At 44.6% G+C, this 144179-nt stretch overlaps 1 protein-coding gene across 4 annotated transcripts; it reads right to left on the bottom strand.

Moving 5' to 3' along the window:
- Positions 1-88300: 88300 nt before the first annotated feature.
- SLC38A4 (solute carrier family 38 member 4) lies at positions 88301-140665 on the bottom strand. 4 transcript variants are annotated; one of them, XM_080939020.1, is made up of 16 exons: positions 140579-140665; positions 108945-109085; positions 106391-106481; positions 105783-105898; positions 103098-103171; positions 102572-102664; positions 100787-100868; positions 100618-100700; positions 100446-100504; positions 99375-99650; positions 99171-99250; positions 98926-99026; positions 97862-97986; positions 92371-92515; positions 91463-91560; positions 88301-90476 (listed from the first exon to the last, which is right to left on the bottom strand). In XM_080939020.1, the coding sequence occupies exons 2-16, from the start codon at positions 109064-109066 to the stop codon at positions 90375-90377; spliced, it is 1647 nt and encodes a 548-aa protein (XP_080795146.1). In that variant the 5' UTR covers positions 109067-109085; positions 140579-140665; the 3' UTR covers positions 88301-90374. The 4 variants fall into 4 exon arrangements, with proteins under 4 accessions (XP_080795146.1, XP_080795147.1, XP_080795148.1 ...); XM_080939021.1 differs by lacking the exon at positions 140579-140665 and adding an exon at positions 139729-139868; XM_080939022.1 differs by lacking the exon at positions 140579-140665 and adding an exon at positions 135148-135206.
- Between the last annotated feature and the right edge of the window lie 3514 nt (positions 140666-144179).

Genomic DNA, 144179 nt, shown 5'->3' with positions numbered 1-144179 from the left:
AGGTAACATTTGCACATACTAAATCAGTGCTGTGTCCCCAGGCACAACTATTTCTGTACTTGGTTCAAAGTTCTCTGAACGACACCCAGACTCTTGTTTACAAAAATACCAGATAAATACATACAAATGCTAGTTGCTTTATTTTTTTCTTCAGGATATATTTGGCATTAGACTGAGGACAAAGGAAGGTGCAGACCTTAGCCTGTGGTTTGAGTCCGCCGCCCTTACAGAGGCGTGAGCTCCCACCCCACCCACCGCCCCCTGGAAGAGCCGCTGCTGTGTACCCGTCCGACTCTTTAACATGGGGAGAAAGGTGGGAAAGAATGTGGATTTTCTATTTCGTGACATTTTTGTGGTGGCATAGATATTTCCATGAAATCTAGCCATGAAATGTCTCCCCTTCTGAAAAGATAACACATGCAGAATTGTTTTAAAGAGTAAACCGTTTAACTAGCTGCCTGCGTGTGCGCCAAATAAAACCACACTCAACTGTTTGTAACTGGCTCAGTTGACTGACATGGGGCCAGTGGATTTTAATGTTTCTATGATACTCAGCTCTTTCTACATCAACAAAGTGAACCGGAGTCCTTTAAAAGTCCCTGAAGGATGGAGTCGTGTTTATAGAAACCTTCAGTAAGACATTGCTTTGCAGATGTCCTAAAATCACGTTCATGTGCTGTCGTTTACTCATTCCCGAGAAGACTGTGAGCATCTCACAAGAGCTGTTTCTAATCTCCCTCCATTGCAAACTGTGTAGGTATGTGCAGTGGCGGCTGCTGGTGGACCCAGAACCCTACAAGACGTCTCTCTCAAAACTCAAAAGCTCTCCTAGAGTTTGGGCAGAAGGAAAGGAACCTTAAACACCGATAGCATCCCTGAAACCAGCCGTAATGCATGCTGAGGGGCGGAGACGGGACGGTCGGTGAGGTTTGGTGTCCTGAGGCCTCTGCTTTCCAAGCTGCCCCTTCGCCAGGTCCTACCGTGTCTCAGTCACTGGCCAGCTAAGGAGACTGATGTTCGTCCTCAGCCTGAGGCCTCACACCTCTGCTCACACATGTGAGCCATATTGGAAGGCTTCATCAGGCTCCCACTTGCCGTGGTGTTGTTTCAGCCCATTTAAAAGCTGGGGTTGCAACCCATTCTCTCATGTCTTACAAGTTGGAGAGAAAACTATTCGCAAAATGAGATGTATATTCCAATCTTCTTGGGCCATACCTTCCAAGATGGTGGCCACCACCCGAGCATGACTGTTCAGTGTCTGGAATGCGGCAAATCTGAAGTGTGCTGCCCTGTGTGCACCGGGTCTATCTCAGGTAAAGACTGCAAAAACCATGCATGAGATGTGCCAGTTATTTGAAAGTGGAGAATTAAAATATTGGCTGTTAGGTTAAATAGATATTTGTCTCCTAATTACCTTCCAGCCCCTTTTCCCTTGTGACTATGAGGCCGCTAGACATTTGGGATGAGGAATGGGACTCACATTAAACTTTTCTCTGGTGCAGTTCCCCACCCTCAGCCCTGTTAACATTTAGGGACAGGTAATTCTTGTTGGGAGTTCATCCTGTGCTTTGTGGGTAGAAGTTTCAACTCCTGCCATTATGAAAACTCAGAATGTCCCCAGACATTGCTCCCCGGTTGAGTTTGAAATAAAATAATTTTGCACAGGCACCTGCTGTGGTTTGCTCTGTACATGTCTCAAAGTTAGGCTCTCTCTCTCTCTCTCTCTCTCTCTCTCTCTCTCTCTCTCACACACACACACACACACACACACAAACACACACACACACACACACACACACACAAACACACACACACACACACACACACACACACAAACACACACACACACACACACACACACACAAACACACACACACACACACACACACACACACAAACACACACACACACACACACACACACACACAAACACACACACACACACACATACGCACACACACAAACACACACACACACACACACAGATCTACCCTGTAACCTGACAGATCATCACATGTATTTACAGAGCCTACTTTTTCTTCTCACTATGCATATATGTGCTCCCTGTTCAGTGACATGCAACAAACTTCCCCCCTAACCATCCATGTTCTCAGTCCCGGTGTCTACACCACAGTATTTTCTGTTTAGTTCGTTATGAAGAAGAGTCATTGCTCATCATTTGTCTGTTCAAATTGTGACATCTGAAACTCGATGTCAGTCCTGTTGTTTATATATGCCAAAGCAGGACTCTTGAGACAATCATACCAGGCTCCCTGCTGGGACAACCCCAGTGTCCAAACTGAAAGTGTGGAACAGCCGGGCCCCCCTGACTTTCACGGAACAAAGAACCTCTTAGAGGAGCTCACTAATTTTAGAAGAAATAGTTTCTTATTTTGGTCACAGCTGTTGGCATTCCGAGGGCCTCTTACTCTGACGAGGAGGCTCTGCCTGGTTTTTTTTGTTTTTTTGTTTTTTTTTTTTTTTATTTTCTGTCTGAGGATTTGGTGACATCATTTTGAGACTTACTAAGCTGTCAGGAGTGTGTTTTATGTATGGTTGGGTAAGTACTTGTATGCCTAAGGATGAGATTCTCAAACTGACTTTAGAGTTGGTTCTCAGAGAATTCCCTCTTTATGAGAGTGTTTGCCCCAACTGAAGTGGAGAATTGGCTTTTCTGGAGAGCATCCAATGCCACTGGCCATCTGAACAGGAGTGTGCTAAGGGACATAGCAGGAGTCCCTGGCCCTGTGGAAACATCACCAATCTCCTTTCCCTCTCAAGCTTGACGCATTTCGATGACTTTGAATCGCCAGTGAGGTTTCGAGGTGGTGCTGCCTTGTGAATGTCACTGTCGTGATACCCTTGTGGCTTCAGGGAAACCCTCCTTCTGATGCTACTTGGAGATTTCACATAGCTTTATGCAGTGGCCCCACTAGCTCATAACAGAGTGACGAATTCTAGCTCCTTCTGGATTACTCTTCAGTCAGACAAAGCCTATTCTACAGCAGCTTTGACCCATTGGTTATTTGTCACTGAGTCTATGAAGAACTCTGGTCAAACTTAGCTCTTAACTCTGTCTCTATTTCTCCCTCCCTCCCTCCCTCCCTCCCTCTCTCTCTGTCTCTCTCTCTGTCTCTGTCTCTGTCTCTGTCTCTCTCTCTCTCTGTGTGTGTGTGTGTGTGTGTGTATGTGTAATATTTTAAAAGAACAAACTTTCACTCTCTTGAAGTCTAGATTCCCTGGGTCACTAAAACCTTCTGAAATAAATGCTACGTCCCTCCTTGTTTTACAGACAACGTTGTTTAGCAAGGTTTTCAGTTCAGCTGCTGTGCAGCTGGTCCTAGATGACTCTCCTTTCTACTTTGTGGCGAACAGTCTTAGGGAAAGCTGTACCCACAGTTGAATCATCCTGACCAGGATGTCAGAGGCTGCAGAGCCCAGCTCTTATTCCTTTGATTGCAGACTTTAATGTAGCAGTTTCTGCTGACAGGTTGTGTGTACAGCAAGGGAAGGGATCATGCTTGGCGGAAGTGGTGTGTACAAACCCTGAAATATGCTAATCCCTGGTCAGGGAGCCGTGAACAGCTAGCTGCTCTCTGACCAGTAGACATTTTCAGTTCTCTGCCCCATTTGTTTCCTACATAGTTAATCCATTGCACTTTTTAAAATTTCTTAGAAAGCGTCACATTTATTACAATATTGGGAAAGCAAAAAATCAACAGAGGTAAACCAGGCACATTATAGAATCCAAACATCTCGCTGCTGGAGATTGATGCTAACACGTTGCCATGGTTCGGATGTGGCCTTAAGAAAGATGAAAAAGCACAGGGGTGAACTCTTTCACTTGTCTCTGTCATTAGACAACTTGTCTTTACGTCCTGATTTAAACAACAACAACAACAACAACAAAACACCAACAACAACAACCAAAAACCTTGGAAGGGATGTTTTGACCTTATCAAAACAAAACGAAACAAAATTTACAGCCTCCCCTCCTCCCCAACAAACACCATCTTTGTTGCTTTTTGAGCTACATGGACAAAGTAGTTTAAAAGTAGCGCTGGGAAACACTACTGAGTCTAGAAACTAAATCCAGAGATTCTTGTGCCAAGCAGATGCCATATTGGCCGTGGCCTGAGGCTGGTCACTAGTCCAGGGCTTTTGGAAAGCACTTAACTACTCAGTTGTGCAAAATACAATTTTGTGTAATTTAAATGCTTTGGCTAATATTAGCCTGTAGCTGCCAATGTGAGCTTAAATAATAGGGTTAGAGTAACATTTCAGAGTTGCAAAGAACCATTTTATGCCATCATTAGTAAATCCCAGCATACTCTTTTAACAATCAAATAAACCTCTGCTGTTTGTCCTGGTTCATTTAAATTTCTACAAAATTATCATTTTTCTCCTCATCAGACAAAAGTCAACTCATCAAGAGTGTCTTCGTGAAACACTGGTCTTCTGGGTTTTGGAAGGATTGTCTTAGCTTTCAACCGTGCACTGTATGCAAACCATGTACTGTATTAGAGGCTTCCCTCCCTTCCCCCTCCATGTCTGACCTCTGTGCACACGTTTTCAGTTCCCATGGTGCAAAGGTCCGTCCAAGCAAACAGCGAACCAAGGAATATCACATTACTGAGATTAATTTCATAAATGTAAGAATTTTTGTTGGTTCTGTTCCCTGTTATATAACAGTACCTTGGCATAATTGTTCAGTAAATATTTTTTAAGTGGATAATTATTTTAACCCGTGGTGCTAGCTTTACTAGTTAGGCTTTTCTAGAACAGTTCATTCTGGAACTACAGAAGAATTTGGGGAATGGCTAAGTTTAGAGAATTATTCACTTCTTTTTAGCATGCTGATTTTGTTGGATTTTAAAACCATATTTTATAAATTACCTAAGAGACCTTCATGTTTGTTTTTGCATCAGTGTGGATCTGATCTTTGAGTCTTTGCTCCAAGGAACATTGCAATCAAAGACAAGATAAGGAAACACCCATCATGAGAGGCAGTAAGATGGAACCTTCTGTCCTGGGGAGAGAGCTCAGAAAAGAAAGAAGAGTATGAACAAAACACACAATGTCTTACTGGGGAGAATTCTGTCTGTAAGTTCTAAAGGATGAGAAAAGACTGATTTGGATATTCTATTATCTCGTCTGTCTCTCTATCTATCTATCTATTTATGTATCATCTATTATCTATATTCTATTAATTATCTATCTATCATCTATATCAATTATTTATTATCCATCTATCTTTCTATCTATCATCTATCATTTGTCATCTGTCTACCAACAGGTCAAAGAACTGTTCTCATCCACTAATTTTATGTGCATTTCCATGTGTAATATATTTTATGTGCCACCCAGTCTATAATTATAACTAAATGTATTGAATTTTCTCATATGAAATACAGTTAGGGTTTGTTAAAAGATATTTTAATATACATTTTAGACACCAGGGTTCAGAGAAAGAGGCACTTGGGACAAAAGTAAGAAAAGTCCAAGAGTAATAGTCATAAACAGATTTTTTTAAGCTACTGCCTTCAAGGAGATGCTGAAGAATTTCAGTGAGGTTGTAGGGTGGGTTCTGAGATGTATCTGATGGGATTATAGTTTATATATTAATACTCTAGGACATAGAGATGAGGAACTTTAGTATATTTTCTGTAAACAAAAGTATAGCTAATTTGAGATTTCCAAAATCATCTAGGAGGGGAGCAAAGCTATTTCTGTGGTTCTCTTCAGCATGGTGCGTTGTTACTCTAACACTCTTAATGTGCACATGATCCTCAGTCTTACCTAGCTGTAGACCCTCTATGATTGTAGTTGCAAGTTACTCCCATGGGCATAACAGTGGCCTAAGTATTATGGGGGTAGTAACCAACTGCTTTCTGGTTGGATCTAAAGTCTACTGGAGGAAAGTCATGCCTGGAACTGTAAATTTGTCTAAGAGCACATGATTAGGGAGTTCACAGGCCCCAGAAATGAACTCATTTATATTGTTCTGCTAAACGGACATAGGATAAAACTGCCTTCTAAGTTCATATTTCTAAAGCCACAGATTGATGCCATTCTCAGAAATCCTCAGAAACAGACACAAATAGGGCGTCTGTAATCACCCTCATACTTACAGCTCAGGGACCCTGGAAGAGGGGAAGAAATGCCTTTAAGAATCAGAGGTTATCTCCACAGCTCCCATGTAGGGGAATGCCAAGGCACTGAGGTGGAGAGGATGATTAGGAGAGGATCAGAGCGGCGTGGGGGAAGGGGATAACATTTGAAATGTAAATACAGAGATCATCTAATAAAAACATTAAAAAACATATGTGGGAAAAAAGGACCAGAGGTTGAGGTGGACTGGAGTAAAATGGCTTCTCCTGGACATAACTGGACGTCTGTACGCATGGATCAACAGCAGCCCTACTTGCCCACACAAGACTTGCACACTGTCAAGCCAGTCAGCATTTACGCTTGGATGTGGAGGGGCTCCTGAGCCTCCACCACCGATGAAGAAGCCATGGACAGTGAACGGCTTCTGGGGGAAAGAGAATCAGTTTTCTGTAAAGATTTGGACCCTAGTTGGTCAATTTCAGTCTGATGAATGACCCCAGGCCCATAAGTATCCATAGGAGCATCACAAATTTGACGCAATTGGTCATTTAAAGAGAGGGGGTGGGTGGGAAGGTGGGGGTGGGCGTGGCTCTGGTATGAGTTATAGGGCAGAGTGGGGGATGAACAAGACAAAAACCCATTGTAGAAAGTTCTCAAAGACCTGATAAGATATTATGCAACTAAATAGTCAAATATGCCCAGGTTGGCAACATTCACAGCACATGTTAACTGTACTAGAAGTTTTTGGTTTTCAGCTAGTGAGAGCCTTCAAGGGGACCTCAGACTGGGGGGTCCCTTTCATTCTCCACACACCCCATAAGATCCCTGTTTTTCTATACTGTCCTCGGTAGTACAACTAACAGTTTTAGTTTGGTGTAACCTGCCAAAATACTCTCTGCTTAGCATCTTAGAAGGCTTATATATTACCAGACCATGGCTGCATTTAGCATATAGGGAACTAGTGCCAATTGGCATCCTTAGGCAGAAACCTCATGTTTACTAATTCACCCACTTCGGAAGAATGCCTAAGTAGGTCAGTAAGGGTCCTACACTACGGACTTTTTGCAGTCTAGGTGCTGCAGAGAACACACACCCCTGTCTGCAGATGTAGAGGTGTACGTACGTCATGGGGACAGTAAGCAAATGCTCGTTCCTTTAGGACATACAGATGTAGACCAGGGCTTGATACAGTAGGATTGTCCAAATGGCGGGGACTCCGGAATAAATGCTATGAATTACAAGCAGCAGAAATGTCAAAAGAATTTAATCCATCATACTTTGTATGAAAAAGAGCTTGCACTGGCCATGTGGCATGTTGATGTACCCGCCTTAGTTTCTGCACACTCTGGCATAGTACATGAAGGTCGGACACACAGATCTGCTTGCAAACATAGGAAACAAATGCTCTAAAATAATCTCTAAATAGTGGCTTCTAAGATGATTATTTAAGAGACATTAACACTAACAGAATTTCCTTATGGAAACTTTTGGGGTGTTGATAAGGATCCTTTAATGTTAGCCTTCCTTTTGTACGCCTTTTGTTTCTCTTGTCTTGTTGCTCTAGTTAAGACTGTGATGACTACACTAAGCAAGAATGGAGAAGAAAAATGGACACCCTTGTCTGGTTCCCAGGTTTAGGGCAAACACTGAACTTGACCCCATTTAATGTAATGGTAGCTGTCCATGTGCAGCATAGCGACTTTATTCTGGTAAGCGATGTTTCTTCTGCTCCAAGTTTCTTCAGGCTTTTTATTCCCAAAGGATGCTGGGATTTTTCCTCCATCTATGGAGATCACCACACAGTTTCTGCCCTTAAGCTCAGTTGCATGATGGATTATTATTATTGATTTCTTTTATGTTGAACTGTTTTGACATCCCTGGAATAAAGCCTTTAGATTGCGATGAAGGTTCACTTTGATATTTTCTTAAGTTTGGTTTGTAGATATTTTGTTGGGAGTTTTTGCACCTACATTCATCAGAGAAGATTGGCTTGTTATTTTTATTGTTGAAGTTGTGTCTTTGTTTGGTTTTGATAGAAGTGTAATAACACTTTCCCGAGAGAATTTGGTGATATCCCTTTCTTTCCTTTCTAATTAACTAGATTGGGAAATATTGGTATTGGTTCTTTCTTGAGAGTCTGGTAGAACTCACCAGTGAGTTCATCTGGGACCGTGCATTTCTTGGTGTGAAGAATATTTTTATTACTAAGTCGATCTTGGTGCTTGTAAGATTGTTTAAATATTTACCTCATCTGGGCTTAATTTTGATAGACCACATGCACCACAAGATTTGTCCATTTCGGCTAGATTTTGCAATGTAACAAAAGTATCTGTTTTTATGGTTTATATGACTGATTTTCTGAATTTTACTGTTACCCAATTAAAATGTCTCTCTTTCCACTTCTAAGTTTATTAGTTCAAGTCTTTTCTTTCTTTGAATTAGTTTGGTCTAGTGTATGCATATTTATAACAATATAACATAATATATAACTATCTTTGTAAAGACCCAACTCTTTCATTGACTCTGTTTTTCTCATTTCTGCTTCATTAATTTCTTTCCTGTTCTTAGTTCTTGCTGTTTTCTGATTTTGAGTTTGCTTGTTTTGTTTTTCCAAACCCCTATGATACATCATCAATTTATTTATTAACAAAATTGAAATCTCTCAGTTCTTTAAAATCTGGAGCTGAAAATCCCCCCCTAGATTGTTTTAATTGTATTCCATGGGTTTTGGTGTTACTTGCTTTCATGTCAAAGAATCTCCATGTACACAAGAACCCTAAAATGTCATATTTTAAATCTAACTATTTTTTAATTTTTAAAAAGATTTATTTATTTATTATATATAAATACACTGTTGCTGTTCTCAGACACACCAGAAGAGGATGTCAGATCCCATTACAGATGGTTGTGAGCCACCATGTGGTTGCGTGGATTTGAACTCAGGACCTCTGGAAGTGCAGTCAGTGCTCTTAGCCACTGAACCATCTCTCCAGCCCATGAATCTAACTTTCAATAGCTACAGAAGAGTGGACAAGGGATGGAGAAGACTGGAGGAATGTGTAGATGAGCACAGTATGGATCCAGAGGCTCTTATTCTTTCTTCAGCCCTCTCTGTGCCAGATTGTGGTCCCCAAAGAAAACAGGCCACGTTAGTAAAATCCGTAGAGAAGATTTTGCAGATGGAAGGCGTTATCTAGCAAATGAGTATGATGCCAGGCTCTTCCTCCAGTGTGGAGCTGAACTTCTGGGAGGTATCTGAGGAACTGTGCCACCCCACACACTGGTAGAGATGACCTCGCTGCTGAGCAGGCTCCAGTTACAAGTGACTGGTGACACTGAATAAGCCACCCTCGTGTCTTTAGTCTCTTGGGAATGGGGACACCTCAGACCCTGCTTCTTGTACTTTACACTGGTGGCTTCTGGGTAGGCTCTGTTTGACTTGGCTCCCATTTGTTTCTCTTCAGCGTTTCTCACCGCAGACAATCTTATGGCTGAACAGGTCAAAACTTCCACCTTATTCTATTCGTCTGCTTTTTTTTTGGGGGGGGGGGGTGACTGCCAACTAACGTTCCTATTCTCCGGCTTCTCTGGAAAAGAAGTGCACCTTAGCGGAGCTCACATGCTCCATGGAGCAAAGCCTCTTATGTATTTTTCCTGCCCTGCACTGGATGTCAAGGAGACATGAGCATCAGGAAGGCCAAGCTTGCACAGTTGATGGCTGGAAGGCTGTGAGTGGTTAGCAAGTGACCCCAGGTCCCTCTGCATTTGCTGGCATGGTTGGATTTATGCAAATGCTTTGTTTTTTGCAAACTTAAAAACGCATCAGGTTAAGAAGAAATTAACTTGCTTGGCCAAAGATTCATCCCATGGTTTGGTTTCAATGACTTTAACTGGTCTCCTTCTTGCTTTGTTGATTCTACCCCTCCCCAACCCCCAGTGAGTACTGTGAGGCCATATTGGAGCAGGGGAATTCCTAAAGAATATTCTACCAGTGATTAGCACGAAAGCTCTCCTAGAGGGAGGATTTGACTGTGGTTGCTCCAGAGTAGAGAACACACCGTGACAGTACTCCGGGACTCAGATACATGCTCTCCTTGACATCAAAATCAGACAAATAGAAATTAGCCACTAGGGTTTGTGCTCAGTGGCCTTTCCCATTCTGGGACCCTGCTAGTGAGACCCTGGGACAGTCTTAGGATGAGTGTGTGTATTGATTTTGTGAACAGATTGCCCATGTCTCTCACCACAGTGACATGGTCAACGTGTCTCCTACATGCTCACCAGTGGGTGTTACTGCCCTAAAAGGAGATGCATGTTCATGCATGGACCAGTCCCCTCTGCCTCTGCCATTATGAGTCTGAGCAATTGAGTTAGGCTAAGGTCCTCTGTGTAGATGCAGCTTTTCCCCGAGAGACTTATCATGGCTCCCACATTTGTTTCGGCTGCAAATGGAGCTCTATTTAGACCCCAACTCTCAGATGGAAAAATTGCTTCGAATTTATGGCCCTGAACGAACAATCAGTTGCATGGGAGTCCTCATTTGTGGGGTTCATCCAGTGAGTGCAGGGATGGAAGAACGTAGATGGGGAGGAATTTTAGATACCTGGTGGTCATACCTAAAGAGTGCCAGTTTTATCTTAAGCATACACAACAGTGTCCAGATTTCATAACATTATTCTGGATACTTTAAAGGTAAGAAAACACATGTGGTTGCTGTCCCATCATATACTGGTAAAAAATGGTAGGGTTTGGGGGCTGGAGAGATGGCTCAGTGGTTGAGGGCACTGACTGCTCTTTCCAGAAGTCCTGAGTTCAATTCCCAGCAACCACATGGTGGTTTACAACCATCTCTGGTAGGATCTGATGCCTTCTTCTGGTGTGTTTGAAGACAGCTACAGTGTACTCATATACATAAAATAAATAAATGTGTTTTTTTAAACGGTAGGGGTCTTAGATTTTATGTGGCATCTTGGCAAATACTGACTGGAAATAAATTTTTAGCGGATGGTTTTTATCAACAAAATTGATTCATTATTTAAGCTCCAAACCATCTTTTCTCCATCCCTGAATATCTGGCTGATGGAACTAAAACAAACATTCCCAGGGTCAGACGAGTTTTGGATTGGAATTTGATGGTGACCATAAACCACAGTGAGCTGCAAAGGTAACGGGCGCGAGGGCTTTGCCTACGGCTAGTTTGTGCGTTGCAGCAATGGACGGGTCAGCATTTGGAACTTAAGTTTTCCCACCCACTGAGAAGGGGGATGGGAAGCATGATGTGTATGAGTTTCCTGACCAGAGATTCATGCTCAGAGTGTCTGGGATTTGGGGGAGGGGATCTATGATAAAAATACCCTTGCTAAAGAAATAAGAAAGAGATTCGATTCCAGAAATGGGAGATGTTTTGCTGTTGTTGCTGTTCGTTTGTTTTTTAATTGCTTCTAACATTTGAGATAGTCTCCAAGTCTCCTTTCTTCCATTTGGAAATCGGTGCCTGGCATAGTCAGGTGACAAGGAGCAGTAGAAGGGTAGTACCCTCGGCTCCGTGAAAGGTCTTTCTCAACCTCTGGCCTGGCCATCTCTTCCATTATCGGCCCCTTTAGGCTAATGACCCGGGAGGAGCAGTTTTATTATAACACCCGCAGAGGCAGCTCCATGTCAGGTGTAACACTGTGTGGGTACCAGTGACAGCTCGTGGGCCCTGATCCTGAGAGATGTCACAATTTACAGCGTCGGTTCCCTTAAGTCCCCAATGACAGCAGGTACAGTTAACACACTGGGTTAAAACAACCGAGAACATTAAGCGTACGGTCCTACTGGAGGCATGAGAGTCTTTCAAAAATAAGTGCAGGAGGCTAGCTTGAGCTAGGTGTATGCTTCCGAGGTTTGTGGGAACCCCTTGGTGGGAATGCTGGAAACCGAGAGGCTGAGCCAGCCGGTCCTGGCTCCTTTCTCTCTGGTTCTCAGAGTTAAAATAGCCTGAGGTTTGGCAAGGAGCTGCTCTTGTTTGCCCCTTCTCTTGTTCTGTGAGCTAATTTCTGTGTACTTTTTGAAAAGAAAAAAAAAATTCTGTAAACAGAGTGCCTAATGAAGTGTAATTTAAAAACCTCACACAGACTCACTTTGGAGGAATCTTTAGCTGCATTTAACTTTTTTTCCCCGTTCCCTGCCTCAGCAGAGACCCCCGACCCCCAACCTCCGCCATGTCAGTAGGAGAAACCCCACCTGGGTTTTCTTCACAGCCATACATACAGATATGGTTGTTATCTCCAATTCTGGTGACGCTAGAAATTCCCACTTATTTCCTAGCTAGAAAAACACTAATAAATCCAACAGTAGAGAATGTTGAAAAGAGAGGCACCATTGCCATTAGATTTCAGATCTTGGAAGACTATTCTGTCTCTTTGATTTTAACTTCATAGAGGAAGCGGTCATGTTTACATTGTCCGTGATGCACGAGGACTTCGTAATTCACCTTTGGCCAGCAAATAGAATTTACCTTGCCGAAGCCTGAGGCTCGTAGTCTTCCAGATCAGAGGCAAGAGCAATGCACTCTAGACGACCATGCATTGACCGTGTGTCTCTCTAATGACAATGGCCTCTTGCAGAGCAATCTGGAGGCCAGGTCCCCCTTAACCCAAAAGGATGATAGTTACACAACACTGCTGGTCAGGGAAATTTCAGAAGCACAGCATGTGAAGGACTTGTGCAAACTCTTTGCACAGGGAAGACAAGATTTAACATGAAAGTCATGGTATTTAATGAACTTGAAGGTACAGATAATTTTCAGCTTCCTGCCAGTTTTCGGAGCCATGCACAGAGAAATAATGAACTCAGAGAAGTTGGGGCAGATATGGAAGTAATTGAAACTTGTCCCTACATGAGACTGGTAGGAACCAACATTAAGTAGTATGTGATTATAATATGAAAAGATTCCAAAGAATCTTCTCACATGTTTTAGGGGAGAAATCTGAAATCCTTTCTGGAATGTTTTCTGATTATTCTTGCAATGGCTCCTTGCCACCCCTAATGAAGACATTGCAACACTAGAGTTTTCAGAGTCTTCAGAGACACTACCAGTGAGACCATCCGAAAGTGATGTTCTACAAACGCTGAGTGTTAGCCGGATGGGGTGCGGACAGTCATTAGAATTCTAATTAAAGATGCAAACAGCTTTCTTCACCTTACAGATGCGATATAACTGGAAGATCCGTCAAAAAAGTGAAGCCGTAGCATGTAGATTTACTTATTTTATGTCTATGTGTGTGTGTCTGAGTGTGTGTATGTACCACGTGTGCACACCACTGCCGGCAGAGACAAGAAGATAGCCTTGGATCCTCTGGAGGTGGGATTACAGGCTGTTGGGAGCTACCTGATGTGGGTGCTGAGAACCTAACTCAGGTCCTGTGTAAAAGCATCAATTACTCTCATGTATAGACTGTTAATCGAGTTTGAATTTGGCTTTAAAGCTGGAGAACCCTTTCAGGAGGGAATCCAAAGTCTTTTGTTTGTGGCTATTAATACCTCAGCATCATCTGTTGAAGATGATGCTCTTTCTCCTTAAACCTGAAGGCTCTTGACTTGGTTCTGTACGTGAGTTCTCCTCTTTAACTCTCTGTGTCACTCCCTGGGCTAGTCCACTGTCCCCGAGACTGTGACATCACAGTATATTTTGGAATAGGAAAGTGCATGAACTCCAAGTGCGCAGACTCCAAGTGCACGGACACGAACTTTGTTTTTCTTTGGCAACATTGCTTTGGATTCTTCGGGGTCCCAGAAATTCCACAGAAGTCAGAGCATCAAATCTTCGTTCTGCAGAGGACGTTGCAAAGGGTGTTGGAATTCGGAAGTTGCGCTGGGTCTACAGAACAGGTTGGCTAGGGTTTCCTTCCTGAAGGTAAGTCACTCCGTGAAGGTGAGATGCCTCTCCACTTACTGAGGTCTTCTCTTTCTTCTTTCACTAATGTTTGTGGTGGTCAGAGTCTGAGGCTCTGGTGTTGGATAGAATTTATCCATGAGTAGTCTGGTGCTGCTGTTGGTGGGATTGTTTTCTTTTTAATTTTTAAAACCTTTTTAGTCATATTTATTCCCTACCCCAATTGCTTTTCCCAGATCCTTCGCACCATAGTCTCTCTCCCTTCTTTCCTTCCTCCCATCCTTCTTCCTTCCCTCCCTGCCTCCCTCCTTCCTTCCCTTTCTCCTCTCAGTCCAGTTTCTGTTAGGCCATTAATTCTGGGCATGTGGCCTGCTCTGGAGTGTGGTTGGTATACCAGAAATCACATCATTAACAAAAGACAACTCTCACCTCTCCCAGAAGTAATCAAATGCCAATCGTCCCTCAGCTAGGGGTGAGGCATCACACCCACCTTCCTGGAACTGTGTTCTTAATCTCTCCTTCTGATATTTTTATTGCTGCTGTGTAGAAACCCCTTTTACCAGCTGACTGGTGCCCAGAAACTGGACTTCATTTGCAAACTCTGGCACTTCCCTTTGGATGTCAGCTTTGATGGTTTCCATGTGTAGAAACAAACCATCTGCAGACAGAAGTCATTTGGGCCCTTCCTTTCCAATTTGGATGCCTTTGACTTCTTTTTCCTCCCCCAATAATTCTTGCCAGGGCTTCCAGCACAATGCTGAATGGTCGTGTTGAGAGCAGGGATCCTTTATTTTAGTCCCATCTTTGGGAGAAGCTCTGCCTTTCGCCATGAGGATGCTGAGGGTTTTCCTTGTGCTGAGGAAGTTCACCCCATTCTCGCACGTGGAGTATATTTTAAATGAAGAACTATCGGTTTTTGTCAAATGTGGATTTTCATGCCTGTGTCCATCATGTTTCCACTCAAATCCTGCCAGCACAGTATGTATGTCACATAAATTCCCGTCCCCACATTCCTCAGACAACTCACGGAATCTCAGGGTTTCGTCCTCGCGGTGTGCTACTGAAACGGGCCCATCAATACCCTGGAAGACTTTTCAAATTCTATATTGCAAAGACTATTTTCTTTTTTTCTCTCCAGTTTCTTTGTTGCTGTCTGTGTCTAGGCTAATATTAAGCAGTCTTGAAGAACATGTCCGGAATGTGCCCCTTTTCTGTTTGGAAGAATGCATTGGGTTGGCATAGATTTGCCTTTAATTTTTGGTAAAATTCATTCATTCCCAGAATTAATTTTGTTGGTGGAGTTTTAAATTTTTCTAATTAAAAATCAAGTCTAAGTCTCAAATCTTAAGTAAATATGAATTGGATTAGCTGTGCACGGTGCATCGTGTTTCGAAATGTGTCCCTATTACGGGGTGCCTCAGTCAAGCGGCTTGACATGTTTATGGCCGTCACACTGGTCTTGGGGATTTTTCAAATGTTTTCTTTATGAGAAACAAGCATACTTTCTTCATAATTAGAGCATAAGAGACTCTGCAGCAAAGGTGAGGTGGTTTATTGTACCATTTTTTAAGGCCAGGCATCAGCCCAGGAAAGCAGACTAGCTAATTGAGCGCAGAGTACACATTTGAAGTCCTAATAGACCCCCTTCCCACTTTCCTCTTTGACTGACAGGAGGGTCTGATCTTACACATAACCTAGGTCTCACCCTTCCCTCTGCTTCCTTTTCTTAACATAAACTTTACGTGAGCCCATGTCTACATCTTACATCCTGTGTATTTTAAAATGAACCAAGCCTATGACCTTGCAATGTCTTCGGGTCATCTGTCTAGTTTTGTGGGGGCAGGGTGGCTAGAGCACCAGGCTCTAATAGGGTTTAGTAATTTTTTTGGTCCATTGATAGCTAGATCTAAGCTGGCTCAGGTGAAGCATCAGATTCAATTTCCGGCATGAACGTTGTCACTAACTACACGAGTTGTAGTTGAGGTGATCCACCCTGCATAACTAAAATTTTATCCCCTTTGAACAACACCCTCAGCACCATCACCCCAGGCCTTGGTAACTGACAATCTGTTATCTGCTCCTATGAGTTTGGGCTTTTATATTCCATCAGACGAATATACCTAAGGACTGCCCTGCGGAGCTCTGTGGCCGTTAAGAGTTTCTGCTGTTACAGGACCATTGAGCTAGTCTCGAGTCGGCTGTCACTGTGTCCTTGTTACAGTGACCATCTGCTTCACTGTGGACAGTTTCTCACAGCGCTTCCGGGGGGGGGGTGGGCTGCAATCTCTGTAAGGTCAGGAGTCGTGCCCATTTGCCAATCTCAGTACCGGTCTCATTCTTCCGTAGGCTTGAGTCTCACCCACCTTGTCCCAGGTATAAAAACAAACAGCTGGTTTGAGTTCCGGATGCTTTCCTGGACTCTGTCTTATCTCTGTCTCCATCTTTCTTTTCTTCCTTCCGTTATCTCTGAATTTAGTTTGCGATTCTTTTTTTGTCAGTTCCTTAACACATAAAACCCGAGTATGGGGTCACTGGTTTGTGATGATTCTTTTGTATAGTAACTATCGGTAGCTACTCAAGTTCCTGTGAGCACTGTTTTAGCAACACCCCAGGAGCTCGGGTCTGTTGTGTGCCGTTCTCATCATCTCGAAGTATTTAAATTTTTTTCCCCATGATTTCTGCTTTTATTCACTGCTCTTTAAGAGTGATAAATTAATTTCTGCACATTGGTGCATTTTCTAACTCCCTTCCTTCATGGATCAGTATCTTGCTTCAGTGACTGGATTCGATCGTAAGGTGTAATTTTAAGACCCACTGGCAATTGCTTTTGGCATCAAGTTTTGGCATCCCAGAGAATGTTCCGTGTGCATTTGAAAAGGATATCTGTTCCGCTGTTGTTGGGTAGTGTTCCATGAGTGTCTGTTCGGTCGAGCTGATTCACGGTGTTGCTCAAGCCCTGTCTCCTCCTTACTGGAAGTACCAGGAAGCTGTATAGGGGAAAGTGGACCAGAGTGTGTGTGGCTTCCTTCTGCTGGTCTGGCAGGTGGGGGATGGGAGTTGGTGTGCACAATGCTGAAGGTCAACAGAGTGGAGTTTACAAGCCCCCCTTTGATCAGCCATGTCATCGGTTGCTGTAAATGCCAGAGTGGGCTGAGGTTCTCCAAATCATCGAGTGTTTCTTGCCAGCTCAGTAGCTGCTTCCAGGGGAAGTATGGATACTTGTAGCTGCCTACTCTGCATTCTTGGGAGGGACTCCTTCATATGTTTTTTTTTAAATCTATCTTATGTAAGCTGGTTGGATACTGTTAAAAGGTAGCATTAGCCTTTTAAGCGAATGAAATGTTTAAACTAGGCGAGGGTAGAAATTGATATCCAATAGAAGCTCCTGTCTAGCCTGCTCTAATTGCCATGCCTTCTGCTACAAATGAGGTCAACCCTGAACTGCTCTGTGCGTCTTTGGGCTCCAGGTCTCATACGTAGTGAGCAGAGGCTCCCTCTCGGCTGGCTGCTGGCACCGCTGGCTTGACGGTAGACACTTTTCCACGGGTCTTAGTGTGCCGGACTTATCCAGCAAGTACAGGAGAGGGCTCGTCATTTCACACAGGAGCCAAGCAGTCTCATGACAATGTGGGAAGTGCGGCAGAGACCCTGCCCACCCCGGTTGCCTCAGGCTCTTCCTTGAATGCCAAACGATTGATTCTGATCGGTATTGGGCTATGGGTGTGGCTCAAACGTAGCCCGGGAAGCTCTGAGTTAGATGATTATTTGAACAAGCTAACTGCGCCATCTCACCTCGTGGGCGAGTACCACTCGAAGCCAGAAGACCAGGCAAAGAGCACATCCTGAGCCAGCCTGGGATTCACCTCATTTTAAAGCCTTTTTTTTTCCATCTTGCAAGTGCTGCCTCTATTTTGGATGAAGAGGCTTCAAGGACCTGGGTTTCTGGGGAGGGATTCTCGGAGGAGGGATTTGTTGAGCTTTGACGGTGGACCAGAATTTGAAAGAGCGCGGAGCAGATGGGGTCTATTCCTGGAAGGATCTGGAAGCTACTGAAATGGCGCTTGAGAACAAAGTCCAGGAAGAGCCGCCACGATGGCTTCTGATTGGCTGCTCCTTCTCCATGGAGGTGGCTCGTGTTAGTTCATAGTGATTTTGCCTAACATTTTGTTGGTCACCAAAGTCGTATGACTGTTACTTAAAACAGCACGAAAAGCTCGGAGAGGAAAGGGCAGGCTCTGAGTACAGCCTGGAGACAGGATGTACTCCCGCTGTGCAGCCTCCAGTCATCCACACATCTCTTGTGATGGCCCCTCGCGACTCAGTTGTTTTGCTTCTTGCAGAAATGGACTCCAGACAGGCCCTCAGATCTTTGGCTGCAGCTGCTCTGCTCTGAACTGACCAGCTTTCCCCATGGAGGCTGCTGTAGCTTGGAGATGGTTTAAGTATATCTCTCCCGACCCTCAGGGTTCATATGTCGAAACTCAGTCCCCACTGAGGGCTCAAGAGGGTGTGAAGTGGGTGAGACTTTAGTTGGACTGTGCCATTTAAGGGTTGGGTCATTTGGGAAGTGATTAGATTTAGACAAAGTCATGAGGTTAGAAGCTGCATGCTTGAATACTGGTGGTTTTAGAAGGTGAGAGGCCGGAAGACAGGCATACCGGTTATGTATAGATTCTTTGGTGGTTACTTCAACGTTGTTTAATTGAAGGCATTTAAAATAGTATAAAGTATATTTCTCTTATTTGTTGTCTTGATTTGGCTTAATTTATTGGTCCATTTTTCTTAGTGTGATGAAATAGCTGGGGTGGGTTATTTTATAAAGAAAAGAGGAATGTTTCCCCTCACAGTTCTCATCTAAGATCTAGGGCTGTACCTTGGGATGGTCCTGAGGAGGCAGAGAGGCAGGAAACTCTTGTAAATGCGCGCATCTGCAAGGTTCTAAGTTCACAACTAAACCAAACCAAACAACCAGTCAATCACCACTGCCCAAAGAAAACAAACAAACAACAACAACAACAACAACAAAAACCAACAGCAGAAAACCTGCCCACCATTCTTAACCCTGCAGGATGGGTAGATACTAAAATTATTATTACGCCTGCCCTCTAGGCCGTACTTTTCTCACCAAATGTGGAGAACTTTTGGATGGGTCGTTTGAAAAAAAAAGTTCCTGTTCTTAGGCACCTCGGATACTCATGCTTTGTCCTGTCTCCTTAGGCAATGACAGAAACTCCCTTTGACCAGGAGGCCATTGGTGGTGGCAGAGGCATTGTGGTAAACAGGCTGTGTGTGTTGGGAGTTCTTAGCATTGGGGGGGTTTCTGGCCACAAGAGGAAGCTCGGCTCCTTACATTGCTTGTTTGAGGTAAATTGTTATGGTCACTGCAATGAAGAGTTTGGCTGGAATTGGAAGCCACGACATGTGCTTTCAATCAAAATCGCATGACTAAAGACGGTGAGCACACACTTCTTGCCAGTGAGATGGAGCGGATTACATTTGTGAGTTTGGAATAATCAGGACGGTCTTTAGAGACCGACGAGAGCTCAAAATTTAACAGAAGTGCGTGAACATTTCTGCTTTGGCCGTAAGGATTCAGCTAACACGCGGCTCCTCCAGGAGCCAATGGCTGGGTCTCTGTTCCCTGTGGATGAGTCCTGCTATGCTCACCCGATCGCCCACCTTGGGCAGAGCCTGGTCAGCTGACTACTAGGCTGTAGTGAGGCATGGTGGGACAAGATTGCTCGTTTCAAGGTAGTCAGGAAGCAGAGATGGAGAGAAAGGACAGACAAATAGGGAGGGAGGGAAGGAGGGAAGAACTGAGGAATAGAGGGAGATGGGGAGGGAAGGAAGGGTCAGGGTGAAATACCCTTCGAAGACACTCACCCAGTGACCTACCTCCTTCAACCAGGCCTCAGCACAGTGCCACCATCTCACAGGGGTCTGCCTAGAATCCGATTCCTTCCATTAACTAACCCACTGATAAAGGCAGAGCTCTCACAGGCCAATCACTTCTGCAGATTCTCCCCTCTGAACACAGTTTGCATTTGGGTCCAGGCCTTCAATGTACAAGGCTTTGGAGGGTATGTATGTATATGTATGTATGTGTTTATGTATGTATGTATATATGTGTCTATGGATGTATATGGATGTGTATATATTTATATATTCACAACAGGTATTTCCAGGTGACCCACTGTGGGTAAACTGACCACTGAGTCATTAAGTGTCATTAACAGCGACAAAGAAGATAAATTACATCATCAGCTCAAGTAAACCTAACAGTGGATCTTCTAATTCCATGTAAGCTGTTGCTCTGCCTATGGAGAAGGGATGCAGGGCAGGGCCAGGGTGAACAGACACTCGAAGAATGACTTGGCCATTGGCCGTCTCGGTGATCTTAAGCAGATTATATCATTTCTCTACATCTCAGGTCTCTGCATTTAAAAGCAGGAATTACAATAGCAAAATGCTCACCGGGGAAATGCTTCTTTCTGGTCAGTTTGTCGGTGGTTGGGCTCCACTCTGGAAACACTTCCCCTTTACTCACTGGGACTTTCTTATGGGGTGGCAGGCGCCTTCTGTGGACTTGCAGGTCACAAGGGACTTCTCACAGGAGAGGGTGGTGGAGGCGTGGCATTTGCAGGGTAGTGGGGGGTGGCATCCACTGTCTGGTAATAAGGATGCTAGTGGCATAGGCGGGTCTAGTCACTTCCCAAGGCCACAGTGGCCACCTCATCAGGCTAACTCGGCAGTGTAATTTTACGCACCATTACTAGTCTCAAAAGTGGTTTCGCAGTCTTCTTCCTATATTGTGGCTGGTCGTGGGAATCTCTCTGGAATCTGCACTCCATTGCCAAGGAGAATGGAAGAGAGTCCAGCGGTGAACTGAAGCCAGGACAGCTCCTGAAAGGCCTCAGTATCGAGTTCAATCTGAGCACCGACTTTATACTCTAAATCTGTAATGCGGGGCCGGCAAGCAAGCAAGGTTCTACAGACGTGTGGGTCAGCAGGTTGTCAGGGGCGATGGACCACCGTTAAAGCTTTTCTGGTCCAGGTACCAAGTAAAGTCATGCTTTAAAAGAACCAGTACATGTCAACTTATTCTGTTCTAAGCCCATGTTGGTCTTTAAACCTCACCTCTATAAGTCTGATCGACGTTCATTCAGTGGGTATTGAATGAGATATACTAAGAAACTGCTTGGCTAGGGCATGGCATGCAGTCCGTGTGTAGTAGTAATGTAGTAGTTACCTTCCTGTTGCTGCTGTAAAACAACCTCATTGTCTTCTGTATGGATAGGAATCCATCACGAGGCTATGGCATCAGGCAGGCATGGTGGCCAGAACAGGAAGCCGAGAGATGGTCTTATTAATTACAAGCACGAAGCAGAGACAGTGAACAGGAAGTGAATAAGGCTTTTGCCCCTAAAGCCCGCCCCCAGTTACGTACTTCCTCCAATTGGGGAAGCGGCACGCAGAGCTGGAGGTGAGACTGAAATCCCACCTCCTGGGCTGTGAGCATTCTAAGGAGAAAGTTCAAAGGATTAATGCAGATGTTCCATTTAGGGCTGGGCCGTCAATATTCTTGGCATTTTAATGAGTCTCTGCATTAATCACTGCCCACTGAAAAAGAAGCGGCACTCACCAACGTTGGGAGCAGCACCAAAAACACATATTTAGAAGGCAGTTTGACAAGATGTCCAGTTAATAAATAACAATAGAAGGTTCCTCCTAGGCCCTGCTCAAGCCTCTTTTTTTGTTTTTTGTTTTGTTTTGTTTTTTTTTTAAACCAGGTTTATAGTCTCAGTCTTGTGGAGCAAGCCTCAAATCTAACCAGATAGCAGCTGGTTACCCAAATAACCTTGATGCCACCATCGCCCCGCAGGCACATATTCCGTGGTAGGTCTTCACTGTGGCAGAGTCCAATGCTGGGTAAGACTATTGATGTCTCTTCTCCCCCAGCAGCCTGTGTAGTCACTACCTGTGCTAGGAAAGCTAGCCAACAAGAGGAGGCTTTAAGATTAGCTTCTCCATGTCCTTCAACAAAAAAGTGTGTCTTCAGCAGTTGGGTCTAACCATTGAGCAGTAACTAGGTAGTCAAGACAATAGTACATACCTTGTCATTCGGGATACTGGAGCCTCATTCACCATAACTTGTAGGGAGATAGCCCATGCCTGGTACTGAGATTTTTTTTTTTCATTTACTAAACCTTGTCTTCTGGGAACAGCATTGTATATCCTTGTAGAATCTCTTCACTTAAATTTCTTTATTAAAAAATGAATCGTATTTTGTACTAACCTTACAAACTAGTGGGTTTCCATAAACCTCTTTCATACCCCTTTCGTTTAGCTAACTCACCTCCTTCTGACTCCTTCACTATCTTCCCATCCCATCCTAACAAACCTTTAGCCTCCAGTCTTTCATATCCCGTGTTCCACTATCCTGTCCTGTTATATTTTAATTGGGTTGTGAGATAGTGGGCTTCCATATAAGTTTTTTTTAATACTTCTTTCATTTTGGTTAGCTGTCTCTTTCTCCTATTCCCTTCAAATCTTAACATGTGTGAATATTTCAGTCTACAATATTACTCCTTCTATTTTAATTTTCCCTGTATTTTATCCCTCCCATTTTCTTAATACATCCCTCTCTTCCCTAGATTACTCCTGTCTTAGTTTGGGTTGTATTGCTATGAAGAGACACCATGACCAAGGCAACTCTTATACGGACTATAGGTCCGTATATTATCACAGCAGGAGGCATGGCAGCATCCAGGCAGACATGGTACTGAAGAAGGAGCTGAGAGTTCTACATCTTGATCTCAAGGCAGGCAGTCTTTTCTACAGGTAACCAGTGGGAAGGGCTCTTCTGCACTGGGCAGAGCTTGATCATAGGACCCCAAAGACAGTGACATACTTCCTCACTGAAGGCTACACCTATCCCAACAAAGACACACCCCCTAATAGTGTCACTACCTATGGGCCAAGCATTCAAACACATGAATCTATGGGGCCCAAACCTATTTAACCCACTGAAGCTTCCTTCACAGTGTCCATGTGTGTCCCAGTTTAAATACACACACACACCAGAGAAATTCAAAATAGAGCTCTTGTGTAAGTGAAAACTCCCAGTGTTGTCTTTCCAGTTCTGGGCTACATCACCCAGAATATTTTTTTTCAATTTAATTCAGTTACCCTCAAATTTCATGATTTCATTTTTTTTTTCCTTAACAGCTGAGTAATGTTCCACCATGTCTATCTACCCGTGCTAGTTGGCTTTTTCTCGTTGTTGGTTTTCTTTTATTTTTAGAAACTTTACACACATTAGAGTCATTTGGGAAGAGGAAGTGTCAATTAAGAAAAAAATACCTTTATTAGCCCAGTCTGTAGGCAAATCTATGGGGCATTTTCTTGATTAATGATTGAGGTGGGAGGGTCCTGGTTGACAGCCTGAGCAAGCCATGAGACCAAGACAGAAAGCAGCACTCCTCCCTCCGTAGTCCGCTTCAGTTCCGGCCTCCAAATTCCTGACAGTGATGGAGACACATAAGCCAAATATATTCTTCTCTCCCCCAGGTCGCCTTTAGTCATTGTGGTCATCAGACCATTAGGAAGCAAACCAGGACATCACACTTTCTTTACCCATTCATAAGTTCACGGTCATTTAGTTTGGCTGTGTTTCCTAGCCACTGTGAACACAGCAGCGACGTGCACACAGATGAGACTCTGTGGTATACAGTGTCCTATGAGAATATCCGCAGGCGCGGCATAGCTGGGTCCTGTGGCAAATACAGTTCTAGCTTTTGGTTTGGTTTTGTTTTGAAGAAACCTCCAGACCGATGTTTCAAGAGGCTACACCAATTTTCACCCCCACCGCCGATATATGAAAGTTTCTCTCTCCACACATGCACACCAGCTTTTCTGTCACGTGCATTCCCGATGACCATCCAGACACAGGAGAGAGAGATTTTTTCAAGTCATTTTAATTTGCACGTCCTTAATGGCCAAGGCTGCTGGACAGCTCTTTAAAATTGCTAAATGTCACATTGGATTGGGATAGTCACCGTTTGCTTAACTTGTGGCTTGGCAAAGCAAGCATTGGAACTGTCTGGATTTTTTTCCCGTGTTCTTGTGTGTGAACTGTGTATTTTTGGCAGAGCTGTAAGCCAGTGGGAGATAAGAAAAGACACAGTGGATGGACATGAGCTATCAGAGAGGAGATGCGTGGATTGTTCTATTTCTGATCCTGTCACAGATTTCTTGATTTTTTGCGGTGGGTAAATGTGTAAAAATACATTCGATAAAGAGAGTATACAATCCAATGTGAAGTTCCACAACTTCTCTTCTGGACGGCTGCTCTAACTCTAACAGAACTTCACCGAGCTACATAGTCTCTGGGTCTGATCAATTCTGGTATGTGATTTTGTTTTTAATTTTTCAATTTTTTAATAATAAAGTTTGTAAGGCTAAAGATTATTTTAAAATTTTCAAAAGAAAACTAACTGTAGTCGAGTGTGTTAAAACAGCAGGAACATCTACATGCTTAGACCACATACTGAGCTTTTCGTGTCAAGCTGTTGAGTACATTTATAATGAGAGAAACTAAATACACGCCAAGCCTTCCCTTTTGTTTTGAGTATTTCTGATTCCAAAGGGAACCAAGTCACTTCTTCAGTACACGCTGAGAGAACACTGAGGGCAGACCTGAGGCATCACATTAAAACAGTTTGGAAAGTGGAGGTGCTAAGGCTGATGGGAGTTACAGAGCTCGTGTATGGAAGTGTGCGAGAAGTTCAGAGCCCACAGCCCTGCTGGGGACAACAGCAGAAGTGATTCTCATTCATCAACGGGATCTCACACGCAGGAGGCTTTGCTAGTTGGAGTGGGGGCTTAGTGTAAGTCACATCATATTTAAGCCAACTAGACAGGAGTAAATATCCCTTATAACCAGTTACAATTTCAGCAAGTCATCCAAGATTAGAGTGTCTTGGGACACTGGCCCTCAGCCCCGGGTCCACCATCTCTGCTTCCTCCCCTCTCCTTTCTCCTTCCTCTCCCATCCCCCCTCCTCCCTTTACCCCATTTGTTCCTTTCAGAAAGCATGCTTCCTGTTGGTAAGTGTGAACAAACAGAGCAATGGATACCATTCCTCCAATAGTCTTGCGGCACTCAATTCTCTCCCATAGACAATATTTGCTCTGTGAATTCTCCCACGTCCTGTGCCTTTCTGTCCACCCAGGAACTCGGTGTGGAAGTGAATGATGCGGGGAGAGTTTGGGATGTGATCTAAGGCTAGGCAGATGTATCCCACAAAGCTCCAACTACTGATGATTTTTCTGTGTGGGTAAGCAACATTGTCAGGTGAACCCCAATGTACCAGAGCCCCTTGTAGGTCTCAAGGATCCTTTTCCTCCAGAGTTCAGAACCACAGAACACCATTCTTACTTCCCAGCAGTATGTGTGTCCAATTGTCTGAAAGACTGAGGGAAAAATTCAGTGGCTCTGCATAGATACAAAGTCTGAAAACGGAGTGGCCAGGGGAGAAACTTGAGCTTTCTGGTGTTCGCCTCAGCTATGAGAAGCATGCACTGACTTTTTTTTCCCTAATGAAAACTGGACAGTTTGTTTTGTCTGGGATGGGTTAGGCACAGACCTGCCTAGGAATTAAAGAAGTAGACCAGAATGCCCTGGCTTTTCCTAGGAACCTCCTACTTGGGAGTGGTACAACAGTCCAGGTTCCCCCAAATTCTTCCCAAACTGTCCAAATACACGAACCCCCTTTCCCCTGTATGAAGTTTCTAATTTCTGACAACTTCTATTTTAATAACAAACTATTCCTTGTGTTTTTTTTTAAACCACATGAGATTTCTTGTTTTAAACGTATTTAACAAATATATGTTAAACATCATGGACCTGCCTTTTTTGTAAGGGGGTACGGGAGGGGTAGATCTAGGGGAGACAGGAAGTGGGACGAGTTCAGGAGGAGAGGAGAGAGAGGCACAGAGGTCAGAACATCACATAGGAAAGGAGAATAAGAAAGAAACATTCTGGGTTTGGCAACAAATGCTGCAGGTTTGCAAATCTGATAGAAACACAGTGTTTCTAACTTCATGCGGTTGGAGTTCCAGTAGAAACAAACAACCAGGAAATGGTGCATTGGACAGTAGTTAGAACCGAAGAGAAGATCTCAGGAAGCAGAGGTGATGTGAAATCTACCATGAGCTAGTCCAACCAACGCCTCGGGCAGGGTGGCTTGAAGAAAAGACCCGAGGGAGGAGAATAAGATCCTGCCATTGGAATCCTGCCAGGAGCCCATGGGTGGAGGAGGTGGGTGGAGGAGGTGGGGTTATAACCGGGGGTGAGGGGTGGGGTAACATCCCTAAGGTGGCAAGTGCTCTTGTGCCTGTCCTTGTTCCTGCCATCCTGTGTGCGCCCCTCCCCTTTGTCTTCTAAGTTGTACTTCTTGTCAGTTCTCTCTCTGCCTTCTGCCAAACTTTCCTTCATTCTTTATTCTCTTCCCACTTCAGATTCTCAAGACCTTTGCTGGTTACCAACTCTGTAGTGTTTGGGACAGGCTGTGGTGTTTGCCAGTCCATGTGGAAGCCTGTGTATGTCTAACCTGGCAACATGCAAAACCGTGAAGTGCCGTAGTGTGCTGCCTTCAGACAGAGTCTGCCGACTACTGACATGGGGTGTCCACGCAGGGTTACCTCTTTCCTTAGCACTTGGCTTCAGCCTTGGGCTCCGTGGTTCTAGAGAGTCATGATATACCACGTGCACTGTGGGGATCCCGTGGGCTCATGACATCATGGTCATCTGATTCTAAGTGTTCACTCCAGTGTTGGCACAGTGCAGACAAAATCATCCCATGATACACTGCACAGAATAGTTTGTTATTAAGTGCTGGCTGGCTATAATCAGGTTCAGTCATGTTTCCCAGAATGCATCTGGAGGGCCTGCATCATTCCCTTTGAGATGGTGTCTCTTATGATCCCTTGGCACAATGAGCAATGACTGGAAAGTAAAACCTACTGAATTTCACCTCCCAAATAATTTGGTAATGGCTGTGATTATCTAAGGAAATACTAAAAGTATGTGTTTGTGTGTGTGTGTTTTAAAACACAAGGTTTTCAACAAAGCCACTCAGTTCCATTTTTCTAGCTTAAATGCCATTTCCCATGTGTGATGGTTTATATATGCTTATCCCAGGGAGTGCCACTATTAGAGGGTGTGGCCTTATTGGAGGAAGTGTGTCACTGTGGGGGTGGGCTTGGAGGCTCTCATCCAAGCTTCCTGAGGATGCTCAGTCTGTTTCTGGCTTCCTTCAGATGAAGATGTGGAATTCTCAGCTCTGCCTGCACCATGCTCCCACCTTGATGATAATGGACTGGACCTCTGAACCTGTAAGTCAGCCCCAATGAAATGTTGTCCTTTATAAGACTTGCATTGGTCATGGTGTCTGTTAACAGCAGTAAAACCCTAAGACACCATGTGACTACAGGTGTCTCTCCCTATCCACATACATGTGCATTTATATCTGGTGTGCTCATGTGTATAAATAGTATACATGACACAGCAAGACACACTAGGAAAGGACCACATTGAGACACTTTAATCGAATGATTTCAATTGGCTTCGATGCTAGAACCAGGCGACAGTGTTCTACAGAGGGTGAGTGTTGTTGGAACGGGCTAAGCAGAAGAGACCGGATATGGAGGCAGACAAAGGTGGACAAAGACAGGAGGAAAAGAAGGAAACCGTTCCAATCATTGCAAAGTTGTCTTCAGGACTCAGCGGTAGAGCACTGTGTGAGAACCTGGGTTCGATTTCCGGCGCTTCACAAATATCAGCAACAAGAGTTATTTTCTTGATAAAGCAGAAGCAGAGTAACAGCAGTACCTTCTTCCTGGCTGTGTTTCTTGTGCAACATGCATCCGCATTCTGTGCATGCATATGTGCACCTGCATGTGTGTGCATGTGTGGTGGGATGGTGGAGGTAGTGGTGGTGTCTGTGTGGGTGCATATGGAAGCTAGGGGTCACCATTGGGTGTCTTCTTCAATTGTTCCTCCACCTTGCTTTTGAGACAGGGCCTCTCACCAATCTTGATACCATTTTGGCCAGACCAGCTGGGTACAGAGCCCCTGGCGTTCACCCGTCTCTGCCCCAGAAAAGCTAGGGTTACACACATACTCACAACTCTTTGCTTTTATATGAGTGCAGGGAATTGAGGTCCCCCTGCTTCGGTGTGGGTTCTTTACCTGTCAAGGCATCACCTCACCCCAGCCACTGGTTCTGTGTGGCCTGGGAGAATGTAACCCACGAGGTGGGCTCTCCGATCAGTGCGGCTCTGAGCTAAGTCTCCATCTGAGCCCCTTTCAACAGCCTTGAGGAGTGAATCCTATTAGGACCTTCAGAAAATCGTGTCGTAGGCTGGGGATGTAGCTCAGTGGTAGGGTACTCACCCACCCTGAGAAAGGTCATTGGCTTTATTCCCACCTTTGTCCAACAAACAACAACTAAAGTCAAGTCACAAAGAGCACTGGACAGCCTTGGTTTGGATGAGAGACTTTTTAAACCACGTGGTTCCTGGCTTAAAAATTTGAGATGGCATCTTGTCAGGAAACTTCAAATGAGCTTCATCCCTGAGCTTAGGGTTTATACACTGGGCTCATAGCCACTTCTCAGCCTTTGGTAGGATCAGTGTGCATTTGGTCTCTTCTGGAGTGGTGACCTCACCTACCCTCTGGGGGTGAGGTAGATGAAAAGGCAGGTTCCACTCTTAAAAGCTTGTGGCTCCAGCATGGAAAGGCAGCTCAGTGTAACAGCCATAACAACAGAGGTCCCACCGTCAGAAAGAACGAAAAGCCTGCCCTAAACACATATGCAGGGCACCCCAGAGAAGATACTTGCAGAATAAGATGTGGTTTAGCAAAACCTAAAAAGCAATTCTCCAAATGAGAGGAAGGCTGAGAGTTTCAGTTAGGAAAGCCCAGGCTGGAAGCTCAGGAGCAGGCTAGCTGCAGGGACCGGCTGCGGTTCAGCACACAGTAGGGAGTCAGGCACAAGGTGAAGGGGGTGGGCCGGCACTGGCCACTCCTGGGCCAGCTTCTCTTGCCCACATTTTATCAGTCTACTTGGGTTTAAAGCTTGGGAGGGGTAGGGTTGTTGTAGATTAGTTGTTTTTTTTTTTTTTTTTTTTTTTTTTGCTACAGTTTTCTGTAAAATTGGGAGAATGTGACCAATACTAGCAACTATATGGTGTGTGTGTGTGTGTGTGTGTGTGTGTGTGTGTGTGTGTGTGTGTGAGAGAGAGAGAGAGAGAGAGAGAGAGAGAGAGAGAGAGGTGGTGTGTGTGTTTCTGTGTATGTGATGTGTCTGTGTGGTGTGTGTGAGATGTGTCTGTGTGGTGTGTGTGAGATGTGTGTGAGATGTGAGTGTGTGTGTGTGAGAGAGAGAGAGGGAGGTGTGGTGTGTGTGTTTGTGTGTGTGATATGTCTGTGTGGTGTGTGTGAGATGTGTGTGTTCAGTGTGTGTGTGTGAGAGAGAGGGGTCTGTGTGTGTGGTATGTGAGATGTGTGTGTGTGGGGTGTGAGATGTGTCTGTGAGGTGTGTGTGTGGTATGTATATGTGGTATGTGTGGTGTGTGTATGTGGTATGTGTGGTGTGTGTATGTGGTATGTGTGGTGTGTGTATGTGGTGTGTGTGGTATTTGTGTGTGTGTAGTGTATGTGAGATGTGTCTGTGTGGTGTGGGTGAGATGTGTGTGTTTGGTGTGTATATGAGATGTGTGTGTATGTGTGTGGCATGTATATGTGGTGTGTGTGGTATTTGTGTGTGGGTGTGTGGTGTGTGCGTTTTAGTGGATTAATATTATTAGCTCTAACAGTACCACTTGGCATATAGCTGTCCTTATATAAGTGTTGGCAGCGATCAAAGTGACACTGACGCTGACAAAGATTATGTGTCACTCGTGGGGGTCCCCAAGGAAGGCAGCACAGGTGGACATGACACGGCAATGTCCATTTCTGGATTGCTAGGGCTGAGGAGTTACTTTGGACAGAAAGGGGAGTCAATTCTCAAATTCTCCTGAGTGTGGCCTTGACAGCATGTGAGGTGTTCAACACACTAGGAATGTCCCTGTGCAAAGCAAGGGGAACACGACACACCCAGCAAGTTCTCCGCTGCGAACACACATCAGAAACACGTGAAGGAGTTACACACGCCGTGGCACACGCCTGGATCTGCAGATAGTTCTCGTTTTTCTAACGTGTTCCAGAATGATGCTCGGGTCCAAAGTTTGCAGATTGCCTGCTCTCTTGCATTAGACTGTGGGTCAAACCAGAATTCTTGGCTTCCTCCTACAAACCACATCTTCTGCTGGGCAGCCCACATCCCCTCCCAGTTTCAGAGACACCATCTCTGCAGGCCCCCAGGGTGGACGTGTTGCTCGGATCCCATTTCTTCATTTGGGAAAACAGGAGATTGGACTAAACCCCCGAGCATTCTGAATCAGGATTCCATAGCTGTGCCCTGGCAGGACAGAAGGGGACAAAGAATCTGGTGTCCTGCCAGTCTGTCACCCAATTCTCTACTACCCCGATGAAGCCAGGAAGTGTCTATACCTCTGTTTGAAAAGACAGTGAGCTCTCGCTGACATTTTCAGCTATGATTTAGACTTTCCGTCCCAGAGTTTACCAGTTTAGATGGTCACAAGACTGTGCTGTCACTATCACAAGTTAATCTGCTTCATGACTGCAGGATGGAGTGTTTTGACAACCCCGCCGATTCCGACAACGGTGGTCAGGCCACGGGCATCATGGGTCCGTGTGTCATTCTCTAACTTTAATCTCCTCTGGTTCCCACCACGTGGCACGCTTGCCGGCTGCACCTGTCCGCAGCACTGGGCTGCAGGCGGCTTTGCTAGGACGAACGCCTCGCGGAGATGACCGAGCAAAGTGAAATAGGAGAGTCATGACACTGTGCTTGGCAGGTTGTCTGTCTCCAGGCCAGGTTGATGGTGAGGCAGGTAGGATTTCAGTGACACGTTACATAACCACTCTCAGAAGGGACAGCCTGTCCACTTCAGTGGCAGAGGGAAGAAAGGCATCCTGTTCTGCCATTGCTAATTGTTGTTAATAAATTAAATACTGTTTTATCAGATTACATATTCCTGTTTACTTCCATGACTTACATAAAGAAATCTTTAAGTATTAGGCTTTTGGTTAATGTTTATATATATATATACATATACATACATACACACACATATATATATTATATATAAGCTCAGATAGAACCCTAGCAAATTATTTATTTACTAGTTTTTTTTAAGCCTTCTGACGTTTATGAAACACAAAGAACTGATTCTGAGCCTTAGCAACATTCTGGTGGTGTCATCGGCAGACCTCCGGGGTGACAGACATTACGTTTCAGTGGGGTCAGAGTTCAGCGCTGGTTGCCATGGGGATGTAGGTGAAAAGCCACTTTTACCTTCTTAAGCAATTATTTATAGTGCAAACTGAATATTTAAAAGAACACGAAGGACAAAACGTTGTAGAATCTGAGCAGAGGGGGCTTTTCGTGGATGGAGGAGTCCTAGCAGAGAGCCAGAGGGGGACAGAGTTCTGACAGGTGTGGCTGGGGATGGACCTTCTGGTGGCAACATTCTGCCTCTGGCAGTCACCAAAGGACAGCTATGGAGGCTTGTTCTTAGACACTGCTCTTTCCCAACCAGGACTCTCCACCAACTCTGACAGACACTTCGGTTAGAGGAATCGAGCCCCAGAACTCACCTGTGGGAACTTGGTGGCCAAGCTCTGAGATGGATCAATTTCCTTCATTCCCTTCTGCCTAACTTATCTGCCTTCTTTTCAAAGCTGGTAATCTGCATGGAGCTGGCTTGCCAGGTGGTAGCCTAGAGAAGCCAGCCATGACCCCCACCAACCCTGGAGGCTACAGTAAAGCTGGGCCTACTGGTTTTTTTTATCATCTCACACCCTGAGAGCCAGCTGAGGTGCTGGGGGGGACTTATGTCCAGGAGACCTTTGCATCGAGGTTGGGCAGGGTACCAGGTGCCTAGAGGAAGTCTGGGAGTAACAGAGGAATAGTGCCCAGGGCTACAGTTGAGAAGCAGCTGGTGTTCTCTAGGAGTGAGGATGCTGAGTGGATATCACACTGTCCACAATCCCCATCTTTGTTACCCGAGTTACAGTTCAGGAACAGAATTTCAGTCCCAGTGTGTGTGTGTGTGTGTGTGTGTGTGTGTGTGTGTGTGTGTTTGCCAGACAAGGGGAGCAGCTCACAAGAAAGTGTTTCATAGAACAAGTGTCCATCTATCTTCCCTTGTTGGTGCTGTCCAGGAAGACAGTGCACAGATATTTCTGCCCCACAGGCCATTCCCACTGGATCGTAAGCTCACCTTGCGGCTTACAGAATAGTACCGGGATGCCGGATGATGCATCCAGATTGGTACCCACACGGACCCCCTGTTACTTCTTCACAGATGACCACAGAGCTCATCTGGGAGGAGAGAGAGACATCACAGGCCCTGCTTAAACCATCTCAGGACAGCAACGTTTCTCAACGGCATCTGATAAAGTCCGTGTCGACACTGGTTTCCCTACGTCCCTTTTAATGATTCAGAACGAGCGAATATAAAAAGCTTATGTAATTTGTTTAGTTTTGACCACAGCAGTATCCTCCACAGATGTAGAGTGACCAAGAAAACATGATGCTTTTAGACACTCCTCCTCCTCCTCTGTTGGCTCTTTCCACCCTGGACAATCTAAATGTACGAAGCTTTAACTTTCAGTTATTTTGAATTCGTGGTTTTGCTTTTACACTTTTATTCCTTTTTTTTTTTTTTCTGACACTGATAATGACTTTGAAATTATTTTGTGGTATTCTAAATTTGTAATTCTTTTCCTAAAGAATAGACTCTTTAAAGAGCCATTTGGGGTTTCCCAGGGAAACTGAATGGAAAGTGTGTAGTGTTGCCAAACACCCACATCCCCCACCCTTGGAGTCTTCCCACCCCACCCATTAGCATTCTGTTGGAAGCTGCACATTTGTGATGGTGGACAAACCTGTGTAGTCATCACACAGTGCACATGGTTTATTGGTGGTGTTCCGAGTGCTGGGTCTTCTGTGCGTTTAGGCTTAGATATTGGCCTGAGTACTTGGGGTGCTGGAAGCTGCGTGCAACTACAAATGGTACTGTGTTTTGAACTTCAAACTCTACTTGCCTGTTGCAGGTATGCCAAGCTTCCATCCTGAAAGTCAACTAGAATCATGGTTTAATGAGCTCTAGGAGTTTGTTGTTGAGTCTGCTTTGCAGACCTTCTTTATGGACGACTGGGTCATTTCTGAACAAAGCTGGCTTTGTTTCCCTTTTCCCCATCAAATTCTCTTTATTTCTTTTTTTATCTCATTGAGGGGGCAACAATAAAGATAGGTGTCGAAAAAGAGGGGATACCTGCTTTGTTCCTAGGGTCCTTAGGAAGCGTCTAATTTCTCAGTCTGAAGTGTGATGTCAGCTGAAGAATATCTTTATTGGGTTGGCATAGTTCTATTCTTTGTTTACAGAAAGTTTTTTTTTTTTTAATGTGTGTTTGATTTTTGAAAAGTGCTTTTTTTTTCTGCATCTTTCTTCCATTATCTTTCTGATGTGGTGACTTATACCACGTGATGATTGATTACTGAACTATCCTTTCAAACCCAGGATACAGCCTGCTTGGCGATTCCTTGTGATTGATTGTGTATGATACTGGTTCTTTATTTAAGTACAAATGGGAGATTCTTTAATTGTTGCTATAAGATTTATATAAGGCAGTGGTGGCACTGCAGAATGAGATGGAAAGTGTAGATTGGAAAGGAATAAAAATTCTGCCTTAAGAAACCAGACAAAGGGCCTGGAGGGATGGCTCAGTGGCTAAGAGCACTGGCTGCACATCCAGAGATCCTGAGTTCAATTCCCAGCAACCACATGGTGGCTCATAACCATCTGTAATGAGATCTGATGCCCTCTTCTGGTGTGTCTGAAGACAGCGACAGTGTACTCATATACATAAAGCAAATAAGTCTTTAAATAGAAAAACAAAAGAAAGAAAGAAAGCAGACAAAGAAAGGGAAAATAACCCGAAAGTGATCAGGAAAAAAAGTGATCACACCAACCCGTGAAATATGTAAAGTGGAAACTGAGAAGGAAAACTAATAAATTCCAAAGCTATGTTTTCAAAAAAAAAATATGGTTATGAGCCTGAACAAATGATTATGTGTTGGACCAACAAAAATAAGAAAAAGGAGAGCTCTGTATTTTCTTTTCCTTCATTTTCTGTGTTCCTTTTGGTTTTATATTTGGGTTTCTAATGTATCATTTTTTGCTTTGAATATTTTCAAAAAAATTGCTTTTGTGATGCAGATCTATTGGCCACACCTTTCCAAACTTGGTTTATTTATTTATTTATTTATTTATTTATTTTGAAGAAAAACCATGCAACTGAGAAAGTCTAGGTTTGTAATATCCCAGTTTCTCTTTCCAAATTTTTCAAGGTTTCTGATATTGTACCAGTCAGGGTTCTCTAGAATCACAGACTTATGGAATGAATATACATTCCATGGAATTTATTGGAATGACTTACAGGCTGCAGTCCAACTAACCCAACAGTGGCCACCTGTGAATGACAAGTCCAAGAATCTAGTAGTTGCTCATTTCCACAAGGCTGGATGTCTCATCTGGTCTTCTGTATAAGCTGGAATCTTGAAGAAGTACATTCCAATAGATGAAGAAGAACAAACCTCTCTTCCATGGTCTGTAGATTGGTCTCCAGCAGAAGGTATGGCCCAGATTAAAGGTGTGCCTCAAGATCTGGATTAAAGATGTATGTTGATCTAGATTAAGGGTGTGAGTCATCCCGCCTCAGGATCTCCATCAAAGGCATGTTGTCATTCTGCCTCAAGATCAGGATCACAGGTGAGCCCTCCATTTCTTGATTGTAGTTCATTCCAGATATAGTCAAGTTGACAACCAAGAATAGCCACTAAAGCTATCACAAGTAACCATCTAAAAATCACAGTTTGCTTACTTTGTGTTTGGGAAGTGTATGTGTGACAGCATGTGTGTGGAAGTCAGAGGACAACTTTCCATGGTCAGTTCCACCATGTGAATCCCGAGAATTGAGCTCAGACTTGACAGCAAGCTTCTTTACCCACTCAGCCATCTTGCCTGCCCTCAGGCCCTACCTTTGATTTTTGATAAGACAGGTTTCCTCTTGCTTCTTCCAGATGCTTCCCCTCATCTGGGATAGTCTGTAGCTTGACTACAGTATATGTGTGTGTGTGTGTGTGTGTGTGTGTGTGTGTGTCTTTCCCTCTCCTTTCTGTTCTTTCTTTCTATTTATCCTTCTCAGTGGTCTTTGAGCTTCCAGAATTCATGTTTTGGGTCTGATGTTAATTTGGGGGACAGTCTCATTATTGTTTCAAATATTTTTCTTTTCTTGTTTCTCTGATTTCTTCTGTTGGTGTTGGTAGGAACACCCTGTGAGTGGATAGTTTATTCTGTTTTTTTTCTAGTCTTCTTCCCATTTGACTTTGAGTTTTGTGAGTTTTTGTTGAGAGATCTTTCAGTTCAAGTCTCTTCTTGGTTGTATTTAAGCTACTAATAAGTCTATCTTTGTAGCAGCAACTCTGACTAAAGTGAGCTAGAATCTCAATATAGATTTAATTTAAATTTCCCTGATGGGTAAGGATGCAGAAGATTCCCCCCCCCCATATGTTTGTTGGCCATTTGTCTTTAGTTTTAAAGAATTGTCTGTCAATTTCACTAGACAAGTCGTTGATTGGCTTGTCTGATTTTGGGGGAGGTTTGAGTTCTTCATATTTTTAATAGCCATCCTCTGCCAGATTCCAAAGAAACAAAGGTATGGAACCAGCTTGGGTGTCCTTCCACACATGAATGGATAGAGAGAAGAGAATATATATATATATCACAAAATGGAGTTTTATTTTCCATAATGAAGAATGAAATGATGTAATTTTCAGGGAAGTAGATGGAACTGGAGACCATAATGTTAAGCAAAAGAAGGTCATCCCAGAAAGACAAACTTCACACCTTCTCTCATATGTGGGTCCTGGAATTTATATATACATACACACATGTGTATGTTTGAATCGATTATATATACGTAGTTATATGTGTATTTATATAGTGACACAAAGCAGAAATGAGGCTGTCTGAAATACAGGGACACTCCTAACTAAATGCCTAACATACTTGAAGGGAAAACCTCTTTATAAAATTTATCACCACATACAATGAAAGTCTACCAATATGGCATCTAAAAATCAAGTTTCACACACAAAAAAGCGGTTTTCATTCCTGTGGTAGCTTTCCATTTATAGCATTTCCCAAGTTCTTGGTTCGAATCCTTCTGCTTGCTCGAACAGCCTATCTGCTCTTGTAGCCATGACAACCCTTAACGATTTAGTCAGATTTATCTTAATCCTCGGTCTGGTGAGTCCAGTGTCCAGTGGTTCTGCTGCTTGTCCTGACTCGTCAAACAGATCCATCTTTTAGTAGAACATGCAGTGATTCTCCCTAGTTGTGACGTCTGGGTAAGGGGACGCATGGTGGGAAGGTCTTCAGTATGTGTAGTATAAGTTTTCTTATCCCACAGTTAGGTCTGTCTTTAGTGGGTCTGTTGCCCTGGACTGATAACTTCAAAACTGCTTTTGAACCTTCCACCCCCACTCCTTAGAGTGAGACAGGATGCTTTGAAGAAACTCAATCTGAGTAATTTTTTTCCTTTTCTCAAATGGAAGGCGAGAACCAGCCAGAGTTGGGTACAAATAGGTTGGATGCCTCCTACCCTTGAGCGTGAGGAGACTCATCTCTTAATATAAGGCAGAGCCCCAGTAATTCAGATCCTCAGAGGGCCTCCCTCGCTGATCATTCCTTTGGACTTTTAAACTCTCAGACTAGTCCACATTGGGCATTCCGAAGCCCATCAGTGGTTGAGGCTTTACAGAGCAAGTTTTCTTTATGGGTGTGTCTATGAATGTGCCTCGGTGTGCAAGTGTCTGCTCTGCTCTGTGTGAACCCCTGTGCACACCCATCCATCTCTCTAGCTTGGAGAGAGGCAATTCGAATCATGTGCTGACTTTTATGGACACAGAAATTCAGCCTCCCCAGTTCTTTGATTGACCCTTAGACTGAAGTAGCCCCTTCTGAACTATCCCTGAGCTATGAACTGAAAGTCACTGCTAGCTTTTTGTTTGTTTGTTTGTTTGCTTTTGTTTTGAGGGGGGTTATTTGTTTGTTTTCAGACAATTTTACACAAAGGTTTTTGAAGAAAACATGTAATTCTCTGACACCTTTTTTTCACATGTAGCCTTGATTTCCACCCGTGGCTGACTAGCATAAAGGCTCACAAAACAACGTTTCTCGACATGACCAGTCTCATTGCTGGATCGCAGACTCATGGTGACATCATAACTGCAGAAAGAACCTTGGTCAGTGACCAGGAGGTGGTCAGTAACAGAGGGTCTGGTGAAGTAGAAATGGGAAACAGTTTCCTACTGTGGAGCTATTCCGTAATTAATCAGTACCTGACTTTATGTTTGTTCTCTTTATCCTCAAAATAAAAACAATCTGCCTTCTACAGCCTGCACTGAAAAAAAAAAAAAAAAAAAACTTAAGTCACCTTTTTACAAAATAGAAATAAATCAGAATCCTATTCCATTGCCCAAATTGAACAGGAAAGTGTGATGTGATCCTGTGGGCCACCCACACTTGTCTAACTTCTTAACGTCTATGGTGACATCGAATGGTGAGTAAGAAGCAGCTTCTCATGTCAGGTCCCTTCATTTCAGGAACTATCTTTGGCTGACAACTGGCCCGAACCCTGGTGCTTTTGCAGGGATGCGTGTTTATCTAGTGAGAGCCAGGCCTAGCGATAGCATCATTCCCACGGCGCCTGGCTTAACTTGGCCTTGGACGTTAAAACAGACGGGTGGAAACCTGTCATCGCAGATTACATCAGTTTAGCCATCATTTTGAGATTTTTATCTTTGTGTTTGGGTAGTTTAGCTCCAGAGATCTCACTTGATAGATCTCCTTCTAAAGGAGAGTTACTGTCACATGGGCCAACCCTGCCAACTCTCCCATAGACTATGGGTTTTAGTGTGTCATTCCCTCTGCCCTGTATCTTCCCTGATCCTCTCTGGGTGACTCGAGAGAGATCTGGGACCATCCGTGAAATCTCTGAGCCTTAGCTACTGATTTCATCTGTGCAAAGCAAATTCTAACAGAGAGGAAGGAACTGACTGATGGAGATTCCTCACAACCCTTCAAGACTGTGCCACCAAGTACCACCTTAGGCTACCTTGAGAGCTAGTAATGTATGTGCAGGGGCAATGCTGTCAGTTAGAATCTCACCTGCTCCCCATGGTGCGGTTAGTACCAGTGCCTTTTGGAGATGCTAAACACTCCAAAGTGTCTAAGAAATAGGCAACAGATAAAAAGCAGTCTTGGCTGGTCCTTTAGGGCAGATCTCAGCCACATCTAAGGACAAGACTGCAGCAGGCCACGACACTGGGTCCCCAACTTCTCATTGTGGAGACTGTATGTATCCCCATTTCTAATTTGGTATTACAAAACACTCCCATTGGTACAACAGAACCACAGTCAAAACTTAATATATTTGGATGGGGTAAGAGGAGCCAATTCAGACAACTGAAGCACAGAGAACATTTTCCCTGAACACCGGCCATCCAAGAAGACTCAGGTTCTGTTCATGGGATATGCTATTGTTTTGGCTGGCTAGCTTGTAGGTTCTGGAAGCTTCTCTACTCTCCAAAGTAAAATATTGACACAAACGAATTCGATGAGCTGAAGTGGGAAGACGACAGGGTTGGACGCTATGGAGTCAATCCTGACCCCATCCTGCTCTCTGGGGAGGATCCAGTACCTTCTACTGGGGAAGCGAAGCATTCTGGGAGGCCAGCAGAGTGCCTTAGGTTAAGGCATGCTTGTTCCCCTCAAGAGAGCTCAGGATGCACCTCTGTCACTGCCCGTGAAATAACACATGTATGCACTTTGGATCTCTTGTGGGGATCTCTCAAGAGCCCTCTGTGCTAGCTGGGACTTAACCACTGCGTCTCCACTCTAGCGTTGGGGAGACATGCCAGATTCCTCTGCTCCCCCAAGTCACCTGGCTCAACCTTTATATAAAAGTCTGAAGAGAAGAGTATGGTGCTCTGTGGCCCACAGACTGTCCACCTGATACTGGAATTAGGAAAACCAAGTTCTCCTCCCAAACCTGCTTGGGAGTAAGAAGAGTCTTGTCACTCAGAGCCTAGTTCATAAGTGTTAGATTGCATAACTAACATTGCATAACTCACTGGAATACTATCCATTATCCCTTCTACCCAGTTAATTCAAGAATGCTGAACTCCAGGAACCCAGGCCAGGGGAGGCAGCTGCTCCCTCCTCTGTGTGGGCTTCTTGTGATAAGATTGTGGTATCGCCCTCCACATGCCCTCTACCTCACAATCCTGAGGTAAGGGCCGGTCTCCCTGCTCTACCTCAGCCCCTCTCTCTCCCTTCTCCTTAGACCTCCCATGGTGAGTAGAGAGGTCTAGGCTCATCCGTACTTGGGAGGTTCCCCTGTAAGAATCCCATGGGCCCCTCCACACTGAGCTGCCTCACCTGTCTGAGCTTCTTCAGAGACGAAGCTGACGTTTTCTGGTCAATATCTGACAGCTTAGGATGCACACAGGCAGTAACACTGGAGAAGAAAGGAACCTTCCCACGAAAGCTACAGGTGGGGACCAGCAAGTTCTCCTGTCGTTCAATTTGTCCATCTGTGGCACACATCGGTGGTGCCCTGGTTAGGTGACGATGAAGCTTGCACACATGTGACTACATAAGTGTAACTATGACAGTCACATCGATTGTCTCTATATAAGAGACTCGGTCTGGTCAAAGTTGTGCACATACACACAGCACAAAGTTGTGCATATATGAACAGTGTTTGAGTGTGTGCAAGTGGAGGCCTGATGTTGATGGCGAGACTCTTTTTCAGTCCTTCTCCCCTTATATTTTTTTTTAAGACAAGGTGGCCCACAGAATCTGGAGATCTCAGTCTACCATGGAAACTGGAGCTCACCAATTCAGCTAGCAGAGCTGGCCAGCCATCCCCACGGACACTCCTATCTCTCTGTGGCCAGCCCTGGCACTGCAGGTATGAATACCATCACACAACAATATTTACGTAGGTACTGACATCTAATCTCAAGCTCTCACACTTGGCCTGGCAAGCCCCTGCTCACCAAGCTGTGCCACCAGCCCCGAGAGTGGCTTTGTAACACACACACACACACACACACACACAATCTCCATTGTAATAATCCTTATAAAATCTTACAATGAGCTGGTAACTCAAGACCACCTCCTCTTGACATCCTCAGCTCCTCTTTGCAGCATCACCAACGGCCTTCTTGCTCTTTCTGTATGATATCCTAAGTCTCTGCTGGCCATGGTTACCCCCCCCCCAGACTCTCATGGGGCTCTGCACTTCTTGCAGGCATGGCCTCACTGCAGTGACATTCCCTGGTCTTCTTCCCCTTCAGGAACACCATCACCCCCCCCCACACACACACACACATTCTTCTCTCTCACCTTCTTCAAGACCATACTCACACCTAACATAGTTATACCCGACGGTTTGTTATATTCTTCCATCTTAGGCTTGGCTTCACAGAAGCAGCACTGGAGAGGAGTCAGATGTACACGGTGGAGAGGAAAGGAAGCGGGAAGGTGCTCGTGAAATAGTAGGCCAGGATGTGTTTCAAGTGGGTCTAGCCTGAGAGGATATCAGCTGGGACACAGGGGTGCCCAGTGAACCCCCACACTGTCAGCACTTGGGGGTATCGCTGTCAACCTTGGATGGATGTGACTGTCTTCCTTAGGTTTTATTCTGCCATAGATTGGCTCCTACACATTTCGTAAGATGGTCTCTAGAGTGTGCTCGTGCATAAACTTGCAGACATTCAGCTGAGGCCAAGGCCAGAAGACTTGGTTTGGGGGAGGGGGTGTCTTCAACCAAATGTGACTTTTAATGTTCAATAATCATATGCCTTTAGTTTAGACGTTTTTATAATTCGCCTTGAAAATAAATCAAAATAAGTACTGGTAAAATATTTAAAAGGCCATTGAAATGTCACAGAATGGTTATTTAACCGTGTGTTGTGTAATTCCGGAGGGTTAGAGCGGGAGAGGGGATCTTATTCAGAAGTTTCTAGTAATTTGAAGATATTCAAAACACTGATGTTCTCAGGCGCCTCTGTGCTTGAGGAGTTTGAGCCTTTCCCAGTTCAGGCAGTGAAGCTGAGCTCAGGGTGGGTCTTTGGCGCTGCTTGACTCACCTCTGCCCCAATCTCCTGCTGTTTCCTCCCTTGAATGGGCACCCCCGATTGGCTGTTTCCTCCCGGAGGACACCCCTGATTGGCTGCTCCCTCTGCCGCCCCTTGGAGCCACCTCATAGGCACTGCAGTGTTTGGTGGGACCCATCTGCTAATTGAAGGTATTTAAGATGACAGAAAATTGGGTGATTTGATTTCTAAAATATTGATTTTCACAAGATATTTTTTTTTTTTTACAAGGAACTAGTTCCTCCTGGGAGCTTTCTTTTCTTTCTGTTTTGTTGGCAAATTACTCGATGTTGGAATACTTACAAGAACAGTGTACCTATACACTGTCATAGCTCAGGAGAAGGTTGGTGTAACAGCACAACATATGCTTGGGACCCAAAGCAGAAGGAGAGATTTCAGTGCTGCCTGCTTACGACCGTTGGCACTTACTATGACCTGTCTTGACCTCAGTTTCCCCCCACAAACTAGATAATCTTTCAGGCTCTTTACAACTTGTGAGCAAATCCCCAAGTCACCTTCCTACCCCAAATCAGTAACGGTATCTGTTTTTCTTTGAGTGAGTATCAGACATTCACATCTTAGAACTTTGGGTCAGATTTGGACACATGAAAAGCTAAACCAAATCTCGAAGGTCCCCGCCTATCAAACACACTCAAGTTTGACCCAGTGTTGTTGTTTTATGGGATAGGCTACTAAGATAATAATATCTTTGGGGGTGGGTATTGGCTCTGGACAGAGGGATTTGTTTTCGGCTCAGTCAGTGAGGAAAAGCTGACACCGTCATGGGAACCGGGGTACCTTCTCCCCCAGGGAAGCTCAGGAAGCCAATACATATATTGCTCTTGGGCTTGTCAGTGGTTCTAGGCAAGAGGGGGCTAGGTGTCCACACTGTTTTCCTTAAGTGAACCCAGCAAATCAGGAGGGGGCCATATCGGACTTCTTCTCTTTCAGGAGTGTATGTGGCGCTCCATAGAGAAAGGAGGACCCTCAAGGATGCATTCTGTCCTGTTTTGGTAGAAAACAACCCATTTTAGGACCCAATGGTCAGAAAATGTCATTTCTAATATGACTTACCCGATACACGGGGCTTGGCCTTTGTAGCTAGGGCTTGCGGAGCCATGGCCAGCCAGCTCTGTGCGATGTCCCTCTGCAGTGAGAGGCGAACAGAGGATGGTTTATCAGTTGTTAACACCACTGGTAGAACAGACAGGAAATTTTTAAGAACCATTCTGGGAGGATTCTCCCGATTTGCCTGCTGGTCATTAAAGAGTTTTACGACGGCTGAGCAGCCTATCTGTAGACATCCTTTGTCCTTTGATTCTCTGTGGACATTCCAGTTAAAGTGGGCTGAACTCAGCCACTCTTGACCAGGAGACAGCCTCAGATCACATGGCTGCTTGCTTCCGAGGGCTTTGTTTTCTGGGCTGTTGGTTGGTTGTTTTTGTGATATGCTGAATTTGGTGAGAGGAATAAAATCAGCTTTAATGATTCAAGTTTATTAGGCCTAAGCATTCTCTTGGCCAATCTCACAGACATAGTTCCTTCAAGGTTGACATGATACCGGCAAGGGTTAGTGTGACAGTGTGGGGGCGGGGAGGGCACTTCTCTCTCAGTAGGAAAAAACTCAGCAATGGATTTTACCCCCCCCCCCAACCCTACCCTCAATTTCTTAGATTTTACAGGAATTCTCACTTGGTATGTCCTTTTTATGAGGATACTGAATGAGTATGTTTCACATGGAGGAAATGCTATACATGAAGAAAGAACTTCAGTAGCTAAGAGAGAAACATTCAATCTAGAGAGAGAGAGAGGGAGAGAGAGAGAGTGTGTGTTTGAGGACTTTACAAGAGGCTCCTTAGAGAGTCAGGTCCAGCTCTTTAAAGAGATCGTGTTAAGTGAGGAACATAACCCTATTTCTTGAGTAATGACTTCAGGTAAATGAGGGAAACACAGCCAGCTATTCCCGGTCCCAGGCAGACCTTGGAGAATCTGCTAATCCACGGGTGTGGTGTCCAAGGGCCTGGAGGCACAGTTCCCACTTTTCTGGGTTGACAAACTGGATTTTTGCTCCAGGAAGATTTTGTTTTGTTCTTGTATTTTTTGACCACCTTCGAACGTCTGACAAGAGGCTCTTTGGATAACACCTCTATTCATGAGAGAGAAAAAAATTTTTTTTTGATTTTTTTTATTGTGTTTTGCTTAACTTAGCTTTTGGCAGGAAGGGGTCGTATACGGTCTATTGGAGGAGACTAATTTAAGTAATAGAGTTTCACTGTGGATCGAGTGTTCTGAGGACATGTTTGGCAACTGAGATTTTAAACAGGAGTTCTGTGTTCAGGGTCCCTAGAGAAATACTAATGATCCCTGTTCACTGAACACTTTGTGCAGCAGAACCAGCCAGACGCAGTAGGACAGGGAGGGAAAACCACCAACTGTGTCTAAATTGGGCTGGTGTTTAGACCAATCCAATTGTGTAGCATAACTTTTACCATGATATATGAAAGTTATTATTTAGGACAACCGATGAACTCCTCTAATTACTGTATCCGTGGGTGATTGTGGTGGGTGATCAAAGACAATCCAGAGCTGGCTTTCATATTTCTTTGCCAACCCAGGGGATTGGTGTAGAAGGAAACCTGCAAGGGATGCTGGTTCCTGATTGGAGAGCACTTTCCCCTGAGCTGGTGGCCCCGAGGACTTTAAAAAACTGTTGTTATTAGAACCTTCTATTTTGAACAAACAGGCTAACCAAGACAGACTGGCAGTGTCTCTCGTTCATGTAAAAAAACATGGGGCTTAGAAAAATCAGAACACGGGGCTGGAGAGATGACTCAGTGGTTAAGAGCACTGACTGCTCTTCCAGAGGCCCTGAGTTCAATTCCCAGCAACCACATGGTGGCTCACAGCCATCTGTAGTGGGATCTGATGCCTTCTTCTGGTGTCTGAAGACAGCAACACTGTACTCTTATATACATAAATCTGTTTTTTTCTTTAAAAAAAAAGCATGAAGCTCTTTAAGAAAAAAAATTGGAACACAGTTTCTTGATGAAGAAGCTTTGTTTTCTACTCTTCTGTTATTTATTTATGTGCACATTCTGTCTATCTAAATATCTATCATTCATCTGTCATCTATTACCTATCAGCCAACCATTGATCACCTATATCTATCTATCTATCTATCTATCTATCCATTCATCCATCCATCTATCTATCTATCTATCTATCTATCTATCTATCTATCTATCTATCAATCATCTATCCATCCATCTATCTACCTATGTATCCATCTATCTATCTATGTATCTATCTATGTATCTATCTATCTATCTATCTATCATCTATCTATCATTGATCTATCTATCTATCATCTATCTATCATTGATCTATCAATCTATCATCTATTCATTGATCTATCAATCTATCATCTATCTATCATTGATCTATCTATCTATCATCTATCTATCATTGATCTATCAATCTATCATCTATCTATCATTGATCTATCTATCTATCATCTATCTATCTGTCATTACCTATTGTACCTCACACCCCAAGTGATCAAGGCAATTTTTAAAGTAGAAAGCACCCTACCTTTTACCTGTGCGTCCAAGAAGTAAGGATGAAAAATCGGTCTGTTGTCTTCACAGACCCCTTTCCTTCACTCATTCCTCTTCACTTCCCCAGTTAGTCTTAATATGAATCAGCAAAGTTCCAGTGCTCTCACGGGACCATCCCCTCCCAGTGGACGTTCCCAGTGAGCATGCTGGCTACAGAGCTCACACCATTGGTGGTGTGAGCCTGTGTGTCTCTCTGTGCACGGGTCACAGGGCACTGCTTCTCAGCAGCTGGAGCTGTGCTTCCTGTGCTCCCCTCAGACATGCAGGAGAGTTTCATTCTTATGAGGGGGCACTGGCTGGATAGTTGCATGACAATTTTCATTTTTATAAAACAGATCATAGCCATTGCTTATAAAAGGACATTGGTAAAAAAGAAAAACATTTTTAAAACATAGAAATTTTTTTAAACATCATATAAAAATATAGAGTTGTTTAATCTTCCTATGAGATGTGTGCGAGAGGAGAAAGCCTTTTTAAAAAAGACATTTATTTGTATTATTTTTAAGTGATTTGTGTGTGTGTGTGTGTGTGTGGTGTCTGTTATGTGTTTATGTTATGTTATATGTTGTGTGTCTGTTTTGTATGTGTATATGTGTTTATTGTGTGTGTGGTATGTGTGCATGTGTGTGTATGTATGCATATGTAGTGTGGGTATGGGCGTGTATGTATGCAGATCTTCTTTGGGCTGGATTTATGAGCAGCTGTGAGCTGCCGGCACAAGTGCTGGGAACGAGACTCAGGTCTGTCCTGAACGCATCATTAACCACAGAGCTCTCTCCAGCCTGGGGAAGCCCTTTGAAATGTAGCTCCCAGCGATGCTTCTCACAGAACAGACCTTAGAGATAGGTGTGTGTGTGTGTGTGTGTGTGTGTGTGTGAGAGAGAGAGAGAGAGAAAGAGGTGGGAATGAGAAAAAGGAAGGAGGGAGGGAGGGAGGGAGGGGAGAGAGAGAGAGAGAGGACAAACTGCACCCATCTCCTCAGAGGCAGATGAATAATAAATGGTGGGGGCACAGTAATCATCCTCCGGGGATGTGACCTTTATTGACTTAAATGTTTTTGAAACAGACTCTTAGATCTGCTGTGCAAGACTTTTGTAATCTGAAACAGAGGGCTGCTTCTGTGTTGTGCTAAAGAAAAATACAGGAGTGACCTCACTGGGGCCTCTGATAGAGCTCATCTTTCTTCTAGCAGGGTCAGGAAAGGGAGAGGGAAAAAGCCTTTACCTGTCAGACAATACGCAGAAAACAGCTTACAGCTTTCTGTAAGAGAAACAAACACAGCTTAACGTTTCCCGTGTCAGGAAAGTGGACACGTGAGACATCTCGCATCCGGCAAGCCCGGAAATGGAACATTACTTGGAGATGCACGGGAAGAACCTTCATCTTCTGTGGCTGTTCAGATGATGCTGAGATGTCCATTGTGCCCGCAGCACGGGAGCAGGTCTCCTCCCGAGGCCTACACTGCTTGGTGACTCTGAGGATGCTCTTCCCACAGCTGCTCCAGCAGAGCGGGAGAAAACACAAAGGCAGTTCCACTCTTTGCCCAGCAGGGGGAAGCCTCCAGCTCCCTGGCTGCTGTGTTCCTCTCCTGTCTGTGCTAGTCCAGTGCCCCCTAGTGGTAACTTGTCTTATTAACCATCGAGTTGGTTACAGAAAATAGATTGAGCCCAGAAAAAACAATATGTTTTTTAAGTATTTTATAATGTAGACAAATTCCGACAGGGCAGCTGTTAGGTTCTCTGAACGCCCTTCCGTGTGAGCGAACAATCACGTTGTTATGTAGGCCAGAAAGCTGAAGTTCCTGGAGACTTGCTGTAGCCAAAGTATGGTGTGTTGTGTTTTAAGAGAGCCAGGGGGTTGAAGAAAATTTTCTAAGCTCTGCTTGATTTCTTTTCTTTTTTTTTTTTTTTTACTATTCTGATCCCAAGATGACAGGCATATTTCAGATTGCTGAGGGGGTGCACAGGCATTAGGGTAAGGAGCCTTGCAGATACAGACCTTCTATTCCTTACCGTGGTTGCCTCTGGCATTCTGAGTCTGGGTGCTAAGAAGCCACAGGGTAAAGTGAAGAGAGAATTGGATGGCTCTGCCCTCAGATTCTAATGCCACCGTCCCTCTGTCCACTTTGAGCTGCTGCTGTGCCCTAGCAATACAGTGATGATTTAGAGAGAGGATAGTCCTGGTCTTTTTCCATGTTTAAAAGAGGAGTGTGCACACAATTGAATATCTTACGAGGCCAATACTTAGAGTTATCCAGTGTGCTTTAAGAAGAACAGAGTGGAAAGGCCAAATGAAGCTGATGTCGGCTCAGTGCGCCACTGGCCTGGTCATCTGAGCAGGCTGTGGGTCCAGGATCCTTGGAACTTCCTTTGGGCCAGTTTTCTGCAGATGAAAGGAAGCCCATGCGTCCTCATGTCTTTTAATTGGAGGAGCTGTGAATTGTGTAATAACAAAAGAATGAGCTGGCCATCACTTGCTTCAAGCTCTGGAGACTTGCTGGAGTCTCCAGGGGCAGCGATGATTTAGAACTGTAGAACTGGGGGGGGGGGGCATCAGAGAGACCCCAGGTAGGCAAAGAAAACATTTTGTCTCTTTCCCACCAGAAGGCTAGTATTTAGATATTTGCGATGACATCACAGAAGGATTATGTTCAGAATGAGCGGTAATGGGGTTTTGTCTGTTAGCATCAGTTTGCTACCCAAGTGATAATATACATATATGAATACATTAACATAATTATATACATATATGAATACATTAACATAATTATATACATATATGAATACATTAACATAGTTATATACATATGTTTACTTAGGATACACAGTTTCTTTTTTAACAAACTTTTTATCTATTTATCTATCTGTTTCTGTATCTATCTATTATCTATCTCTATGTATTGATCATCTATATATCTGTCTATCATCACCATCATCTATAGAGAGATCAGAAGTAGTGGCTTGGAAAACATAAATCGCTGAATATTAGGACCCTGGAAGAGGATGAGGCTTTTTCTGGCACTCGACAGGTAAAAATAAAGAGAAAGTGATGTATGTCTGGTCTAAGGTTACTCTTGGATGTATTTATTCATCAAATATTTGCTGTGTGTCTTTTATGGGGTGCTCACTGCCATTGCTGGGGTTACAGTAAAAAGGACCCAGGCACTGTTTTCGTAGATTCTGGAGGAAAGAGGATTACCAGTAGAAGTCGGACGAGTATGCCACCATGTCAGGAAAACATGAGGCAGGAAAGACTGAGGCTGGAGGGGGGAGCACTCCCTGGACAGGATGCTAAGCAGATATTTGGTGAGAGGAGGGAGCAGACATGGCTATCTGGAGAGAGAGCAGATGCAAAGGCCCTGGGGTTTACTGATGCCTAAAGGTCAAGGAGGTTAGACCCTGTAGCTACAGAGTGAGCCACAGGGACAGATCTGGGAGCATCGGTGGGGAGGAGCAGGGGCCGATGGGTACAGTCAGATTTGAGAAACTTGAACAGAGGAGAGATAGCATCCGATTTATGCTTTAGAAGATGGCAGTTGAGCCAAGTTCAGACCAGAAACTGGGTCTCTTTAAGGTAGAGCCCATCAGGCCCCTAGCCCCAAAGGGCAAAGGGCAAAGTGAGATCATATTTTTTCCCTCTCCATATCCCTCAGAAGGAGAAACAGGAACTTTGGAACTTTTAACATCTCTTCCTTCCCCAGGCGCTTTCCGAGCTCTCAGTACCCTCAACTCTCTCTCTCTCTCTCTCTCTCTCTCTCTCCTGGGTTTGTGTGGAATTTAAAGACGTCCAGAAGGCACTTGCCTGGGAGAAAACCTCTGTTCTCAGCCCTCAGCGTGCTTTCTGTTCCTTCCCGGTCCGCCTGTGTTTGTTCCCAGCCTGTGATGATCGATTTACACTCTCCTTCACAGGATTCCAACAAACGGGTGTTTTCGTGGTTTTAGTACAGTTTAGAAGGAAGCCACACTTATAAAGAAGACCGACAGAGTTCCTGAATTTGAGATGGCCTCCTTTCCAGTTCTTCTTCCGCTTAGCGATGAAAAAAGCAAAACAGAAAACAAACAAGAAAAACACCACCACCACCACCAACACCAACAACACCAACAACAAGACTCAAGGCACGCGAGAGAAATGAAGACAGGATGAAATCTTTTCCAGCATCTTTAAAAGAAGGCGCAGTAAAGGTAAGTACTGACAAATTGTACCAAAAAAAAAAAAAAAAAAAAAAAAAAAAAAAAAAAAAAAAAAAAACCAACAACAAAACAAACAAACAAAAACCCAGCATGAGATGAGAGAGAGAGGGTGTGTTTCATTAGCAGTGTCGGGAGGGAGGAGGCCAGGGCGAGTCAGTGTAAACCACACAGTAGGTCAGAAGGTAACTAACATACTCTTCACTTAGGAGGAGATGTTTGGTTTGACCCCAGCAGGAAAACTATCCTAAGTTTCTGAACTGTGCTCTGCAGCATGAAACTGTGTGTCTTTATTGGGGAGTGTCTGCAGTGGGCTAGCGGGAAACATGGACCCAGAGAGCCCCTCTCATTCTGTTACCCCATCTTGGCTTGAGGCAGAAGTTGTCCAGGGAGGCATGTGGGCTCTCTGATTCTTAAAAGCCATCTTACCAGGGGCTGGAAAGATGGTTCAGTGGTTAAGAGCACACTGACTGCTCTTCCAGAGGTCCTGAGTTCAAATCCCAGCAACCACATGGTGGCTCACGACCATCTGTCATGGGATCTGATGCCCTCTTCTGGTGTGTCTGAGGACAGCTACAGTATATTCATATATATAACATTTAAAAAATCTTAAGTAAAAAAAAAAGATTCTTTAACAAAAAAGCCATCATACCTTGAGTATTCCAATTTTCTAGCATTTGGAAGGGAGATGGATACGGGACTCTGAGCAAAGTTAGTGACTTCTCTGAGTAACTGAGGACACCTTGAGAGTGTGTAGTAAATGTAACCAACAGGAAGTTGGCCAGGGGAGGGAGGCCTGAGGCCCCAGGGTACGTTCATGATAACTGGCTTATCCAACTTATAATTCAGAATTGGAAATGAATACACACCTTTATTTATTTAGAAAGGAGATATATCCCAGACCAATCTCGTGTAGGGAGACACCTTCTTTTCTTATTTTTAGAGAAAGGGTCTCTCTGTATAGTCTCTGCTTCCCTGGAACTTTCTATGTAGACCAAGGCTGGCCTTGAACTCATAGAGGCCATCCTGCCTCTGCTTCCACAGTGCTGGGACTAAAGGCGTGTGCTATCGTACCTGGATTGAGATAAATTCTTTTCTGTCTTCTTCCTGTCAGCAACCTTTATTTGTTTATTTATTTTATATATGAGTACACCATCGCTGTCTTCAGACACACCAGAAGAAGGCATCGGATCTCATTACAGATGGCTGTGAGCCACCATGTGGTTGCTGGGATTCGAACTCAGGACCTCTGGAAGAACAGCCAGTGCTCTAACCACTGAGCCATCTCTCCGGCCCCAACATTTTCACTAGATTCTATGTTCTCATTTGAATGTTAAATGTCCTTCACCGGTTCTTGGGCTTGAACACTTGGTCCCTATTAGTTTTTTTGTTTTGTTTGTTTGTCTGTTTTAAGATTGTGAAGAGGTTTGCTGGAGAAGATGGCCACCTGGCCACCGGGAAGGGCCTTGGGGTTTTATAGTCTGTTCCCACTTCCTGTCTACTTTTTGCTTCCTGTCAGAGGCTACAGCGTGTCCCGTCCCCTCCTGCAGACAGTATTCCCTACATTAGCAGACTGTATTCTTTGACTCTGTAAGTCACAATAAGCACCCTTTCTCTCCTGGTTCTTGTCAGTTCTTTGGTCACAGCAACAGGGACACATGTGCGTGTGGATACATTTTGTGACAAGCCTGGGAAGTCACACAAAGTCACCACTGTGCTGCTGAGAGACCGGTTCCCTTGTGGCTGCAACGGTGAGAAACCTGCGGATCGGAGGAATTTTTTGGTAACTTAGGTCCAGAACATGACAACATGACATATTCTTGACAAAATTCGTGAGACAGCGTAAAGGAGATCATGACAGAGGATCAAGAGACAGGCAAGTGACGATAATGGAATCAAAGTGTGTTACACATGTGTGGAAATATGCTACACGCGTGTGAGAAAAATGATGTCACCCACATAAATTATGCTGTATAATCAATACTCTATAAGACAAAGAAACACTAAGGAAAGGCAGTCACAGACAGAGCATGCAGGGGCAGACGGGGGAACAGGAGAGAATGTTAGAAGCCGTGAGACTCAGCTAGTAAAAGATGAAGTTCTTTCTTTTCTGACTCAACAGGGATAGGGCTAAGATAGTCACAAGCTGGGAAGGTTTTATTTTTTACTTTATTTTATTTTAGTGTATGGGTATTGCCCTGTGTGTAAGTCTGTGCACTGTAAGTATGTAGTGACCACAGAGGCCAGAAGAGGGCGACAGAGTTGAATCACATATGGTCGTATCATATGTGTGTGCTAGGAACTGACCTCAGGTTGTTTCCGGTATCAAGTGCTCTCAACCACTGAGCCTTCTCTCCAGCCCTTAAAAGATGAAATTATTAATTAAAAGGTGCGCGTGCACACGCACACACACACACACACACACACACACACACACACGTTATCCCTAGGCCTATCGTTCATGTAAAGCAGTTTTGAACACTCACGTGTGGCATCCTGTTGTTGCCCTGTGCCGTGGAGATCCTGCATCTTGGCATAAGCAGGACCCAGCCCGTAGGTGAGCGGGTCAGCCTGCGGGGTCTCCCTTATTGGCACCACCAGCGTCTTCAGCACTGCTCTGGCTAGGTCACTAATACAATCATCAGCAAGAGACAAGGTCAGCTCTCCTTTTCCCTTGCGCTCTGGGCTGGCTCACCTGCACCCAGGCTTTCAGAACCACCTCCACTGCACTATCCAGCAAAGGTACGGGGCCCACTCTCCCAAGTGCAGCAACCAATGAGGGGCTGGGCCAGCTCTCCGGCCCTCCGGCTTTCGCCCCTCCCCTCCGGCTTTCCCCCCTCTCCTCCCGCTCTCCCACCCTCCCGCACTCCTGCTCTTGAACCCTCACACCCTCCAGGCTAGCCCACTGGTGATTTCCGCCATCAGAGCCAGCTTCACTGCGGTACCCCAGTGAGGTGAGGTGCTAGCCTAGCTCAGCTAGCGCTAAGGCCTAGATCTGGGACTTTGAGTTGGCCCACCCCCAAATCTACTCGTTTTTGAACTGTTGGGGCATGTGAACGTGCTGGGTCCTGCTTATGCCAAGCTGCAGGATCTCCACGGCACAGGGCAACAACAGGGTAGCCGGGAGGAGTCCTGATGAGGATCCAGGTTTGGCGGTGTGGCAGAAGCCAGAGTTCTTTCTTGAACAGACCAGTGACTCACTGCAGTAAACATTTGCAAGTGAAGATGTTTGGAAAGAGGAGTATACCGTGGGGTACACTGACACGCAGCAGCTTCCGTGAGATGTTTTCTATGCTTTGTGTGTGTGCGTGTGTGTGTGTGTGTGTGTGTGTGTGTGTGTGTGTGTTTTATTTTGGTGGTGCGGCAAGGGCAGAGGTCAGAGACAAGGGGCCTGAGAAATAAGTTATGCTGGGTGTATGCTGTAAAACTTACAAAAAAAATCGATAAAACAGAGAGAGATTGATTTATGCGCTAAGCGAGGCCGCCTACATCCAAAACATTAAGGGTTTCCAATGCAGTCTGGCTTCTGAGAGAGTCCAGTCACTGCCATGCTAGCCAGGGAAGCGTGAAGACCCTGGAACTACGTAAAGGAAACAAAGCAGCCAGGTGTGTCCCTGCAGTGAGGAGGCAAAGGCCGTGGACTCTTCTTGCTCACTGGCCTTCATGGTTAGTGAGTTGAAGCCAGGGAAAAACTCTGTCTCAAAAAATGGCAGATGACACAAGGTGGTTTTCTACCTCCACATGCATGCACATGTATACACACAGACACAGAGATACACATACACACACAGACACATGCATCCACACATGTATACACAGATATGTAATATCACACATATGCACACGGATACACAAACATGCATATACACACACAGACACACATTTACACACAAACTGATACAAACACACATACATACGTACATACACACACATCACACGTAGACACACACAGAGACACATACACGGACATACACAGAAACATATCCACACACAAAAACACACATATATACACACACAGACACACACAGATATACAAACATATACATACACAGACACACAGAGGCACACATAAACACACACAGATACAGACACACATACACACACTCAGAAATATATACACATAGACACACATAAACATACACACAGAAATACATACACATGCACTCAGAAACACAGACATACACAGAGTCACACACATGTACACAGAAACACACATAGACACACATACACACACAGATGCCCAAATATATACATATGCACACAGATACACAAACATATACATACACAAACACACAGAGGCATACATATTCACACACACGGATACAGACACACATACACACCCACACATACACACATAGACATACACACAGAAATACACACACATGCACAGAAACATAGACATACAAACACACACACACAAATATACACACAGGCACACAAGCACATGCACATATACAGAGTTCAACTATAATTGAGAACAATAAAACCTTGTGTGACTTTGAAGTGAATAACAGAGTAAGTTCTAATAATCCGTCTAGGAAAATAATCTTTTAGTGAAAGCTATGTCATAAAACAGTAATTCCAGAAATGTGTTGAAACTAAGGAGCCCCTGTCCCCCATCTCGGCTCCCTTTCCCCCCAACCTCCTGCTAGCTAAATTTCAAAGTTGAGATATTTGTAATGACAGCAGAGAGATTAGGAGGAGTCTCTGAGAAGACAACCTCCCAGGCACACTGGTTGGGGGGGGGGGTAAAGCCACACTCAAGTTTTGGCTTTGGAATGGATGGGCTCATTTGTGTCCTGTGAGTCACATGAAGCAGAGAAGGCTACACGCTGCTACACAAAGTCAAGGAAATGCTGGCAGCACCCAGGGCTGGGAGCAGCAGAGAAGCTGCCTCGGTTGCTTCTCACAGCTTTGGTGTAGCAATTGCAGGCCATGGGCTGTTTAAAAACGGCAGCGAGCGTTACACCAATGTCATGGAGTTATTTGCAGTGTCCCAAGAAGGTTGCAGTTGGCGACCTGTTTGTGATCTGATGTCAAGACTTGGCTTACTCACTAAGACAATTAGTTAAGATGCTAAACTGTAGACTCAGAAGAAGGTGAGGTTAACCGGCCTGGGCGGAAGGAAATGCCGAGTCTCTCTGGAGAGCAATGGGCAGGTACAGGGGCAGCCAGGAAGACCAGAGGCAGAGGCCAAGGAAGGGTAGCAAAGTGTATGCTGAACCAGACATGTCAAAGCCGTTTGATTTCCTCAGGTGAATGTTGTCTGAATTAAAGAGTCACTGGATGTTAGGTGACTAAGCAAGCCTACTTAGCAGAACAAAACAGAACAGAAACCTAAGTGACTTATCCGTCTACTCCTGTGTGATCTCTTTAAAATTCTTACCCCCCCCCCCGCCGCCAATAATTAGTTTAAAGAATTATAAGTCAGAGGTGAATTACTTATTTTCTTTCCAGAGCCTAAGAAAAAATTATGCAATCATGCATGAACTACAGCTGAGATTAAAAGGAAAATGTTTAAATTCTCAAAATAACAAAACACAGCACACCCCAGCAAGGCCAGGTTAAAAGCTGTTCTTTAAGCCACACAGTTCTGACAGTTTCCAGTAGAGGGGGTTAGAGGGTCCGCTGTCTTGACTACGGTTTGCGAGAAGATTCCATTTAAAATAAGCTCTCCTTTATTCACCGTACCTAATTCTTATTTAATTTCTTGACCTAAGGGTTTAGCAGACAGATCCATGTCGTTTGCTGTCTTGGCCTCATCCACTGAAGCGAACTGTGACCAGCTGTCTTTCTAGAATGCTGAACAGCAGTAAGAGGGAGGCGCACTGCTAGGTCCCGCCCCTCAAGCCCACTCAGAGAAGCAGTGTTTAACTCACAAAGTAAATAAATCACTGCGTGTCTGAGCGATTTGAAAACTACACACACGCTACTGTTTTATTCATTAAATGTCTCTCCACCGTGAGAGATTGCCCAGAGCAGGAATTTACCTGAAAAGAAAATATGCATCTTTAAAAACAAAACAAAAAAAAAAAAAAAAAAAACCCTTCATTCTCATAAGATGACCCTGTGGGCATCAGATAAACTGCCCTCGTTATAGGACGCTTTTGATCACACCCATGTGTCTTACACCACTTAATAAACTTCCAACACAAAATGATCCCTTTTAAACTTAATAGTTAAGGGACATGACTCGTCATAAAAAGCCAAGGAGAGAGGTCTGTTGCTTGTCTCTCTCACCCAGGACAGCGTTTTCCTTAGTGTAAACATGCCTGAATTCAGCATATGCCCGGGCATGCCCCCTGAGCTCTGTAGGACCTTGAAAGCTCCCTGGAGAACCAGGCATAAAGGCAGATGCGGTAATTAATAATCTTGGTCTGATAAACACGGGCACTGGGCTTAAGAAGAAAAACTAGCAGCCATCCCATGAAAAGGCCCAGTGCTGGGAAAGCCTAGTCACAGAAGATGGAACAAAACCAGAGCTAGTTGAATGATGTTACTTTCAAAGGGGCTAAGAAAGCCCAGAGTCCTGCCCTCCTGCTTTTAGTTGACCAGGAAAATACCATGGTGCCTGCTCTGCTCTAAGGCCAGTCCTGACTTCCCTAGAGTAGCCAGGCATTCTATGCCAGCGATCTACCTAACCTGGAAATGCTCATAGACATTTGGATACTTCACACAAACTCTCCAACTTGAAATGTCAGGTTTAAAATCAAGTTCTCCATCCAGGTAGGGACATTAAGAGACATTAAGATGACAGTTGGGTGACACCAAGGAAAATCTTGCTTACAGGGTTCCAAAGCTGGGGGAGGGAGGAGGCTGTTCAGAGGCCTGATTGAGACAAAAAGGAAAGTCAATTTTAAGTCCCCATAAGGTTGATGACTAAACGGGTGCCGGGTGGGGGTGGAGCAGACCAGGGCCTGAAAGACATTGCATTCAGCTCTGAGACATTAGTGCATCAACGGTTTGGCCTGACGAGTTCTTTAACAGACAGACAGAGCCTCAAAAGAGACAAGGCTCCTTCCTTTCCCGAGAGAGAAGCCCGGAAACCCCAGGGGATCTATCTTATCGACCAGAGGATAACACCAGCAAGGATGCCCTTGGCTGATGATGTGTGCAGGTCGGAGGCAGGAGTCTGCCTCAGTAATCATTCGGAAGGGACAGAAGGGACGTGTTACCAAGCGTAACTGAGCCACCTGCTGGAGATGTCCGGAAGTGCTTGCTGGGGTCAAACGGAGCCAAGGCAGCCGGAAGCAGAGCCCTGTGGAAGACAGATTGGGTACCAGAACTGCAGCCATAGCAGGGGAAAATTCAGCTCAGTGTTTGTAGAAAGCAATCAATGAGTGTGACTGAAATTGGGAGGTCTTGAGGCTCTTTGGCATCTTTGGTAAAGGCAAGCTGAGCCATCACACAACCACAACTAAATTGGGTGGTCACAGTATCGGGGTGTGTCTTTCAGGGGACCGACTATTACAGTTTACACATTTTGTTGGGTGCTAGAGAGGACTCTCCTTGACTCGTGGGCTCATGGCGTGGAGGTGCGGGAGCACAAGTACACGGAAAACACAGAAACACCGTGGGAGACGGAAGCTACAGCGGCTGCGCCGACTGTCATAAGCAGCGCCCGTAATTAGCCCAAGCAGGTAGATCTGTGATGAATAATGACCGTAGGCGAGCTTGCAAAGACTGGAACACCTCTCTCTCCCCAGGCCAGGAAAACAGGGTCAAATTCCCAAGAAGCCCCACGCACTTCCTCCTGGGCACTGCCTTGGGTCTCTCTCCACCACTGCCCTCAATGTATCACTGTGGATTAATATTTAGCAAATAGCTTGTCTCTCTTCATGGCATTTATGTAGGTGAAGTGATTCAGTGGGCATTTCTTGTAGAGCATTTTGATGTTCAGCGATATAAGACGTGTTTGCTACATGGGATTTTTTATTGACTGTTTAATCATTTTACTAATCCGTCATCTAGCCAGTGGGCAATTGGACTTTGTATCAATGTTTGCGTATTTTAAAGGATGCTGTGACGAGCTGTCTCAGGTGCATCTTCTTGTGCATATTACCTGACAGTACATAGTGCAGAAGTGAAGATCCTGTGTGTTTTTAGTTTTAGTAAACAAGGGTAATAGTTTACAAAGTGGTTGTGTCAATAGACCAGGTAGTGAGAATTTCATGATCCTAAACATAGTCAGTCAAATGTCAGTGTTCTGGGAGAAGAATCTCATGCTTACCATTTGGGCTCTTTAGGTTTGGACGTGTGAAACCTGTCCAGAAACCATCAAATCATCAGCTAAGGAGGGGAGGTAATAGTTCAACATCAACTTAGCTGACAGCACCCAGTATGGATGGATGGATGGATGGATGGATGGATGGATGACTCACCTGATAGTATTCTTGTGCTGTCACACAAAATGGCAAATGTAGATAAGGTTTTATGAAAACATAATACAGTATGGTATAAGAGAAAAGGGGGAATAAAGGGAGATTAAACAAGAAGGGTCGTTAACAAGAGCAAATAAAGGTCAAAGGAGAGTTCGTTTTTTAATTTTCCACTTTAGGTAGTTTTATTCTAGTAGTTTCCATCCCCCCAGGGGCCCTAATAAGGTTATTTTAAAGCACTTGCCTTGTCCCAAGTCTTCTGTTTTCTTTGCAGCTTGGCAACCATATAATATCTTGATTTTAGGCTTCAGCTATTCTCTCTCTTCCCCCAGAGGACAAAAGTATCTTTGTAAGTATACAAAGAGTCCCTCTTTTGTGTATGTATGTAGGATCTATATATCTATGTATCTATGTACATATCTATGTATGTATCTGTGTATCTACCTATCTATGTATCTATCCAACTACGTATCTTTTGATCTATGTATCTGCCTATGTATCTACCTGTGTATCTATGTATCTTTCTCTACAAATGGTCTGTTAAGCTTTCTAAATTTGTCACAAACTTTCTGTATACATTTTTCACATATTTTTTAAATGACTCAATATTTGAATCATTGCAATTTCCCCTAAGTTGCAACCAGTAAGAAACCACAGTATCTGAGTTATTAGCTTCTGTCAGGCAGAATTCCCTAACTCTGTCATTGTCACCCTCTACCTCCCTCATCACTCCTGTGATGGTGGCATTCCCCATCCCTCTGCTTTCTACCTACAAGAGCACCAGACCTGAGGAAAAGATGACCACAGTCACATGACCTCTAAGATAGGAATGCAGACTGGAACATTAATGGACCCACTGGCAGCACTGGGCTTTTGTTCTGAGCGCTTGGCTCTGTCCCACGCTCCTAGGCCTCCTATGTCCTCTCACTCACCGGTTAGGCATTTGTTAAACCAAGCAGACGGATTAATACTTTTAACTTTATTTTGGCTTTCTAAAAACATTTCAAAGGGCAAGGTGACATTTTGGTTTTTTCTTAGCCTAGTGCAGTTCTCTCTGAACGGATCAGACAGCAACAACCTGCTAATCTCCGCAAGCTTGTACCGTCATTCGGTTCTTTGTTTCCGTTCCCCTTCGCATTAGTTATGAAGTAATGAAGCCTAGATCAAGAAGTTTGGTCTCCAGGCAATAGAGAAAACACCAATCACTTTAGTCTTAGGAAGAGCCCTTTGGAAATCCAGTTCTTTAGAAAAGCCTCTGGACTTAGAGAATGAAAAACAAGCGTCTAAACATTCCTCTCGTGTGACCCTGCTGTATGTTCTACTCATGAGATCATAAACACACAAACTACCCTGTAATATTGAATTCAAAGATTCAAGATTGAGTCGATCAATGTTAAAACTTAATTGAGTGCAGCCAAACATTTTATATTTCCTACTTCTTCAAAAAGGAAAAAAAAAAAATGTAAGGCTCTAATTGTCAGGAAAGACAAAGGACACAGAACCATTTCCCACTAAAGGAAGCTGAGGATACTTGAAGACCAAGTTCCAGAATAATTCTAGAATAGATTTTTGAATTACGAAAACCTCTGTAGAAGATACTCTTGAGAAAGTTGGAGCGATCCAGATGAGAACTGAAGATTGGGAATGGACAGTGCATATTGTTAAATAAGATCGACGGGTGTCATAGAAGTAAACTCATAACTGTAAACACTGGAGAGAGGGAGAGGAAAGGACAGATGGGGTATGGTGTGTGTGTGTGTGTAAACAATTGTGACAAGAGACAAATCAAGTGCTAAGCATCAAACAATTGTTTCATTAAATTTTTGTAAAACATTTTACAGTGAAATAATGAAATAGCAAAAAATTAACAGAGAAGCTTCTCCCCTTCTCGCTGCTGCTGAAACCTAGCACATCTCTTCAGTGGCACATGAATCTACCTGTTTCTAATTGTAAATAAATACGACACATTATCCCACATCCACCTTGGCATAAAATAGTTAGGCTTACGTTAGTGCTTGAAATCCAATTTGGATATCAGGTGAATGACTAGGCACACAGTAGGCCTACATAGATCCTGAACTCTTTGCCCTCTGACCTTCCCCAGCAGTTCTCAATTGAACACTGAAGGTACAGACAAACCAGATGGTTTTAGTTGTGGTGTTCAGCAGGTGAATGAAGGAGGGAGTGCGCGGGAACCTGTGAATGGTAGCAGAGAGGTTCATGAATCTTGGCATTCTGATACGGCTTCTCACCATATTGATACATTTCAACATCAGCTGTAAAAGCTGCCAGTGGGACATTGAAAACACCAGGACTGTCTGCTCAACTCCAAGTGTAAAGGCAGAGTGAGAACAATGGCTGAATTCAGAGTTTCCCTGGGAACTAAAGCAACACATTCTTTTGTTCATAAACACACCTCGAGAAGAATTCAGCGACCTCTGGTTCTCTCTCTCCCTCTTTCCTTCTTTTAACCAGTAGAGAGTAGAGGCATTGGCAACACATCTTCTTTTGAACTATGAAGAAAGAATTCTGGGCACTTACTTAAAACATTCTTGAGGTCCCTAGCAGCGTTTCCCAACATGCGTTGTGGGTGTGGCTGGGTCAGAGACCCAGATGAAGACCTTGGTCTCTTTCCACAGCATCAGAAAATGGATTTGAGAGGTGCGGTCATTTTTTAAGATTTATCAATTCAAAAATGTTTTATATGAATGGTTTGCCTGTTTGTATGTCTGTGTACCAAATGCATGCCCAGTGTCTTCAAAGACCCAAGGAGGAGGTTAGATCCTCTGGAACTGGAGTGACAAATGTCGTGAGCCACCATGTGGGTGGGTGCTGGGGGCAGAAAGTTCAACTGTCAGCTTGGGATACAGGGATGTTAAGGGTAAAAAATTTGCCAGATATTGTCATTTTTCTTGGTATTCATGGAGGAAGTCAGCACAAGTTTATTTTAAATTCTAATCTTCACTATTAACGTTTACTGTCAGATGATACATTGCAAATCCCAGAGTAAAGTGTGTGTGTGTGTGTGTGTGTGTGTGTGTGTGTGTGTGTGTGTAAAATCTGTGTTTATAAGAAGCAGTGGTGATTCATACCTTTAATCCCAGCACTCAGGAGGCAGAAGTAGGCTTATCTCTGAGTTTGAAGCCAGTCTGCGCTACAGAGAGAGTTCCAGGACAGCCAGGGCTACACAGAGAAACCCCATCTTGAGGAAAACAACGGAACAAAAGAGAACAGGGAAGCTGGAGAAGCTGGGCCAGCTTCAAGTCAAGCCATTGCAAGTCAGACTTGAGGGGACGCTGTGGAGGTGAGCCCAGATGCAGGGTTGCAAGGGCAGGACTGGAACCAGATGAAGGAATGAGTGGATGCCTGGATGGCAGGTCCAGAGAGATGGACAGCAAGGACCGGTAGATGGTAGTTGACTAGACCACATCCGCAACGGGTATCTAACAGAGCTAGGTGTGGTCCAGAGTTCGCTGCCTGATGCACACACCTGGTGGTCAATGGACAGACCCACAGGGTCCATTTCCATCTCAGGGTTAGGTGTCCATCACTTCATGGAGTGAAAGAGTTACTTACATACAGCCCTTCTTGGTGTGGTGAGTCCAATAAGTTCTTGGGTCTTGCTTTCCTGAGATGATTGTAATATACCCACGGTCAGTTACAGACTCAGTGCCCCATGAGTCTGCAGGGTGGCAGCCTTTTAACTTCCGGGAGTAAGTCACCTGCTTCTTGGTGCTGTGTGGCTGGTGCTAGGAAGATGGTATCATTCCCACGTCTATCTGGATGCAGAGTCATCCACCGTCCCCCAAAACAGAGCAAAAGCTACTAGCAAAATGGAGTCTCTGGAGTAGTGGATCTCATCCCTCCTAACTCGGCGTCTTTTTAATACAGCCCCTCAGGTTGTGGTGACCCAACCCATAAAGTAATTTCCACTGCTAATTTATAACTGTAACTTTGTGACTGAGATGAATCATACTGTAAATGGTTTAGGAGGCAGAGGTTTGCTAAGGGGGTTGCGACCTACAGGTTGAGAACCGCTGTTTCAGGGCAAGACAGAGCATGAAAAGTCCACGTTCTGCGCAGCATGGATTACTGGGAGCAGTGTGCAGCCGGACCTCAACCCCATGCTGCGGCATAGCATTTTAGTCCACACTGTTGCTGAAACTGTGCCAGGCAACGCTTTAAAAGATTTATCCCATTGTTATTTCATTATGTGCATGCATGTGCCTCTGTGTGTGTGAGTGTGTGTGTGAGTGTGTGTGAGTGTGTGTGTGTGAGTGTGTGTGTATTAAGTATGCATGTGAGTGTGTGTGAGTGTGTGCAAGTGTGTGTGTATGTGAGTGTGAGTGTGTGAGTGTGAGTGTGTGAGTGTGTGAGTGTGTGTGTGAGTGTGTGTTTTAGTGTGAGTGTGTAAGTGTGTGTGAGTGTGTGTGTATTAAGTATGCATGCGAGTGTGTGTGAGTGTGTAAGTGTGTGTGTGTCTGTGTGTAAGTGTATGTGTGCACACTTGAGTTCAGGTGCAACTGGAGGCCAGATAAGGGCATCGGATCCCCTCGAAGCTGGAGTGACAAGCAGTCATAAGCTGCTTAGTATCGGTTCTGGGACCTGAACGTAGGTCCTCTGGCAGAGCAACTGGACCCTTAGCTGCCAGGCCGGCTCCTCAGCCCTAACAGTAAGAGGTCTGAACTACATTCCAGGGGTCTTTATGTGTTTGGAAGTCATTTGGTTTGCAGATTCGACATAGCTAGCTCCAGAGCAGACAATATTTAAGAGAAAGTGGTGTGCTACTGTTCACCAGTTGCTAGATTTGCATACGTAAGGCAAATTACTGTGCAGTGGCCTCTGCGGTGTTGTCTAAATACCACATGGCTGCAGGTGACAAATACTCCCCAGATGGCTTTGAGCGTCAGTGAATCTTGGAAGGCATGGGTGTATAGTTACATTTTCCCCCTATCTTTCAAAGTAGTTTTGGTTGCTCTATTAGGAGGATTCTCTAGAGGAACAGATCGTGTGTGTGTGTGTGTGTGTGTGTGTGTGTGTGTGTGTGTGTGTGTGTGTGTGTGTTTCTGTTTGAATTTAAGTCACCTTTAAAATAATAAATTACACCCAAGAACCCGGCAGTTAATTGGTTCTTGAGGCCAGGTAGGGAGGTAGTGGTGGTGGGGGCAGGAAGTGTCGAACATCACAGAGCTCCTCAATCCACAGGTGGCATGCCTCAGTTGTCCTAATCAATCTGGAAGCCCAGAAGCTTCCAGGGGAGTTGCTGGTCTCCAGTCCACATGGGTGGGCTGGTTCCACTCTCACTCAGTGGAGGTATCAGCAGCAATATCCTCAAGAGACCAGAGAGGGAGCATCACTGAGACAGAGGTGGGAGAACGGCCTTCTACTCCACCCCTTCCGCCCGAGTAGAAGGTTACAATCAAGGTAAGACTTCCCACACCAACCAACGCAGCCAGACCAGGTCTCCAGGTGGGACTCCCCGCCCAGGTGATTCTAAGTTGTGGCAAGGTGACATTAAAACCAGCTCTCACGGAAGAGATGAGGATCTGACTGAATTCCCAGATACGCAAATTTAAATCTGTTTCTTTTTTTTTTTAATTAGAAAGAGTTGATGGGATCCCCTCAATCTGAAATGAAAGGACAAGAGACAGGAAAGCTGAGCCGTGTGAAACAGTAAGAAACATTGTTCAACATAGCTACACGAATAAAAATAGAAAGAATTATAAGTTTCGCTGGAAAGAGCAAAAGCGTACAGCAATAATTATAAATCTCACAGCATATAAACATTTCCTCCCACTAAGCTCTCCTCCTCCCCTCCCGTACCTTCGTACATTCCATACATAACCGTCAGCACAAAGTCAGCTTCATACTCATAAAGCATGACATATCCGAGCTCCACTTAACAGGCTGAGGCAGGGGGATTATTCCTCCAAGACTGGTCTGAACTGAGGTCCGAGTCCCAGCCAGGTGATAGCAAGCTCTTGTTGATAAGTCCAGCGAGACAGGCAGACACTGGCAGATCCCTGCAGATTGCTGGCCAGACAGTTGAGCCCAGTGGTTGAGCTCCAGGTTCAGTAAGAGACCCTGTCTCAAAACGGAACCTGGAATGTGACCGAGAAACACGCCTGACATTTAAATGGGTGCATTTGACAGTACTTAAGCTTTATATTCTCATTTTATGGAAAGGGTAGCTGGGCCTTGTTTTGTTTCCCGGGAGAGCTGCGCGGTGGACAGTGTCAGGAAAAGTCATTTCCCTCCCGGTCAGAGGGTAGTAGAACAATGGGGTGTGTATGGTAAAATGGAGTCATTTCAGCATCATTCAGTCATTCCAAAGGTACTCAGCAACAGGGTCTCTTTGGCTAAACTCTCTAGTAGTTCAGCTGCCAAAAGCAGCCCTCGCCTTTACGAGACATGGAATGCAGTCAGAGGACTGTCTAGAGCAGTGGTTTTCCACCTGTGGGTCACAACCCCTTTGGGGTCAAATGGCCATTTCACAGGGGTCACCCGAGACCATCATCAGAAAACACAGATAATTTATATTACGATTCAGAACAGCAGCAAAGTTACCGTTGTAAAGTAGCAATGAAATAATTTTACAGTTCCACTACATGAGGAGCCGTATTAAAGGGTTCCAGCGTCAGGAAGGTTGGGAGCCTCTGTCCTAGAGTTGAAGCTGTCCAGTGGTAAGAAGCCACCCAGCACCAAGTGGACAAACAGGCTGATTGAGAGTCACCTGTCAGCACACAGTCGATTTCAGGTCCTGATGTGTGGCAGTGTCTCCTAAGTCTTCCTCCAGCTCGAACCCAAATCTTCCAGAAAGTCTCCAGAGAATGAGTGCTCTTTTGTTTTTAGTTAAAGACTGCTTCTGGATGTTGGTCCTAATTGATAAAGCAGAAGGCTATGTTCTGCTCTGCGCCTGCCCTTTACCCTCTTTTGATTCCCGTGAGCATTCTGGGTGTGTGGTCAGCCTGCTCAATCCTGGGCTGGGTTTGACTGTTTGGCTTCTGTTGTATGAGCTGCCTGCGTCTCTACGTTCAACCCCCACTGTAGCCGTGATACTAGAGGAGGAGAAGGACATGGGGATCTGTAAAAGTAACTTTCATGCCCCAGATGTCATTGTTGTCTTGGAGGCTTACTGCTAAATAAGCTCACCCCTTCTAGTTCTTTCCGAACTCTGGTTGGCTGGTTCAACTCAGCTGTTCTGGCTCAAAACATCTCCCCAAGAACACAGATTCAAACCGACTTTTCTCAGCTTCTGACTGAACTGCTCTGCCTGGCCTCACACTAACTTTGGCGATCTGTTCTAATCTTCTGGCCTCTTCTCTGGCTCATTCTGTCTTTACATGTGTCTAGGCTATTCTCTCTACAAAACTGTCCAGGTAAAACTGTGTGTTCTCTTTCTCTCTGTCTAACTCTCTTTTCTGTCTCTGTCTCTCTCTGTCTCTCTCTGTCTCTTTCTCTGTCTTTCTCTCTCTATCTCTCTCTCTCTCTCCTATTCCTGTTCTGTTCTCATGAGAATTGGATATGTCCTATCTTTATTTATTCTGTTAAGTCTTTCTCTGATTCCTCACTTTGTCTGTCCCTCAATTAGACATCACTTTCAAACATGGCTGCTTCCTTCTACAAACTAACCTTACTCAAGGGTGTGTCCATATTCCAGTCAGAGGAATTAAAGGTGTGTATTAAGGGCATGTCTGAATTCCAGCAGGATCACGCAGGCCTAGAAGGTCTTTGGATGCAAGCCCTTGCCAGAGCAGCCTTGTTGCTGGATTAAAATTTATCTACAGGGACTTTCCCAGAAATGAAAGGACATTTATGATTGTTATGAACAGGTCTGGGCTCAGACTGACTTGATTTGAAATCATGGTCTTGCCTCTCAATCACTGAGTGGTCTTCTCTGAGCTATTATATTCATCTTCCACCTCCATAAAAAGCCTTAGACTGAACTTCAGAAAGTGTCAGTTTTGACACATGTGAACACTAGCTGTCATCACCTGCATGGTTTAGTTCACAGAGATGAATTAAAAACAAAGAGCAGTGTTTCTCTCTTTTTTTAAAGTAAGATTTTTATTCAAATCATGCTTCTGGTTTGAGTATTAACTTAGACAACTTTTTCTCTCTGCTAGGTAAACATTAAGCATGGAGATCTATATGAGGAGAGAAAAAGAGCATCATACTGGGGTTTGGAGATCTGGGTTCTTTCTGTGGTCCTCACGTAAGCCACTATGTGACTTGACACACTTCGCATTTCTGGCTATCAGTTTCTTCATCTACATGATCAGAGGTCTAACCAACATCATCCTTTTCTAATAGCACACGTCAGTGAATGCACACTCACGTGCAGTAACTTAAAGTTATTTGTGGATTGGGTCAATTTGTGTGTGTGTGTGCATGTGTATAGCATTTTACAAGTCCAGCATGGTGCAGTGCATGCTGGGAAACACTGCCTTAACATCATCCCTCAGAAAGACCCTTGGAGCACCAATGTTCTGAGCTGAGCCTACGAGCTGAGCAACCTCAAGAGAATTTCATGGCCTTGCTGAGCCTCAGTTGTGTTCACAAAACAGAATCAAACAACTGTGCTTAAAACTACTGTGTAAAAATATGAAACACCACACCAATGCCAAAGTAATTCTCAGAGGGGCCCACAGTAACCTAAGCTTAAGACAGTGTAGGCCACAAACACACAAGTGTGTCTGTACCAGCAAAAAGCATGAACAGAACTTCTCCTGCACCAATGGAACTCGCTGATTATTCTCTAGGTTTGGTTTTTAATTATCATGCTGTATTTGTATTTGTGGGTTTTTTCTTTTTCTTTTTCTTTTTAAAGATTTACTTATTTATTTTATGCACATGAGTATCCTTTTGCTGTCCTCAGACACACCAGAAGAGAGCATCAGATCCCATTACAGATGGTTGAGAGCCACCATGTGGTTGCTGGAATTTGAACTAAGGACCTCTGGAAGAGCAGCCAGCGCTCTTAACCACTGAGCCATCTCTCCAGCCCTTTGAGTTTTTTTATACATTCAAAAGGTCCACTGGTGCAATTCATGGACAGATATTTTAATCTGACCTCTTCAATTTGCAAGTGACAGAAAAAAAAAAAAAAACCCTCACGGAAATTGTATTTCTCCCAGGCTGTTCTCATGGGTGGATTCTATGTTTTTCATACGTAAGAAATAAACCGGCTGTGAGGGGCTGCTGGGAAGGAGGCCATAGTGGTATGCCGTGAAATAAATGCAAGGAATGTGATTTGGCGTGAGAGGAGCATATGGTTTTGATTATGTCATTTGCTGGCTGAGTGAGCTAGGGCAAGCGGGGGAGAGCCAGATCCCCGCTCCTTAAAACGGAATCTGAGACAAAACAGTGTACAGCTGTGGAAAACAAGAACAGTTCTCTGTGATGGTGTTTTTTATACAGTATTAGCACCATCACTTTTTAAAAATTGAAAATAGATATTTTTTTCATACAGTATATTCTGATTAAAGTTCCCCCAACATCCTTAAGTCTCCACCCATCCAAATTCACACCCCGCCTCTCCCTCACTCTCTCATCAGAACACAAGCCTCTGAAAATAATGGTAATAGTAAAATAAAATTAGATAACAACAAAAACAAAGAAGCCAGAATAGGATAAAAACAAACACATAAAAGAAAAGCATAAAGAAATGCACACAAGCCCTGACACATTCAGAAAATCCGTTAGACAAAACCAGAAGCGGTACTATACAAGCAAAATATCTGTAAGGAAAAATATTGTCCAGCCAAGCATATTGTTTTCCATCCTGGGGTGATGTCTATCCTTGATGTTAAAGCATGGTTCTTAGATACAGCAGAAGGATCCTGTTTTCAAATCTCTCCTGTGAGTCTGTGTCTTTTTATTGGGGGAATGAAGGCCACTGATGTTAAGAGTTGTCAGTGAGAAGTGTTTATCTGGTTGCTACGCTGTGAGTTTTCTCTGCTCTTTTGACTTGCTGGTCTAGTATCATTAATTCCCTGTTTTCTTGGATATGGTAAACTTCCCCCATTGAAGTTTCCCATGCTTTCTCTAGAGATGGACTTGTAGGTAGACACTGCTTAAAATTGGTTTTCTCATTGAATGGTTTTCTTTTTCTGTCTATTGTGACTGAAAGTTTTGCTTGGGTATAGTGGTCAGAGCTGGCATCTGTGGTCTCTTAGAGTTTGTAGAACATCTGTTCAGACCCTTCTGGCTTTTCGAGTCTCCATTCAGAGTCAAGTGTTATTCTAATGGGTCTGCTTTTACATGTTGCTTGGTCTTCTTCCCTTGAGCTTTCAATAATAGTCTCTCTTTGTTCTGCACACCCAATATTTTGGTTATAATGGGGTGACTTTCTTCCTGGTGTTCTGTATGTTTTTGCACATTGGTAGGTGCCTCCTTTTTGAATTAGGGACTTTTCTTCCTATGATTTTGTTGATGTTTTCTGTGCCTTTTAGTTGGGCTTCTACTTTCTTCCTAGTGTTCATAGAACTGGTCTTTTTTTATACTGTCTCAGGTTTCCTGAGTATCTGATTTTTTTTTTTTTTTTTTTTTAGTTTAAGATTTTCTTCATCTGGTGTGATGGTTTGTATATGCTTGGCCCAGAGAATGGCACTATTTGGAGGTGTGGTCTTACTGGAGTAGGTGTGGCCTTGTCGGAGTAAGTGTGGCTTTGTTGGAGTAGGTGTGGCCTTGTTGGAGTAGGTGTGGCTTTGTTGGAGTAGGTGTGGTTTTGTTGGAGTAGGTGTGGCCTTGTTAGAGTAGGCACGTCTCTGTGGGTGTGGGCTTTAAGACCCTCATCCTAGCTGCCTGGAAGCCAGTCTTCTCCTAGCAGCCTTCAGATAAAGATGTAGAACTCTCAGTTTCTCTTGCATCATGCCTTCCTGGATGCTGCCATGCTCCCGCCTTGATGATTGGACTGAACCTCTGAACCTGTAACCAGCCCCAGTTAAATGTTGTCCTTCTAAGAGGTGCCTTGGTCATGATGTCTGTTCACAGCAGTGAAACCCTAACTAAGACAACTGGGCTATCCATCTCTTCTATCTTTTCTTCTATGCCCAACCCTCTTTTATATCTTTGGAATTTTGCTATTGAGGCTTTCTTTTTTTTTTTTTTTTTCCTTCCTAAAGTTTTCATGTCCAGTTTTGCCTCAGGTTGGTTTTCTTCGGTGACTCTATTCCTGCTTCCATGTCTTGAGTTGTTTCCTTCATTTGATTCCAGTGTCTGGGTTTCCATCCGTATCGTTTAAGGACCTTGAGCATATTCATAATAGATATTTTGGAGTTCTTGTCTTGTGCTTCAGTTTTATTACGTTGCTTGGGTCTTCACTAATGAGGCTTCTGGGTTCTGGAGGAGACATTGTCCTGGCTAGTATGGGTTGTGTTTTTATGTTAATGTCTCTAAGCTTGGAATAGTGGTAATTCTGGATATATATTTTTGTCTTCTCTGGTTAGGTGTTCTATTCTTTGGTTCCTGTTGCTGTCCCTGGATCTTAGGAGAGAGTGTGGGTGTGGATTGCCTTGTACCGAGTGCTTCTGAGTGGGCACTGGGGAACTGGTGTAGAACATGCTTCCAGATATTAGAGACTGATGTGAAGGATTGAGGTTAGACTAGGAGAGGGCAAGGGTCCGCAGGAAGGAGGAAAGCTGCTTCTGTCAGGAGGATCTGCTGATGCCCCAGGGAGTGGAGTCAGAGAGGGAAGCCAGGTCTGTGTAGGTCTGTTGCAGGGCTGGGGATGCCACTGGGGAATCTGCAATGCAGACCAGGGAAGAGATGAAGATCTCCTGCCAGGCTATAGTGGCCAGAGGCTTCCCAGGGAGAAAATGCCCTTGAACATTGGCAGTGGACACACAAGGATGGGGTGAGGGAGAAAGGCTGAGTCCCTCGAAGGTCTGTAGTGTCCCAGGGACTACTGGTGGCTTTGATAAAGTATTAGAAGCAGGTGTGGATTGATGAATAAGAAACTACCAGATAGGCTTCACCTTCTGTAAATGTACAAACACTTCATCCTGCATTTAGGAATTAAACAGCACCCGAAAGCACGACACATGACAAGCATGTAAAATATACAACATGCCTTATCCCAAACTATAACTAATATGGTGGATACAATGTCACCTTTTTACAGATTCTATTTCATGCACATGTTTGCAATCCTGTTTATACAGTCTGACCTATGTGGGTATCCTGTAAGAATCTTTCTGCAGGGCTAATGTTAAAGGTGCTCACCATTCTTGCAAACGACCCAGGTTCAGTTCTCAGCATCCACATGGTGACTTCCAATCCGTAGTCATTTCAGTTCAGATCTGATGGTGTCTTCTTGCCTTTGCAGATACCGGACATACAAGTAGTACACAGACACAGACACACACACACACACACACACACACACACACACACACACACACGCATGCATAAAATAAATAAATAGGTAATTCGAAAGGAGGGGCCAGAGAGTTAAAAGGAAACCCTGCCTTTGCAATGTTAAAGAAGTAGATCCAAGCCTTACACTGTTTCTCCCCTCCCCCACCCAGCCCCTTAGCGTGAGTTGAAACTATTTTATTGGTCTGCTTCTCCAGAGGTGGCTGGAACCTACCGTCTCAATAGTCACGAAGGCGACACAGAGAGACACCGCTGTGTAGAGTGGAGCCTGCCTGGTCACATGGAGAGAATTTACTGGAAGCTAGTGTGAGCACCTGATTGAAGAAGAAGCCGGAAGAGAGAACTGATCAGTAACACAGTAAGACCTGGGACATCGGCAGTGACAGCTTGAGGTGTGACACCTGTGGTTACTGAGAGAGTCACGGAGACTCCCCGATCCTTTGATCAACCCCTTGTCTCGTTTTGACAGCACTAATATGGAATGGTGGATCAGCAGGAGACCTACAGGCCCTTAGGCCAGACGGACATCCCGATTTTCTGTTCTATGAGGTCTTCCCAATTGATTCTTAAGTGTTAAGGAATAACTGGATTATCACGCACCTCTTCCATTCCATAGAAATATGAAATAGAAATTCCACAGAAACATGAAATACTATTTGTTATTTTTTTTCCCATCAGGTTTTCTCTGTATGGTAGATTATTTAGACCACCCCCAAGTGCTCATTTTCTTCATTTGTATAATGTGACATGGCAGGACCCCCCCCCCTTCAATGAGGGCTAGTATGTATCCCTACACTTTGAATATGTGTTGGTCATGTGACTCACTTTGACAAACAGGACATGAGCAACCAGGTGGAAGCAAAGGCTTGCAGAGCATTTTTATACTGGTGCTCAACTTCTTGCTGAGTTCGGAGCACCAAGGCACACCACAGGGGGACAACCCATGTTAAGTTGTTGAAGGTGTCAGAGCACTACCCACGAGGTGTGGCTAGAGCCATCCAGGGTCATAAAGTCACCACCAAAATCAATAGTTTGCCGAAGAGCCCTAAAGCACTCAGGGAAGATGAGAAGAGAGCTGGCCTGTGCCAAGACAATAACCCAGCTGACTCACAGAACCGTAAGCTAAGTCATGAGGTCATCCTCCTGGACTGCTCATCCCCCACTGAGTGATAAATCAGCCTCCAGATTCACGGCTTACAACGACCAATGCTGTCCCCCTCCTTGTTGCACATAGGGATCTAGGCACATGGACGCTTTAGGCTCAAGTTCCCATAAAGCTGGAGTCAAGGTGGCTGACATTACAACCATCTCAATACTTCTGGCAGGCCTCAGGTCTTGGCCGTCTGTCTGTCTGATGGAGGTATCAGCTTCCTTGCCACATGTGTCTCTCCAAAAGTATTTAGTAACATGGCAGCATGCTTCCCAGAGCAAAAGCAACTGGGCGAGTTCCCAGAGTCAGAAGGTGCGGTCTTTTTATAACTGGCCCATAGAAGTAATACCTCCTCATTTGCACTGAAGCTATTAAAAGCTATTAAAAGTGGGTCACGAAATCCAGCCCCTGAACAAGGTGAGGGAGGCACACAGGGCGGGGTGACAGACAAGAGCAACAGTCTTTGAGGCTGACTAGACACACCCTCAGGAAAGCACTGAGTTTTCTCTAAATGCAGTAAGAAATTTCCACAATACCAGATTGTTATCCTGAGATTTGTCACACGATGCTCAACACCAGACGACCAGGAAACCCTGCAAGAGAAAATGTGGCAAGAAGTAGTTTGAGAATTGCAGTTAATTTTCATCAAACCAACTATACCTAGAAATAAAATATAGGATATGTAGTATGTAGAAGCAGCATTGAGACGTTAGAGTGCGAGATAAAAATCCAGCAGATCTAATCTTTTTAAATGTGTGTGTGTGTGTGTGTGTGTGTGTGTGTATTTTCATGTATATGAATGTTCTGCCTGCATTTATGTATATATACTCTGGGTTTGCAGGTTCCCAAGGAAGCCAGAAGAGGTCATCAGATCCCTTGGAACTGGAATTACAGATGACTGTTTGCTGGGAATGAAGCCAGGCCTCTGCAGAGGCAGCCAATGTTATTACCCTCTGAGTTATCCTGCTGACCTCAGAATCTAGTCTGAAATGTTGTAATAGAAAATTCTAGGTATATCTTCAAAGAACACAGGTAGCCTTTGCACATTTTTTTAATCGAAGCTATAACATAATCAGTGTGTGATGGGGGTTTAGGGGAGGTAGTGTTGAGATTCCCCACCCCTCAGTAACCTAGCAACAGCCAGGTATACCCCACCCCTCGGTTACCTGGCAGTAGCCAGGTATGCTCCACCACAGTGACCTGACACTATAAAAGGAGCTGCTTGCCCCCTCCTCTCTCTCTTGCCTCTCTTGTTCTTGCTCTCTTGCAGCCTTGCTCTTCTCCCATCCCTCTTCTTCCCTTTCCCTTCCTCCTCCCTCCCTCCATGTGCTCATGGCCGGCCTCTTCTCCTCTCTCTCTTTCTCTCTCTCTCTCTCTCTCTCTCTCTCTCTCTCTCTCTCTCTCTCTCTCTCTCTCTGCCTCTATTAAGCTCTTAACTCTCCCATGACCTGAATAAACTCTATTCTGTACTATACTGTCATCGTGTGGCTGGTCCCTCAGGGAGAAGGGATTCTCAACATGGGCACCCCCAGAGGCATCTCCCTTGCCCCCGGGCCTCGCCACACCTCCATGGGCCATATGCCCCCCCCCCACTCTCTTCATCTTTCTCCTAACATTGATGCTGAAACCCGGGACGTCATTTTTTCCTTTCAGATGTCCCTTCCGGCGTCACAGCCGGCTGCGAAAGGATCTGTAGAGAGTTGAAAATGAAAACTCAGCCTGTCTTAGACTGGATCCAACTTTGGGAGTCTCACGACAGGCGATCTCTTGCCAGTATACTAAAATATGGTATAGATTGGGAGAAAAAAAAAGTTTTCTGGTGTCATGCAGTCCCCTGTGCACAAGGAGGCGTAATTTCACCAAAACTCAACTTAGAGACCATGTCATTTCTTCCAAGAAGGTGGGCTCTGGAGATTTGGGCTTTAGAGCCTAAGGAAAGATCTGACAGGGTCTCCTTCACACAGATAGCATCAGGGGGGCTATTAGCCACTTGGTTGTGAGAGCCTGGAGGAGCCTCTGGCTATGCAGATAAAGGTAGTTTAGACTCTTAAGGAGCCCCTGGCTATCCAGGTAATGGGAGGGTCATTTAGATTTCAAGATAACTGTGGTTCTGGTTGTGAGGTCTTGATAAGACCAGGCCCAGTAGAAAATGCAGATCACCAGGCTGTTAATTACAGGAAATGCCCAGCCTTCTGGACAGAAGAATACATTACATTCTTTCTTTTTTAGAAGATAATTCCATGACCTTAGCATTCCTGGTTGCCCTGAAGTTCAGTGGGCACAAGTATTACAGTAACCTCTCTGACCCAATACAAGCAGCGCACCTAGATTGGGCAGATCTACACTACTCTGCTCCCCAGCTATGAGATCTCTTAGAACTTGTGATTTCTCCAGTTCAAGTGCTTCAGCTCCATCTTCCTTCCATCTCCTCTTCTTTCTTCGACCCCCTTTCTCCCAACCCTCCAGTTCCACCTTCGCTTCCCCCTTCCCAGTCACCAGCTCTTGCCTTTATTTTACAAGTTAAAATGGAGAGAAGGTTCTGATGAAGTCAACTGAGTATGTGATTCGATTCACTCTTCGTCCTAGGGGAAGCAGAAATAGCATCAAATACAGACAACATCAGGGCAATGCTCACACAAGGACTTCACGCTCCCAACAAATCAGAGCCGTGGCTTGGGCACATCACCAATGTGGTATATATAGGATGGATAGGATGGGGGAGAACAGACAGAAAAGGCTCATAATGGAGTTACATAGGCTCCTGTTGCTGCTCTGCCCTTTGCTGTAGTGGAAATGTTGGGTTCTTTAATCACAGAAATCTGACAGGGCTATGTTCTTGTTTTAATCCCAGGTTGTGGAATAGGGGTCTGCTTTAGCGTGTCCACAGCGGCTATGACTTGCCTCGTGTTCTGGCAGGGGGGAGGGCAGGGACGTGATGTTGCCACAGATCATTCCTGCAAATATATGACATTTGGAATTCTGGGGACTCTTGAGAGGGTACAAAAAATGCCAGAGCCCCGAGAGGGGTGATGGCTTTTGCTGCTGTCCCTGCTGCCCTTGCTGCTGCTCCCCCTCCCCCATTCCCCCTACCCCCCCCCCCCCCCCCCCCGAAATTGCCGGTTTCTGGTTGCAGGTCGATTGCAGATTGCTGGTTGGACGTCCTGCTGAGGAAAATCAACACTGCGCAGAGGAACTCAGGGATGCTAATCAGCAGGAAGTCGTCTGCTGAGATCAAGGCCGCCTTTCTCCTCTAACTTCCTTTCTCTCCTACCTTAGGGGGTTAGAAGGGATTGGGGGCAGGGAAGGATGATAAAAAAAGGAATCCATTAAGTGACCCAAAGTCTGCCTACACCTTGCCAACAACGTGACCTTAAAAGCAAAGAGCAACTGTGCCGTGGCCTCATCACCTACAAAAAAAAAAAAAAAAAAAAGAGGGGTGGGGTGTGAGGTTGAGATGTATGACTTCCAAGATGCTGTGTAGAACCTTAGGAACAGAACCATTGAACCCTCTGGGTTTCTGTGAAATGATTTAAAATATTTAAGAGTCTGTGCTATCAAAGGAGCAAAAACATCATCAGTGGTTGTCAGTCAAGGGCAAATTCTTTTTTTTTTTTAATCCCACCATCTTCCAATACAGAAATCCTACCTGCAAAACAATTGACAAATGTCCCCAAGTCTCTGCTTTTAGTGTCTCCAGTGATGCCTCAGTCCCCTGGAAGAGGGCATGCATCTCCATTCCTGGGCAGCTAGAACACTGCTTTCATTTTACTTTATATTGAGGTAAAACTTTCTCACCATCAAGTTTTCATTCTCTGTGGTGATATGTGAATGGTCATTACATAAGCTGAACAGTCTGCAGTGCCAGAGGAGGTGAGCTTTGTCACCGTCTCGAGCATCTAGAGGGAAAACGCTGCAGTTTGTGTGAATCTTCAAATCGTCTGTCACAACAATTATTTTCCCGTGCCTGTTTGAAAAGGTTCGGCCCCCATAGACACAAGTGTTTCAACGCTTGGCCATAGGAAGCGGCCCTATTCGAAGGTGTGGCCTCGTTGGAGGAAGTGTGTCATTGTGTAGGTGGGCTTTGAGGTCTTCCATACACAAGCTCTACCCAGTGTGGAATCAGAACCTCCTCCTGGCTGCCTTCAGATCAAGAAGTAGAACTCTCAGCACCTCCAGCACACTGTCTGATTGCACCATACTTCCCACCATGGTAATAATACTGAAACAGGAAGCCAGTCCCTTGGTCACAGTGTCTCTTCACAGCAATCAAACTCCTAGCTAAGAAAGATCCTCTTGGCAGTCTCTGTGTCTCTTGGTTAAATTGAGCAGGAACTCGGCCCAGAATTTCTCACTCGAGATCAGAATGTGCGGGCGGTCCTCTGCTGTGTGAGCTCCAAAGAAGGGGCTCATGGAAAGAGCAAGTTGACTGGGATCCAGATCCCTCAAGCTCACCTGTAGAAACTGTAATTGAGCAGAACTTGCCAATGAAATGGATGTGTGTCCTCTGAATTGGTCATGGCGGGAGAGGCTGCAAATGCCCATAGGCTCTTGAGTTTTTCAGGTTGTGTGTAACAAGCATTTCTCTACAACTCCCAGAAACAGCATCGGAATGTTCAGTGCTTGGGTTTCAAAGGGTTTGCTGTCTCTACTAATGCTGCGCCCTCCTCAATGTTAGCAGAGGGGTAAGAAGCAGTTCAAGGCCCCACTCCCATAACGCAAACTCACTGTGTATTATGGCTCAGATCTTAAATGACCTCTGAAGCTTATACATGCTTGGCACCAGTACATCAGTGTTCCGCTGTGGGCATTTCGAAGCCATGGTTCATCAGTGGGCATAACCATTGATGGATTTGTTGAGTAACAAGCTATTGGTCAGTAACGTAAACTTAAGGAAACAGCCTCGCTGGGAGATACAGGTCATTGGGGAGGTCCTTAAAAGGTATATGGTGTCCCTAGCTCCGTCCCTGCTGCTTCCTGGCTTCCATGAGCTAAGCCACTCTACATTACTGAATGCCGCCATGTTCTATCATACCACAGGCCCTGAGACATTGGAGCCAAGGGACTCTGGACTGCAGTCTTTGAAAATGAGCTTTTCTGTGTCTAAGGTGGCTTTCCTTGGCTATGTCCTGTCACATGCTGACTACTGACTAACACACTGCCTCAGGCAACACCACCCAGTGAACCAATATGAACCCGTGGGGTTTTGAGTAGATCAAGAGCTCCCAACTTTCTTTTCCTTACCCTTGTATTCCATATTCCTCACTACGATCCTATAGTGCATGTATATATATATATATATATATATATATATATATATATATATATATATCCCAGTTTCTTTGAGTTTTCTCTTCTCCAAACCCCAGGTAGAGTGAATTTTTCTTCTCAGTAGGTTTACAGAAAGGAAAGTATTCAATCCAACCACCCAAGCCTTACTCCATGCTGTAATTCAAACGATGAGTGTTACCCTGAGACGTGCCGGCCGGCTAGACATTAAACCTGGAGAGGGGGCTCATGATCCTCTCGGGCTTCCTGGAAAGCTCTCTTCCTGGATTACCCTCTTGTCAGCCAGCCTCAGGACATTAGGCAAGCAAGGCCTGTCCACACACAGCCCTTATCCCTGAGCCTAGAGTCTCCTGTCACTGTATGGTGGAGGTGAGACTTCCTGTTCCTGAGAACTTGGGGTACTGTCACTCAAAGCCATCTCTTGCCACTAAGACTTCTCTCTACTAGCCATGCTTCAGTCACACCGTCAGTCAGCAGAGAGGAAGAAGCCGACATGTCTTCTGTTGACAGGGACTCCAGGGTGACTACCTTTTCCAGGTGGCGTCAGAAAGCATGGTGGAATTGAGACGGCCTCTGAGTATCAACCAAAGAACAGGACGTCTAAGGGAACAAACAAGCCACCCCCGTTCTTCATCTTCTGCTAAGAAACAATTGAGCAAGACACTCAGTTGAATGGTGTGGGCTATTTCTCAGAAGATCCATTTACCTTAGTGTGGCTTGAGTAGCCTCATCTAAAATGTTCCAGAATTTGTGGATTTTGGATTCAGACATATTTGCATATCCATGATGAAATATCATAGGGGTGGTAGTAAACCAAACTCGAAATTCGTGTAGGTGTCATCTACGTTTACATGCTGGCTGGAGGTAGCTTAATAAAATTTAAAAATAATTTGAAAAATATAATGTGTGTGTGTGTGTGTGTGTGTGTGCGTGCGCGCGCGCATGAAACAAACTTCCCCCGCCAAGGAATTTTCCACTGAGGATGTTATATCAATGTTTCCAAGTTCACCATGATTCTGGAGCACTCTGTGGCTCAAGAGTTTGCTCAACCTGTGAAGGCAGGCTTGGTTTCCTGTGTTTGGGGCATTCGTAGCATCCCCTCTGGCCATGGCCCTTCATGATGATGCCTGATGCTCAGCAGGCAGAAAAGAACTGGTTAGTGTTTATTGAGTGTTCCTTGTGTGTACCAGGCAGAGTTCTACATGCTTCATAAAAGCTAAGCCTTTTAATCTGTGGGGAAGGACTATGGCAAAGGTATTCTCATCAGTCCCCCGGGACAGCGAGGGATCTGAGGCATAGAAGACTCAACACCAGCTCCTCTACAATAGAAGCCATGTTTGGACACAAGGGACCGGGCTCCGAACCCCAGGCTAACCCACCCATTCTGCCCTTTCAGACACCACTTCCTTTCTGGATGGTCCCCCAGGACACCCTTCCTTGTTTCTCTTTTCTTTTATAACAAAGCAAAGGAATCTAATGCTTGTGGAGCCCCTGCTGCCTCCCAGAGCTTGCCTTAAGGAAAAGCACACAAATTTGATATAATCCTCAGCCTGACTCTTTGACATAGAAGAGATAGGCATGTCCACTTTCCATTGGGAATGAGCTTCAGGGTGAGTTCCCTCCTCATCCAGAGGAAGATGCAGTGATCTGACTGCAGCATTGTGCACAGGCATACCACCTCATCCCCCAGCAACAGAGCATCCCCCGGGACCCTCCTTCATAACACTTTAAGCATCTCTCATGATGCTTCATGCAACTTTGCTTTCTAGATATTTCTGTAGTATATCTCTGTTCTGCACGTGCCTTTCTTCTCCAGGACTTCCTGCTTGGTCTTTTTTATTCCTGAGTCAACTGATGAATATTTGTGTGGTTAACTGAAGCTGAATCAAGAGCTAGGGAGGCAGCCTTCATAAAGGAGACAGGCTCATTCTTGCCAACTCCGACACATCCAAGTTTTTGAAAAACGAGCTGTCATTCTCCTTGATGCGCTAAGCCTTTTGGGAAGGAAGACGTGAACTGAAGCAAGCAGCTACGTGCCTTGAGCCCCAGAAGAGGAAGCTCTGCTTCCAGACATGACAGGTCCATCAAATATGCTGTGCTAACTCCAGCAGCCTGACATCTAGCGCAGTTTGCTAATGCATAGGCGTGTGCAAACAGGCTTGTAAGCAAAGAGACATCCTCAGCTGAAGGTGCCAGAATGCATTTTAAAAACCCACAAACCCACTTTAACTCGAACCTGACATGGTTCCTGCAGAAGAAGATAATTTGCTTAGCAATTTCTTCTTATCCTATGCCATGTTTTCCTTGAATGTATCTGTTAATTAGCCTGGTTTATATGATGCCAGCTAGACAAGTAATTAGACAAAAGAGGGGCATGGTTACACACGTCCGGAATCCCGGCACCCCACACCAGCAAACGGGAGGAGCAGAAGTTTGAGGTCACTCTAGGCTACTTTTCAAGTTCAAGACCAGTCTGGGATACAGGAGATCCTGACTCCCCATCCTCTCAAAAGGAACAAGGTCCATCTTTGTTCAGCCATCAACAGAGAAGCTTCCTCTTGTGGCAGATGGGAATGAATAGAGACCCACAGCCAGACAAAATACAGAGTGAGAGACATTTGGAAAACTCAGCATATACAGATGTCTCCATCAGGGGACTGCAGGGAAGAGGAGGAAGACAGTGTAAAAGCCAGAAGGGATGGGGGATAACAGTCACTTTCTAGACACAACAGGGCTGGCACTCATGGTGGCCAATGCAAAACTCTACAGATGTCTGGAGGCTCTTGGTCTCATAATGTGAAGTTGGGTGTTTTGGTTTGTTTGTTTCTGTTTTTGTTTTAATCTTGTGGTTCTTCGCCTGTATCATGGCCTCTGACTTGGGGGTCTTTATGGGATTTCTGTGTGTGTAAAGTGTGCATCTCTCTGCTTATGTGTGTTTACTTATGCTTTTATCTGGCTCTTTTACTGAATTTTATCATTCTATTATGATTATCCTTTAAAAGCCTATTTGGGTTCTAATAAAACAGAGGAGGTGGATCCAGATGGGAGGGGTGAAGGGAAGACATGAGGGGAGTAGAATTGGGGAAACCATAACCAGAACATATTGCATGAAAAAAAGTCTTTTTTCAACAAAAATGGAGAAAGACAGACAGATAGACGTGAGAAGGCCTAGGGTCCATTCTGTCGTTGCTGGAACCAGAAAAACAAACCAACTGTGACTTAGCTAGGGTTTTACTGCTGTGAACAGACACCATGACTAAGGCAACTCTTATAAGGCCAACATTTCACTGGGGCTGGATTACAGGTCTAGAGGTTCAGTTTATTATCATCAAGCATGGCAGCATTCAGGTGGGTACAGTACAGGAGGAGCTGAGAGTTTTACATCTTCATCTGAAGGCTGCTAGGAGAAGACTGGCTTCCAGGCAGCTAGGATGAGTCTCTTAAAACCCACACCTACTCCAACAGGGCCACACCTCCAAATAGTGCCACTCCCTGAGCTGAGCATATTCAGACCATCACAAACTAGAACAGCATAGGTTCTTTATAGCTTCAGCTGCCTTTCCCCCCCTCTTTCAAAAGAGGCAAACCAATTTTATCTTGCCTAACTTTGATTGGCTGAAAGACAGAGGTGATTGTAACATCCACCTTCCTGGTGATACAATAAAATACGGGGGGGGGGGGGTGCTGGAGAGATGGCTCAGCGGTTAAGAGCACTGACTGCTCTTCCAGTGGTCCTGAGTTCAAATCCCAGCAACCACATGGTGGCTCACAGCCATCTGTAATGGGATCCGATGCCCTCTTCTGGTGTGTCTGAAGACAGCTACAGTGTACTCATATACATTAAATTAAAAAGAAAGAAAGAAAGAAATACCAGAGGAAGAAAGGAGGCTTTAGCTCATGCCTTAACCTATACATTAGGGGTCGTTAGTATGGTCAATGTGGGGTGACTTGGCAGAAAGTGGGTTTGAGTTAGCCAAAAAGGCTGCAAGCATGGGTGACACATTTGAAGGGAGTGGATGCTGGGTATATGGTGACAAAGAGAGGCTCCGGCAGAGAAGGTTTCTGGCAGAAGTAAATCTGAGAAGAGAGGAGCCATGAAGCATTGGTAGTTAGCTAAAGGGGCCCTGGTGAGAAACATAGCCGCCCATCTAGAGCGCTATGTACTAGGTGGGAAGTTGCAGGATCCAGGAGCAGCAGAGACTGAAGGAGAGCAGAGGATATGAAAGATGTGTACGTTTAAGGTTGATGGCTCCTGCAACATCAGCCGCCACTCACAAGGGTGATGTGTTAGGAGATGGAAGATGGTGAGAGTTGGCCGGAGGTGAGGATGGGAGTGAAGAGCCGAGACAGGGACTCAGTGGTGCCTGGACAGCATGCATCAGCCGGCTATGAAGCACTCCAGCTTTGTTCAGCTGCCTCACTGTTGGGGTTTCAGAGCAGAGCAGATACAGTGGACCTCATCAGTAGGATATAGTACCTACCTACTTGACCCGGTGATGGGTAACATCTTTACTGAGATGGTTAGGGAGCAGCTACCCAGGTGATTTGTGCTTTAAACTAGCATCATAGCTAACACTTGTAAAGTAGGCGATGAGGTGGGACTGGAGACGGAAAGGCCACCATGTAACAGATGGGGTTTCACCTGAAGGCAATAATTCAGATTTTAATGAAGTAAACAGGAATGATTTTTACCTTGTTTTTGTTTGACATGTTAATGTATGACTGAATCCTCAAAAAGGAAAAAAAAAATCTCCTAAACAAAAATGTATCATCTATACTAAGTAATATAATTTTATTGTTAAGGATGCATCCGCTGTGTCACTAGCCCGTTACTTTTGGTCAGCTTGATACAACCTAGAGTTAACTAGGAGAGGGAACTTGAAGTGCATTCATCAAACTTGGCACACAGCTGAAATATGTTCAGTAGAACACAATATGAATAAAAGAGGTGACAACCAGTCCACGTTAGCTATCATCTCTTTGTTACCACAGTACTGCTTGTGAACACCAGACAGGTGTTGCCCATTTTCATATTCTTGTGACTGATTCTTATGAAATGCTCTCAGAGCATCGGTGCTGGAAGGCCTGCCTTTGGATGGGTGGTTTTCCTGCTCTCTTTCAACACTCACACTCTTCAGGAATGTCTCATGGTTTGCCGTCTTTGCATCTTTCTCCCAGCTATCTAGTCGACCCCTTTCTTCCTTCCTCTTCCCTTCCTAGTCTTTCTTTCCTAGCTTAAGAGTACAGGTTTGGTCTTTTGTTTTTGTTTTTTGGTTGTTTTTTTTTTTTTTTTTTTTTTTTTTTGATTACCAGAAACATTTACTATTACTCACTCGCCTTTGATTTCACTGTGAGTTACATTTGCAAAGCATGTTAAGCATTTGCAGAGCCAGGCTAAGCATCATCTGAAGCTCTGCTTGCATTTACTTCTTTCCAACAGACATACTTCAGCTGTACTCTGGGCCCTTCTTGCCCTGTAGCCATTTTCTTTTGGCGTTTCAGGGATTAAATTACTTTGGATGTTATCCAAGAAGGACCAATTTTTCTTCTTCATCTGCTCTTGAGTGATCTTGGATTTAGTGAGAGCCTAAATCTCACTATTGTAGTAGACAACCTGTTACAAGGAAACCAATCGATGCTGAGTATTTGGTCTAATTTTATGTAATTAAATATAAACATTGTAAATAAAAACAACCTCATTCTTCTGAAAGTTTTCTTTTGCACTGTTTCAAGCACCTGGTTTTATACTTCCATGTACTTCTGCTTTACAAGAGTGGGTCTTGATTCGTGAGAAAATACTAGGAATATATAGAAATGAACCACAATTATTCATCACGAATATGCTTATACTTGGACATTTTAAATCAGAAGATAAATACAATGTTGTTTTATCTTGTGTTTTGTTTTATCTCAATGAGTGCGTTCTGGTTAACTTGATGGCATTTAGATTCAGCTAAGAAATTGGCAACATGTGTCTGTGAGGTTATTTGTAAACAGATGTTAACTGCGAGGGAATAAAAGTACGCTGCAAGTGAGTAGCACCATCCCACATGACAGAATAAAAGGAGGAAAGGACAGAAAATATCTAGAGAATGGCATCCCTCACTCCCAGCCTCTGCTACTTGACCCACCATGCAGTGAACTGATCTGTTCAACCACACCTTCCCCACGGGCTGAAATTTCTAGACCTGTGAGCCGAAATCAACATTTCCTCTCTTGAGCTGTTTCTAGTGGACATGTTAACTAGCAATACAAAATCCACCAAAACAGATTAGTAGAGAGCAGAGGGCACACTGGCAAGATAGGTACTCTGTGCAGAGGTACCGGAGCCTGCCTTCAGGCTCTGTGAAGCTCAGATGCTGGGCAGACTTGACCACAAAGCCATCCTTTAAGGGGTGGAGTGTGTAGGTCCAGGGTTCTGAGCAGAAACCCCAGAGTCTAATTCTTTTCTATGCACTTTCTTTTCTATGTGTCAAGTTGGATTGATAGACTGTTTTGTGGTCGTTCTGTCTTTACAGGAGTTGCAATATTTCTTCCTTTACTGGGACTGGCACCTGTATTGGACACGGTGTGCAGAACTCTCAGATCCTGATACGGCAATGTTACATTTGCTCGGGATTCCAGTTACAGCCTGTCACTGCAGAGAAGTTGAGGCAAAACTTAATGATGCCAACTAGTCATGTCCCCAGTCAAGAGCTGAAAGAGAAAGTCAGGTGTGGTGACACAGGCCCCTAATCCCAGAACTCAGGAGACAGAAGCAGTCAGATTTCTGTGAGTTTGAGGCCATTTCTAGGACATATAGAAATGCATAGTAAGACCCTGTCTCCAAAACCAAAACCAAACAAACCAGGACCCCGAACCAGGGAGCGATGCTGTCCCCAGTAGTTACAAGACAGTTCCTTATAGTTCATCCTGATCAGAGGCTCCACCTCAGAGAGTCTCTTCCCTGCTGATTCTAGATAGAACAAGTTGACAATAAAAGCTGAACATCACACTGGCTATTAAATTTATCTTCTAAATCTAGACATGTTTGAGTCAGTGGGGTTGTTAACATGATATAATTACAGATAATGCACAAATTGGGGCTGTCCTAGAAAATGAGGTTATATGGTCTGCTAACCATAAGCCATCTAGCTGATGCTTACACTGGCCATACTAGATGAAGTCCTGTTTGGCTAGACAATGGCTGGGTTCTTGATTGACCACAAATCACTTATGAACTTCCATCCCTATCACAAAAAAGAAAAAAAAAAAACCTTTAAATATGTACTTTTCCTTGAAGGACATTGAAACATCAGAACGTGACAGCTCAGAGATCTGAGTTTCCTCCTCCAGTTTGCCTCCAGATTGTGGGTGCAAGCAACTGTTGGGAGTGAGGGGGTGATGGGTACCATGCTGTCAAACTTACAGACAGGGACTCTTAGCAGTTACTTTGAATTTGTAGGTAAGAAGGTTGAGCTACAGACAGTGTAGCAAAAACCTGTCAGGCTTGCTAAAGGCAGGACTTGGTGGAATCAGCGTTTAACCCGGGGAAGCTTCTGTTTATAAGATTTGCAGTCCTCATGTTCAACTATGGCCTCTGATCTGGACAATCTGATTTGCTCATTTGAGCAGTCTCTTTTTGGGAGATCTCTCCTCTCTCTCTCTCTCTCTCTCTCTCTCTCTCTCTCTCTCTCTCTCTCTCTCTCTCTCTCCCCACACACACACCCCCGTGTGTGTCTTTGTTTCTGTCTGCACCTCTCTGTGTCTTTCAGTCCCTCTGTGTATGTCTCTTTTCTCTCTCCCCTTCCCTCCCTTTCCCTCTGTCTGTCCCTCCTCCTCTTCCCTCCTTCCCACTGCCCTCCCTTCCTATTCTTTTCTAGTTCATAGCCAAGGCATACCCTTCTCCATATTCTGAATATCACTCCAATTTTCTTTCCCAAGGAGTTATTGCTGCTCCACAATAGATGACACAGCACTTTCTGTGCACGTGCGCGGCTCGGGCTGACGCTCTCTGAGTTCTTTATTACCATTAAGTAATTATCTGCCTGTTTTATAGCTCCCAAGTTGATCTTAATCTCTTTGTAGGAAACCTCTGTGTTCTCGTTGACTTCAAATCCCTTCTTGGGTGTAATTGGGATCATGATTGACTTCGCCCACTGAAAGCATTCAGTGATATGCCTACTGAAGGATTGGAAACAATTATGTGGTTATTTCTACTCAAGCTCAGAAGGCAGCAGTCAACATAGCTGCAGAGAAACTATTTGCCCTATGAAAGAATTCTACAGGACAGAAATGGTGTTCCTAAACCGGGGTGGGGGAGAGGGAGAAAGAGAGAGAGAGAGAGAGAGAGAGAGAGAGAGAGAGAGAGAGAGAGAGAGAGAGAGGGAGGGAGATCTGATTCCCTGAAAAGAAAACAATTTCTTCTTGCACCACATTCAGAAATAAATCACTGGTAAGTATCTAAATATTTTAGGCACACTTAAAAGTTGAAAACAATGATTTGATGTCCTTGGGCATGGAGGAAAAAGGAAGGATATAATAGACCAGATCAAATACAATGCTCTTGTGTGCAGAAGACATTCTAGGAAAAGCTACAGGAATCAGGAAACATTCGAAGAAGATGTTCATGATATATACATGTTACCATTAGACACATTTAAAATCATGCACAGAACAGAATGTGCCACACCCTGTGTGGCTTGGTCTTGGGAACCTGATTGGAGCAATACCAAAATGAAGGAATGACAGGCATGGACATTCACAATCAGAGAGGGTGGACTTGGGTGGACTATGCTTGCCCTGGCAGAGGGAACCGCTACTGTACTAGGTAACTCTGGAAGTGCATCATATACAGCACACAAAGGAAGGGTTACATAGTCTTGGTGGGATGTCTCTGGAGGCACCAGACTCAGGCTGCTGTCTATGTGGAAGCACAATGGGTCAACATTCACACAAGAACCAGGGCAAGTCTTTGCCAGTTTCCCAAGACTGCCCTGGAAGTCTTTTCCCACAAATCTGAGGCATTGGTTGGGTCCGTGGTTTTGCTCTGCCCATATCTACAATACATATTCAGTCAGGGCTTCATCTGCTCCCTGCAAGGGCGACTCTTCATTCCAGTCATCTTAGTTGGCTTTCATTACCGTGACAAGAAAAATCAGAAGCAGACAACTTAGAAATATGGAAAACTAATTTTGGCGTACAACCTTGGAGGTTGGGGTTCTGGTCAGTTGGCCACTTCACTATGTACCTGTGGCAAGAAGATGCATCATGGAGGGAGTGTGTGGCCGGAGCAAGAGGCTTCCTTCATGACATCCAGGAAGTGAAAAAGAAAGAAGTGGGGAAGGGGCTAAGGTCCCACATCCTCTTCAAGGGCACACATATTGCAGTGGTTTACTTATACTTGGCCCATTAGAAATGGCAATATTAGGAGGTGTGGCCTTGTTGGAGTAGGTGTGGCCTTGTTGGAGGAGGTGTGGCCTTTTTGGAGTAGGTGTGGCCTTGTTGGAGTAGGTGTGGCCTTGTTGGAGGAGGTGTGGCCTTGTTGGAGAAGGTGTGGTCTTGTTGGAGGAGGTGTGGCCTTGTTGGAGGAGGTGTGTCACTGTGTAGGTAGGCTGTGAGGACTGCTAGGCTCAAGCTCCACCCAGTGTAAAAGAGACCCCGCCTACCTACCCTCCACCTCACCCATCCCCACTCCTGTCCGCACACAGAAAACAGTCTCCTCTTGGCTGCCCTCAGATCAAGATGTAGAGCCCTAGGTTCTTCCAGTACCATGTCTGCCTGCATGCTGCCCTGCTTCCTACCATGATGATAATGGACTGAACCTCTGAAACTGTAAGCTAGCCCCAATGAAATGTTTTTCTTTATAAGTGTTACCTTGGTCGTGGTGTCTCTTCATGGGAATAAAACCCTAACTAAGACACATACCCTTAGTGACTTAACTTACATTTCATCCCACCTTTTAAAGATGCCACATCTCCCAATAGTACCATGGGAACATTTGGCCTGAAAGTTTTGTGGGTGGGTTGGTGATTCTTGAGCAGAGACTGAGGGAATAGCCAACGAATAACCGGCCCAACTTGTGACCAATCCCATGGGCAAACACCAATCCCTGACACTATTAATGATGCTCCATTATGCTTGCAGAGAGGAGCGTGTTGTCACCTGAGAGGCTCCATCCAGCAGCTGACTCAGATACAGGTATCCACAGCCAACAGGGGATGGAGCTTGGATACTCTTATGGAAAAATAGGAGAAAGGATTTCAGACCCTGAAGGGGATAGGAACTCCACAGGAAGACCAACAGAGTTAACCAACCCAGACCCTTGGGGCTCTCGGAGACTGAACCACCAACTGAAGAACACACACGGGCTGGACCTAGGCCTCCTGTATGTGCTCATATGTTGCACCTGTGCAGCTTGGTCTTGGTGTGGGTCCCCAACAACTGGAGCAGGGGCTATCCCAAAAGCTGTTGCTTGTATATGGGATACATTCTTCTAGCTGGGCTGCCTTGTCTGGAGTCAGTGGGAGAGGAAGCACCTAACCTCGAAGAGACTTAAAGTGCCATGGTGGGGAGATACACGGGGGGGGGGGGGGGGCAATCTGCTCAGAGAAGAAGAGGAAAGGATTATGGGAGCAGGTGACTGGGAGGGTAAAGTGAATAAGTAAAGAAATAAAATTTAATTTAAAAATAAAATGAAGGGGAAGGAGGATGAGTCGAATGTTAAAAACAAACAAACAATCAAAACAAAAACAGTCCAGGGAAATGTGTATCTTCAAGACTCTCATTCAGAAGCACTTCTCTAGTTGGAATGAACTTTACCAATTGGGAAGAACAGATCTCACCATCCTCAGTGGTTCACACCACCCCTACAGGTCCTTTCTTCTTTGTTTTAGCCCCCTCCCACCCATTCCATTCCCCAGCCAGTGGCTGAGATCATCTTGCTAAAATATATCTTTCACCTTCTTTTCTATCCGTCAGAGCATCTGCAGTATCCGAGGTAACGTGCATATTAGTAAATGTGAGCACAGCCTGTGGTAAAGTCTGGGAAAGCACAATGACCCTCGCCAAATGTTCGTGTCCTAGTCCTTGCAGCTTGGGCTAGGGGACGTCACCGATGTGATTGGGTATTGTCTACATGGACTTCACACACTCACAGGGATCCTTAAAGGGAGTAAGGTGAGGCGGGGAGGAGGGAGAGAGACAGACGGACACAGAGAAAGACAAAGACAGACAGAGACAGAAAGGTGATGACCAACACAGGAAAGACAGCAACTGGGACCGATTTGAAGAGGAAGACCACGCATCGTGAACTTTGAAGATGAAGGAAGAGGCGATGAGCCAAGGGGGTATAGGTGGCGTCTAGACAACAGGAAAGTTGAGGAAATAGATAAGATTCACCCGTAGAACTTCCGGAAAGAGGCAGAGCCACCAGAACCTTGGTTTAAGGACCGCTGACTTCCTCAACCATGAGCTAATAAGGTATTTATACCCCCTGACATTTGGAGATTGTGCCTTACCATGTGGTGCAGGGTGACCTCAACTGACAACTGTTCTGCTTCTGCTTCCCAGTGCTAGATCACAGGCGTGTGACACCATGTCTGGCTTTAGATTTTCTGTAAGTGTCTACACCACTAAGTTCGAGGTAGTTTGCAACAATAGCAATAGTACGTGTGAGATGAAGGCTTTGCTGTACTCTTTATCTTCTGGGAATGAGGAAGGTATTCTTTGTGCGTGTGCACAATGAACTCGCCTCAGTTTAAGGCAGGTAATATGTATTCTTCTGATCCTGTCTCATGAACAAAAAACTCACAGCCTTTACTGAGAAGGAAAAAAAAAAATCGCAGCCAGGTCATTTGAAATGTTTCTTTATTATATACCAATATACATTCGGTAATAAAAAAAAAACCCTCCCAGTACATTGAACCATCTTATAAATGATGTAAGAAAATAAAATTCGTATCTGTTTACAAATGGGTTAAATTTATCAAAAAAGAAATGTACTCTGCATGTCTGCCCTCAAGTGTGTGTGCACGATAATCCTGAAAACGGCCACGTGATTGAGCGGGGCTGTGTGTAGTCTTTGGTGATGTCGTATGGCTCTCGAATATCAACCTAACTACACAAGTGGATGCTTCCAAATTAGTCACTCTAAATGAAGAATATTCGAAATATACACAATTTTTAACAGGTCTCCAATATTTTTGGATTAATCCTTTATATTTGTGTTTAATATGTTCAGCATATTCAGATTTGCAATGTACCCTTTCCGCTTTCTACCTTGGTTTATTTCTTGGATGGATAAAAGTAGAAAGACTTCTTAAAGATCCTATTTGGTCATTTTTTTCCCCTCCCAAATGATAACTCAGAAGTTGAGATAGTTTCTGGTAATGCTCAATTTCCATCACAAAGCACCGCATTTTATAATGCTCGGCTCCAGACAATGACACCTAAACAAATGTACGCTTCTTAGGCCCACTGCAGAAAAGCTGTTTTTGTGTGACAGCATTGTCACCACCCATAGCAATACTTGTATTTCAGACCTGACTTTTCACTGAAATGTAGGATTCAATTACACAAGCAGTAATTGAAAACAAAAACAGTCAATGCCAGAGGTTCTAGGCAGTGAGCAGAAACCGAACCCCATCCCACGTAAGCATCCATGGATTTGAGCAAGAAAGGCAGCCTGCGTTTGGGGGTCATGTTGGTGCATTTATTTCTAACCACTTGATATTCTCTTAATGACAGATGGACGTTACCAAATTCCTGTGTGAGCTTAAATGAGCTGAACCCTGTTCTGGACATGGTAACTCCAAATACCATTGTTAGCACTAAAAAGTATTTACAGAGGAGCCCCTTCCTTTGCTAATCTGCTGTAGACGATCACAGTGTTGTAAGCAGTGAAGAACATTGCTGAACTAGGCACAACTTAGATGTTAATTTTTCAATGTCTCCAATGGACAGATAGTACACATGGGTTTGTTTGAGCCCACCAGCTTAATTCCCTGCCCCAGCCCAATAATGTAAGTGTTTTGTCTGTGAAGAGAGAGAACTGCAGATGTAAAAAGTAAAAAAAAAAAAAAAATCCAATGTACCAAATGTCAACGTTCTGACAACTATAGTGAGATTATATATACAAACATAGAGCAAAATCACAGTTTCCTGTACTGAATGTTTATCAAATAAAAAATGTATCAAACAACACTGGGTAGTGTGTCTCCACATGGATTGTGGTCTTCTGAAAATTCTGAATGGGAACGGAAGACGAGAGGGAAAGCCTTGTTCAAGGACAAAGGGGGACAAATGTATTAGGAACAACATAACAAGGTATTTATGTTTAAAAAGGTTTAAAAGAATTATTAATTTTTTTTGGTGGTTGTTAATCGAATGAAACAGTCAGTAATTCAGTGTAAGAGCAGGTTGGGCAAACTACCACTTGAACGTTGACACAGAGGATTCTATAGTGGGTCTGTCATCCAGAAACCTCCCACGGCTCCCAAGATATGCCCCTGCCTCAGCCAGTCAACCGACCCCTCATGTAGAATGAGAGACGGCCATAAGTGAGGACAGCTTTGCCAACCAGGAGATTTTTGTCTGATGTTCTGAGAATAGAATGATTTGTTAATCTGGGGTGGTGAGATGTGGAGTGAGCTTGGGGGGCGCAGGCTATTGCCTGCTGACCAAGACACGCAGCCAACAGGGTTCAGCTTGCACATCTGCAAACACGACTTGGGCATCATACACTGCACCGGACGGCCTGGGTTAAAATGTGTGCTACAGAATTTTAATGTATCCTTCACCATTTCCCCACAAAACCCATTCCCAACAAAACCCCATAATTTTCTCCTCCCCCGGCGTCAAAAGATATAGCTAGAAAATGTCTTTGGAATCTTGTTGATTCCTCCGACTAACATCCCAATCAATATATCTGGAATGTCCCTCAGAGCATAACGCCAGCCATTCCCCTACAGAAAAGCATCTCCCCGGGATTAGTGATGGTTGGGATTTGGAGGGTTGTAAATCCAATCCATTATAATGAGCGCCATGCTTCCCATCATGAAGATAATTCCAGTCACAAGGAAGACCAAAGCCTGTAATTCAAGTGAGAGACAAAGACTGAAAGGTCAGTATAGGGATTTTTGTAAGTAGGGATATTGAGAACACATCTGTATTTCAGAATTTTAACAGGGAGAGTCCATATATACTCCACATAGACCAGTCTTCCCATTCTACCCGCTGAGGGAGCAGCAGCTGAAGGTTGTCATTGGCAGGGGCCTAGGAGACAACTTGACCCACTTTATATCTGATCCAAATGACAATGGGTCACAGCCAAGGTGACACTGCATCAGGGTGGAGCCCACAGAGTCCAGACTTGGGGGAAAAGATGACAGGAGGGGTCTGTACCATCAAGCTTCCCTTATGTCCCTGGGAACCCCAAGAAGTGAATGACTTCAAGGGTCAAATGGCATTTAGAAGTAAGCTTCCCCAAGCCTTAATAAAAGACCTACTTTAACTGGTAACTGATAATACTTAATTCTTGGTAAAATATCAAGTGTGGATTACATCTGAAAAGATTGATGAAAAATGACTGATTCCTTTTTTAAAAAAATATTGTAATCTGAACAGCGAAGCCTAGAGGGAATTGGATCTAAGGGAGGTAAGTAGATAAGAAATGGATAACAAGAAACCAAAGCCATCTTTGCCCTTGTGAATCTAGTAGTTCCCAAGGAACTAAAATGCTGGCACTGCCCCAATGCCTGGAGGGACCCTAACACCTTAGTATGTCACAAATCATATCCAGCCTGGCACTGAACACCAGTGTGCCCATGACGTGCCTGCCTGTGGGAAATGTACCAAGCCAGCATTTATCACACAGGAGGTCTCAACAAAATATTTAGATATTTGTCACTCGAAGGAGAGAAATCCTGGAATCCTTAGACTGTCAGAAACTCTTTCTTCCCCACCATTCGCTGCTTTTCTGTCTTGTTTACTGCTTTGTTTTTTGAAACCACCTGTGTTTTCTAGCTTACTGAGTAGCAGGAGAAATACAGGAAGAGATGTCACAAGTTTTACTTACCCCAATCTTTTGGGGTGATCTAAAAGGTTCTTTCTTGACAAGCTTGAGATAAAAAGCTGCCGGAAGAATGAAAATCAACATAGTCGCAGAAGAAGCCCCTGGAGAAAGAGATTAGGAGTGGATTAATGTCTCAGGAGGTTGGTTGTCCCGGAAAAGAACATCCCTGCAAGCCCAGGCTTAAGGGCAAACACATATAATGCTATTTTTTTTTTTGTTTGTTTTTGTTTTTGGTTTTTTTTTTTTTTTTTTTTTTTTTTTAGCATTAAAAGCAATATCTGAGCCATAGGTCATCTTGATTAGTTCTGTGTCTTTATAGAGAAAATTAAAATGTGCCTCATACCATAGCATCATATATAACCACATACTCAGAGGGCTGAACACACCACGCATGCTTTCTGTCCGCTCTTACTTTGCAATTTGTCCACACCTGATTCTCTTAAAAATCATTTTGCCGTTAAAAATCTGGTAAATCCTCTGCCTGGATTGAGAAATTAAATGTACTAACAGACATTTAGTAGGAGAAGCTGACTCTCTCACACACGGGAGAGCTTATGGTAGCGAACACCGTCCTTACTCATCTCTTGAAAACAGAGCGCATGCTCAAATCCTGAGTCGATGACAGAGCCACTGCGCATGCCCAAATCCTCAAAAGGTGTGCGACTCAGGTTTCCTCATCTCTTGAAAGGACTCTTGGTCTAAGTGGCTATAGGCGGCTATAGGTGACTCCCACCATCAGCTGGGAGGAGGGGGAAACTGCCAGTGCAGTCACTGAGCCCAGCAGGGGCCGGAGGGGTTCTTATTGGCCAGAAGGGAACTGAGATGCCTGTCTACACTGCACCTTCTCCGTATTGGCCATTTAAGGAGGCGTAAGTCTGAGCCGACCAAACGACGGCTTTCCTGAAACTTACCTATGAATCCAAAGATGTATTTGATGGTAGGCACGAGAATGACCAGGATGTTGTTGAGCGCGATGATGGCCGCAGCGATCCCGAAATGCTTCACCCAGCTGAAGGGCTTTCCTGGGAACATCAGTGTGATCACGGAAGTACGGATCTGCAACGAGACGTTCAAAGGCACCGCCGCTTCTTTAGCTTCTGGTCTCGATCTCCGCTACTAAAGCGGTTTGTTTTGATTTTTGATTTTAATCTGCCCCCCCAACACAAATACACACACACACACACTTAAAAAAAAAATCTCTTAGGCTTTTCCCCACGTTCGTTGTGAGAAAAGTGCGTATCAGCTTAACTGCTTATAACTTTGCACAGTCGAGCAGAATTAAGTCCGTTCTGTGCAAACATTACGCCGATTTTCATGTCCGGAAGTGATATTTTTCCCTCGGCTGCATATCATCCGTCTGCGTTCTTGAATCTTAGTATTCTTTTTTTTTTTTTTTTTTTTTTTTTTTTTGAAGATAATCTTGGGCAGAAGAGATTTAGTAACAGCTGCGAGCAAGTTGGAGGCAGTGAAGCCCTTGCTGATAGCTAAGTGGGTCTTACTCTCATTAGACTGGCTCACACGGAGGACAAGACGCCGAGATGACTTGCCCAGACTAAAGCAATTTCTGTGGACCTGGCTTTTCCCTAATTTTCCATTTTATTTAACATTTTTCACTGGTGTTTTGAAAAAGAAAAAAAAAGGTGATACTTTTTGTGTTTCCTCCTTTCTCCCCCACACATTAATATATTACAGATCCCTAAAAGGCAAACAAAGGAACTTAATAACCTCAGCATTCCTCTGAGGCTCTCCCTCACTCATGTGCACATAGCAGGCGCGCAGTAAATGCTGAGTTAAACTGACAGCAGGAATCTCTCCACTCCCTTCAGGGGGCTCACCACAGATTCCAGCCCGGTTTCAGCAACTGAAATAACTATGCAAGGGCTCATGAGAGGCCCCACTTGCTGCAGAGTCCAAGTATATGGTGTGTCAGTAGATAAAGAAGTCGCTATGAACAGAGGGAAAGAACATTTGGGTTTGGACAGCCCGATACAGAAACATGCTTATCTCTGGCGTCTGTTATGAGGACACTCTTTTTGGACTTGGTAGAATTACCCGATCTGCCTTCCAGTGCGTAAGCAAGAGCGTCCCATGCACAGAGGTGACCGATTGATTCTCAGTCCCAAACTCTACTAATGGTGTGGAGCTGGGAGCTCGCTGCAGAGAGCAAATGCGAACTCCATTTTGAAACATGTATGGACAAACCAAAAAAATGTGCGAGCTAAATGGCCCGAGGTTTCTCCTGAGGCATTCCTTGCATGCCATACTGGAAAATTAAAGCCATCTGTGTGGGTCAAAGGGAACTCCATTTCTAGAGTGGCAAACTACACAGTCCAGTCTTGCAAATGGCTCAAGAGTGACTTTGTGAGGATTTAAAAGTTGAAACAGTGGAAAATGGGAAGCTCGCTGTGAGAAGCACGTAGAGGAGAAAGTGAGAGTTTGACCCCTCCCCCCACTCGCTGGGAGTCTGCATTACGACCCGTGAAGAATGCCTGCCCGGTACTGTCCACAAATCCATGGGCTTGTGATAAGTTTTTGTGGTGGCTAGTGTTGCTCAAGGGTGGGTCTGATTCTGGGAAGCAAGCTGAGTGCAGACCCAAGGCTTTCCGGAGACACAAGGCTTTAGGTGTTTTGACTTGTTAAAATGATACAATAGGTTAAAAAACAAACAAACTGAAAACGGGGTCTAGGGCAACCCTGTAGGCTCCGGGCCTCTGAGAAGGAGCAGTTTCCTAAGGTCGTGTGGTAAGACTAAGGTGGGTAGAAAGTATCCAGGAAAAAATGGAAGCAAGGTCGGAGTGAACGATGAAGGCTTGGCTTTCTCGGTGAGTGAGTGGGAAGAAAATCTCTCACAGGACTGAAGGAACAATGCCCCTCGGAAGAGACAGCACAAGGAAGGAGGAGAGTGACCTTGAAAAGGGTTAGATGGGAACGTTGGTCATTCCACGATACAGCGCCACCTTTAGGAGAAAGTGGATTCAAACAGCTGGGGCAGCTCCAAAACCATGTCAGGACGATAGAGGCAACTCAGCCCTATTACCCACAAGGCCCTGGTGCTCTTCCTCTTACCCATGAGCCCCTTTTTCTACAACCTGATACAAGCTGATGAGGATATAAAAAAGTGTGGGTGAGATGCGAGTCGGGCAAGTCTCTAGTACCAGCCAAGGCCCCTGACCCAAAATGACCTTAGAAGTCTCCATGTAGTTTTAGATAGAAAGTCAGACACTACACAGTGTCTCCAGCCCAGCCTGTGAGGAGGTGCGGGGACCCAGTGTGAAGGTCATAGGAGTCAACTAGAAACTGGCAGGCTGATACTCTCAATAAACACAGATTCTTCTGCTGAGTAGAAACCACTCCTTCACCATGTTACAGATGCCTGGGAACAGCATCTTCGGAATACCAACTCTACTGGGCTCCCTGCCAACGCCCGCCATATTGCCATGCCTGTGTCTGTGCACGCCTCAGCAGGAGACCTGAAGGCATTACACCGAAGGGATGATTGATTGTTCTGGGAGAAATGAACTAGAAGGCGCTAGAGAGCCTGGGTGGTGCTCTTCTGGGCGCACTGCAGGTAGAACATGAGCCCGTCCACTTAGGAGATCCATGTTAAGCTGCTAATGGAAAATCTCCATTCATTTGACCTCAGCATCTGCCCAACATTCTACACGGCTCCTACACACTTGCGCTAAGGAGGAAAAACCCAACCTAATTTGAGATGACAAAGAGGAAAAGAGAAAACTGAGCGGACAAATTCTTAAATCCCGTCGTCTGAGAAAGAGCCTGGTGACCACTTGATGCAAGAAAAAGAATGCAAAATAGTAGGTAAGACTGGTAGACTCGAACCCAGACTAGGTTCCCTCGTTACTTATATGTGGAGATATGACGTTTCTTGGTGGTCAAATGTTTCTGAACGCAAAGAACACAACCCAAGAGAGCCATATGGCATCCAGGAGAGAGACACGCCCTGCGTTTGATTCACAGAAGTCCTGCCCTCGAGTTACAAGAAACAAATAAAAACACTATCCATAACAACTCTGTAGTGGGAGGTGCTGACCCTAAGGTCTGGTTCCCTAATTGGTTCTTGATTTTGTCAATAAAGAAGGCTGGGAGCCAATCGCTGGGCAGAAGGTACAGGGGGACTTCCGGGTCCCTGGAGGAAAAAGCGGGGAAAGAGAGGGGATTTTTCTGTCATTCCTTGAAGAAAAGGGGATGCTGCAATCATGTAAGGCCCCAGGACCACTAGGGTCAGCGGCCTCCACCGGCGGGTGGCCAAGACTGTGGAGGAGACACGGGCTGAGCTAATGGACTGATGAGGGCACGTCTTTCCAGGCAGGAGATTCTGCGCCCAGCAATTGTGCCACGAGAGGCACAAAGTGACAAGCAGAGTGTGTGCGTTTTTTATCCGGGATTCTAAAGGTTTCGGGTGGGGCTGGTAACGCAACCCCCTGGGAGGGAAGAAGGGAGGGAGAGGGAGGGAGGGAGGGGGGAGGAGGAGAAGCCAGGTCTGTGCTGGCGGCTTGGCTAGCTATGGGAGCTATGGCAGGAGGGACAAAAGGAAGCCGGGAGGGGCCAGAGCGCAGTCACAGCTCCTGGGCAAAGGCAGTAGCGTGGCTTTAAAACTACACTCCACACAAGTCTGTCGAAAACACATCAGAACTTTTAGAACTTGACTGGGACTAGGCAGCCACCGCTCGTTTGTCTCGGTCATTCGATTAGCCCGCCCAGATCCTCACTCCCATGGATAATCGGCGCATGAATAGACCAAAAAATCAGTTTATACATTCCAGGAAAGGCAAGATTCACTCAGAAAACCATTTTTTCATATCCAACATTGCTGGTTCATCCTCCGTGCGGCCACTATTCTGTCTGTGGTGCTGTTAACGTTTACCTGTAACTGTGACAGCCCAAGACCATGTTGTATATAATGTCATACCGCTAACGGACTACACCGGAAAGGGTGGGCATGGGTTACTTTTCTGGATAATGGTTCTGCCCAATTTGGATCCTAATGGCATCCAACACTGACAAAGGACTACAGTTCCTGATGATCAGATCTATCCCGGGGCATTTGCTCTCACACAAGCTAAGAATTTCTAAGGGAGGTTTGGGTTTTCAACATCAAGATGTAATATCTGTCGAGGCTAGCTAAAACTCCCCATTCTGGCAGCGAGCCTCTCGTGAAGTCACCAGTTATCTGCTAGACAAATGACCACAGATACATCCATCCATCTCTAGAGACTATGGCTCAAAAAAAAAAAAAAAAAAAAAAAAACCGCTGTAACAAGGGCCTGTGTATAAAGCAAAGTATGTAACAAGATTTCCTTGCACTAAATAATTAAACAATGTCGCAGGTGTCCCTGGGATGTCCAAACTTCCCAACTCAAGCCCGAGTTCATTTTAAGTTACAGTTCACATATGAAATGCAGAAGCCTCGCGGATATATTCGAGGCCAGGCGTTATTTAAGTGTCAGGCATTAGACACGATAGTGGTAGGGATTTAATTTCATGTGCTCATGAGGAAGGAATGTGCCGAATACACTTCCAGCACACACGCTGGACTTAAAGTGACCACGGTGCATTATTCCAGTGGCTCTCCCATGCCGAGTCCTACGTGGAACACTTTGTACACAGCGAAGCTGGCTAGCGACTCGCTTATTTTTATGTCCCTAAACTGAACGCTTACAGAAGGGACAGAGTTGGCAGGGAGGCAAAAACTTGTGTTTGTCTGTAGGTGTGGTTCACATCCTCACCCACACCAGTCCAGTGATGTGAACCCAGGACACACCAAATCTCAAATGCCCAAAGGCACGTGTCAGTTTTTTTGGGGGGGAAGGTCAAAGAAAATAAAAACCTCTTCCAATACGCCATTAAATTAATGGGTTTCCTTCCCATTGTCCATCAAGATGTCAGATTCATTAATCTGACCTGTGGGTGTAACATCAGCGCAGACGGAGGAACAAACAAATTCTATCAAAGCTATGGCAAGACGCAGTGTGATCTTTAAGGTTTGTATGGCTTTGGCTTTAACATTTCCGGAGTCAGAAGCACTTCTCTTGTTTTTCATTTGTCTATAGATAGCAGCCTATGCTCTTTTTTTTTTCAAATTGAATTTAAAAAGAAAGCTTATGGTTTTTCTCATTCTTTAAAAACACTATCTATCATCAATCTATCATCTATCTGTCATCTATCTATCTATCTATCTTCTATTTATCTATCATCTGTCTATCTATCATCTATCTATCTATCTATCTATCTATCATCTATCTATCTGGTCAACCTTAAACTGACCTACATTCTATGAGAAACTATTAACTGTCCAGGACACACAACTGCAAGCACATAGATACCGAAGCTCACACTGGGTCAGAACATCACACCAGTCCTTCAGGGACTCCTCGTACTTACTGGGAACAGGACGATGGGTACGGTCAGTGTCACCGCCACCAGGACTGCCAGGCGTACCATGAGAAGAGCCGTATCAAATGTGTAGACTTTGCTGTAGGCGTGGAGCAGCTCGTCCTCAACTTCACCTGAAAGATAAAGAATTGGGGGTGGGGCTGCCGAGTCGACATCAGCGCCTCACAGAAGCATGTGACGATAATAGGAAGAGGCCCAGGCCTGGGCACTCAGACGGCTTACAAAGACTGAGGATGGAGAGCTGCTAAGATGCTTCTTGAGATTGTCTGCATCGTAATAAATCTGCATCTGCTACGAAGACGCAGAGCAAACCAGGTCAATGTGTTCCTGTTAAGGGGGTGAGAACCCCAAATCCTAACAGCTTGTGCCCATGACACCACTGACCTCTGACCTGTCTGTCCATCTACTCCTCATGCAGTTCCTTTGTACTTAGTATAGAAACTTCAGGACTGCCATCTCTCTCTGTCTCTGTCTCTCTCCCTCTGTGTGTGTGTGTGTGTGTGTGTGTAAGAGAGACTGTGAGAGAGACCATGTGTAAGATGAACATACATGTGCATTGAACATACATGTGCATGTAGAGGTTGGTGTTGGGGATCTTCTTCCTTAGCTGATTTCCATCTTATTTCTTGAGGCAGGCTCTCTTACTGACCAATGCTCACAGGATTGCCTGGCTTAGCTAGCTTACAAGTGCCAGGGATTCTCCTGTCTCCACTTGTCCAGTGCTGGGATTTGCACATGGGTGCTGGGGACCCAGACTCTGGTTTTCATGCTCAGATGCCAAGTACTTTACTTACTGAGCCATCATCCTAGCTGTAATTTAGGAGATTAAAAAAAAAAAAAAGGAGAGAAAACCGGCAAGACTTCACAAACTGCCGAAATCTTTGAGCCAGGTGGATCCAGAGTCTTTGGGAAAAGGTCAAAGGTAGATGTCACGTTAAGAATGCACCATCTACAAACCATGCTACTCACAGAAGGGATTAAAAGGGATGTTATGCATCTAGGTGAGTTATCAGTCTAACCACAGACAGAGGGACTGGGACTGGGTGACCTACCATAGAAGCTTAGATAGCCAAAGAGGGCAGCAAGCAGGTACATGACAAGCATCCCTGTGATGGAAATATTGGACACCGTCTGCATCTTTCTCCGGGACCGACTAGGAAGAAGAAGAACATGGAGCTTCCGTTTAAAACCACCCCTGTTCAGAAAGCCAAAGGGTATGCCTCCCTCATAAAGCATCGCTAAACAGATGAACAAATCTGCAAATGAAAGCAGAAGGCCGAGACAAGGGCTGCCTTACTCTTTAAGTTCGCTATAGATGGGAAGGACCTCCGGATGGCAGACAAAAGCAAACGCTAGGATTGGAATCGCGTAGGCCGTCTGTAAAAGCAAACACAACAGTGCGTAGTCAGAGGTCTGGCATAGATGCTGGTTCCAGAGCGTCTCGGTTTATAAACTAAAATTCAGAAACCACAGGACTCAGCCCATCGGGCCTGTCACTTACCCGGGAATTGAACACAAAGTACTTGGGCTGACATTTGTCACCACTGTGGGCTTCGTACTCCACGCCACTGTCTTGAAGAGGGCCTGCAGCCGGCTTCTCGTCCATCCCTGCAGGGTTGTGGTGAGTGAAATCCATCATGAGGTTCACACCTGTGGTCTCCGAGGTATTGGGTAGCGTGATCATGTGCATCGGAAGTGTGTTGTTGAATGTCAGATTTCCATTAGTCTGGTCCAGAACAGGTAGTGGGCAGGGTATTTGGAATTTTTTGTAAATCACCTAGAGCCAGTCATTAAAAAAAAAAAAAAAAAAAATCAAAACAACAGAAACAAAGACCGTCAAGCGTTGAGGGGGGTGAGGGAGAGAACAGAATAAAAATCTATCTATGTGGCTTGAGGGAGTCAGGGAAGAAAACTCAGCTGAGGATTTGCTTAGACTATGGAGCCACAAAGACTCTTTCTGGCTTCGCTTCAGAGGACAGATCTGAAACTGTGACTGACACTACTGCATTCTAGTCACCAGCACCAGGCCAGTGAGTCCACTCCAGGCCTTTCTGGCTCTTCTGTGCCAAAGATCGTGTCTTCATTACACATCACATCACACTACATCATCCAAAAGTCCTTCCTCTTCCTTTACCTCTCTGGGGGAAAATGACTTAAAATTTTTGCATCTATGATATTTCAAGGAATTTCACCTCGGTTTGAACTGATTTCTCCTTTAATCCCACTGCAGTCCTATACTGGGTAGGAAGCACAAGAGAGCGTGGCTGGTACAAACAGAAAAGGTCCCAGCTTGCCAATCTGCCGTCCCCACCTTCTTACATACCGGATCGCTACCCTGCTCCTCAGTCAGAGTGCTCACCCAGAATATGCCATTGGCTAGGACCCTGGCATTGTGACTCAGCTATCTTTAAACCCATAACTGTCCTTTTCTCATTCCAAACAAGAAGACAATAAAGTCGCGCGTGACACAAGAGCTTATTCATGCCAGTGAAGCGCTTAGACAAAAATGAGGGCACGAATAAAACATGGCACACCCACCAGGCTACCAGGATCGTGTCAACTAAACACTCACCACACTGACGAAAAACACCATGCATGTGAGGGAAAATCCACTGGTGTAGCCAAGGTAGCCTAGGAATTAGCAGAAATATTTTGGAAGGTGGCTTTACCATCTCAAAAGAGCTCGTCAATTAGATGGCGAGGCGAAAGATAGGCAGACCTTCAGTTAAATAATGCATTGATACCTAAATTTTTAAGGAGAGAGAGCGGAAGGATGATTCCCACGGACACAAATAAGACGAGGTAGTTGCCGTTGAGGTACCATTCCCTAGAAAAGAAAGAGAGGGCGTGTTGGGAACAGGAAATATCAACCACACGAGCCACGTGATGGTGCCGAGAGGACGTAAACCATACCCAGTGTTTTCTTCAAGTCCCATGAAGGCTCTGATGACTTCAGGCAGCTCGTACTTAATGATGAAGAGGTAGCTTGACATGGCTGAAAGGGACAAAGGGACAGATCAGCGGTGCTCTGTACTCTGTCACACCATGCTAGCCAAGAGAGGGCAGGGCATTCGGGACACCCATTTTCCTTGAAAGTGTGAGCATCTCATCCCTAAAGCAGGACCAAGGAGAAGGCCCCGTGTACTCTACAAGGCGTCCATGTCCCTTCATAGGCAAAGGTTTGTCCTTCATCTCGAACTCGAGGCGGCGGCTGCTAAGGGTGATTAAACCCTACGTGGGTCCTGAGGGAACCACAACATGGAAAGGCCAGTTTTACATAGTAGCTCCAAGTGTGTGCTACCCCTGTCTGGTGTCTTATGGAATAGGCCTTTAAGTTGTACACTGACCTCTGACTAGTTCCAAATCAATCCCTAAGGTCCCATGGAGGTAAGATTTTTGTTTATCATTTCTAATGCTGTTGGATTCTGTGGATTCATCCTTTGATCATCTGAAAAGACTTAGAGAGGGCAGGTCCTTACTCTATTTTGTAGCTCAGGACTTCAGGATTTTGATAAACTCAATGACACAGGCAAGATCATACTATGTGCAAAGAGCAGACCTCATGAGAAACATAGCGACCTTGACTTCGGATCTGTTGTTTTTTTTTTCCCTACAGTCAAAGCAAAATGATTTCTCCAATACTGCTGTGTCTTCTGACCACGTGGTTTGGTTAATCTTTAAAAAGTCCTTGGCCAGAGCAGAATCTTACAGAGCGTAAACAGGAGATGTTTCTGATGAGCTGGCTCGCTGAGGGACCGTTTGATTTCAGAGCTCATAACTGCTGAGTCTTGGTGATATCAGCACCGTTAATGTGTTTGGTCTTTGGAAATTCAGGGTGCTACAGACCTGTGCAGGTAATGTCAACATCATCCTGCTGATGGCAAGGCACCAGGGAGTGAATTCCAATTCCTTACGGGGATGAAAAATGGAACTGTTCTGAATGGAGAGTTGCTAATTTAAGAGACACCCATGGTTCTCCTTATGCCAAATCATTAATCACATGAAACAGCCCAAGTGAGAGGAATTTTTTTCTGGGGTGGTAGTAGTGTGCAACCTTATCTCTCCTAAAGCCACACTGCTTGTGTTTGGCTTGACACAGCGATCATTTTGATCTACAATTGGATGTCCAGCCAGGGCTCGCACGGATGCTTTGAACAGCCACGGTGACATCACAAGCCTGGGGAAGTTATGGGATAAACACATTCAGGTCTCCTTATGTCTCCTTACATCACTGTCACAAGCTAGAGCGAGCATGAGGCGATATTACAAAATGCTCGCCTGTCTCAGTCTCCGTAAGGCTGAAGATTTTAACCAAGTGTAGAACAGCCTCCATGTTGGGCTTACATGCTCATGGTTCCAATCCAGTAAAAACATAAAGTAAAATGAGACAAACCAAAACCCAAACAACAACAAAAAGACAACCCCGGTGATTCTGGAGATGTCCACACAAGACTTTAATCTAAAACCACAAAGATAAATAAATATGCACACTGAGCCCTGTGGCATTAGCTCAGTGTTAGGGCACAAGCATATTCAGGGCCTGGTGGTGTTGGAGGTTTGGTGAGACTAAAGACTAAGATGTGGCTGTTTTTCTGTAAAGCCAGTTGTTTGTGCCAGAAGTTTGCTTATTAGATGTTTCTGCATTTTTCTGAGCATCCTACGGAAGTCCAAGTGGTCCATGACAAGTCGCCCCCTTACCTCCAATGTTCTGCATTGTGATAGAGGTAAAGGCTGAGATTTTCCCGGGCCATCCAAATGCCTTCTCTCCCAACTTTTCATAGATTAAAGACCCTGTAAGAAGAGATAAAATTGCAGTGTGAGAGGATCGTTTTCATACCTCTAGCACTTCCTTACATAACCCTGGAATATTCAGCACTCGACTGAACAGTACAGAGAAATGATCCTCAGAAACCCACGAGTCACGTCAAATGCTCTCCAAACGGAAGCAATGGCTCCACCCGATTGAGCGGCACACCTCTAGGAAAGGCCGCTCTCTCCAGCCATTTGCCAGACATCTCCCTCTTCCCCGCCCCATTTGGCTTGAACTTGAGCCAGCCGGCTTTCATTCCTGGCTCTCACTTGACCAGTTAACCAGAAATCTTGAAAGAAAGTGTGGCTGGGGTCTATAAAGACCCATGGGGCTGAGCGAGTGGAGGGATTCTTTCGTGAGAATCAAACTAGGAAGACAGCCTTCGGCTGAAGTCAGGACGTAAGGGTGGCGTACCTCCTTCCTTGGCCGTCTTCAGCAGAAGGTGAACCGAATAGAGAGACAGTACAGCCACAGTAAGTAGCATGATTCTGTGATGGAGTGGGAAGAGGACAACAGATATGTTAACAGGTGAAACGCCGCTGCGGTAAACGTTGCAAATCAAACCACAATGGCAATTCTGCTTCTTCAGTCACCAAACTTTGCAAAATAATAATAATAATTAATAAAAAAAATATATATGTATGGGTTTGGAGGATTCTGGGAAATTCTTTTCACACCACCACATGTTCCCTTGATGCTGTACATCTTTTCTACACTATTCATGCTTCAAGTACTACCTAACACTTCTTACATCGTGGTGTAACATACCTCACAGTGGAGATGCTAATCAGCGGGATTAAAACAAAACCAAAAACAAAAAAAAAACAATGAAACGCAGTAAAAGCAGCAGTAAAAACAATACAAATGGAAAAAAAACGGTAAAACGCAGGAAACGTGTAGAGCCCGACTAAACCTAGGCTTGCTTAGACACTCACCGGTTTTGTCTACTGATCTTGTACTTGAGAAGGAAAGGCACCTTGTTACCTGGAGGGTCAGGCACATTAAAGAAAGCAAAGGAAGGGAGAACAGAAAGCAGGACCAGTCCAGGCTTTTATTCAGAAGGAATGGAGTCTGATGTCAGGACCCTCCACACAACCACTTGTACGGATGGCTTCTGATCAACATCTCTCCAAAACCAAGACTTAGGGCAATCAAAAGACGAGAGTGGCTACCACCAGGCACAGTACACGCTCCAGAACCGCAACACTTGGGAAGCCGAGGCGGGGAGATGATAAGGTCAAGGTCATCCTTGGCGACATAAAACAAGCTAACAGAATGAAACTGGACAGCATCGCAGATAAGGAAGGGACAACGCTAACATCTGACTTCTACAAAGCTTCTCTTTCTGCCTCACTCACAAACACACATTTCTGTTTCTCTGGCACTCCTGGGGAGATCACTGCTTCCTTGTGCACACTCAGACCATTGGATCACACACCCGGAGCTATGCTAGCTGTCTGTGCCCCTCTTCCAGAAACCGAGTCTTCTAGAACAGTCTGACCGATGGCTTTCTCATCTGTGCCATGTGAGTCTTTTTAAAGATTATGTGACTTTGTTCCACAGAAAAAAATATTATATGCTCCTGTATCTTAAGTACGCACTTGCTGAGGCATATATTCTAGAAAACAAAACCTGTGGGAGGCTATGTCGCTTGCTTTGAATTAAGGGGGACAGCCAAGTCTGTTCCTTAATTTTTTTAGCAATGCAATGGCTCTGGCCAAGTTAACATGCTAAACAAAATGAAGTTTTTGTTTTCAGTGTGGAGTGCCGTGTTCTCCAGAAGTTGATCTGTGGCTCTGAGGTTGAGGAAAGTATTTTCTATTTCTGCTCATCAATGATCCGTGATCATTTTATAATTATTTTTAATGCCATGAATGGTTAATAGAAAGGCAGCCTTTTGTCTCAAAGGTTGTGTTCACTACCCGAGCATAGAGATATGCAAATATATTATGAGTCTACTATTCAGATGGTAAATGGCTAATTGATTCCAAACATGGTTTATTGAAGTTGGTATAAAAACCCATTCAGCTAAAGACTATTATTATACACGAAATAGTTCACTTGACACAATATAAATATTTATAGTTCTGACCCCCAATCCTTAAATAGCTGCGTAATTACCTAATCATCTGTGATGTCAGAACACAAATAGCAGATATTTAAAGTGTAAGTGTCGCATTCTTAGACAGTTAGCTCTCTGGCATCATGTTTGGGACGAGGCTTCATGGTCACACGACTCCCAGCATGCTACTTTACGCTTGCGAAGAATATCACTGCAGACAAGCGTGTCTTGGAAAATACCAAACTCTGTGTAACCACGCAAACGCCTGTGGCTGTCCATCACAGGCGCGGCTCCCGTCCAACCAGCCTATTGGTCAGCTGTGGGACCTTGCTACTTTCAGGCAGCCTTTGTCCAAGAGCGGTCAAAGTGTATAGATTTAGAAACCAGCTTCACTCACTCCACAGATATCCTCCATACCAGGCCCTATGTTACCCTAAATTCTCTGGGTCTCATAGTCTAGCAACGGAGCTAGACACTAACTAAGCAACTCAGACATGCACATAAGGGTATTACCACTGAGACATGTGCATTATACACCGGCTCCTGTCACACAGGTCATGGAAGGCCACACCAAAGTGACGCTGTGCTGAGACTTGAGGTACTATCAAAATGAAGAAGAAGGGAAAGCCTCTGAGGCCGCATGCAGAGACCAGTGTTGGTGTCTGGTACCCAGAGTCACAGGGCATTGCCGTGGCCCATGCAGCACTCTTTGATGACATGAGTTATTTTTCTCCTGACATTATTCAATGCATTTCTGGGTGGGATACTTCTGATTACCGAATGCTACCCTATTCTCAGCATCCATCAAGTGACGAGATACTCTGTAAAGTGGTTCCATCTTCCTGCAGAAGATGGGACACCATGATGTTTCAGTGGTTGAATACCTAAGCCTTCTGCTGTTGGGCGGCAGATCTCTATAAAAAGCAAGGGTGACTCACCTGTCCTCCCTCAGACTGGTCTTGTTCACAGAGAGAGCACATCCGGTGTCAGACTAGTCACAGGTTTGGCACTAAACACAGACGTGTATATTCACTTACACAAAAAGGATGATCCCTGTGTTGGCCATGGCATAGGACAAGCCCAGGATCCCACTGCCCATGATGGCGTTGCTCAGGTTGAACGAGGACATTCCAAAGGAAGTCATTCCCGGGTGCTTGAAGAAAAGACAAGCAAAGTAAGCAAATGTTTGCTTTGGCTGCTCTGCTCAAAACATCTCCCGAGCCCTATCCCCAGACGGAAGAGGAGAATAAACCCTAGTGAGTAAAAGCCATTAATCACTCCAAGTGTCAACCAAAACAGAATGCAAAGTTTGACTTCAGCATGTGCGAAAGGAAAAAGTCAGAAATACAGATGAGTGATAAAAAGAGAGGAAAATGAGGTGTGGCTGCAGATTACATTTCAGTTAGAATGATTTCTCAAAAAAAAAAAAAAAAAGGAGAAAAAACAAAACAAATAAATTTCATAAGTGATTCATGCAGCCATATGGCAAATGGGAAAAACAACCCTTTATTCCAGTAACGGCCTGAATAAACAGAGAGTGTGCTGATGGAGGCTTGGAAAATTTCAATCATGCTGTTTTCCCACCGAGACCTCGGTAGGTCAGACACCCTCTGTCCTGTTTACCTCCTGAAAGCAAGTCACTTACGTGCTCATCCTCGAAATCTTCCAGTGTCTTCCTTCCCGCAAAACCATTTGTCAGGAACTTCTGACTTTCGGCATCTTCATTTGCAAATTGACTGTATGGCCAAAGGAAAGGAAAGAGGAAAAAAAGACATGGGAAAAGCCCGGTAAACACTCTGACTAGCATTGAAGATCAGGGTGACAGAACGAAGTGACTCCAGGAAGACAACGTCCAAACTGTACCTCCTTCTCTTCTACACACGGGTGTTCCTTTTAGACCAACCGCTAGACTCCTGACGAACAGACTTAATGAGGGAGAGGGTACAACTGGCTAACTTAATAACTATCTATAGCTAACTATATATTAGCTTACTAACTAACTAAATGAATGAATTCATAAAGATGTCTGAGCCATGTAGGCTCAGGGTGATTATGATTTGCCTGGGCTCGGGCTTCACATTCATAAACTCATGAATGTTGTCCCCTTCCTGTTCTGGTCAGCTCTAGCAGCCACATGCCAGGAGCTTTGAGGCTATGGCCAGGGGGTCAGACTGACTTCCAAGAGGCCTGAGAGCAAGTTCAAGCCGCCACCATTAGAGTTTTACCTACAAAAAGCAGACGCGAGCCTCTGTTGCTACATCACATGCTCAGCTCTGCATGTTTTTCCAAAAGATGTGCTAACTGGCAGTTTCGGGCTGTTTAAGGCATTTCTCGTATTCAAGAGTAAAACCAAACAGCTAGAGGATGGTTTTAGGGAGATGACCCTTGGCAATAAAACAAAAAAATGAATTGCTCAGGGAGGTCCTTACAAGTGGTCTTTTATGATCGGAGCTAATCACTGGGAAGAGTCACTGCAAATAGTCACAGCAAAAGGGGCACCATGAAGGAGGTGGCTCTCAGACAGTAGAGTACAACAAAAGGTAAGGCTAGAGCACAGAGATACACCCACAAAGCTTCTTCGTGTTTCCGGGGACCACAGAGTAGACAGCCCCGAGTGTACTCTCCTTAGTTTTGCCCCAGGTTCCGTACAGAAAACACAGAGCCCTCGGCTGCTGCCTTCTTCCGCGGCTGAAATCCCTCCACCATCTTGATGTGATTTAACTGTCAGTGTTTAATAGACTAACTCTGAGGGGCCATTACATAATGTTCACAGTTGGAACCTGGGATGAGATGGTACAATGGGACGAAGGACCATAAATGCAAGTGTTCCTTCCAGAACAATCTAAACTGAACCCTGTCCAGCATCCTAGCTTGACTTTCCTCAGCACATTAAAGTCTTCATGGCATGAGTGGTTTTTAAAAGTTAGGATTTGAAAGTAAGGAAATTATTTCTGAGCAAGGCATTCGCGTGTTCTTATTTTGGCACGAGATGAGATGTTGACATGAAACAGGACCGAGATTGGACGGAGCACGTGAGGAACACCCTCGGCATGTTAACTGGTCTAATTCGAACCCAACAACTATTGAAAACACAAGGGGAAGGTCTCAACCAAAGGCAACTACATATTCATTCAAAACCAAATACAAGCATACCCCATCTATTAAAAGTGAATACAAAATCACAAGTGTGACATCCCAGGCACAAGCCAGCAGTTAAAAAGCACATTATTGTGTAGCGCTAAGGTGATGCTGTGTGAGGTTTAACAACAGCATCCACTGTGGACTCTGGGGCTGTTGCTGGGACTAAATCCCCTTTAGCTTTTCCACCCTCTGCAGAACTCATACCTGAGCGCACTTCCTTCAGTATCAAAAGGGCTCCGGGTTTGGACCAGCACACCAAGGGCAATGATGTGGAGGAGAAAGAACCCAGGCTTGCTAAATATCACTTCAAATTTGTATACTCACTTATTCTTTCAGAAAAGGGGGTGTCCGTTTGCTAGTGCACACTTTGCACAGAAGCTCAAAAGAAGATAAACCACCCCTAAGCCAAGCAACTACTCTGCAGACATCACCGCCCTGTGTTTTACTACATTCAGGAGCCGCCAAGTCCAGAGACTGACCTATACTGACCCAACAACTCTACAACTCGCTGAGCTTGTAGGGATGGCACTGCGCCCCAATTGCCCTTCCCAGCCAGTGTGAAGGGGGCTGTGAGAAGTCCTTATCAGAAAGGACAAGGGCTCTGCTGAGAAGAGTGGTAGGTGGAGGGGTATAATGACGGGAAATTCAGATGGGAGGCTTAACAGGCTGAGAAGGAGCCCTGTGTTTACTAAGTGACCCTGTGATAGTTTGCGAATGACATTGTTCAGGACATGCTTTTGGAGCAACAAACAAACAAACCCCCTCTGTCGGGCAGACAACATTGAGGACACAGTCAAAGGAAGAATTCCCCAAAAGATAAAGGGAAGGGCAGGCTGCGCTCAGGGAAATGTAGGTTTACATCAGCAATGGAGACGCGGACCTTGCAACTTCACTTTCCAATCAGCCACACAAAGGATCAGAGGGCTAATGTGTCAATATCAACATTGTTATCTTGTGTTTAGCTATAATTCACCCAATCATTCCACCAGGACCCCGGTTTTCCCAGCCCACAGCCCATCGGATTTTTCCACAGAACCTGGCAATGTTTTACCCCGTACCTGTTCATGGTTTCCTCCTTTTCGGGGTTTCCCGTGTCGGTGTAGCTGTCTTGAATACTGTCCCCGCTGCAGCTGTCCTCATCCAGCACGATGTTGACATTTCTCAGTTCCATGGGGTCCATTTGACCTCACAGCCCTTTCCTGTCCACAGAAAAGACTTTTCAGTGCAAATAACACACACCGCCTTCAGCTCGAGGCTCTTCCACTCCGTGTTGACTCTCAGAACACTCTGTTCTGAGAGCGGAGCACAAAACACATCATTACGATTTGCTTTGAATTGGATCGATGAATCAGAATCCCTTACTTTTCGAGGACGCTCGCCGTGAAACATGTAAAGGAACGAAGTTCTTGAAAAACCGCACACACACACACACACACACACACACAACTTACACACCCTGAAAGTTTCCCTCACCTAATACAAGAAAAAAAGGAAAGAAAGAAAAAGAAAGAAAGAAAGGAGGGAGGGAAGGAGAAAAGAAGGAAGATGGAGATATTTTGCAACTCGCCATGAGAATAAAAAACAAATTCAGGATGTGGAAGCCGACATCATGCAGATTGGTTCTTTGTAAGCTGATTAAATGCTTTTTTCAAATGGAGGGGAGAGGACAAAAGTAAATTATTGACAAAGGAAGAAGGCCTGCCAAGTATCCCTATGAGCAGCAACTAGAAAGAACATTAGTGCCTTAATTTAACTAAGCATGAACGAATTCAAGCCACCAAAGTTCTGGGTGAACGTGGCCCAGGACAGCATCAAAGTTAGAGAGTCATGTTCTATGAACCTGGAGTGCAAGCTACAGCAGAAATCACCAACAAACCAAAGGCTTTGCCTTAGAATGGCGTCATCTACATCAAACTGAAATGCATATTAACCACAAAGAGATTCATCTTTTATACTGTGCCTTGTCTTTAAGTCCTGGGTCTCAGCTCAACCTTGGACTTTGTTCTCCTTAACAGCAAAGTGAGGAAGGAGACTGGCTAGCTTTGCTCTGTGTAAAATACCATAAAGCACTCTATTGATAGAAATGTCCTGAGATGCTTACACTAGATAATGTGGTTGGTTGCCGTTGAGGCCTTATCCTGACAAAAATATGAATATACTCGAAGGGAGTGGTTCTAATATGTGAGCTGCCTACCCACTCAGGACATACTGAGCAGAAACACAACCATGGAAATTGTCCAAGAACTCAAAAAGCCATAAATCCCGAGAACTCCAGAGGTATGTTTGTGGAAGGCACACACTTGAACTTGGGACCTGACATTATGAAAGTTCCAAACACATATGGGAACTCCCTAGCATGCATGCCAGAGGGTGCAAGAAATGACAAGATTCCCAAGTAGAGTAGTGATATAAACTAGGTTTTTATAGTGATGTGATAATAATAATAATAATAATAATCAAATAAGGAAATAGCACCTATAAAATAAGTATGCTATAAAACAAGGAAAGTTTAGTTTCTGCAAAATAATTCTAAAAATAAGAAAAATACAGCTATAGAAACAGGAAAGTCAGCTGAAGAGAGAGCTAGGAAAGTGGGAGATAAAGCCGCAGAAATCACTCGAATGAATTGTAACACCAAGAATCGAAGACGTGAGGGAGAAGTTAAGATATTGACAGAGGGTCTAACATTTGTTCTCGTGAGACAGAATCACAAGATAGAAAGAACAAAAAGAAAAACTGACAAAGAACTGGTTCAGAATTCAGGCAAGACAGCAGCTCCCAGAATTCCAAAGAGAACGGATATGTTTCAAGCCAGGGGAGATAAAAATGAATCCTTCATTAATATAAGGCAGAGTTACAAAGTCAAGAGGAGACTATTGATGAAGTTACAATGTTTCTAACTTTTAGAGACACAGTCTCCATCTGCGCCCACTAAAAGTATACTTTGAATTTTGACCTTTTTTTAGGCTGTGTACAACTCCTTTGGGACACTAGAGGGTAGTGGTGAGCTCCAGGGTCAGTCAGCTAAGTCCCCTTGAGGGTAAAACCCGCCCATTCTCCCGTTTGCTGTGTTGATAAAGGCTTGTGTTTGCTAGCTTTGGTCCGAAATGTCCCACGTGTTGAAGGCTTGGTACTCAGCCTGTAGCACTATGGGCAAGTAAGGGAAACTTTAGGCCACTGGAAGCTAGTTTGATTTTTTGTCTTTTTATTTATTCACTTTGCATCCGGCTCACTGCCCCCCTCCTTTGCTCCCCTGGGTTAAACCAGTCTCCTCTGCCACATGCTACAGCCAGGTAAACACTACCCTAGATCCACAATAAGAAGGGCAAGCCAATGGAGACTCTCAACCTTCTGCCCAAACACACCCTTATTTCTATAACCTCGGGTCCTTTGTCACAGTAACAGAAAGCTGACTCTCTCTGGCAATAGGTTAGATGTAATAAATGCGTCTTCATCTTAAGGATATTTTCAACTTAAAAACAGATTCCTCGAGTTGTTGTTTCACTACAAACCAAGTAGCAACCATGTCTTCTATTTCTTACATCACATCTGAAACAGCAAATGTATCTTAGGGTGTGTTTGCTTTCCGACCCTGGGACAAGGGATTGAAGTACATATTTTACATGCCAAAGCAGACCTAGCCTCCAGGTTCTCCCAGCATCCCTCAGTCCCTAGGTAGCATACCCTGCCCCCAACCCTTAACTTTCCAGCCCAGGGGCTGGGCTGCCCTTCCCCCAGAGACTCCTCCCTGTATAATCCAGACATTTCAGTTTCTCTTCCTTCTTCTCTTCCTTCTCCTCCTCCTCTCTTCGAGCTCCCTCCCTTCTCTCTTTCTCCCTCCCTCCCCTCCCCTCCTTTCCCCATAGCAACTTCCTTGGCCTCCTTGGGGCCCATGAACTCACCCATCAGAAAGCAGCGTCCCCATAAACCTGCCTTTAATAAATCTAATCTGGCTTAAATTGTTTCAGCTCACCATCGGTGGAGAAATAACCCATCAGGGTGTATCTTTTCTTCTTCAACCTAGCTAAACAGGTTTTGGCAATGGTGTATAAACTGAGGACAGGACAGCTCCAAGATGAGCTTGAGGGGTGATTTATTGTAGATATGAGGGGCATCTGGAAGAGTCCAGAGCAGGAGAAAGTAGTAAACATGACCATGAGAGGAGAACGAGAAAGAGAGAGAGAGACAGTGACAGAGAGATGGGGGGAGGGGCACTGAGAGATTGAGCGAGCACATGGCCAAAATGGTAGGCTTGAATAGGAATGTGAAGCTCAGGGAAAAGAAAGCCCATGAGCTGCATAAGTTTAGGGTGGAGGTGATGGTGTGTGTGTGGTGGTGGGGGGAGCCAGGATGACGGCATGAACTCTGTGATAGGTATTGGTGACCTTGAGAGAGCCTGGAGTCCAGCATGCGGTACACTAACCAGCCCCACAGTCATCCATTTGCCTCCAGTTTCCTGTGGATCTGACAAGACACACTTTAAATGTCAACCTGTGTATTCTTTCCCTCACCCTCCTCATTTTCAGATCATTTTTACTTTTTTTTTCTTTTATGGACGCCATGTTCTCCAAACTCTTTCTAAAGCTATTAGATTGGAATCTCCAGACGTATTTGGTCCAATTAGATAGTTGTGTTCTGTGGAACTGTGGGCTCTGTTGATTCAGCGCTTCCCACTCTCTTGCTGGTCTTTCTGGCTCCTCTGCAGTTTTTCTTTATGAACTAGATTTCAGAAATGACAAAATGGCAGACCACCGTCTTCCTAAACCAATATAATTTTTAATTATATGTTAGATATTTCTACCCAGAGATATTAACACTGAGAGGGGGGGCCGGGGGGAGGGAGGGAGAGAAACGTATCTTTTACTTGAATCAAAAGAGCTTCAATTTTTTTTCTTTTTTTTTTCTTTCTTTTTTTTTTTTTTTTGGCAATACATGGTCAAAATGTACAGCTTTCTAGTGGCCATGGGACTACAGTCCAAGCTGGTGCATCTACAATATAAACTCTAGACATCAGGTTTGGGGATGTCACTAAAGAAGGGGTGGACAATCCGTAAGAGCCAGAGAACCAGCAATCCTGGAATTAGATGGTGTCTTCTAGACGTTATCAGGGAACATGTGGCCAGGAAATCTCAATAGTGCTGCCTAAACGAGATCTGCAGCAGCTGACAAGCCAATTTCAGACAGGGGAACTCTCACAGAGCCCACCCACAGATGAAGAGCTAGAGGCAATCGCCAGCTGTGGGGAGACGGAGAATCTCCTCTGGGGATGACCCAAGTGGTCAACCCTAAACACACGCGCATACAAGCAACCCTAAGTGGGCTGTGTGGGTTTTTCTAAATGTTTGTACTTCTGCATGGTTCTCACTACGGAAGAAGATGTCATGAACTCAAGAGGGGGTGGAACACAGGAGAAGTTGGAGCAGGGGGATGGAAATGGTGAAAATGATAAATAGTTCTCATAAGTGAAATCCCCCTTCCCCCCCAAAAAGTGAATTTCAAAAATGACAACCCAAACAGAGGGCTATTTGGTGAATATTGTCACTGGTCATCTGTGGCTTCTGCTCTGCTTTGAATATGTTGATATGACTTAATGTTGCTCCCCTAGGGAAAAAAAAACAGCAAAACAACAACAAAAAGCACTCGCCCTGGGGCTTGTTCCCTTTCTTGGGTTTCCCAATCCTCCCTTCTGGCTTCTTTGAGATCTTCAAAGCCTCCATGAGCTGATAACATCACTATCTAAAGCTGGTCATACTTTCTATGGGCTTGGTTTTTGTTTTAAGTCTCTTTGATTCTCTAGAGGCAATACCCCACACCCACTCCCGTCTGCTTTTAAGACTCCTGGGTCTTAAGTTAATGGACCTAAGGAAGAGCCAGAAGGCTGGTAAGACACTGACTTTCAAAGGGAGTCTCCATAAATACGTTTCTGGGGAAAAAGTAGTATTTGGACCAATAGTGGACCTAAGAGAGAGCCAGAATGCTGGTAAGACATGTGCTTCAAAGGGAGCCTCCGTAAGTATGTGTCTGGGGGGGAGGGTGTATGACTCAACAGATTGAGTAACAAATTCTGTCAGTGATGCCTGTGAGTCTGATTATCTGAACTGAACAAAAAGGTGGAGGGGAGGGGGAAATTTGCCTTTTCTTCTTAACGTGGAACACCTGCCATGTTTGTTCACAGGCCTACACATCCAGGAGTGTATGCAAATAGCTGCCTGGCTCCCATAGTCTCTGAATAAATTATTCAACCAAGCTCATGGATGGATGGCCGATAGTGAGACCACTGAGTCCTCATCATCTCAGGGCCGATTCCCATAATGCTTTGTGACCATGCCTCTTAGCTATCTCTTTGCCTACCTGTCCTGTTTCTTTGACTTTTGGGGCACACAGCTTTCAAGCTAAACTCGGCCCAGGCATTTGGGTTGAGCGGACTTCACCTACTGCTCCTCATCCCGGAGAAGCCTGAATGGGGAACGGGTCCCGCTTTGGTGGCAAACAGCACTTGGTGTAATTCTTAGCCAAATTACCTAACTGACAACTTCCAGCTTTCTGGAAAAACAAAACAAAACAAAAACACCCCCCCCCCAAAAAAATGAGCATATCATTTACCACAAAACTAGCATGATGAGAGTTTAGGTATGGTAATGTTTGTCAAAGGTTAGCATGTAGGAGGTCCTCAATACACAGGATCCCTTTTCCTTCTTCCAGTAAACAGGATCCCGTCGATACTTTTATCCACACTTGAACATACATACTAGCATCTGTACTTTATCCTAGACACCCTGAAAGAGGGCTTTTTGTTTCCAGACCTCTTGCAAAGCTTGTGAGTAAGGTAGGAGAAGAAGTTACTCCTATAGTATTCTTACTATATAGAATTCTCTTTGCAGAGTGATATACCCCATAGGACAGTCTGAGCTCTCAGCTCCCAATCCTGATTTTGGCCATTGCCAGGCATCTGTCACAAAATGTGTCACAGACTCCCCATCTGGGCTAAAGGTGACAAGCCCAGTAAACAGCTTAAGATCACGAAGACTCCAACTACTTCAGATCAATTGCTTGTATCACAAAGCAAGCATCTGGAAACATCTTGATCACATTGTTGCTGCCACAGTGTCACCTCACATTACTTACATAAATAGGCTTCAGAGTGAATGTGTTTCACCTTGGCACCCAGCAACTCATTCATTCAGCAAATATCGCCAATGAAGCGCAAACCAGAAACTGGAAATCACAGAGAATGGCTTAAGGCAGGGCCCTGAACTCAAGGAGCTCACCCTACTAAAGGAAACAGAAAACGTTCACATAGAGTAGTACAGTGAACACCTCGGCTATGATTCTCTGACTAAAATAATCTGCCAATCTCGGCACGGGTAAGAAAGAAAGGAAAAATACCTGCGACCACCACAGGGCTGAGGAAGCCCCTTTCTGAAGCTTGAAACTTTCCTTCTTGCTTCATTACTCGGCAACTCAGTTTCCTGGGAGCTCACTGGATGCAGACTGTCTTCAACCTTGACCCTCCCTCCTGTCCCCAAGTCTTTGTTCTTCATCTCCCTACTCGTTCCAAAAAGAACGAAGCCTATTGGCCTCTCAATGTTTAATTTAGAACGTGTCCACCTCATTCTCACCTCGGATCACTAGCCTGGAGTAATGTCCCCATGACTTTCTGGACTCCACACTCTTGAGCAGCCAAATTCCGCCACAGCTGTCATTCAGAGTGACTGGGCATCTTGTCTCTCCCATTGCCACCTCAGAACCTCTTCACGTGCTGTCTCTCTGCATAGAAACTCTCTTCCCTGTACTCTTAGGAGGCACCCAGGGTTCAACTAGGGCAACTTGAAGCAGTCAAAAGCCATGTATCTGGGAAGCGCCTCTGAGACTCACACGTCTCAAAGAGAGCTCCCATGTTCTCGGAGCGTGCTCTCCTCCCCCTCTCAGGACTTGGTACAGTCCGTGCTTACACTTTCACTTGTGTGGTTATTTGACAAATAACCACCTGCCTAACCAGGGAGGAAGGTTCATGGGGATGCAGTGGGGGCCAGGGTTGCAGACTACATACTCCTAGCATCTGGCACTGTGCCTGCCGTTATATTCTGCAAATACCAACACAGTTTGAAATTGTGTTCATTACCAACATGGGCATATATGCTTGCTGGTATGGGCCACCCGGCAGGGGGCAGGGGGGAAGAGTTGAGGGGTGTGGCAAGGAATGACACTAATACCTCAAAATTAAGCAGCAAGTTTATCTTGGTCACCAAGAGAAAACACAGCTACATTGCCCCTCCCCCCCCAAAAATGTTGCAGATGCTTCTAAAATGTTAGATTTTTGACAGAATTCTTTGTCCTTTGGCATTTCTTTCCATCTAAGTTCAATCTCTCCACGACTTAGAGAAGCCCTGTGGAGAAATCAGGCTAGAACAAACAGCTGGGTGCCATCCACTATGAGGAGAGTCAAAGCTTTAGATGGCCGTCATGTTAGTGTTAGGTTTCAAATTCAGGACAAATGGCTGAGGCACCTATTTAACATATCAAAGCGGATGCTGGCTGCCAAGTTCTCCCAGCAATCCTCAGGCCTCAGTCCCTACCAGTTACAGGATCCTCCTGGCAGGCGTACCCACCGTCTCCCCTGGACTCTCCACCCCAAGGGCTGGGCTGCTTTTCCCTGTACAATACAACCATTTTGGTTGCCCACTGCACTTTGGGACTCCTGGCTGCAGCACCTGGTTCCCCTCTGTCCCCTCTCTAAACTGTCTCCTCAGCCACACAGTGTACTTCCCGGCTTACTTCCTTTTCTCATTCAGTTAGCAGACTTTCAGTTTAGGGCATGTATTAGTGGGCGTCTCAAGTAGCAAACCCCTTACACCCAAACCCTGGTGATTATCGAACGTGTTAGGGTCTCAGCCTTTGAGCTGCTGTCAGGAAGCTCTTGGTGGAGGATCCTTAACATGAGAAACTTCTTAAATGCCATGGCTGGGGCTCAGCACCCACCCAAGACCTCAAAAGAAAAGAAAAGTAAACAAAACTGTCCTGAGTCAGACACAGGAGTGGTGACCTTCTGTGAGGACGGCAAACATTTGCTCTGCCCGATAAAGAGAGAGCCAGAGGGAGCTAGTGACGTCAGGGTGGACTTTTCACCGCTGCCATTGGTCTGGCCCTTCAGACCATCTCAGTGCTGGCCGGTCTACTCCAAAAGCCAGGCAGAGGCGGCTAAAGGACAACGTGGCAGTGACCCTTGGGTTGGGCAAGTGAGTAGCAGCAGCCCATGCAACTGAAAACCAAAATACCGTCTGTCTGAAGAACCGGTTTAAAGTCACATCTAAAATGTGCCTCAGATAAATGGCTGTAGTGTTAGCCTGAAAACGAATCAGATATTACCCCCATGCTAAAGTGCCTCTGTTTCCCCAGCGATGGAGTTCTACTCATAGTGATAGCAAGACAAACTGGTCACCCAACTCACTCTTTCTGACTGAACGTGGAAACATTTTGGGACTGGGGAGATGACTAAGTCATAAAAGTGCTTGTACAAGCACGAGTACCTTAGTTTGATCCTTAAACAAACAAGCAAACAAACAAACAAACCAGACATAGTAATGGGTTGTCTGCAATCCCAGCACCAAGGAGACAGAAGACAAGAAGGCTCTTGGGAGGTACTGGTCCCAAGCTGTAGGTTCAGTAAGGAATCTTATCTAAAATCTGAGGTAGGGAGGCGATAAGGAAGACACCCAGGGATTTACTTCAGTGTTTTCGAGCTGCTCTTACACCATGCTTAGGGTCAGCTCACATAGCAGCCACTAAGAATGAGAACATTGATAATAATCTACGCTGAGGCTTTGTTCTCCACAAGGATTACACGCTTAGCCGGGTGAAAGGGGGCACATGGCTGTCAACCCAACAAAAGTACTGTTTTGAGTTTGAGGCACACTTAGTCTACAGGGTACATTCCAGGCCACCGTGGACTGTTGTGTGAAGCCTTGTCTCTAAACAACAGAACAAAAATTACAAGACACAATGATGGGAAGAGAGGCGCATTCATAAAATTGGAGCATGCTTTCTTTCTTAAAGAGGTCTTTTCAGAAGACAGTTATCTTAAGCAGGAACCCACAACTAATCTTTAGTCCTTATTTTCCCATAAACTAGCCAGCATATGGGCCATACATGGCCCTGTGAGAGAAAATTCTGTATGGAACTCAATCCAATTAGTGATGTCTAAGAACTGTAAACACAGTAGATTCCCAAACGTCTACATTCCATAACAGATTCAAGGCCACCTCTGGAGAGACCCTTTTCTTTTTCTCACCCAAATAAGTGATTTTTACTTTCTTCTAAAGCAACTGATATGTTAAAAATAACAAACTCAATAGCCTCTGACACATATCGTAAAGCACAGTTAAAGAAACCCTTAAAGTCTGACTACCACAACCCTACGTGATACCCTCATTTTTTTTTAAGTATCAACTAATCTAGACTGGAGACTCTTGCATTACTAAGGAATTGTTATCTTTTTAGAAATCCTGGCTAACTTCGTTTAGCTTGTTCAGAAGGTTCATTGTAAACCACTCTACAGGAATATGAAGTACTTCTTGAGTTTGGAATGTTTCCTCTGGGTTATAACACTCTTGGTTTTGCTTTAGTTTTTTATTTGCTTGTTTGTTTGTTTTAATGGAAACCATCGACGGTTTCTCAGTCTGATGCTCAATATATGGATGTGTAAAGCCCCCGTCCACTTCGCCATTTTGAGAACAGACCGCCAATCCTGATCTTCCAAACGTACAGTCTTATTCATATTTATTCAGTTCCATGGGTTCTTAAAATAGATTTTGCTCCTTTTAAAATTATCGATTAAAGTGACAAGAAAGATAAATCAATATCCCCCCACCTCAGATAGGGGAAACACTTATCCACCTCCACCTTCACTCACGGGACACTCTGGTTAAGTTTCTGTGGGTTTTTTTTTTTGAATTGTGTCAGCTGAAGTCAGGGTAGTTATAACTATGTATCTTTCCCTAACTTTCAGTGCAGCCAGTGATTTAGCAGCAGCTCCAAGCACGGAGCCAGGCTGCAGCCTTTGCAGTGCCCCTGTTCCCTCTCTTCCACCATCCGACTTTCGGATCGGACCCAGGCACATTTGCAAAAGAGAAGCGCAGCCGGAAGCTGAATAAATAATGTCCATGTCTGATAATATATTGAATTGACCTTTTAAGCAAAAAGTCAGCCATGTTGTATTCTCAGTCATTTTAATCTGTCATGGCTAAGCAATCGACACACTATAAAGAAGCCCGACTGTAACTCTGTGAACACGTATGTAAAATGAACTGTACCTTAATTATTTATCCAGTCCTGTGCAGTCTTTCATGAACTGTTTGGGATGGCAGACCCCTGTCACAGAGGTGACTTATCTGAACTTTTCGGAAAACAAGACAATGATTTAAAGGCCAGTGGGAGTGATCGACGTAAGCCAATCAACACCATCACCTGGCCCAACACCTCCCTCAGTCCAGCTTGCGTCAGCCCAGAAGAGAGACACTGACTTGGTTTGCTGTTGGTCACTTGGCTTACACATTGGTCACACCAATTTCTATTTGCTTTTAGAATTTTGGCTTTTATGCAACGAGGTCCTTATTGAAAGTCTAATTTCAGTGTCTCACCGCATTAAAAATAAAAAAAAATTTAAAAAAAGACCTATCACATGGTCAGAGGGTTGATCTAGAAGCATTAATTTCTCAGGTTTATGAGCTGACAATATAAAGTAAAAAAAAAATTAGACATTGAAAAGTCGAACTGTGCAATGTCAGAACGCAAAGGTGGTACTGGTTACATGGGAGGGTCATTTTCCTTTGCATTGCTGACCCATTCAGAAGAAATTTTACAGCATGACAGAACCTCCAACAGTATCAAGTTACTCGAAGTGCCAGGAGGTGGAGATTGTAGGCCTTGCCAATCATGGCTGCCTCACTAGAGGTCACGTGCTGGGCAAGCAAGCTATGAGATGCTCTGGAAGAATTTCTAAAGATATATTATCTCCTTAGAAGAAACAAACCTATTTAGCTCTCCACATACCAGAAGAGGAATTCAAATGCGTTGTCAAATAACTTATCTGCAACACAAATTGATCAGCTAGACATTCTGAAAAGGAGACAAGAAAGAAGCAGAAACTAACCCAGACTCAGGATCTTTGCCTTTTAAGTGCTTATGACATAAATAATCTCATAACCAATCAGAAGCTCTATTATAATACTCCATCAACACCCGTTCCTATAGAAACTAAACATTGTCCTCTAGTTAAAAGCTCCCTAAGTTGATGCAACACCTGAACCATCAGAGTCACTGAACCATCAGAGTCACGCGGACCCACCTGCTCCTCTCTTCCTTTCTAGTGTACCCATTTGATTTATTAACTCTGAGATGTCAAACTTACCCTTACCTGTGACAGCATGTTCTCTGCTCTGGAGTGTTCCGTTGTGTTTTTGTTTTCCTTCTCTTGGACATGGGCTATCGTAATTCATCAAGAAAGGAATACAATTCGTGGATCTCAGGGAAGTTGGAAAAAGCATTCCTTCCCAAACGACCATTTTGAGCGCTTAATTGTCATCTTTCCCATTTGCAAAGTTATCCAATGAAGATGAGAAGAAGCAAGCAAAGATTTGCAGTAACTATTAGAAAATTAAATATGTCCAGCAAAATCCCATGTCCTGCTGGGTCAATAGAACCAGCATGGGTCAATAGAACTTAATTATATCATGTTTTTATATCGAATGGGCAGCTAGCTGATAGACAGACGTGAGTATACTCCAAACATTTTACTCCACTTAACGTTTCCAAATGTAATGGGTAATTACGGCAATGGGCACGTGAGGTTAAAATCAGAAGCACACTTCCCCAGTCTTTTTTAAAAAATTCCAATTTACTTTATGTAAAAAATTTCTAATCATGAAATGTGTAACGCTTCTTAAAATCAAATCCACATGCACAGAAACTAGCTCAGATGGCCAAGGTTTGTTGCTAGAGCATGTGGTTTTCTTCGTTAGACATTTTCACACATTCGAATGCCTCCAACTTTAAGAGAAGAAATTTTATGGTCTGTCCTTGACAAAGGCAGGAAACTTCCCTTCTGTAGGAAAAGCAGGTTTGCAGGTGATAACGAAACGTTCTGATGAACATCCTGATGACGTCTTCCAATAACAACGCAGCCTATGTAATCTATGTACTCTCAGATACGCCCGGAGATAGACATCTGCCCTTGTGACTTTTAAAGCATAGTAAACACAGTATATTTAGCCAGGTTCTAGGATGGTTGAATTGTTGTTATAGAAAGTAGTAAGGGATCACAAACTCAGTCTCTTACAAGAGAGATTGGGCAGCCATGATGTCACACACACTTAGGCCCCGTACTTAGGAGGCAAAAACAGGCAGATCTTTGAGTTCAAGGCTAGCCTGATCCACAGAGTGAGCTGTAGGACAGATGACGGCCGGAGCTGCATAGAGTGACCTTTTCTAAATATGTAGATAAATAAATAAATAGTAAAGTGATCTAGGCTTTAGGTATGGCTAATAGAGCAAATCTGGGTACTGAGGTGACAAACACTTTAACTGACCCCTTTAATTTAAGTAGATAATCCACAAGTGGGGACATGAGCACACGGCTGGGACTGAGGACACATGCCCACATGAAGATATTCTTAGCTTCCCAGACTCTGTCACAGTTAATAACCAAGCTTAACTGCACAGCGTCCCCTGGGACTTGTCAAATGAGGAGCTGCTAGGGGGCTGAGGTCATCCAGGAAGTTCTCAGGGAGCTCCGGGGGCCTCTGGTTGAGATTCCAATCGGCAGAGAAAGGCAAGAGGCCCCTCTGAGTGAAAGGGGCTGCATTCTGACATGAGATCTTCCAACCCAGACAAGAGGATAAAACGAAGGAATCCAGATGGAAGGAGAAGGGGTCTGGGGATGCAGATGCTTATGATGAGGGGCCTTGAACCTTCACAATAAAGCAGGCAGGGTTGTGCACAGAAAGGAGCTGGGTGGAGCTGGAGGTGGAGACAAGGGTGATTGACATACGGTATTGGATTTAATTTGCCTGACTGAGAATGATGACCGAAAGGGAGACAAATAGAAAAAATTCTTATTTTTTGAGCTCAGGATACATGCGATGAATGTTGATGATTGTATTATGAGAGATGAGAAACTTGAAATCAGATCCTCACATAGCAAATGAGCCCCCGCCCAATATTACTAATTCAAAGCACAAAACTGTTGAGGTCACAAGAGGCTTGGAACATGTCAGTGCATTGAACCAAACTTTGCCTTGCCTGTATTCAAAAGAACGAAAGTATCCCATATGGAAGTATCAGCTGAAAAAATGTCCTCAAAGAGACGGTCACGGGCTGCAACAATGTCCTGAAAGCAGCAGCTTAAAAATCAGTCAACAAAAACAAAAAACAACAACCTGAGCCGGTCACAACGGCACTTTGCACCAGAACAGGAAAGAACAGGAAGGTAACCTCTAGTTCCAATCTTGACTGTAACTGAATTTCTGATTTTAGTCATGGAACAAAAGAACACTTGAAAACAGTGTCTGGTTATAGCACAGAAACCCATTGGTGACTAGGAAACAAAGAGGTTCACTTCTTAATCCTTCCACAACATGTGACCACATACTTCTTGGCCCAACTCCCTCTTTAATCTCTCATTTTCCAAACTTCCTTCTTGCTTCTGTTTTAACTTTCCTAGGCTCTGTGTTACATTATTTATTTAACTTATTTGTAGAGACAGAGTTTTTGTATGTCCATCTAGGGTAACCTTGAACTTGTGACTCTCTGGTCCCTACTTCCCAATCACTGGCATTAGGGGTCTGTATCACTAAGCCTCACTTAACTTCTCTGTACCCTACTGTATTCACGATGTTCCAGTCTTCAAGAAGAGTTGCTGTTTCTCATTTCTAGCCCTTAGGGTCATAAACGCTAATGCAGTAGGTGACAAGCTCTCTGGTATGTTCTCCCTGCTTTTACATTATCCTGGGAGCCTTTGTAATGGTGCGGGTAAATGATAGCACATCCAGTGTACCAACATACCAGCTGTCCCCACACATGAAGGCTCACGGCATTCAGCAGCAGACAACATTCTGCCACGTTTTTTGGGGCTGGGGACATAGCTTAAGAATGGGTTTCTCTGTGTAGCCCTGGCTGTTCTTGAATTCACTCTGTAGACCAGGTTGGCCCTGAAATCATGGGATTAAGGCTGTGTGCCACCAAGCCCAGTGGGCGTGTCCCCAAGCTTTTGTAGTCTTTGCATAAACTTACATAATAATAATAATAAAACCAAGTAACAAAATACAAAATTGAATGTTACCTTCAAGAGCCACGTACATCACACTTTAATTGTAAACAGAAAAGTATGGCTACTTTTCCTCTGCCTGCCCCCCTCTTCTCTGTCTCTCTGTCTCTGTCTCTCTGTCTGTCTGTCTCTCTGTCTCTCTGTCTCTCTCTCCTGCTTACCCTAGGCTAGTCCCAGCTTGTGTTGTAGCTGAGGATGGCCTGGAACCCCCAATCCTTCTGTACCTACTGCAATCCATCACACACAGTTTAGTCTCAGTCCTGGGCTGGACCTCAGGGCTTCACCCACACTATGAAACCGCCACTCTTCCTGCTCCACCCCAGGTCCCCTTTAGAACGTGCCACGTGCCTATGGCATGTCGGCATAGCAGAATGTTCCTGAAGCAGAAAATATATTTAATATGACAAAATCTAAAAGAGGATTTAAAAAATGTAGTGTTCTGCAGATGCTTCTGTTTTAAGATTTAGAATTTCAAGACATTTTGCTGCTGCTGCTGTTGTTGTTGTACCCACCCATAAGTTTCACAACTTTGCTACAGTTCTCCCGCAGGTTCTTCCAGACTCCTGATGTCTCTGCCCAGTGGAATTCTGCAATGAATGCAATGAACTAGGAGAACTTTCATCTTTTTTTTTAATGTCTTAACACACACACACATTATAAGTTACTGTATGGTTAGCTTCATCCAATGAAATCTTCAAAAGTCATAATTTATGATCCTCACAGATATGAGACACCCCTCCTAAAGGGCTTCTGAGTCCCGGTCTCAGGATGGGAGAGGGCTGATTTTCTGTTCTAAATGCTCCGAGGGATCGACTCCAACCTGACCAGAGACTTCTGAGGAATCTGTTACCTTGATAGCATTCGCCTCTCTTCAACCCAGCCTATGCCACCTCCACCGTTATACAAGGGGCTATTTTAGAAATGTTTGAATAACCAACAGCTACGTTGCAAAATTAGCAAACAGCTTTGGTAAAGGTTGACAAATTTATTGACTTTGCCACTGACTGAAGTAGAAAACTGTATTTAGCCTCAGCTGACAGAAGCAGACTTGTCAGAAAATTGTATACGGCCCTGATGTTTCTCTGTTTCCCCCTTGGAAACAGATCTTTCTGGTCTGTCTCATTTCTCAAACTCACACTGAAATCACATAGGAGAAAAACGTGTTACAAACTCATTCTAGGCTTCTGCCCAAATAGAGGTGGTGAACAAAGGCACCAAAATCTTTAAGACTTGAGGGAACTGAAAGAGTAGTCAATCAATGGAAATTTTAAATACTAAAATAGACTCCTTAAAAGCTTGCTTGAAATAGCAAATTCATGGCCTTTAAAATTCCTCCTAGAGGGCTGTGGGGATGGTTCAGTGGGTAAAGGGCTTGCCATGCAAGTGTGAGGACCTGACCTCACATCTCAAAATGGCGGGCAGGGGCGTGTGCTTTTGTAATTCTGCTATTCTTCTGACAAGATGAGATGTGAAGGCAGGAGAATTTGCAGGACTTCTCAGGCCAGCTGACCAGTACATGCAGTAACAAAGAAAGGGCCTTAAGTTAGGTGAAAGGCGACGAACAAACTCATCCTCTGACGTGTGTGTGTGTGTGTGTGTGTGTGTGTGTGTGTGCATGCGCACGCGCATGCATTTAAACACATTACACACATAGATTATATACATAATCACACACATAGATTATATACATAAAATTACCTACTAGATAAAATAGCATGGCTGAAAGGTGCGCAATGACAGCATTATACCCAAGACAACCAATCTTCCGGTCCATTTCTGCTCTTCATACTAATATAAATAGAGTTGAGTTGGGTTGGTTGCCTTTCAAGTTAATAGCAACTGGTATTTTAAACCACCTCAACAAATCGCCTTGCTCTGGGTCACAGGCCACTAATTCCCATTGCTTTTTTCCCCACCCGCAGATGTGTTTCCTTTATAAAAACAAATTTTCTAAAAAAAGTAAAAAATACAAAAATAAACCTTAGTTTTGTAACGTTATTAGCTACTGGACTTCGTAAATCTGGTATTAGTCAGCTGGAATCTGGGCTCTCAGCAGATCGCCAAACTGTAGCCCAACAGGCTGTTACTGAGTGGGTAAACTAGATGCTCCCAGCAAGACTTCAGAAGGGAATGTCTGTCACACTTAGTGACAGCGTGGATCTGGGCTGCAGATGAGTCCCTGTCCCTGCTTACCAGACCCGTGTGGAAGCTGGCCTCTAAGCATTCCATCCCAAATGCTAAACTAAAGGCTGTGTGCTACTATGGTGCCATGAGGCTCTTATATTGTGGCTATGTCCCAAGTGCAAAGTGTCTAGAGGTGGGGTTTTCATGAGGTTCTGACCTAATCAATGAATTAACCCCTTGATACAAGTTATAAGTGAATGGGTTATTAGAAGGTGGTAGAAAATGTTCTTGGTTTTGTTTTTTTGCTTGTTTATAGGGGGGTTGTTGTTTTTCTGTTTTGTTTTGTTTTTGTTTTTGAGACAGGGTTTCTCTTTGTAGCATTGACTTTTCTGGAACTCACTCTGTAGACCAGGCTGGCCTTGAACTCAGAGATCTGCCTGCCTCTGCCTCCCAAGTGCTGGGATTAAAGGCATGCCACCACCTTTAAAGGTAGAAGCTGTTGAAGTTGGATTCTACATGAAGGAAGCAGGTCTCAGGGACGTGCCTATGAAGGGTGTATCTTGCCTAAGGCCTCCTCTTCTCTCTGACTCAAACCATGAGGTGAACCCCTTCACTCCACCACGACTTCCTCTGCTCAGAAGCCACAGAGTCAAGTGACCACTGACAGAGATGCTTCAAACCATGAGTCAGAGGAATCACTGGTCCTTTAAGTTGATTTTACTCAGGTATTTACCCTTAGCAACAGAAAATGAACACACATGCTTAGCAGATGGGCTTGTTCAAAGAAATCTGAATGGGATGGGAGTGGGGTGGGGTAAGGGTAGGAAGCAGTGGGGGCAGGGGTAGGGCTATTGATGTTTCTTCATGTAGTTATCAGTGAACCCAGGACCATTTCTTGATGTGAGTCTCTTCAATGGAAGCAACACAGGTTTCTGACACAGAGACCACTTGCCCTGCTGGGTTTCAAGAACCCCAGCATGTGGCCACACTGCCCTCAAAGCCTACACAGGGCCATCCACTGCCCTCCTCTCAAGGAATTGCCCAGGCTGTCAGCATTACTCAAGCCTTTTCTGTTCTGTGGGTTACTTTAGTTAAGAATTATAACTCTGGCCTGGTGGTGATGGCTCACCCCTTTAATCTTAGCAGTTGGGATGCAGAGGTAGGTGGAAGGTGGATCTCTGAGTTCAAGGCCAGCCTGGTCTACAGAGTTAGTTCCAGGACAGCCAGAGCTACACAGAGAAACTGTCTCAGAAATAATAAATAATGATTGATGATGATGATGATGATGGTATTGATGATGATGAACATATTACCTATAAAGAGTGAGAACTCTTGGGGATGAATATAAAATTAGTGGTACTAATCTCCCTTTAAGTAAATGACCTATTTGGTGGCATAGGAGTCGAAAGGAGTCATTCAGACAGAGGTATATTTAGGTTTGGGGAAGGGTTTAAGTCTGTCTAGACAACCAATTTAAATTAGCTATAAACAACTCACCTTGTTTGCTTTGAATAATAATAAACTATGCCTGGCTATAGTTGGTACTGTTTATACACTGAATGTATAAAAGGTTTTACCAAAGGCATTGATTCAAGCTGCCCATCAAAACCTGCCTTTTATAAGGCACCTTTCCACATACTAGAAATAACCACTTGATAGCCACCAAACACCCATAAAGTCTCACCAACATGACTGCTTATAAACGTGATCTGGACAAGGACAAGCATGACGGACAGGCCAATGTGGATGGGAAGAGCCCGCGATGGCTCAGCCCCGCAGAGATCCAACAGGCTCCAGCAGAAAGTCCAATGGCTCTAAGGATGCTGAGACTGAGACCAGTAGTTTTCCTCAGGGAAAATACAACAGTTAGTTATCCAGTACTGAACGGTCACCCCTGAAAACAACAGGCAGGGTGAGCAGGTTGTATGCATATATTTAGGAATATTGGTAACAACAATTAATGGGGAAAGGCCATGGATTGGAAAAAGAGAAAGGAAGCATTTATAGGAGGCCTTTGGGGAGGGGAGGGAAGGGAGAGATGGTGTGACTATTATTATAATTTCAAAATCCAAAAGAAATAATTCTTAAAAGATGTGTAAATCCTAGAGCAATGGACAGAACCTCTGAGTAGGAACTACATCCCACATGCCTGTGGAACTGCTATATGAAGAGCTAAAACGCTGAAATTCGCAACCCTAAAATAAGCAGCACACATAATCACAGCTCAGCCTGATCAAAGGTCTTCCTGCCAACAACGCCCCCTTTGCCACCACTCAGACTAAGAACGTTTTAAAAGTGGTGACCGGTCTCACGTAGAAAGCAGAGAATCGCCCAAATGTTTGTTCGCTAGAAGCATGTTCAAGATACAATTCTCTGTCGGTGTAGGATTTCGATTTTGACTATTTCAATTTTAAAATGCTCGCCAGAAGGAAAAGATGCATGGTCTTTGGTGCTTTCTTCGTCCCTGCTTGCAGTCAATCCCACCCTCATCCCAACAGCACCGGGTGTGCAGAGCAGCGCTTCTTGCCTTCATGGCCCTGACTGGCTTTTTTTCTGCTTCCTAAAGAGTGGGTGTGGGTCTATGAAGGGTCATGAACCATGAAACTCCCAGGGAATTTTAGAATTGAGCGCATGAGCATGATATTGACCTAGTAGGTGTGTATTCATGTGTAAAACGTATTAAGTTACACAGACAGCTCTGCATGGTTATCTGTGTTTCTGCGTTTGTCCATGAGACTGTAGGAGTCCCTGTCCACAGAAGCTGGGCTTTTCCTTTGCCTGTCATACATGTAACTCATGTGCTGGCATGGTAGCACACACTTGTCATACCAACACTTGGCAAATCAAGCAGAGAGGTCATAAGTTTGAGGCCAGCCTGGGCTACATAGCAAGTGCATAAAAAAAAAAAAAAAACTGAACAAACAAAAACCCCAAACACCAACTAAAAAAAGCATTTCTGAAGTAAACAAGACCCGTGTAAATACATGGAACCCCAGTTTTCTCTTTATAACTGGATCCAGGAAAGCCAGTGCCAGCTTACTTTGAGAGCTAAATGAGGTAACAGACAGTTTAGTGTTCCAACTAACTAAAGTATTTTATAGTTTGCTTATATGAGTTATGTGATGCTTGGGAATTTGCTTAACGGACTGAGTCCGTTAATGTCTCACTTTGGACGGGCGCTGCTTGCTGCTCTGTGAGTTCTCCTGTTAGGATATTGATTGGCACCATCGGAAAGCTGGAAAGGGACCGGTTTTGGCCCTGACCCATGGAACCTCAGAAAACAACCTTGTAATAAGACATGGTCTGCAATGTGTGTTTGTTTAATATTAACCAACATGTGAGACAGAACAGAGCCATGGTGCAAATATCTCTGAACCTGTCTTTAGCAGTGTTTAAACTCACACATATCTTGGCAGATTTGGGGGTGGAGAGTATTTGGTCTAGCTTCGTGTTATCACGCTTTTTGGTGAGTCTGACAAGACTTCAAGACTCAAAGATGAATGAAGATGCATTTTTCAAATACCGATGTGCACATCACTTTTGTTCTGCGTTCAGAGGATGCCAAATCATCAGCCTCAGCGCCACCCACTTCTGCTGGTAGCCCAGTGAGATGGGCCCAGTGCAAGATCCTTTAATGCACATGGAAGGTGTGCTTTACAGGAGAATGTGCCTGAGAATAATTGTCTATAAAATACTCAGACGAGGTACCATGCTTGACTGAAGTAGACGTGGGAACAAAAGAGTGACTTTGTAAAGGATTCTAAGTGACTGCAAAGAACATTCCCTTCCCTCCCTCCTCTCTCTCTCTCTCTCTCTGTGTGTGTGTGTGTGTGTGTGTGTGTGTGTGTGTAGTAATGAAACAATTTATATAAAAACTTAAAATGCACTGCACTGAGTGGGGTAAAAACTAACCATATATCAGCTATTGCTGACCGTGTAGTCTAACTTTATCTGGTCCATGTAAAGTGACAGGCATTGAATTGAATGTTTTTAAGGGAATCCAGCCACTCCTAAGGAGTGGATTACTTTTGACTCCAATCACTGACTGTACATAAAATTCCAATTCAAACACTTCACTCCACGTCCTTGGCTAAAATCCAGATGGTGAGTTTAACTCCCAGACTTAGGGGCCAGCATTTCATGAATCATCCCCTGAGTTCTGACTTAGAATGTTAACAGACATTGGGACAAATGGCTTCCTCTATGAGCCCTTAAAACACCCAGCCACTGGGCTGATTAGCTTCTTGAACAGCTAACCTTTTATAGGTTGAAAAGACGGTATTTGTGAGGGATATTTGTACCATATGCTGACTGTCTGCTGCATAGCTCTGGCTCCTGTCCTGTCTGTTTACTCTGGACTGGTATTTAACAAAATATATGAACTTGTCACAGCAGCTTTGGCGACTCAAACCAGTGTGTTTCTAAGATAAGGGTCTTTTAAAAAAAAAACCTACAAGCATGTTTTAGTTCATACGTGCCAACTGGATTATCTGTCAGGATAGAAATATGCAGCAATGTAATGATTTACTATCAGATCCTCTGATTATTAAATCTGTATTATAGTTATTATTTTCTTTATTTTAAACAAATGAAGTTAAGTGGGTCTGGACGGTGAACAGTGATAAAAAACACACACACCCAGAGCAGTCCCCTGATTTGAGTGACTCATTTCAGGGAAAAACAAAACAGTATATCTAAACAGAATGTCTTTTTTCCCCTACTGTTTTATTTGCTAAAGATAAAACTTGAAGAGATTTTAAAAACAAACACTGCCTTACATTTCTAAGAACAGGTACAGGACATTTCTTACAATGAATCAAGAAAAAATCTTTTTTTATTTTACATTTCTTTCAGGTCAGGTAGTTCAGCCCCATATTTTTAGGAACCCATCAAGTCTCGGGAGCAGAGGAATCTGACCCCTTCACTTCTGCTTGGACACGTTACTGCTGTAGTCTTTGATTTCTTTGTTTGTTTAGTTTGTTTTCTATTTTGGTGAAGAATAAGGGAATCATTAAAAGAATATATATTTTTTTATGAATGTATTATTTTTCTCATGATTTACAAAAGACCTCACAAAGACAGAAATTAAAACTGGTGTGTGTGTGTGTGTGTGTGTGTGTGTGTGTGTATGTGTGTATGTGGAGGGGGGTTATTGGTCTCATCAGGAGAGATACTTTTAGTTTGCGTTCTGAGTATTTTTTGAGCATCTTAGAAGAAAGTCACAATGAAGAAGAAGCATTAGAGGCTCAAATTCCTGAAAGACCAGATTTAAAGAATCAGTCTTTTTTTTTTTTTTAACATACTTTAATGTGGCAATAATCATTACAAATGGTTTGCTTTTCCATCTCTTGCTGGTCTGTTTCACCCAGAGCTCTAATAAGGTAATACTCACATTCAGGGACACTCTTGGGGTGTGGTCTTGTTCTCCATTGTCTTTCTGCTTTTGGTGATAAGGTTGAACCTTGGGCCTTTGATACGCTAGACAAGCACCCTCCCATTGCTCCACATCTGTGCTACCCTGATCTCATAGATTAACGTTGTTTAGCTCTTACTTGCCCTCTGTCCAGGTGTGAGCTCAACAACATGACTAAATTGGTTGCTTAATATGAAGAAACTTCTAAAAAGTTTTAATTAACCCAATAGCCCTGAATGAAGTAGATTTTGATTCCTTTGCCTCTCAAGGCAGATCTTTTATTTAGAATGTGAACAATGGCATCCTAGGACATAGATGGCCAACCCTTCTGCAATGTGACTGCTTCCCTCCTAGCCAACTGAGACCCAGCCTGAGATCTTACCCCTGGGCAACTGTTGTATCTTCAAAACCTTCAACCAAAAGCATCCTCACTCAAGTATAAGCTGCAACAGAACCTGGGAGCCAACTGTGTGTCACAGTCTCACGCATCCCAAGCCATTTCCTGTTCTCTCTGCACTTAGGCGCTGACTTTGAGGTTGAAATCTGACTTGCTTTTAGGGAAAACAGGCTCGCAGTGTGAGAAAAGCAAGCCCACTGCTCTTAGACATGTGACTTTTTAAGATCATATATACATATACATATACATATATATATATACATACATATATTCCCAAAATGCCTCATTAATTCAGTGTGATATGACTCGGCGTATAAAATAATCCACCTTTGTGTAGGCTCCAGTTAACTGTGTCTAATCTTACTCCATCTAAGGAGATATTCCCCTCGTGTTATTCTTCTAAGGTCTATTTTTTTTCAGAATAAATGTTTCATTACACATCAATAACAAAGGTGCTTTTACAACCTGGCCGCATGGCATAGTCTTAAGTCAAAACAACACCTTGGGTTTATGCGCCATGTTTTGCAATCTTTAGTGAATGTTGAACAAACACCTCTGGTGAGTGGAGCAGGACATTTTGAAATCTGACTCTGAGTGTATTCCCGGTCATCCACATCCTGAAGGAAGAAGTGTCAGAAAAATTGCAAGCTTAATGTAGGATGATATTTGGGAAAAATTAGAATTATAGGCTGAATGGCCCTCCAGGCAACATGCTAAAGAAAGGAAAATTCTAGCTTGTTTTTAAGCAATGGTAATGATATACAACAAATCGCTAAGTTCCACCATCAAATAAATTGCTTGGGACAAGGTGAGCTGTAAAAGCTCTTCCATATTCAAAGAGACTTAACTGCCAATGTGAGCCCTGCTTGAATTCTGACTCAAACAAACTAAGGGTCTACCTGGGTGTGGGGTTATAGGAGAGTGAATCCTAGGGATATCTGGACAGTGTTTGAAAGAACTATCTAAATGTTTGGCAATATCAAGCAAGTGTTGACAATATTTTAATTCTTCTTAAAGAATTCTGCAGATGCAAGGCTGTAGAGCAGAGCTTTAGAGACATGCAGGGCTCAGACTTTCTATCAGTTGATTGGGCCCCCACATTTCTGCTCCCCAAATCCCTTAGTAACCTGCTAGTATATTTTATGGCACCTTTGGCTTGAGCTATGCTAGTGACCTCGTACTAATGGAATCTGCAGGATTTGCCTTGACCAGCTGGGCGTGTTTCACTTAGCACAGTACCCTTTTTGTCGTCACAGCCTGAAAAAGACTTAATCGGACATGATGACGTAATTTCTTCAACCATCCCACCTATCCAGAGACAAACTGGTCATCCTGTAATTTGGCAGGTGTGACCATGGCTGGCATGAAATGAGGGCACAAGCTACCTGTCTGAGAGCATGATTTCAATGCTCTGAAATAAATACCAGGGAGTGGGGCTGCTGAGTAACATGGTAGAACAGTTTTTAACTTGGGGGAGCCCCCGTCCTGTTTTCATGATGTTCACAGCGGCAGCAATGACTTCATATCTTCAACAGGATTTGCCATTTTCTGGGTTCTCCTGAATCTACTGTTCTAACTGGGGTGAATTTCAGGGTTGTTCCTTTGTTTGGCTTTTGGTTTTAGCTTTTTAGATTTTTAGGGGGGGGGTTGTTGTTGTTTTGTTTTAAGTAAGTGGGACTTTGAGAGGGACAGTCTTAACTCTGTTACTTTAATCCTATGAATGTTTTAGTGACAGGAAGCTTCCCACTCATGAATCCACAATATGTTTACAACTATTTGTCATCTCCCATTCTTGTCATCAGTGTTTTATAGTTTTCTATCGCCAGCCTGTGACTTCTCTGCCTAATTTTATGCCTAAATAATTTACTGAAGTGTGGTTTGAAGGGCAAGTTGTTGCCATTGAACTCCTTTTGGGATATTGCCTGTGTGGTGTAATTAAGGACTGGTGTTCATAAGCTGACTTTTTAACCTGTAACTTTATGGGAGTTATTTACTAGTTGTAACACATTTTGTGGAGTCTTTAGAATTTCTATCTATAAAATATCCATGAGGGTCAGAGAGCTAGCTCAGCAGGTACCTGCTATACAAGCCTGGTGACCTGAACTCAATCCCTAAGAACTCTATGTTGGGGAGAAGAGACACATGTCCTCAGAGTTCTCCTTCTACCTCCACACTCAAGCACACACCACACACACACAAAATCACACATATACAGTGGACATAGAGACACAGATTATATATATATATATACACACACAGAGAGAGAGAGAGAGAGCAAGAGAGAAGAGAGAGAGAACGAGAGATAGATAGATAGATAGATAGATAGATAGATAGATAGATAGACAAAGATACACACATACATAGATACAGAGACACACAGATACACAGAACAGAGAGACAGACACATACACACAGGACACACACACACACACCCCTTAGTAGTTATAATCCAGAAAAGCAGTGCAAATAGCCAGTTCCTAATGTTTACTTTAAATAAAACATAAAAAAATAAGACATTTAAAAGGGGCAAGAAAAGGCAGATTTGCCAGGGAAGGGACTTACATATTACATGAGCAGTGACAGTCGGCCATGTTTGGACTGTGTGTTCACCAGTGATCCACCCTTCCTCCTCTTACTAGGTGTCAGCTAAGGAATCTTTATGTGGGGACAGAAGCCATCAGGCCTGTGTCCTTGGCTTATGGAAGGGTAACATGGAGGCTCCCTGGGTAAGACTCCAGTACTCTGCTGTGACTTGTCAACAGTTTGGGGCCTGCATGTGGAGTCCTAAAATGCAGTCTCTTTTGGGAACAGTATTGTATTTTTATTTTCTCTCCTCACTGGGGGTGTGCAGTTGTCTGATGGGCACTGGCTGAAGGTGACAGGGACTCCAGCTCCTCTGGGCACTATTTGAAATGATTCCCTTAGATACCAGCAGCTTCTACTGTGTGCTAGGCAAGAATGTCCACAGATTTTTTTTTAAGTGGCATTATATGAAGAACCTGAGTATTGTTTAGCAACGAGCAAATACAAACCTACTCGTTTCCATAGCCATTTAGGTGAGATCCTCAAAAGGGGTGTAAGTTTGTCACAGAAATACCTAGTTCCCAGGGGCAGGAACAAAGAAATGGACTTCATTACAAAGGGTCAGCATAGGCTACCTCTAAGAAGTGACCATGCAAGTTCTGTCTCTGGATACAGTCGAACACATATATGTGCGTGATAAAATAAAGAGACCACACCCAGCCAGCCAATATCAAGTTCCTGGTTTTGATGCTGTCTTAAAAATGTGTCTGACTCAGCTACTAAAGCATACCGGGAGCCAGCAATGGGTTCTGCGGTCCCGTGTTGAGCCTAATATTCTTCAATCCCCTGCATCAGATGGGAGGGAGGGAAGAAAGGCTCTGAGGGACACACAAGGAGGATACCCAGCCCTCTCTGCCTTGTTTGCTCAGGCTTTTATAAATCTATCACTACAGAGAACTCACAGAGAGTATGGGCTCCTCCCGGTAGGAAGGATAATGAAAAGAGAGCAAAACAACTCATGGAACAATAGAGTCTGACGAGTTTCTAACGTGTGCTGTTACAACAAAATTCCTTGGAAAGCCAGAACAAGGTCAATGCATCCTAGACCGGTACAAAGGCAGTTCTGTCTGGCTAACACTGTGACAACTGGGTGCTTTTGCAGCATCCACAAAGCCTAGTTGGAAACTCTAACCCTTGGGTGACATTACCTAATGGCAAAGGTCAGGCCAGTCACACAGCTTTTAGGGAGGCCCTGCACGGGTGCAACAGGTCCCTACTTTGTGAACAAATAAGACCCAAGCCCATGTGTATACACCACCTAGAGTAGGAGTTTCTAGCCTCTGTGCTGAGCTAGAATGTCTTCCTTACCCATTCCCCTTTGCAAGTCTTCCCCCACACTTCCTGGTCAAGCTCACTTCCCCCTCCCCAACCCCTGCTGGCCCCTCTCTTTGAGGCACCCAGTCATAGCAAAAGCATCTGGCAAACCTGTGTATGCCGCCGCATCCCAGCCAGTGACTTCGGTCTTCCTGTTCCATCCGGAGGCTCAGGCTGGGCTCACAGATCTCCGGGGTGCTGCTGGAACTTCAGCAAGAGTCCTGCAAACAGCGCTGGGCCCAAGCTGCCTCCAGGTGAATGGCTGTTTTTTCCCTTTTCTTCTTCAACATTTTATAGCACCCGGAGTGTGCCTGGTGTTATAAAATTATGCCAAAACAAAGAGCAAAGTCCTTGTCCTGAGGAACAGGCCGTGTAAAAGGAGGGAATGACGCAGGGCAAAAAGGACAGGACAAACAGCGGGCACACCGGGCAGGTGGAAAGTTCAGGAGCAAGGTAAGACAGAGCCAAGACTCTCAGTGGCTCGGCATGAGGAAGTCACACAGCCCATGGCAGACTGTAGAGGGCGGGATACAAACATTCCACCCAGAGTTCACCAGACTCAGTACAACATCCCTAAAATCGGAAAGATTTTACCTAGAACTTGGCAAGCTCGATCTCTCTGATCTTTAACAGCCCAAGTGTCACAAAGCCCCATGCAGGATTCTGAGTGCTTTGCAAATGTGAAATTGGTGGTTTCCCATGAGGCCCATGAGGCAGGAACCAGCACGTCGTCCGGCTTCACAGATAAACAGTAAAATGGTCAAGCCAACTTGCCCAAGGTCACTCTAGTACAAAACAGTAGGGCCATATAGTGAGCCCAGCATGCCCATGTGACACAGCCTAGGCAAGAGCTCCTAAAGGGAGCTCTTGGGCTTGAACTCCCTTGGGCTTGAACTCTCTATGTGGCTAACAAATGCACGCACTGACCGTCAGCAATACCCAGAGTTAAACGTGAAAGTGCATTTGTAAAATACTAGAAGGAAGAGGAGAAGAAGCTACCAATTTTCCTTTTCGTTGTTCATTGAACAAACATGTACCAAGTGGTGTCTGGAATGTGTGCAGCAATGTACGACATTAGTCAGCAAGATCCAGAAATGAGAGAACACTATGGAGCTGCAGACATCTGCTTGACTGACAGATGTGTGATTGATCAAGATGGCGGGAGGCCAGCACACGGTTCACACCCTGTCATACAGGAAATGGCGGCATCCCAAGGCCAGACTGTCCCACGTGAGACTCATCCAGTCCTTCCTTCCTCCTTAATTTCCTTCATTTTAGTTGTGGTAGTTTTGTGTTTATTTGTTTTTTGGATTTTTTTTGTTGTTAGTTGCGGTAGCTAGTGTGCGTGCGTGCGTGCGTGCGTGCGTGCAACTGTGTAGCTTTCCCCTCAGAACTGTAATGTTCTCCCCAGGAGGGAAGAGGAAATCTCCCAGGGCTTCAGAAACTAACAGATCCTAAAGACTGGGGAAGCTCAGAAAGCTAAAAATTTACAAAACTTCTACCCGAGATGATACCAAGCAGCGGCATTTGCTCAGGAGACTCTTCTGTAGAACCGCCTGCAAATTGAGCAGGGAGACGGCCACACTGCTCTCCTGAGTCCTCACTGACACCAGGGTGGGCTTTGTGGTATGCAGCTAACTTCCCTCCATCCAGATTCCTATAAGCACCCTCTCATTAGTGACTCACCGCAAGGAGCACACAGGTTCCCTCAGCTAGACTGGGAAGACATTCTTGCTTAGCTCAGTCAGTGAGAGAAATAGACATTTCTCACATTTCCCCAGTAAAAGTCAGAAAACACAGAAAGAAAGAAAGAAAAAAACATGCTATCAAAAGCAAATACACCCAGGGTAGTGACGGTGCACACCTGTAATCCCAATGCTCAGGAGACAGATCTCTGAGTTCAAGGCCAGCCTGGTCTACAGAGTGAATTCCAGGACAGGGCTACACAGAAGAAGAAGAAGAAGAAGAAGAAGAAGAAGAAGAAGAAGAAGAAGAAGAAGAAGAAGAAGAAGAAGAAGAAGAAGAAACCCTGTTTGGATGCCTGGAAACAAAACAAAACAAACGAAAAAGCACACACACTGGATTTCTCCCTCCCTCCCCCCTTCCCCTCCCCCTCCCCCTCTCTAAGCTGGCTCCAGAGAGAAATGAGCCTGAGGTCAGACTCCCAGCACCTGTGTAAAAGCTGGGCCTGCAGAACATGTCTATAGCTCTGTCACTAATGGAGACAAGATAAAAAAAAAAAAAAACACAGATGCCCAGACCTCCTGGCCGGCCAGTGCAGCTAATCAGTGATATCTGGTTTCAGTGAGATACTATCTCAAAGACTAAAGTGGCTCACAAAAGAGAAAGGCACCCAACATGGATGCCTGGCTTCCATGCCTCATGTACACCCACCCACTTACCAAGACATATACACGAATCCACCAAACAAAAGCACTGGTTAGCGTTTAAACATCTCAGATAATATTACTCAAGTAACTAAAGCTATCGCATCCTTAATGCTGTCTCATGCCGAGTGCTTAGGGCACACCAGACATCGTCTAGATGTTCCACTAGAAATAAGTTGCTCGCTCCCCATAAGTCACTGAGGGCATGTGCTGCCATCACAGAGGAAGAAACCCTGCTCAGAGACTCACTCCAAAAGTCTGACTCTAATCCAGTAAAATAAACATCTTGGGGTGTCTGTAGGCTTCACTAACTCTAAATTCCCTCCTACCATCCTCCTGAGCAAGGAGGTTACAGGTAAAGATGTGGTGGAGAAGAAATAAGGTGATCCCTGAGCCCTCAGTGGAAAAAAAAAAAATGGAAGCTAATTTTCAAAATATAGTTTGAAAAGCCACGAACATCTGTGGATGTGGGAAGATGGCAGCCATGTCATTGGCCACCCAAACTCCCACTTCGTTGCAGTTTAAACTATTTTTTAATACAGTGACTTGTGCATTGTGTACTGAAGTGGTCAATAAAACCAGGGAAAACTAAAATCAGGACAGAAGACTCCCTCTGATTCTTCATATGAACATACAGGTGTTGAGAAATCTTTTTTGCAGGGCTTATGCTAAAATGGAGTCCTCAGATAACCAGAAAAATTCACACGGGCCTCCCACAGAGAACATCTCAGAAAGTTCACCCTCCCTCCTGAGCTGCTGCCTACTATGGTGCCCACCACAAAGTGACGGGCCCACAAAAACATCTCCCTCATTTTCAGATTAAGCCATTTGTTCTTAGTGGCTACAGGTCAGTCCCTCCCTTAATTCAGGAGAGGACAGAAGTAACTTGCAGACTTGGGGAGACTTCCTGTCTCGCCAGAGGCAGCTCCACCCCTGAGCACCATTTTTAGATCCTGAAGTGGCTCCTGACTCCTGCTCATCCAGGGAAGTTTGCTACCCTTTCCCTCCTTACCCCTTGTTCCTCACCTGGCCAACTCCTGTGTCTGCTTCAAAGCCTGGTTTAAGAATCACCAGATCTCATCAGGTAGTAGTGGTACATGTCTTTAATCCCAGCACTCTCGTGGTAGAGGCAGGTGAATCTCTGAGTTCAAGGTCTACAGAGTGAGTTCTGGGGTAGCCAGGGCTACACAAGGAACCCGTCTCAAAAATCAAACAAAAGGCTTGGCCTATTCTTGGGACAATACCCGACGTGCCCAACCCACACCCCCTTTAATAAAGCACATTCTGGTGTAGAACGCAACGGTTTACTTAATCATCCCCCGCTAGACTAATCCATTATTCAACAAACATTTATGATCATAAAGAATTTGCTCTGCCCTGTGTGAAGCGTCAGGGGAGACAGATTTCAAAAAAACAAAACAAAAGAAAAGAAACCCTACCAGATTTTCACAAGCCAGTGTTACATGATGGCTGTCTAAACAATGAAGGAGTGGGATTGGATTATTATATAAATAAGAGGTGGGCCACAGGAAGGTTTGTGGTCATGCGAAAGTGATTCTGTGTTTTCCGTTCCTCCCACCCTATCATGACACGCGGTACCTTTCTGTTCTCTCCCCTCCCGGTTCGCTCTCTGTAAGAAAACAAGGAGGAATCTGAGGGTCCCGAATCTCTTTGGAGGATCTAAGGACAGTTTCTTGGGGAATTCATATCAAATATCCCGCTTGCTCCGTGAAAGTAGCAAAAGTATAGTTATGAAGTAGCATTTACGGCTGGGGGTTCTCTACGGCACGAGGAACTATACTGGATTAAAGGGTCATAGCATTGGGAAAGTTGAGAACCCCTGGTTTATCCCTTTACCATACACATATAATGAGAACCAAACATTAAGTAAGCTCCAGTCTGCTTCACTGTTGGTCCGAGGGCTTCGGATCTTCAGGAACCAGCCCCCGGAGCCTCAAAAATCCCTCTAGTCATGTGGTAACCAAGCCTCGGTATCCATCCCTAATACCTACTTGCCTGGGTTTCAGGTTCAGCTCACCCCTTTTCCTCCAACTGGCTCAGCGGTGCTGAAGCCTGTTAGACTTTGGTGTGCGTGGAGGAGAAGTTCTATCCGCTTTTCCCTGAAGCTCCGCGAGGGTCCGTCTACGGGAACCCTAGACCGATCGCCACCCCAAAGAGCCACCCGGCCGGCCGTTCCGCGCTCACAGTCTCGAGCGCGGAAAAAAAGTTGCTTCTCGCAGGCCGACCTGTCCCCTCCCAACTACTCCTTGGTCAGTTTCCCTCCATTCACGCCCGCCACTCTCACCCATACAGCGGGCTCTCCGCGTTGTTGAACTGTTGGGCGCGGCAGATCCCGATTCCACCACGTGGAAAGCAGCCACGGCTTTAAACCAAAGTCTCACTTTGCTCAAGGTTCTTGGGACTTCTTAGAGTGCCCATCCTAAAGCCCCGCACCCCGGGAGCATGCCGAGACGGACTTGGTCTACTCGATCTACGGTCTACTCGCGGTTTAAAAAAAAACTGTTTTTTTTTTTTTTTAATTAAAAAAAAAATTCAACAGCGGGAGCATGTTCGCGGAAATTCAACTATCAACTATCAGGATACCGCGTGTCTATTTTAAACCCCGAACCCGCGTCCTCCCCCCACCCCCCGGGGTAGGGGGGAGACACGGGCTCACTTCCAGCGACTCGGGTAACACCTTGTGGGCACGATCTCCAACGATGTGGCGCCAGCTCCTAGGAAGGGTGAGACCCTCTTCACAAGGCAGCTCCAATCGGATCGTTCAAGGAGGTCCCCGCAACGAACTCTCAGGACAAATGAACCTTCAGTCCGCAAGCCCACACCCGGTCTCCGGAAACGGCCACGCGGGCGCAGTAGGAAAAGGAGCCCCCAAAAGCCCTTAAATTTATCCCCTCCACCTACCCTGGTTAACTTTACTTCTACTCACCGAAATAACCCAGGTATCCGGTAGTTCTAAAGTATAATCAGCAAATTCTGACCCTACACAGTTCCGAGACCTGTGTGCCCCACGTGCGCTGGTCTCCACGCGTCGCGCGCGAGCACACACACACACACAAGCCCACGTAGATTAGGATCCAGTCCTACGGTTCCACACTGACACGGTTTTAAGAGAAAATAGACCACGTTTCACTCACCCGTCTCTCTACCCGCTACGAGTTGGAGTCCAATGGATGTGGCGGTAAGGGTTAGACTGAGAGAGACCCTTCTTTTCTTTTAGCTTCCTAAAGAGTGGAAATTTCCATCCTGTGATAGGGGGCGGCATCTCAATATCCTTCCTTGAGGACCCTCCCTTTCAGCCTAGCCACCAATAGCAAAGCAGGAACTTGATATGTCAACAGAAACATCTTTCCAGGTGGAGTCTAGCTGTCCAGCTGTCCTCTTAGCGGGAAGCCTGGAGCCCAGGAGAGCAATGGAGGCCCCTCCAAAAAGAGTTTGTTTTGAGTTCCTTTTTGACTGTGAAGTTTCTTCATTTTGGGGGGATTTTCCTGTGCGCAGGATTTACCTACATCTTTAAGTAGATAAAAAAGTGGTCGGCGTAGGTTACTCAGTAAACAACTTTTTCACAGGCTACAAAGCCGACTAACACCCCATAAAGAAGAGAAGAGAACGCAGACAAAATAGGAAATGGTGGTCATAGTAAAAGTCAAAACAAGGGCGACCTTGCTGCCCCTACTTGTGAGCCTTCCCTGTAATTCTCTTCTGGGGTCTTATTTTAAATATGATTCCGATTATAGCAGAAGCTATAATAATCCACAGTCTCTGCTTGTTAGGAGGGTCTTCAGGACAAATACTTATAAAGAACCATTTTCTGATAAAAACCATTTTGTGACACTAAGCATAGTTCTCGCCTCAAAGAAAGGTGTTTATTTAATTAGTTGTCATTCTTTTGGGGGGAAGGGGTTTACCAATGGAGAATTGGCCTCTGAGGATTTAACAGACCCACCCGGGGCACAGATAAGACTTTGTGAATTCTCACACACCCAATGTAAATTAACGAAGAGCCGCCTCACTCTCTGTCCTCAGAAAAAAACGCCATCTCTTCCCATTTCGTAGCTCCTGTATTAGAACATAGCAACACTTTAGAACTCAAACAATGCAACATCACAAATGTCTGCATGCTGTCTTTCTCTGTCTCTCTCAGTATCTATGTTTCTGTCTCTCTTGTACACATATACACACAAGATTATACAAAACAGTTCAACAGCAGGGTTACACGGCAAATAACTTCTACTACAGCATGATTTTGTAACCCCCCCTTGCCCAGAGCACACTATTTAAGAAATATTTAGTTTCATGAGAATACATTAGCAATCCTCATCAAATATGATATATATCTTTTTGGTTTCTCCTGGAAAGAAGTTCCTATTTTATGGAGTTAGAATATAGCAGAATAATTTTAAAGTCCCCTTCAGTTTGTTGAACGTGGGTTTTATTTAAACCATGGTATTCCCCTGTTGCGTCTTCTTTACTAAAGTGTAAGTAGGGCAGTAAGCCCCTAACAGGTCACAGTGACTGGACCATGATAAAAGCATTCAGGGCAAAAGAAAGTAGAGATCTGTCTCTCAGTGCCTAACATGAGACACTGGAGAAACCAAGGCAGGCCTGTAATCAGGAGACCAGTGGAGATAAAACACAGCTGACAGTAAATAGCTTTGAGGTTCTTCCTGTGTAACCATCCAACCTTTAAAAAACAAAACCTATTATCCATCTTTCCTTTCTTGTTTTCTTACATTAAAAAAAAATATGTATTTTATGTGCATGGGTATTCTGTCTGCACATACACCTTTTTAATTATTTATTTTATGTGCATGGGTATTCTGCCTGCACATACACCTTTTTAATTATTTTATGTGCCTGGGTATTCTGTCTGCACATACACCTTTTTAATTATTTATTTTATGTGCATGGGTATTCTGCCTGCACATACGCCTAGTATGGGAATGCCTAGAGCTCTCAAGCCAGAAGAAGGTGCTGGATCCCCCGGAACTATAATTACAGGAAATTGTGAGCCTCCACATGAGTGCTGGGAATTGAACTCAGGTCCTCTGCAAGAGCAGCGAGTGTTCTTAAACACTGAGTCATCTCTCCAGCTAACTTGTAAATAAACTCTTTATTTAATCAGCTTTTGGTATCGGTACCTTAGCTAGTATTTAAAAAAAAAAAATCAAATCTATGGTTTGTTGCCTGGTATAATAGGAAACTATGTGTTATTCATTTATATGTGCTGGAAACATGAACCAGGCTGTGGGCTGGGGGAAAACAATGCTAATCTCATCTATAAAGTGTTAGCATTCTGATTCAAGTGCAGCACGCTCATCTTTTGTGGTGACTGTACTTAAAAAGGAGTTACAGAAGGTCTCAGAGTAATGTGGAGAAGCGAGAGGCAACCGAAAAGCGTTACTGTCTTTCTGCTGTGAAAAGTTGACCATGAAAGACCTTGGAGCAGTGACCTCGTTCCTCTGGGGTTATGGAAACCAGCCTTTGAAGGGTCAGGAAGCCCAGTGAAGAGTCATCTGAAGCTCCTTGCAGGACCACACTCTGACACACAATTTGGTGTAGCGTGAGATCATTCTCTGGTTCTGGGAGAAGACCTAATTTTACGGTCACCCCATGGGAACAAATGAATTAAATTCTAGAGACTTGATTTTTCTGAAAAAACAGACCAAAAAAAAAAAAAAAAAAAATGTTGATACCAGCTGCCTGGAATATACCCTTTTCAGACAGCATGACACGCTCACCTAGTGATGAAGGAAGAAAAACAGTGGGTGTTGGGGAAGAGAGAAGCAACAGCTGGGGTCTGATCACACTCTGTAAAGCTTCATCAGTTACAATGTCTCCACTCCAAAGTCTGTAAGCGACTCTACGTGGAGACAACCAATCAGTCAAACCACTAAGACTTCCCCTCTCTTTCCCCGCTCTGACCCTTGGGGCATCCACCATAGGCGTCCTAACTGCTGGTATTCTAAAGTTCTCATTGGGGCCCTAGCTTCCTGAGGCCAGTGGCTTTCCACGCTCCGTGTTTCTTGAATGCTGGACCCTGAACACTTGAACCTCTTCCTAGAAACCCTTGCTCTGGGTTCGACCTGTCAACTTCACCTCATCGTTCAAGCCTGAGTTATAAGTTAGTGCCATGGCGGTTTCATGGTGGAGGTCGTTGGGGGGACCTTTGTACCCCCTCCAAGCAACTGTTATGGACTCACCCAAATTCCCTACTCTGTTTCCCTGGAGGCCAGTGTTCTTTCAGCCCCAGCTGTGAGGGGAAAGGACAGCACAAGGTTGGCCTTGGTCTTTCATTGCCATTCTCCCACATCAAGGGCCTTCAAGGGCCCATAAACTCATGGCTGGGAGCCTGCGGCAAGCCAGGGAAGTTGAGCATCTCAGAAGAATGTTCTCGGCTGGAAATAAACAACAGGGAACCCTGTGAGTAGGTCACAACTTTCAGGCACTGCCTTCCCTCGAGGGGTCATTCTCTTCTAGATTCCATCTGCCCATAAATAGCCCCAGATCCGTGTGTTGTAACCCCCCCTCCCCCAAACCACACTCTTTGACAGACTTTGATTGGGTGCCTCCAAATAAATAGGTATGAGAGGACAGGTGTGACCCGGCACAGCCCTGTCCTTATGGAGACTGTAATTTGGTAGGAACAAGTGTTTTCCAAATGTGTGTAAAGAGTCACAAGCACACTGGAGGAAAACTTCCCTAAGGGAGAAAAATGGCAGATGGGGTGGGACCGTC

Source organism: Micromys minutus, assembly GCF_963924665.1.
Source record: "Micromys minutus genome assembly, chromosome: 27".
NCBI classification, from domain to species: Eukaryota; Metazoa; Chordata; class Mammalia; order Rodentia; family Muridae; genus Micromys; species Micromys minutus.
This window is presented reverse-complemented; position numbering and strand designations above follow the sequence as displayed.

Bases quoted from the DNA above. Each gene is read 5' to 3' on its own strand.
- SLC38A4 (XM_080939020.1), bottom strand. From the start codon at position 109,066: ATGGACCCCATGGAACTGAGAAATGTCAACATCGTGCTGGATGAGGAC. The intron at 100,869-102,571 runs GTAAGGGGGCGA...TGTCCCTTTCAG, and splicing joins CACAATGCAGAACATTGGAG to CCATGTCAAGCTACCTCTTC. The intron at 90,477-91,462 runs GTAAGTAAAACT...CTTGAATTACAG, and splicing joins GATCACCCCAAAAGATTGGG to GCTTTGGTCTTCCTTGTGAC.